The sequence below is a fragment of the Bufo gargarizans genome, chromosome 2, assembly GCF_014858855.1.
Source record: "Bufo gargarizans isolate SCDJY-AF-19 chromosome 2, ASM1485885v1, whole genome shotgun sequence".
Lineage (NCBI taxonomy): Eukaryota > Metazoa > Chordata > Amphibia > Anura > Bufonidae > Bufo > Bufo gargarizans.
Window position 1 is genome coordinate 323,032,156 of NC_058081.1, and position 142,659 is coordinate 323,174,814.

General features: G+C 44.0%; 1 protein-coding gene across 1 annotated transcript; it reads right to left on the reverse strand.

Moving 5' to 3' along the window:
• Positions 1-13,652: 13,652 nt before the first annotated feature.
• FGD6 (FYVE, RhoGEF and PH domain containing 6) lies at positions 13,653-104,398 on the reverse strand. Its single transcript, XM_044280527.1, has 21 exons — positions 104,249-104,398; positions 79,410-81,486; positions 73,363-73,504; positions 60,406-60,473; positions 60,280-60,310; positions 45,899-46,050; positions 44,710-44,866; positions 43,287-43,374; positions 41,692-41,742; positions 40,894-40,952; positions 40,667-40,738; positions 32,125-32,193; positions 31,650-31,733; positions 31,482-31,561; positions 28,686-28,788; positions 27,381-27,524; positions 25,850-25,952; positions 20,124-20,248; positions 18,201-18,329; positions 16,373-16,521; positions 13,653-13,970 (listed from the first exon to the last, which is right to left on the reverse strand). Exons 1-21 carry the CDS (start codon positions 104,256-104,258, stop codon positions 13,934-13,936), a joined length of 3,930 nt encoding a protein of 1,309 aa, XP_044136462.1. The 5' UTR covers positions 104,259-104,398; the 3' UTR covers positions 13,653-13,933.
• Between the last annotated feature and the right edge of the window lie 38,261 nt (positions 104,399-142,659).

A 142,659-nucleotide genomic window follows, 5' to 3' on the forward strand; every position in this document is an offset into this window, starting at 1 on the left:
CTGCTAAAGGCTTCGGCTACTTTCACAATAGCTTTTTTACCGGATCCGGCAGGGTTCAGCAAAAACGCTTTCGTTACTGATAATACAACCATCTTCATCCGTTATGAATGGATCTGGTTGTATTATCTTTAACATAGCCAAGACGGATCCGTTGTGAACTCCATTAAAAGTCAATGAGGATGGATCCGTTTTTTATTGTGGCAGAGATCCGTCTTGGTCCACATCCCATGACGGAAAGCAAACTGCAGAATGCTGCAATTTGCTCTCTGGTATGAGAATGCAACTTAACGGAATGCATCCTGGGGCACTCCGTTCTGTTCAGTTACGCTTTGTCTCCATTGACAATGAATGGGGACAAAACAGAAGCATTTTGTTCCCGGATCTCAATATCGGAAAATAGAAACTCTAGTGTGAAAGTAGCCTTCATTAGCCAGCTTCATGTCAAGCAGGTGAAAAATCCAATGGGGCTAATCCATGTGGTCCTACAGTTTCCATGTGTTTTCCTGCTTGTAAAAGCAGTAAGAAATGACATGTCACTTGTATTTTGTTTTGCCCAATAAAACAAATTCTGGGGGTCAGAATCTTTAATTTTTTATTTTTTTAAGTAGCAGAACAAAACAAATACCATACACACTCATTGACTAAAAAAAAATGCACCAAGAAGGAATTGTTAGAATGGAATGAAACTTTCTATGTGTGAATGTAATGACATACCGTATTTTTCAGACTATAAGACGCACCTAGGATTTGGAGAAGGAAAATAAGAAAATATTTTTCATCAGACCTCAGAGCAGACGCCCAAATCATATTCCCATTCTTCATCAGAACCCAGATCAGACGCCCAAGCTCCATCAGCCTGAGATTAGACCCCCAAACCTTCATCAGCCTCCCATCAGACCCCCAAGCAGCCTCAGATCGGACCCCCCCCCCCCCAGCCCCCATCATACTCAGATCAGCTCCCAATGAGACCCCCAGCCTCAGATCAGATGTTAAAAAATGTATTAACTTGCCTCACTTGCTCCATCGCTTCTTGCTGTGTACAGTCGTGGCCAAAAGCTTTGAGAATGACACAAATATTAGTTTTCACAAAGTTTGCTGCTAAACTGCTTTTAGATCTTTGTTTCTGTGATGTAGTGAAATATAATTACACGCTCTTCATACGTTTCAAAGGCTTTTATCGACAATTACATGACATTTATGCAAAGAGTCAGTATTTGCAGTATTGGCCCTTCTTTTTCAGGACCTCTGCAATTCGACTGGGCGTGCTCTCAATCAACTTCTGGGCCAATTCCTGACTGATAGCAACCCATTCTTTCATAATCACTTAGTGGGTTTTTGTTTGTCCATCCACCTCTTGAGGATTGACCACAAGTTCTCAATGGGATTAAGATCTGGGGAGTTTCCAGGCCATGGACCCAAAATGTCAACGTTTTGGTCCCCGAGCCACTTAGTTATCACTTTTGCCTTGTGGCACGGTGCTCCATCGTGCTGGAAAATGCATTGTTCTTCACCAAACTTGTTGGAAGAAGTTGCTGTTGGAGGGTGTTTTGGTACCGTTCTTTATTCATGGCTGTGTTTTTGGGCAAAATTGTGAGTGAGCCCACTCCCTTGGATGAGAAGCAACCCCACACATGAATGGTCTCAGGATGCTGTACTGTTGGCATGACACAGGACTGATGGTAGCACTCACCTTTTCTTCTCCGGACAAGCCTTTTTCCTGATGCCCCAAACAATCGGAAAGAGGCTTCATCAGAGAATATGACTTTGCCCCAGTCCTCAGCAGTCCATTCACCATATTTTCTGCAGAAGATCAATCTGTCCCTGATGTTTTTTTTGGAGAGAAGTGGCTTTGCTGCCCTTCTTGACACCAGGCCATCTTCCAAAAGTCTTCGCCTCACTGTGCGTGCAGATGCGCTCACACCTGCCTGCTGCCATTCCTGAGCAAGCTCTGCACTGGTGGCACTCCGATCCTGCAGCTGAATCCTCTTTAGGAGATTATCCTGGCGCTTGCTGGACTTTCTTGGACGCCCTGAAGCCTTCTTAACAAGAATTAAACCTCTTTCCTTGAAGTTCTTGATGATCTTATAAATTGTTGATTGAGGTGCAATCTTAGTAGCCACAATATCCTTGCCTGTGAAGCCATTTTACACAATGATGGCTGCACGCGTTTCTTTGCAGGTCACCATGGTTAACAATGGAAGAACAATGATTTCAAGCATTACCCTCCTTTTAACAGGTCAAGTCTGCCTTTTTAACCCAATCAGCCTGACATAATGATCTCCAGCCTTGTGCTCGTCAACATTCTCACCTGAGTTAACAAGACGATTACTGAAATGATCTAAGCAGGTCCTTTAATGACAGCAATGAAATGCAGTGGAAAGATTTTTTTGGGGATTAAGTTAATTTTCATGGCAAAGAAGGACTATGCAATTCATCTGATCACTCTTCATAACATTCTAGAGTATATGCAAATTGCTATTATAAAAACTTGAGCAGCAACTTTTCCAATATTTATGTAATTCTCAAAACTTTTGGCCACGACTGTACTGTGACATGACGGCGCATAGCATCAGGTCATAGTGCGCGCCTAAGTGCCAGGAAGAAGACATGGGAAGGTGAGCACAACCAGAGCTGCACTGCCCTCACCTCCCCGTGCCTCCCTCATGATAATGACCGCTTCCATAACGGAAGTGGTCGTTAGCATTCAGACTATAAGACACACTCAATTTTTCCCCATTTTTTGGTGGAAAATGTGTCTCTTAGTCCAAAAAATATGCTATGTAAGTAGAATATTAGAGTCAAGGGATAAGTTTATCAGGAAAAACTGTACAATTGAAAGGAGGTTCTAGTACCCTGTTGGGTCACCTGGTATCCTGCAGCACATTTGGCCAAAGATGATGTAACTAGGCGTGTAGATCCTGCACAGTTGTGGTTGCTGAAGCTGGCATCCCAGCTGGTCCCATAAATGCTCGATTGGTGATAAATCTGGTGACCAGGCAGGCCAAGGAAGTGTTTCAATCTGGCAGAGACATTCCTGGGAAACCCTTGTGTGGGGGCGAGAACTATCCTGCTGAAAAATGCCAGATAGGCTACCTGCATACGGGTGCAAGTGAATGTACATAACATCCATGCAGATTTATGTGCATTTCTGCAGCATATCTGCACCAAAATCTTCAATGTCTAAAAGTGTTTTTTGATGCGGTTACAGTCCGTATACGGAACCATTAATTTCAATGGGTCCGCAAAAGATGCGGACAGCACTCTGTGTGCTGTCCGCATCCGTTGCTCGTTCCGTAAAATTTTAAGTCCTATCCCAGTGATGGCGAACCTATGGCACGGGTTCCAGAGGTGGCACTCAGAGCCCTCTCTGTGGGCACCCACACCCTGGAAAAAGTCTATGGTGTACCAATATGCCTTAGACTTAAACTATCAGTCATCGGTGCAGGGCGCACTATGAACAGCACAGGCAGCACATGGAATGTAGGCAGGCTATTGTAGATAAATGATCAAGTACATGGAAGATATTCTATATTGGACTGTAGTATTCAAGGTAAATTGCTGTGTTGGCACTTTGCGATAAATAAGTGGGTTTATGTTGCAGTTTGGGCACTCGGTCTGTAAAAGGCTCGCCATCACTGTCCTATCCTATTCTTGTCCGTTTTGCAGACAAGAATAGGCATTTCTATAATAGGCCTCCAGATCCGTTCTGCAAATTGCGGAAGGCACACGGGCGGCATCCGTTTTTTTGCGGACCGCAAAAAATGGCACGGTCATGTGAACGAGCCCTACCATTGGAAGGGGTAAAATCTGCAGCTAAGGCTACTTTCACACTTGCGCTTGATCGGATCCGTTCTGAACGGATCCGATCATATTAATGCAGACGGAGGCTCCGTTCAGTACGGATCCGTCTGCATTAATAACTTAGAAAAATTTCTGAAAGTAGCCTGAGCGGATCCGTTCAGACTTTCAATGTAAAGTCAATGGGGGACGGATCCGCTTGAAGATTGAGCCATATGGTGTCATCTTCAAGCGGATCCGTTCCCATTGACTTACATTGTAAGTCTGAACGGATCCGCACGGCCAGGCGGACCGCTGAACGCTGCAAGCAGCGTTCAGCTGTCCGTGCGGAGGCGAGCGGAGCGGAGGCTGAACGCCGCCAGACTGATGCAGTCTGAGCGGATCCGCTCCATTCAGACTGCATCAGGGCTGGACGGAGGCGTTCGGGTCCGCTCGTGAGCTCCTTCAAACGGAGCTCACGAGCGGACAGCAGAACGCTAGTGTGAAAGTAGCCTAAAACTGCAAACATAATTGACATTTCATTTTTCTTTTAACGCAATGCAGGTAAATTTCCGCACAGAAACAAATCTGAAAAGTGAGCATGAGGTTAGCGTAATCTCTTACATTTTGCTGGTACTGTAATATGCTGCAGTTTTTCCACCCAGAATTTTTTGGGGTATTTCGTAACTTGTGTAAGTAGACTTGGAAGTCCTGTCATGAGAGGCAAGACATAAGGCCGCAGGATGTTCTGCGCATATTGCTGAGCTGTTAGCGTCCATTTTATCACTTCTGGGGACCGACTGTTGTAAGTAATGGCTCCCCAAATCATCACAGCAGCAGTTGGGGCAGTGTGTAACTTCACAGCAAACGCAGGGTTGACGCTATCACTATGATGTCTCTATAATCAAACCCGACCATCGTTTGATCCCATACAGAACGTGGATTAATTGCAGAGTACAATACAGTGCCACTCCATATCTGGATGGTGAACAATTAAACTATGGAAGCTGTTCGAGCTTGTTGGCAGATCAAGTGATCCTCTCTACTGGTGGTCTGTCTGGAGTCTTCGTTGTGCGTCCCCTCAGGTAACTGCTGTTAATATCAGCTAGGTCAGAACAGCCTAGATGGCGGGCAGTTCATCCAATCATTCTGCTTCTCTCAGTCCAATGAGTCGCCCCTTCTAAATGGCTGTCAACTGAGCAAAATGTCTTCAAGAACATCGTAATGTCCAGCTGTCAACGATCTCTCATCAAGAGGCGCACCCACCAAAAACAGTCTAAGGCCCCTTTCACACAAGCGAGTTTACCATGTGGGTGCAATGCATGAAGTGAATGCATAGCACACGCACTGAATCCTGACCCATTCATTTCAATGGGTCTGTGTACAGGAGAGTTTTTTTTTTCACACATCAGTTCTGCATTGCGTGAGAATCGCAGCATGTTCTATACTGTGCGTTTTCCACGCAGCTCTGGCCTGATAGAAGTGAATGGGGCTTCAGTGAAAAACGCATTGTAATCTGGACGTAATGTATTTTTCACTGGTGGTTGTTTGTAAACCTTCATTTTTTTTTTTTTCACGCGCATCAAAAATGCATTGCACCCATGCAGAAAAAACTGAACACAATCCCAGACAAAACTGAACTTGCTTGTGAAATGGTTTGAGTTTAATTGAATGTATCCTCAGCCAATCTCTATCATTCGTGTGAAAGAGGCCCAAGAGCAGGGGAAGCAATTTCTTATCCGTATGATTGGGGACACAGGCTTGACCTTGGGTATAGCTGTTGCTGCTTGGAGGCGAACACTAAGCACAAAGGTGTGAGCTCCTCCCCTTCAGCTATACCCTTCCTACAGGGACTAAGCTAAATCAGTTTTTAGCAGGTCTGCTGGTTATTCTTTTTTGTTTTCTCTTTTTTTTTAGCGGGAGTTTCAGGCAGTCGGGAGACCAGGGGGTCCCCCAAGCCCGCTGCTCCTTCCCGTTCTCCAGAAGCAAAGGAGGACCAGAGGTTCCTAAAAGCCTCTGTATCCCGTCGGCGTTCGGATCACCACAGTCGTCTACCGCCAGTCCCCTCTGTTCTGGTGTAGCATCTCCCCAGGCTGGAGCCAGTGGGGCAGAAGACGCCGGACAAGTGAGTAGAAAAAAAAGAAATAGAATTTGGCCCCAAAGGGTTCCCCTCCGTCCATCACCCTCCCCTTCTCAGGTTACCTGGGCCCCTCCAAGACGTTCCTGCTGTTGGGAGAGGGGGGGGGGGGGGGGGTGGTGGCAGGGCTTTATTGTTCGGTGTGTCGGCTGGTCCGGAACAATAAAGCCCTGCCACCACCCCCCCCTCTCCCAACAGGAGGAACGTCTTGGAGGGGCCCAGGTAACCTGAGAAGGGGAGGGTGATGGACGGAGGGGAACCCTTTGGGGCCAAATTCTATTTCTTTTTTTTCTACTCACTTGGCCGGCGTCTTCTGCCCCACTGGCTCCAGCCTGGGGAGATGCTACACCAGAAGGCTAATTGAGGCCCCGGCTTCTCTGCGGCCTGCTCCTTCCCCCCGCGGCTTCCTATTCCCTGGCTGGCGTCTCGGTTCAGCCAGGTCTGCGGCAGGTGGTTCCTGCAAGCGGAGGGGGAGCGAAGGCTAGGGGCTGGCGATGGGTGCCGGAGTCATTGTTGGGGGCAGGAGTTCTCCCCATGTCACACAAAATTTCCATCCGCTCAGTCAGATCCCCTCTGCTCTGAGTGTGCGGCTCCGCTGTCCACTGGCTCAGTCCTGGACGCAATCGCCCCTGCTGCCCAGCTTATGGTAGAACCGGAGTGGGCACGTTCCCTGTAAAGGATGGTATAGGATGTCTCCAATACAAACAAATCTAGTGTGGAAATATGGGGCATTTGTCGGCAAGGCAGTCCTCTGACTGGTCCAACTCTGGGCCAGAACATCCTCCCCCAAAAGGTTGTCTGTGTCTCCCGTTTCCTCGGCCTCTCCTCCTCCTACGAGGGAGTCTCACTCCGACATGTCCTCCATGGAAGAGGCATGTTCTGAGGAGAGAGGGTCAGATGAAGATGTTGTCTCTCCTGAGGGTCAGTCGTCCAAACTGCCCTCTTTGGTGGACAATCTTATTACAGCGGTTATCGAGACGTTGCATTCACCTTCTTCGGCCAGCTCGAGTTTTTTCCTTTAGAAGGTCCCGTCGCTTGCACAAGTGTTTCCTCAACCATCAGGATTTTAATTCCTCTCTTTCCAAGGAGAGTAATTTTCCTGATAGACGTTTTGCCTTGCCAAAACACTTAAACGTCCTTTATCCATTTCCGGAGGATTTGACTAACAAATGGTCATCCTCATCTATAGTGGACCCGCCTGGCTAAGCATACTACCTTGCCAATGGCAGATGGGGCTTCTTTCTCTGATATCAGGGATAAGAAACTGGAAGCATTTGCAAAGTCTTCCTTTGAAGCAGTAGGCATAGCACTGCGGCCGGTGTTTACCTCTACTTGGGTGAGCAAGGTTATGGGGGAGTGGGCGGATAATTTGCGTAAGGGTCTCTCCTCGGCAGTCCCCTCTGGGGAGTTGGCCGATATGGCTCTGTAGCTCTCTCATGCCAGTGCGTATATATGTGAAGCCTCTTTGGACGCGGCCAGGTTTATGGCTCGCTCATCAGTCGTTGTGACGAATACCGCACCAGTCGTGCCCCGACTGACACCAGATGTCAACTACGTCAAGCTCACGAGATACGGTATGATTACTGGTTACCAAGGCGTGACATTACGCCCTCCTGAAGGAGCGGGTAAGGTCAGTCTTGGTACAGTTTTCACAGACTCCTGTCCACACGGGTACAGAGAGGCAACATGCTGAGAGAGCCTTTTCACTGTCCCAGTGAAATAGCGCTTCCTCAGCCCGGGAAGACTGCCACCAGTTTCTTGTTTGATATAAGCCCGGTCCGCTAACGGGGTTATATAGGATAAGATACCAACCCGCGGTAGCGTATAACTAGGCCGAAACATGGATGTGGGGATTCGTGCTCGAGATACAAGACAGCACAAGATTAAATTATATATTTAATCGCCTTAAGGGCTCACTAGACAATACACTATACACACAAGGAATATATACAGTGGTCTTAGGTTACAAATACAGGTGGTATGGTACAAACAGGGTTAAGCAGAACAAAAGTCAGTTTACCAGATGGATGAGTCCTTTTGGGTGGTGATGAGTTCTTAGCTGAATTCACATGGAGAGCAGTGATGTCAGCAGATTGCAGGTCCCTCTAAACACATGGCCTGATGTGACCCTCCTTCAGAGAAAAGACACGCCCGCTTGCTGGCACAAGCCTTTTAACCTGTAGCCGGCCCCTCCCCTCCCGACCTCTGGGAGGGGTCCATCCCCCCTCTGCTGGACTGACAGCAAATGACCCACAAAACCCTTTAGGGTTCATAGCTCCAGACCAGAAGGTCACAGGGAGATGGTTCTGGGGCCAACGGATGCGCCTGGGTTCCGGCTACCAGTAGAGTCCAAGCATGGTACCGTTATTGGGTTTCTGTGCGGAGATATGTATATCTCCCTCCCACCACCAGACTATGACCATGGGCCTGTTCACAGAGGCCACAGGGACACAAACATGTATCTAGTTTATGTATGTAATGCATGGGCGATTCATAATTCCTTATGAACTGCCGTTTCCAACCTGTCTGATCTGAGTGAAGTGGTGAATGGCTTAGACCCCCTGCAGGGACGCTTTTCCTGTTTTAATAACTGGGTTCCTGGCTGGCTGAATGGAAGTGTGAAAAGTTGTAATCACTGGTGGACTGCTAGAGGTCCTCTGCCATCTGCTGGCTTTGAAGCAGGGCCCTCCTGTGGAGTTCACTACCTCTACTATCTGACAGCTGGTGTGGGAACATGACTGCCATGGAATAATAATCCATATTCCTCACAGTCCTGTCAGTGACTATTCGCTGTACCCTATGACTCTCCTGCTGGGCGGCAGATAATGCTTTAAAGCGGACCCCGATGGCCATCCCCTTTACCGGCAGCAGACTGTTTAGTAACCTCCTGGATGAGATCATTTCAGACGCTACAGGTGGTAAGAGCACTCATTTACCACAGAGGGGCAGTTTAATAAGTCTAGTCAAGGAAGTCTTTTTTCACCCCTTTCAGAGTTTTTCCAACCCTAAGAGGTCGGCCGACATGTCAGCCCCGGATCAGAAGAGCAAGCCTTCCTTGAAGCCTCACCCTTCCTGGCGGCCCCAGCAACAGGGCTCCAAGTCCTATAACCCCAAGACCTCCGCTGCATGACGGGCGGCTTCCGTCGCTCTCCAATCGGGTGGGCGGTTGGCTTCATTTGTTTTGGCATGTCTGGCTGGCTCACATCTCGGATGCATGGGTGAGAGAAGTAATTGCTGGGCTACAAGCTGGAATTCAAGTCCTCCCCTCTGTCCCGATTTTTTTCGGTCGTCGACTCCGATCTCTCCCTCTGCTGCAGATTCTTTTTTTCAGGCGATTCGCACACTCTTGCGGCAGGGAGTGATTGTTCCGGTTCCTACGCAAGACCATGTTCGAGGGTTTTACTCCCATCTCTGAGATTCCCCAAAAAGCGAACGGTCCATCCCATTCTGGACCACAAGGCACTCAACTGCTTCTTTTGCATCCACAGTTTCCGGATGGAGTCCCTGAGGTTGGTCATTGGGTCCATTGACATGGGGGATACCTATCCTCAATAGACATCAAGGACGCTTATCGTCACGTGCCCATCTGCATCATCAGATATTTCTCCTGTTCGCAGTGGGTCCATTTTACTTCCAGTTTGTAGCCCAACCATTCGGCCTGGCCATGGCGAAGATTCTGGCGGCAGTCATGGCCCTGCTCCATTTTCCATGTTGGAAAATCTCTCAGTTCAAGGAGTATGGTCACACGAGGAACGCTCCCTTCCAATCAGCGTTCTGGGCTAAGGGCGATTAGTCTCTCTCTGCGGCCTTGGACTGACTATCTCAGGGGACATCCGGTTCGGGTTCAGTCCGACTACTCCATGGCGGTGGCGTACCTCAATCACCAGGGCGGCACCCGGAGCCAGGCAGTCATAGCGGAGACTGCTCTGATTCTCAGCTGGACGGAGAGCCATGTTCCGGCATTGTCAGCAGTTCACATCCCCAGCATAGACAATTGGATCGCCGACTTCCTCAGCCAGGAGCATCTCGACCCCGGAGAATGGGCTCTTCACCCCCAGGTCTTTCGAGCCATTTGTGAGCGGTGATGTTAGCCAGACGTGGCTCTCATGGCCTCCTGCTTCAACAACAAGGTCGAGGACTTTGTCGCATGGTCCTGGGACCCCATGGCCCTGGCGTGCAACGCGCTGGTGATTCCGTGGAGTCAGTTCACGTTAACTTATGTGTTCCCGCCTCTTCCTCTCATTACGCGTCTCCTCCGGAAGATCAGGTCTGAAGGACTGCCCATCATTCTCATGGCCCCTGATTGACTACACCGGGTGTGGCATGCGTCTCTGGTCACCCTCCTCGCCGACGAACCCTGGCGTCTTCCTCTTCAGGAGGACCTCCTGTCACAGGGGGCGATCTTATACCCGAATTTAGGGTCACTACATTTAACGACATGGCTGTTGAAGCCGCCGTACTAAAGGCTCGGGGGTTCTCCGATTCCGTGGTCTAGACCACAATTCGTGCCAGGAAGCAGTCATCTTCCCGGATCTATCTCCGAACCTGGAAGTCCTACTTTAGTTGGTGTGAGTGGCGTTAGCTGTCTCCCGTTTGGTTCTCTTTGCTGCAACTCTTGGCTTTCCTGCAGTCTGGCATGGACTTGGGGCTGTCTCTCAGCTCTCTCCATTCTTTTTCAGCTGAATTTAGCTTTGCTTTGAGCAGTTCGGACTTTTCTGCAGGGGGTGGCACATGCTGCGGCCCTTTTTCGTCCTCCATTGAATCCTTGGGATCTTAATACTAGTACTCAATGCTCTCCAGTCTTCAAAAGAAACGCAGATGTGAACGCTCCCTAAAGCCTCATTCACATGTCAGTGTTTCAAGGACATGTGCTGTATGTGTTCTCCATGGACAGCACACGTCCCCATTCATTTTAATGTGTATTCACACATCAGTGTTTTAGCACGGTCCGTGAGTCTGTTTTTTTTTTTGTTTTGTTTTTTTAGCACAGATGCATGCTCTATTTTGTCAATGTTCACGGATCCATCACTCCTATTATAGTCTATGGGTCCGTGAAAACCATGGATGCCATCAGTGTTTCACGGATCATTAGGAAGAGATGCTTTGAAAATTATTTTTCAGCTGTTCAGTGTCAGTGAAACACGGATGGCACAGCAAAAAACAGACACACAGACCCTTCACGGATGCATCACTGACCACATTCTAACGGATTTGAGGCTCAACTCACATAGCAGGGGTTGGGGGCTACAGAAACGTGCTTACTGTGGGTTATTCCCATTTAAGCCTTGAAAGGCCAAAATGGAATAATCCATTTAAGTAGCAAACTAGGATACATCCTTAAGGCCTCGTTCACACAAGAGTGGCGGATTGGCTCCAGATGCATTCAGGGAAACTCGCACCATTTTGCAAGCAAGTTCGGTCAGTTTTGTTTAGGACACGTTATATTTTTTGGGCTGGGCCATGGAACGGAGTGCTGTCTGCATCTTTTGCGGCCCCATTAAAGTGAATGGGTCCGCATCCAAGCCGCAAAAACTGCGGCTCTGATGCGGACCAGAATAACGGTAGTGTGCATGAGGCCTATAGAACATGCTGCGATTCTCACGCAACGCAGAACTGATGCGTAAAAAAAAAAGAAGCGCTCATGTACACAGACCCATTGAAATGAATGGATGAGGATTCAGTGTGGGTGCTATGCGTTTATGTCTCACATCGCACCCGTGCGGAAAACTCGCTTGTGTGAAAGGGGCCTAAGGGGTTAAATTGAGTTAACTATAGCTGGATATTACTTTTTTCCTGAATTAATTTAAGGCCTAGGTCACCTATTCATTAAAGGGGGGGTCTTCCAGGATTTTAGTATTGATTACGTAGCCTCAGGATATATACTATGACAAGGACCATATTTTGATAGCTAGACGACTGGGTCAGAGCATTCCTGTGTATGGTGTTGCATATCCATAGACCAGAGTTCCCATGCTGACCCCTGTCCTCTGCAAAATTGTCTAGAATGGGCACATAGCATAGAACTAAGCAGTACAGCAATAGAAAAGGTGGTCTGGTCACATTTCTTTTATATCATATGGACGGCCAGGTGCATTGATTACCTGGGGAAGAGAAAGCACCAAGATGATCTATGTGAATGCGCCAATTTGATGCTGTGTGCAAAGTATTGCTGCTAAATTTTGTATCCTGTCATTCCTAGACACATAACACCTACCTAAATTATTGCAGACCAAGTACACTCCATGACAAAAATATTCCTTAATATATCCTCTTGCAGCAGGAAAACACACTGTCAAGGTTTGGCTTGACTTCCATATATCTTTGGGATCAGCTACAAAAACAAGTCCACAGGATAGGGGACAAGCATTGACTGGTGGGGAGTCTATCCTCTAAGGTGGTGTGTGGTATTGCAGCCGAGTTCCACTGAAATGAATGGAGCCAAGTTGCAATACTATGCACCACCTGTGGACAGGTGTGGTGCTGTTTTTAGAAAAGATCTGATAGCGACCCAGCACTCTGATTCTGTTAAAACTTGACTTTTATTATAAAATTTAAAGAAACACTTTGAAACTCTATGATTAAGGACCCCTAGTGGTCAGAAACACGTTTTAAGTTTCCCATTTTGTGGACATTTTGCTGGATCGCTATTGGATCGTTTATAATGGAGAGGTAAGCTGATACACCTGTGTTTTCCTACTTCAAGTGCTGCTGTTTTTAGAAGAAAGCAGCCATGTTTTTTTTCATCCCGGAAACCCCTTTAAGAAACACCTGATTTTACCCCATCTCACTGCATGTTTTTTACTCGTTTAGGATGCATTCACACAACCGTATGTATTTTACGGTCTGCAAAACACAGATCTCCCAAAAATACAGATGATGTCCGTGTTGCCCTTTTTTTTTCTTTGCAGATCCGTTGTAGCAATGCCTATCCTTATCCGCAAAAAAACGGACAAGAATAGAACATGTTCTGTCTTTTTTGGGGGCTACGGAACAGGCATACAGATGCGGACAGCGCATGCTGTGCTGTCCTAATTTTTTGTGGACCCATTGAAACGTATGGGTCCGCATCTGAGCCACATTTTTTGCGGATAGGATGCGGACCCATTCATTTTAATGGGTCCGCGAAAAATTAGGTTGCGTGAATGGGGCCTGTAAAAATGCATAACCTAAAATACATCAGGTTATATTGTGCGGTGTGCTGCCAGTCTGTTTGTGGTAACCTTTAGGCCAGGTTCATACGGGACTGCAGTTTTTGGTGCGTTTCCACAGCATAAAAAGCCACATGTATGACATGCAGTTTTTGCAGCGGAAAAGCAATCAGATTTCACTCTCTCCATGGCAAAAGGGTGAAATCCGATGTATAAATTTACATGCTGCGAATTTCAAATCCACAATGCTGTACCTTTTCCGCTGTGTTTTTTTTACGCAGCATGTGGATGAGAATTCAGAAATTCTCATTCACTTTACTGGTACTGTACAACACTGTAGAAAATCCATACAGTGTAGGGCTATCTCTGGCACTCCCACAGAAATGAATGGAGTTACGGCGCACATTCTGACCCATTTCAGGGGAGCTCTATGGGGTTGAGTCCCCCGTTCTTGTGATCGGTGGAGGTCCCTGTCCTCTGGATAGGGGATAACTTTTTGTAACCGGAATACCCCTTTAACTTAGTGATGTTTAAGCTGGGTAAAGCATCTCAGTGTCTGTCAGTCAGTGCACACATACACCAAAGTACGCTTAAGTTCTCCAAACATTTATGTAAAATATAGTGTGTATAAAAACATGGACAATTCAATAAAATATTCCTATATATGTACAAGTAATGTCAGTCTTGGGTGTATCTGGTCTATTGGTAAACTGATGGAGTCCAAAACTGTGATTTAATAAATAATATGTACACAGGGTTCAACAAACTAATATACAGACACGGAAAAGACTGAAAAACGGGGTATGAAGACTTGTGGAAACGTACAAAATAATCCAAAACATTATTGCTGACTGTAGTGTTCTTGACCATATTACAATACTGTTCCTTCTTGAAATGCTTCAATCCACCTGGGGAGGAAAGAACAACAAAAAGTTCACGATGAAAAAAGCTCCAATGTTTCCATTACATTTACAGCGACTTCATGCACGGTCTGTATATTTGGTGGCGAGGACAGGATCCTTGTATCCCCTGTGGAGCTACAATACTGCCAGTGACATGAGCCCAACTATGTGTAGAAACAAGTCATCCTGGTTTACTCATGAACAATACTGAGAATGAACCCTTCGAGTCCATGCCTGCTTACTTTCATTGTCCTGAAATATACATTCAGCCACAGACCCACACCCATTTCTCTATGGCCAGTATAACTTCATCAGCTATACAGCAGCCAACACAAATCTGGTGATTACTCAAACACATTATATATCTTCAACATATATTTTCCCTGAAATCTCAATATACAAATCCTAAACAGAAGAGAGTTGTTATATAAAGCAATACTTTTCCCTTCCTGGTGCTACCTCTGTCTTCAATATTAGAGGACTTCTCAAATGCTTTTGGTCCTTGGCCATGTGTTTCTAAATGGTCTTGGGACCCCTTGGTGACTGGGAATATTCTTATTTACAGCAGGAGGTACATTGTCCATATACACTCACATTATTAGGAACACCATACTAATACGGTGTTGGACCCCCTTTTGCCTTCAGAACTGCCTTAAAGGGGTTCTGCACTTTCCAATTAACTCATGATCTATCCTCTGGATAGATCATCAGCTTCTGATCGGCGGGGGTCCGACACCCGGGACCCCCGCCGATCAGCTGTTTGAGAAGGCAGCGGGGCTCCAGAGGCGCCGCGGCCTTCTCACTGTTTACCGCCGGGCCGCCCGCCCACTGACGTCACGACTTGTATCAACTAGAGTGGGCGCGGCTAAGCTCTGTTCACTTGAATGGAGCTTAGCCGCGCCCACTCTAGTTGATACAAGTCGTGACGTCAGTGGGCGGGCGGCCCGGCGGTAAACAGTGAGAAGGCCGCGGCGCTGCTGGAGTGCCGCTGCCTTCTCAAACAGCTGATCGGCGGGGGTCCCGGGTGTCGGACCCCCGCCAATCAGAAGCTGATGATCTATCCAGAGGATAGATCATCAGTTAATTGAAAGTGCAGAACCCCTTTAATTCTACATGGCATTGATTCAACAAGGTGCTGATAGCATCCTTCTATTGGGTTGAGATATGGGGACTGTGGGGGCCATTTTAGTACAGTGAACTCATTGTCATGTTCAAGAAACCAATTTGAAATGATTCGAGCTTTGTGACATGGTGCATTATCCTGCTGGAAGTAGCCATCAGAGGATGGGTACATGGTGGTCATGAAGGGATGGACATGGTCAGAAACAATGCTCATGTAGCCCGTGGCATTTAAACGATGGCCAATTGGCACTAAGGGGCCTAAAGTGTGCCCAGAAAACATCCCCCACACCATTACACTACCACCACCAGCCTGCACAGTGGTAACAAGGCATGATGGTTACATGTTCTCATTCTGTTTACGCCAAATTCGGACTCTACCATTTGAATGTCTCAACAGAAATCGAGACTCATCAGACCAGGCAACATTTTTCCAGTCTTCAACAGTCCAATTTTGGTGAGCTCGTGCAATTTGTAGCCTCCTTTTCCAATTTGTAGTGGAGATCAGTGGTACCTGGTGGGGTCTTCTGCTGTTGTAGCCCATCCGCCTCAAGGTTGTGCGTGTTGTGGCTTCACAAATGCTTTGCTGCATACCTCGGTTGTAACGAGTGGTTACTTCAGTCAACGTTGCTCTTCTATCAGCTTGAATCAGTCGGCCCATTCTCCTCTGACCTCTAGCATCAACAAGGCATTTTCGCCCGCATACTGGATTTTTTTTCCCTTTTCACACCATTTTTTGTAAACCCTAGAAATGGTTGTGCGTGAAAATCCCAGTAACTGAGCAGACTGTGAAATACTCAGACCAGCCCGTCTGGCACCAACAACCATGCCACGCTCAAAATTGCTTAAATCACCTTTTTTTCCCATTCTGACATTCAGTTTGGAGTTCAGGAGATGGTCTTGACCAGGACCACAACCCTACATGCATTGAAGCAACTGCCATGTGATTGGTTGACTAGATAATCGCATTAATGAGAAATAGAACAGGTGTTCCTAATAATTCTTTAGGTGAGTGTATATGGCGATTTGTACACATTTACATCCTATAAAACCAGAACCAGCATATGGCTAAAACAAGACTGATCTGAGGATTTTACCATGCTTCCGCTCTATGCAAGAAACATTGATACTGATTTTTTATTTATTTTTTTCACTCAAAAGTGTAAATTTTATACTTAACTATTTTTAATCACTGTTTGCATTTTGATTATAGGTTTGTCATTCATTTTTTTTTTTTTAAACAAAGTGTATATTGGCCCTAAAGGATGACCATTAGTGGGGTGAGGTACCTTTCAGTAGTGTGCACATCGTCAGCTCTGAAAGCGTAAAATAAAGTGTTTTTGTGCAGTAGATGAATGACTTTATTTTCGCTGCCATCTTCCTTTACTACTTGAACTGTGAATCCTAGAAGCGGTTGGCTCTCCAGGGCTGCAATGTCCTAGAATTATACAAGAACATTTTGTCTGAAGAATGTGCATCTGTACAGGGACCCTTCAAGTTACAATGATGATGGATTCTGGGATAATCATTGCAAGATGAAAATATTGTAACATAACACATAACGCTATAAGAAACTGGTAATTCATTCCAGACAACCCAAAAAATAAGGCATAAAGAATTAAAATCAGAAAAAAAAAATACTACAGATAAAGCAAGTCCTTACTTATAAGGGCTCATGCACACGTCCATTGCAGTTTTTGCGGCACGCAAATTGTGAATCCGCAAAACACGTATAACGGCCATGTGTGTTCTGCATTTTGTGGAATGGAACTTCATGACCCTCTATAGAACTGTCCTATCCTTGTCCGTAAAATCGACAAGAATAGGACATGTTCTATTTTTGACGGAACGGACATACAGACGCAGAGAGCACACAGGTGTGCTGTCCACATATTTTGCGGCCACATTGAAAATGGGTGCAGATCGGTTGTGGACCCAAACCACGGTCGCGTGCATGAGCCCTAATATTCAAAACTAGCTGACTGAAGCAGTCAATCACTTTCTATGATGAGGACAGGAGCTTCTTCAGGGCCCTGTATAGCACAGAGTACCAGACAAATAGAATGGAGCCACCCTCACCTGGTGTCTGAAAGTGCAGCCCATCTTGGGAACAGTATAGGACATGTAGTACTGCACTGTATCATAGAAGGGTGCTACTAGACAATCAGTGCATACAATTCACTAGTAGATCTTCCAGCCAATGAAGCATGGCACATATCAGCAATGTATCTGGCATTGTATGTAGAATCTGGTTTCAAGTTACAATGGTCAAGAAAACACCATTGTATGTTAACAATATTGTAACCCAAGGCCATTGTAACTTGAAAGACCACTTATGATCCTGTCCATAATGCATTTTATGGCAGTTAAAGGGTTAGTTTTAGGTGGCACAGACCAGAAAGTAAATTAAAGTGGTTGCTCAGCCTCTTCACATTTTTTAACAAACGCTTAGAATGGTATAAAATAACATACTAAGTAGTAATCACCCAAATGAGCCACAGATTCCCAGGTCCCCACCTGTCTCTGTATCCCATCCTACAATGAGGACGTTTTGACATAGACATGGCTGCAACAGGGATCTCAGTGGTGTCCTGCAGCCAGTGACTGGTTGCAGCAGACCTATGTCCAAATGTCCTTGCTTGAGGCCAGAATACAGAGACTGACGGGATCAGTACGGGTTATTTTATACCATTCTTTGGTCAAATGGACAACCTCTTTAAGAATGGATTCCCCACACAGGTTTTAGCAATGTTTTTTTGTACATGTGATTTTTTGTGCTGAAGCCACAAGTGGAGAATTACAAGTCTTTCCTTTATATTTCCCATTCCTTCTGAAAACACTTCTGGCTTTGAGATTCAGAGAACAGTGATGGCCTGTAAACAAAGACAAGCTGCGGACCCCTGGACCACCTGCAGGGGATTGAAGAGGTGGGTACTGTGTTTTGTTGTTGTTTATTTTTATTTATTTTTTAGAACATTTGCAATTTCGCTCTCTTTTAAAAAAATATTTTTTTATTAAACTCTCAGACAACCCCTTTAAAGGAATGTTGAGAGTGCCTCATTGCTTCATTAACAAAAAGTGTCAGAAAAGGATACATAAAAAGAAACCGATTCTTACCTCACTAGCAGCATACGTGTATAAGACTTTGTTCTTTATGACAAACCACAGTTGTTTCCAAGGCTTTTTGCTGCCCTTTGATCTATGTAAGTAACCACTCATTGTGGAATCCTCTGTGCTGGCCGACACCTGAAAAGAAGAATGCTACAATTAGACCTGTGCAGGGCTTTCACTTGCTTTCTGACTCTTTCACATCAGCGCCATTTATTCCGGTTCTTCTGCTCCGTTATAGGAGCAGAAGAATGAAAATAACGGAAGTGCCATATTTCGGCACATAACTGACAGGAACGGAGCCTAACTCTTTTTGACAAGCTCTGTGACTGAGGCCCCGAACAGATCCTCCAACGCAGATGTGAACATAGCCTTACATGTCATACTCCACTATGCTCAGTCTATGGTATAGTTGGTGTAAAGTTGCCATCTGCATTTTACACGTATAGCACACATACCCATTGATTTAAATGTGTCTGTTCACACATCAGTATTTTTTGTATGACCATGGGTCAGTAAAAAATAAATAAATCAAGGAGACATGCACTACTTTGGTCTGCATCACGCCTATTGAAGTCTATGGGTCTGTGAAAATTATGGACACAACACAGATGGCCTCCATGGTGAGTTAGATAGGAAATGCTCTTGAAATTAATTTTCAGCTGAGCAACATTCGTGGATTATGGATGACACGGAGGGTAAAAACGGAAATCTTCCCCGAATAAGTTACACTTTTTCCACATCTGTAATATTCACACAGACATGTGAATGAGGCCTAAGAAGGCACACAATCTACTGATTTTAACTACAAACTTTCTTCTTTCACCTAGTTGAAGACCAGACCATTTACCCCCCCCCCCCTTCCTGACCAGGTGCATTTTCATATTTTTTTTTTGTATATGTGTCTTTGAATGCCATAACTTTTTTCCCCATTCAAATCACAAATTATTTATGCAGCTTTTTAGGCGATATATATAGGGCTTTATTTTTATGTCACTTTAATTTTAGTATTTTATTTTTGGGGGGTTTTATACCCAGGAAAATGTATTTTTTGTTCTTTAAAAAAAAAAAAGGAATTTTTTTTTTTCAAATTTGTTTTCATTTTATTTTTTTTCTCACTAGCACAAAGTGAAACTAAAATACTATTTAAATGTATTAGGGTAATTTATCAAACTGGCTTATTTGCCCATAGCATCCAATCAGATTCCACCTTTCATTTTCCAAAGGAGCTGTCAAGACTGAAAGGTGGAATCTGATAGGTTCCTATGGGCAACTAAGCCAGTTCTAATTTACACCAGTTTCATAAACGATCCCTTAGGGCCTTTTCCACAAAGGTCAATTTGATATAGAGAAGCTAGGAATGTATGGGATATAGTCACCGGGGGCAAGGCTGGAAGCTACAGTGTGGCTTATGGTCGTAGGCTTTTTGTTTAAAAAAAAATTTGTCTTTTCTTTTTTTCTTTTCACCTTTTTAAATTGCCGATTTCTTCTGTAACTGGGACCATTATATAAAAGAGATCAGATTCACCCCTCGGAATATTGCCATTTTTGACACTGATCAACAGGGGGAAAAATAAATAAATACTTTCATCTAACAGTAAGGGCTCCGTGCCTGTGCTGCGCACTTGAATAGGGTCCGCGATACTATTTTGCAGTGCGGAGGCACAGCCAGAAACACTACGGAAGCACTTCGTAGTGCTTCCGTGAGGTTCCGATCCGTGCTTCTGCACCGCATCTCGGGATTTGCGCACCCATTCAAGTGAATGGGTCCACATCCATGATGCGGAATGCACATGGCTGGTGACCCGTGTATTGCGGAACCACCGTATGTGGTCCGCAGCACGGGCACGGAGCCCTTGCGTTCGTGGGCATGAGCCCTAAAACAAATCTCTACAAGCTGATTTGCAGTTTCCAAAGTAAAAACAAACTTACTTTAAGAGCCGCAGGGATTTTCTTATGCTTCCTCCCAGATGGAATACTATGCAGAACCGATGAAAGTGCACTAGAAGGGGACTTGTGGTTTGCAGGTGAGACCGTCTTTGCCATGCATTGGCTATCTATGTAGAAAGAAAATATTCAACAGATAAACTCAAGAGATGCAGTGCAACATAGTGAAAAGATTTTTGCTAATTCATTCTTATGGCTCATGGATACAACTGGCAGTGTGCGTTCCACATTTTGCGGAATGGCCGGTCCCCTAATAGAACAGTCCTATCCTTGTCCGTAATGCAGACCATAATAGGCCATGTTCTAATTTTTTTACGGAACAGTCATGCGGAATGCACACTGAGTCATGTCCGTTTTTTTGCGGCTCTACTGAAGCGAATGTTTCCGCACACGCGCTGCCTCCCCTCCCCCCAAAAAAGAACGGACATAGAAAAAACAAATATGTTTGCGTGCATGAGCCCTTAAACTGTGGCATTTGGTGTGTTTTTAGCAAACCGCTAAGGACTACGACCCGAGGCCATGACATGTTCATGTTAGTGGTGGCATGTATTGGGACTTACCGCTAAATGCCAGCTGCACCTGGACTTGCCATTTTTCAGGTTGCAACTATAGGTGTAGCCTAGCAATTAGCAGTAACCTGTGAACAGTACCAGGGGCCACTAAAGCCCATGTAAAAGCATAAAAGTGGCCTACACTGACATTAGGCATGAGCGAACTTGTGTTTTTCAGGTTCGGCGTTCGGGTATTAGTGCAATTCTGTCCAGCATAACTGAAACCAGACAGATCAGTTATACTGCCCAATTACTTCTTTTATGATGGAACGCAAAATGGAATTCCTCTTGAAGGCTTCCCTGGTGCATTCAGTCATATTTCGTGATAACAGAATCGATAACGGAATTGCACTAATACCTGAACTTGAAAAACAAAAGTAGTAACTGGCAGTAAGATGAAATGCAATTCTATTGAAAAAGTACAATAATGAAAGCCAGACTGCATGATGTCACTGGATTCTGAACTTCAGAGAGAAGTAAAAATAATTAGGTGAGCGAGTTATCTCCCCAATCAGATGTATTTGCAGATAAGTAATCATCTAGCTATCACATTTACATGTAGGAATATTTTGCCAAAATGGGAATAGGAAAATTGTTTCTAGTCTAGCCAAATCAACCCCTGATATTCTAGGAGGAGCCTTTTTCAGTGATTATTAATATGCCATCATCACAGCAACTACAATTTGGGGAATTTATGGGTAAGGCAATACTTAAGGGACCCAAACAACGGTTGTGTGAATGAGGTCTTAAGAAAATTCTAAATTGCTTTCTGTGTTGTTGGACACCCATAATAAGTTTTGTTTTTTGCTAAGAGGCCCAATGAGATATGTGTAAACCCCTGGAGCCTGCTTCAAACGCCTAACGTTTTACTGCAAAGAGATGTGGTTTTGTATTATTCTTTTCTGTCTGCCTCATTTTTTTACAGTCAAAATACAGTAAAACTCTTAAAGGGAGTCTGTCACCTAATCTAAGCCTTTTAGACTCCTTTGCCCTCATTACAATGGTACCTTTGTTCTGTACCTCGCAGAGATCTTCAAAAAAATACCTTTTAAACTTATGCTAATGAGGTTCGGCAAGTGCCCAGGCCCCTCGGCGATGTGCCCAGAAAACCACACCTTTCACCCCAATGGCCCGCCCTTGTTTCCCATTATTACCTCCTCCTCTCCCTCCCAGATCTCGCGCCTGCGCTGCCGACGCAAGCGCAGTCCAACTACCTGTTCCTCTGCCCATAATGGACACAGCAGTGCGCAGGTGTGGGACAAGTGTGGAGTGGCGCAGGCGGGAGATTTGGGAGGGGGGGATGTAATTATAGGAAACAAGGGCGGGCCAGAGGAGTGAAAGAGGTGTGGTTTTCTGGGCACGTTGCCGAGGGGCCTGGGCACTTTCTGCAGTAATGCCGCCCCTGAGTACTTGCCGAACCTCAATACCATAAGTTTAAAAAGTCTTTCTTTGAAGATCTCGATGAGGGACAGAAAAAATAAAAGGTACCATTGTAATGAGGGCACAGGAGTCTATAACCTGATCTGAGCAGTCTAAAAGGCTCAGATTAGGTGACAGACTCCCTTTAAGTGTTTCTGTATTTTGAATGTAAAAAAAATAAGGCAGACAAAAAAATATTACAAAACCACATCTCTTTGCAGTAAAACTTTAGGCGTTTGAAGCAGGCTCCAGGGGTTTACACATATCTCATTGGGCCCCATAGCAAAACTTATTATGGATGTCCAACAACACAGAAAGCAATTTAGAATTTTCTTATTAAGACCTCATTCACACAACCGTAGTTTGGGTCCGCTGTTTCGGGGCTCAGATGCGGGCCCATTCACTTCAATGGGGGCGCAAAAGATGCAGAAGCACTCTGTGTGCTGTCCGCATCCGTTGTTCCGTTCCGTGGTCCTGCAAAAAAAATAGATGATGTCCTATTCTTGTCTATTCTGTGGACAAGAATAGGCATTCCTATAATGGGCGGCCCGTTTCGTTCCGCAAATTGCATGGCGCGGTCCGGTGCATGTAGCCTCAGTGGAGGAAATTTTCATTAAAAACAAGGAATTGTAATAAAACAAGTCACCCTCAGCCTCACCCACTTTATCCAACTTCTTTGTTGGCAAAAGTGTAACTGATGCTTCATAAACATGGCTCTCATTCCGAACACCATATTTCTCAATAGATTTACACAAGAAAATTAGGAGATATAATGAAAGGTCCTCTGTAGTTTGGCTGTGGGGTTAATAAGGGCAGGTGTGATCAGGGGCGAACTGGGAACTTAAAGTGGCCCTGGAAAAAAATACGAAAAGTGGCCGCGTTTTGTAGTCGGGTCCAAATTAATGGAAGGCAGGGCCAGCAGTACCATATTGTGGCACATTATACAACCCCAACAGAGCTAAATACCACCGTCCATCACAAAATACATCCCCAAAAACTTCCACTGGCCAGCCGTGAGGAGGGCCCAGGCGGCCCTCTGGGCATCGGCGCACCGGGAAATTTCCCTGTAAGGTCTATGGCCAATCCTCCCCTGTGTGTGAGCGATGGCTGGCCTTTTGCAATAAATGGACACACACAATAAATTTGCGCGGAAAGAAAGAGCGAGGTGGAGCTAACAGAATAATATTAGCCCTGTCCTCCCGACACTTGCCCAGCAAAGAGCACCATTATCAGGAAGTCAAGTACTGTATGTAACAGTATGTAACTCTGGTTATGTAACTGTGTGTTAACTGGTCACTCTGCTGTATGGTTAAAAAAAAAGCAGCAGCCCATTAAGAATCTGTCCGGTGGAAGTACAAATCCAATCCCCCAGATGTGCTCCTCCACGTAAGTGCGTATAGGGTTGTTGCCTCCCCCCACACTCCAATAGCTATATCTCTGAACTGAATATACAGACGTGGACAAAATTGTTGGTACCCTTTGGTCAATGAAAGAAAAAGTCACAATGGTCACAGAAATAACTTTAATCTGACAAAAGTAATAATAAATTAAAATTCTATAAATGTTAACCAATGAAAGTCAGACATTGTTTTTCAACCATGCTTCAACAGAATTATGTAAAAAAATAAACTCATGAAACAGGCATGGACAAAAATGATGGTACCCCTAACTTAATATTTTGTTGCGCAACCTTTTGAGGCAATCACTGCAATCAAACGCTTCCTGTAACTGTCAATGAGACATCTGCACCTCTCAGCAGGTATTTTGGCCCACTCCTCATGAGCAAACTGCTCCAGTTGTGTCCGGTTTGAAGGGTGCCTTTTCCAGACTGCATGTTTCAGCTCCTTCCAAAGATGCTCAATAGGATTGAGGTCAGGGCTCATAGAAGGCCACTTTAGAATAGTCCAATTTTTTCCTCTTAGCCATTCTTGGGTGTTTTTAGCGGTGTGTTTTGGGTCATTGTCCTGTTGCAAGACCCATGACCTGCGACTGAGACCAAGCTTTCTGACACTGGCTAGTACATTTCTCTCTAGAATTCCTTGATAGTCTTGAGATTTCATTGTACCCTGCACAGATTCAAGACACCCTGTGCCAGACGCAGCAAAGCAGCCCCAGAACATAACAGAGCCTCCTCCATGTTTCACAGTAGGGACAGTGTTCTTTTCTTGATATGCTTCATTTTTTCGTCTGTGAACATACAGCTGATGTGCCTTGGCAAAAACTTCGATTTTTGTCTCATCTGTCCACAGGACATTCTCCCAGAAGCTTTGTGGCTTGTCAACATGTAGTTTGGCATATTCCAGTCTTGCTTTTTTATGATTCGTTTTCAACAATGGTGTCCTCCTTGGTCGTCTCCCATGTAGTCCACTTTGGCTCAAACAACGACGGATGGTGCGATCTGACACTGATGTTCCTTGAGCATGAAGTTCACCTTGAATCTCTTTAGAAGTCTTTCTAGGCTCTTTTGTTACCATTCGGATTATCCGTCTCTTAGATTTGTCATCAATTTTCCTCCTGCGGCCACGTCCAGGGAGGTTGGCTACAGTCCCATGGATCTTAAACTTATGAATAATATGTGCAACTGTACTCACAGGAACATCTAGTTGCTTGGAGATGGTCTTATAGCCTTTACCTTTAACATGCTTGTCTATAATTTTCTTTCTGATCTCTTGAGACAGCTCTTTCCTTTGCTTCCTCTGGTCCATGTCGAGTGTGGTACACACCATATCACCAAACAACACAGTGATTACCTGGAGCCATATATATAGGCCCAATGGCTGATTACAAGGTTGTAGACACCTGTGATGCTAATTAGTGGACACACCTTGAATTAACATGTCCCTTTGGTCACATTATGTTCTGTGTTTTCTAGGGGTACCATCATTTTTGTCCATGCCTGTTTCATGAGTTTATTTTTTTACATAATTCTGTTGAAGCATGGTTGAAAAACAATGTCTGACTTTCATTGGTTAACATTTATAGAATTTTAATTTATTATTACTTTTGTCAGATTAAAGTTATTTCTGTGACCATTGTGACTTTTTCTTTCATTGACCAAAGGGTACCAACAATTTTGTCCACGTCTGTATATTGTAATTTAAGGTCACTAAAGTTGGCCCTGATTTGAGAGGTCAGTGAGAATACTGATGAAGTAAGGCTATGATTTGAGCAGAGAAGAGCAATAGGTAACTGTATCAACCGTTGGCGACGTCATTCTCTCCTAATAAGAGTGGCGTTGTAGAGTTGCTCCAGCGACTTCCAAGGCCGAGTTGTGATTCCCTGTGCAGCTCTTACAAGAGCTAGTAGTAATATAGCTGTTCCATACAACACGAGACAAGGCTGCGAGAAGATTCACCTTTATTGGTGCCACACTTGGCCTTATATACAAGTCCCCATGCAAGGGGACCTCCCCTCTGGACCTGATGGAGAACTGGGTGACAAATACACAGACCAATGGAAAGGACCACACAATCCAGGACACTCCCACACAATGCCTCCCCTCTGCCTGGAAGATAATTAGGTCAGAACTGTATGTAACCCAATCATCTCAGACAAACAGAGGGCTTCTGTTACAGTAACCAAACTACTTCTGGATAACTTTAGTAGTTATGGAACATTCATCCTATATTTTTAATAACTGAAATCCCCAATGCATCTCAGCAGCTACAGTTCAATTTTCTCATCTATGAAATCAGTAGTACCATAACACATAAGGTAGAACTCAATAAGTAATTCTACTACCTTTCTTCTGAAGTTCTTCAAAGCAGTGATCACATACACGTGCCAAATGATTCTTCAGATACTCCAGGCTGTACTTGTTTGTTGAGCAGGCCTGACACACAATCTAAAAACACAATTAAATCTCATGATACATTATCCACAATGAGCACAATGTTTATGACCTGACTAGATATACCAATTACATGACCAGGGGAGTATCAATCCGTTAGAGGGAATGTGTCATCACAAAATTACATAGTTTAAATCAAGGTTTTATGTTAAACATATTTAAAAAAAAAAAATGTTGGTTGTCTTTAAATTTTCCATATTATATTTAAAAATAAATAAAAAATCCAGATTTTTATTTATTTAAAATTTTGAAAAACATTTTTCTTTCTTTTTACGTCACACATACTTGCTACTTTGTGCTGGTCTATCACATAGAATCCCAATAAGATACAATTAAGTTTGTGGTTATAACATGTAAAAATGTGGTAAAGCTCAAGGGGTATGAATACTTTTTCAAGGCACTGTATATATATTTATCGTTAGGAAAAATAGCAAAACTCCTGTAGCCTTTTAAATGTGCACTTTTTTTTTTTAATTCATCCATGTCCCAGCAACATTTCAGTCCCATCACATGACCTTTCTCAAGTGTCGCCATGAAACGAAAACGCTGCCGGGAGCACATTTAAAGCCTACTGCGGTTTCCTTCTATATTGTTTTTGGATACCTGAACTAGATCAAGAACAGTGGCACCCATATCCAGTGAATTACTTTTTTTTTTTTTATCTCTCTCTTAGATGGAGACAAAACTGAACGAAACGGAAGCACCAGAATGCAGTCCGTTCCATTTGGTTGCGTTCCCATCGTGGACAGTATAACGCTAAAAGCAGCATTTTTCTATCCGCGATGTGGTGCGGAGCAAGACGAACACAATAGAAAACGGTTCCGTCCCCCAAGCACTTTCAATGGTGTTCATGACTGATCCGTCTTGGCTATATAAGACCTAATACAACCGGATCCATTCATAACGGATGCAGACGTTTTATTCTCATGACGGAAGCGTTTTTGCTGATCCATGACGGATGCAGCAAAATGCTGGTGCGAAAGTAGCCTTTTTGAAATAATTCCATGGCACTGTACATCCAGGTGGGGTTACACAAATATATAAATACAATAAACCAGAAAGTATTAACAGACTGGTACAGAGGGGTAGAGGACCCAGCCAGCAAGAGCTTACAATCTAATATATTAATATATATATATATATATATATATATATATATATATATGAGTATATCTACACAGTGCCACTCTATTCATCTCTATGGGAGTTCTGGACACGATAGCAGAGTACAGTACTTATCTATTTCCGGATCTCCCGCAAAGATGGACGGAGTGGCAGTTAGCGTGCGCAACCTGCCTTTCTGTTTAATTCAGAGGTCCCCATGAACGGTGAGGGTTCAAGCTGTAGGACCTAGAGTACCCCTTTATCTTCATAGTTTTAACAATTAAGTATGACAGGACATAGCCCAGCATAAGGACACACCTTTCCACATGCTCTGCAGTGATGTCTTCTCCAGGTCAGAGTAAATTCACTAGTGCAGATCATGCACATGGTGGCTCTGCCATCAGGAATCCATATTGGTGCCTTTGATCCAAGAGTTTTATCTCCTTCCTCTTCAGGATCAGTCTGAAAAGGTAATAAACAACATGTTTCTTGGGTTAAAGTGCCCATACACATCAGATAGAATTTGGTTGATGGTTAAACAACAGTTGAACAAACATATGGTGAGGAAGGCGCAAGGGTCAGTCATTGACTGAAGGTATGTTTTACCAAGATTCCTGGCCTCGGTAAGGTAAAAACCGGTAAGTTAGAGTGTCAGCGGCAGTTAATGCTGACTGACACTATTTGTTATTTAGTATGGCTGTAGAGCCGATCCGGGCCAGCTCTTACTGGGAGCAGCCAGGGTGGATGGCCGCTCCCCACGTTCCAGGCCGGGTTTCGGTTTGGGATTTAAAAACCCAGCCAGCAGTCTCAGCTGTGTGGATTATCCTCCACTTCACAGTGAAGACGCTGTGGTTTTGGGCTCTGCATGAGGTGTGCCGTGCTAAAGGGCTGAGAGCCGCATTGCTGGAAAACAGGCCCCCTAAAGCCTACAGTGGATGGTTGATGACAAACTGCTAACCAGGTGAAGGTTTGTGTTCTGTGGACTTTCCATGGTGTGAACATACACCAACACTGCAAACTGTTGTTTTGTTTTGCCTTTTGTGTGAATAAACACTGAACTATTTAAAGAGGACCTTTCATCAGAAAAAAGTATGGAAACTGACTATACCGATGTGTAGAGCGGCGCCCAGGGATCCCCCTGCACTTACTGTTATCCCCGGGCGCCGCTCCGTTCTCCAGTTATAGCCTCCGGTATGTTCCTACTTAGGCTCCACCCAGGGGAACCTGAGGCTATAACCGGAGAACGGAGCGGCGCCCGGGGATAACAGTAAGTGCAGGGGGATCCCTGGGCGCAGCTCTACACGTCGGTATAGTCAGTTTACATACTTTTTCCTGGTGAAAGGTCCTCTTTAAGTTAAAGACTTTGTGATTGCGTCTATACTGCGTCCGCTAAGCTGCCTACCAGAGCAAATCCCTACAATGGTTAATGATCTGTTTGTAGGCATGGCCATGCTTATTGGGTGTTACAGTTCTTCAAAATGCCTATACACGTTCCATGAAACCAGGTGATGGACAAAGGTCTTTCTGGACACATTCTTTCAAAGAAAGATGTTTCAGGTGAAAATGTCTCGGCATCATGATTCCCCTTGAATAATCCCAAACTTTTTTTGTTGTTAGACATACCTCTTCTTGACTTTTAGTGGGATTGAAGGTAATTTTCTTCTTGGCATAAGCCTCTATTGCTGCAGAAATTGCCTCGAGCCAGTCATCTCTCTCTGAGGCAGAGCTGTTAGAAGAAAATAAAGCTTCATTTAAATTTCTTGTTTATTTCAATATCTACTGTGTCTTCTCAGAGGACAAATACTTTAAATATGTGAGATGTTGCCTTTTTAATGGTGCATTCGGCTACTTTCACATTTGTGGCACAGTTCTCCGGCTCCGGCATTGCTGGATGTTACTGGAATGCCTGCCAACCAGGCTCCTTTGACTTTAATGGGGTTCAGCGGAGATACTGCCGCTATCTGGCAAATATGCTGCAACGCAAAGGTTCTGGTCCATCCGATTCCCAGCATTCTATGCCGGTACAGCCTGCCAGAGAGCTGTGCTGCAAATGTAAAAGTAGCCTTAGAACTTATTTACATATAATGCTGTTCCTTATTGGCATTGCCTCACTAATAGAACTGTAATGGGGCCAAATGGCAGCTTCCACCAACTTGTAATCAAATGCTCAGGCAAAGTTGCACAGTGTAATTTGGTTGTGAGCAAGTCGTGGTAAAATCTCAGGATTACTTGACTGAATACTTCCCCATGGAAGAGTAGAGAATGACCTTCTGACTGGGCCAAAAAGGCACATATATCTCTGCTGCCATATTTCCAAATAGACTACTGGGAGTCCCAATAAGGGGACATTTTGTGATTGGTTTATTTTCAAAGTTACCTTTTAAAGGGCATCTGTCAGCAGATTTGTACCTCTGAAACTGGCTGACCTGTTACATGTGCACTTGGTGGCTGAAGGCGCCTGTGTTGGTCCTATGTTAATATATGCTTGCATTGCTGAGAAAAATGATGGTTTTAACCCCTTGGATACCAGAGGTTTTTTAATTTTTCTTCCCTGTTTTCCCAGAGCCATAACTTTTTATTTTATTTTTCTGTTCACATGTGAGGGATTGTTTTCTGCAGGACAAGTTGTACTTTTTAGTGGCACTTAATATGGCATATAATGTAGCGGGGGAAAAATCTGTACGATTACAACGATACCACATATGTGTAGGTTTGTTTGTGTTTTAATACTGAAAAAATAAACTTTTTAAAAATACATTTTATATATATATTTTTTTTTTCACATCGCCATATTCTGATTTCCCCATAACTTTTTTTATAGTTATGTCTACTGAGTGGTGTGGGGGCTTTTTGATCACATTTTATTTAAAAAAATTTGGGTAAGAGAAGCAATGAAAAAATTGCGAATCTTTGAAACTTATTTCTGTTACGCCATTCACCATATAGGATGAATATTTTAATATTTTAATAGTACAGGCATTTTTAGACATGCAACGCTCATGATTAGGGATAAGCGAACTTCATATTTTGAAATTCGAGTTCAGGTTGTTGTATATGCTGAATTGCGTTATGGATTCCGTTACCACGGACCATAACGCAATTCCATGAGGTAATGCATAATGGAATGCCTTTAGAGGCATTTCGTTATTCATTCCGTCATAATAGAAGTCTATGGCTTGCATAACGGATCCAGAGGAATCTAGCAAAACGAAATCCATAACACAATTCAGCATATATATCCAAACGCGAACACAAACTGTTGAAGTTCCCTCATCCCTACTCATGATGTTTATATTTTTTATTGTTTACGTATTTTTTTTTATTCTAGGGAAAGTGGGGTGGAATTGCAGTTTATACTATATTCCCATAGAATGAGAGTACAAGCTGAATTTGCTGCTATTCTATCTTGGACTGCCACCTGCTGGCCAACATAGGAAATGCAGCTCTAATATGCTGGGTCTCCTCAAAGAGACTGTGTATTAGAATAAATAACTGGCTTCCCCAATTGCCGCACAGGAACCCGGTCTTAACCCAGAAGCGTGCACTTCCGGATTTTTTCGCTATTTAGCTGCCATGGTCGCACTTGACCACGGCATCTAAAGGCTTAAATGACTGCGATTGGCATTATTGGCAGTCGCAGACATTAGCCACGGGCCTCTGCTGTTTGAAACTGCAGAGACTCGCTGGCTATGGTGCCTGCTGCATGCGCAAGCAGGCACAATTTTTAAAGACCCTCCCAGCACCGCACATGCATAAGGGTTAATATATGCAAATGAGCCTCTAGGAGCAACGTGGTGTTGACATTACACCTAGAGGCTCTGCTCTTCCAACTGCAGCACCCTCTGCTCTTTGATTGACTTTAGGAGAAGTCAGGGCCAGGGGTGATGACATTTTCATTGCCTGGCCCTGTCAATCAAAGTAGAGGGGGTACGGCAGTTGCAGAGCCTTTAGGTGTAATGGCAATGTCCCCATTGCTCATAGAAGCTCATTTGCATATATTAAATTTCATTTTTCTTAGCAATGCGGGCACATATGAACATGGGACCAACAGAGATGCCTTGGGCTGCCAAGCGTCCATGTAACAGGTCAGCCAGTTATATAGGTACAAGTCTGCTGACACATGCCCTTTAACATGTAGGGACTGACCAAAACATAGAACACCTTTAAGTAATGAAAATAAATATTAAAATATTAAATTATGTTTAAGTTATGTGTAAAGGGGGTTTATCCTCTGGATAGGTCTTCAATATCTGATTACTGGGGTCTAAAACCCAGCCCCCACACTGATCAGCTGGGCTGCAATAACGCAGCATAGCCACCCCCTACCATCTAGCTACTGATGTCCCATCTTAAGGATAGATTATCAATATCGGGAGCCTGGAAAACCCTTTTAAATAACCAGCAATATGGTTATAATACCTGGCAGACAAAATGAAGGATCTCTCCACACTTTCTATATTCAGCTCATTCTGATAGGCCTCTTGGGTCGGCTTCCTCACCTTAAAGAGCAAAGCGCAGAAAAAAAAAATATAAATCACCGTTGAACCCAGACAACCCCTTTAACAGCACTTTATATACAAAACCTACCTTCATCCCAGCCAAAGAGAGCATGTTGTTCAGTTTATACATTCCTGACTGGACAGGGGTTGTATATAATAAAGCATCATTGAACTAGGAAAAAAAAAAGTTATATTCCATTACTCTGTATTACATACAACATTATAACATGCATATTGTTAATGTCATCATCTAAGCAGGCAGGTTCTGTTTAATGCATTTCTTACTAGAGATGGATAACAGTTTTTTTTTTTTTAATACTATGACAAAGTTTTCAGGCCTTTGAAGACAGAACACGGGACCTTTTAACTTCAATGCCTTTTATTCAAAATATGGTGGCAGAGGGGATACAGTGACCAACATAAAAGGGTAAATAAACACAAGAAAAATACATAAACTGCAGAAAAGTTGTTTTGCTTTCTGTTCATCTATGTGCAGAGGATTACTATGGGGTATGGTCTATAATGGCTTCCTCAGGCATGTTTTCACTAATATGGCAACTTACCAAAAAAAACATTCGTGGCTGCATGACCTTCCTGGAAAGCTTCATCAAAGTCCCTTCTTTCAGAAAAACCTGAGCAAGCAAAATGAAACAATGAACCCAAAAAAAAAAAAGAAGAGCAAAAAAATAAATAAAAATCAACTACCACCATGCTTGTTAAAGGGAATCTGTCATCTCCATATGGCAATATACAGTGCTTACATTGCCCTATAGCACACCTATACATGAATGTTATGGTACCTTTGTCTTTACACTTCCAGAAGCTGGAAAAACAAACTTTGATTGATATGCAAATGAGCACTCCGGCGAACGGCGCAAAACCAGCGGCAATGTGGCGTTTGCCGGCGCATGTGCAGTAGTTAAAGCATCGCCGTGCCCACAATGGGCATTGCAGTTCGCATGCTCCGGCCCAGCGAGGCAGTGCACAGTCACGGGATCTCGGCCATACCTTAGGAACAGGAGGGCGGGCTGGGGCGGGGGAAAATTGAAGAAAGGCAGGGCAGCCTGGGCACCAACACAGTGAACGCCGCCCCTGGGCACTTGCGAGTGCTCATTTGCATATCAATCAAAGTTTGTTTTTCCAGCTTCTGCAAGTCTAAAGACAAAGACAAAAGGTACCATAACATTCATGTATAGATGTGCTATAGGGCAATGTAAGCACTGTATATGGCCGTATGGAGGTGACAGACTCCCTTTAAGTACAGTCTACCATCTACAGCTGGAAACCTCCTGTCCCATTGTAGACAGCTTTTTCATTTCTGATGCAGAGCCTTCCGGGACAGGACTTCAGCTACTAGTAAACTCCTTCAGACGTGGCAGATAAGTACAGTACAATACACATAAATGGAGGTCTCAAAACCACATTCACATATAGAAAATTTTTGCACAGCCAATTTGAGAACATGCTGCAAATTGTGAAACTTGCAGCACTTGGAGAAGAATCAGTCTGAACCCTAAAGTATGCTGTAATTAGGGGTGTGAGCCCGGTTGTAATCAGAAGTGACGAGTTGTAGGAAAGATTGAATGATTATGTCCAGTTCTAGTTGAATGATCTGTTAATACAAAAATATTTCAGGCAAATCGCTTCCATATGAGAAGGCAGACGTATTCTCTGCACGCTTTAAAGGGGTTATCCAGGAAAAGATATTTATAACTTATGCTCAGGATAGGTCATCAGTATCTGATCTGCAGGGGTGCAACACCAGGGACCCCCACAGATCAGCTGTTAGAAGAGGTCTTGAGCACTGCAGCCTCTTCCTAGGCCAGTAACATCACTGTACAGCGAAGAAAAACAAACGAACCTCCATAATAAGTAAATTTGAGAGTGCAGGTGCACGCTACCTTGGCTGAAACACAATTGGATTTAGTAGAACTACTGGTAACAGCACACTGCTGGTCAATTGCACAAAGATATAAGCAAAGACTGAAAAAATAATAGTGGCTTGGTGGCCATACTTACTGCAAGTGCAGTTAGAAGCTCTTTGCGCATATGATTGAGCAAACATATGTCGAGCCCATCTACCAGGCGTCAAGGTGGCTTCTAATCAGATGGGTCCTACTCTACTACTTTGCCCAGATTGTAGGCTGTAAGCCCAGGAGAGGCATGTTAGAGTAGGACCCATCTGATTAGAAGCCACCTTGACGCCTGGTAGATGGGCTCGACATATGTTTGCTCAATCATATGCGCAAAGAGCTTCTAACTGCACTTGCAGTAAGTATGGCCACCAAGCCGCTATTATTTTTTCAGTGTTTGCTTATATCTTTGTGCAATTGACCAGCAGTGTGCTGTTACTAATAGTTCTACTAAATCCAATCACTGTACAGCGGTCACATGGCCTAGTTGCAGCTCAAGCTTATGCAAGTCAATGGGGCTGAGCTGCAATACAAAGCACTGCCACTATTCAATGTACGGCACGAGGCCCCAAAACGTCCTAATCTCGGCTGCACTGACCGGAGTCCAGCCACCGGCCCAAGCCAAAAAGGAGCCCGGGTGTTGAGCAATGAACTGTTGGGCGAACAAGTTCGTTTGCTCCACCTTCAGATTCACAAAGTGGTCACTGGAAAAAAAAACAAAAAAAAGTCATATTCAGTGAAGCCCACTGTGGAAATTTGGATTCCTGGTTGGCCAACAAAGTCAGGAATCATGGGCTCAAAATCCTCTGGGGTATACCAGACAAGTTCACCGGTAGGGGGCTCAGGTGGACTTATCTGGTGGGCCGGAAAACTAGTACGAGCCCCAGGGCTGCTCATACTAGTGTGGGCCACAGGGTCCCTGGCATGGGGGTCCCCTGGCTCCATCTCTGCCGCCTTGGGGGCTTCATCATCACTAGATGAGGAGGAGGACGCAGATGACAAGAGGAAAGTGGGGTCATCCTAGTCCTCACTGGGGCTCTCGGAGTCGGAGACAAGAAGGGCGTATGCCGAGAACATTCGGCGGGCCATGGGGAAGTGTCTGTGTGCGTGTGTGTGGGGAGATGGGTGTTAACGTTCACTTATACCCTACCCAAACCCCAAAAACATAAATAAAACTAAGGTAAATAAAAAAATATGAAAGCCGCCCAAAAAAAAAAACACATTTAAACTCGCTGATCAGCGGTCCGAAGCTCATGAGTGGTGGGGTGGGCGATGTGCCAACAGAGGCCAGATGCTAGGAGTGCCAGCCACAGTCAGTGCACGCACACAAAAATAAAAAAGTGTTGCTCATCCTGGGCTTCTACTGCTCCCTCCGGTTAAGTGTGTGTGCAGAAACTTCTCTGAGATGTCATCTTTTCAGATGGTTTGCCACTGGTTCATGCCTTATGTACTTAATGTGAGTGTCTGTATTGTCTCCCCTGTTTTGTCTTGTTCTGTCTTCCTTGCCGTTCCCCCCCCCCCCTTTTTGTCCCTGACAATATTGTACCTTGGTCTACTGCACCTACTTTCTTTGATGGCATCTGTTAGAATTTGCTCTTATAATGTGAATGGATTCAATGAACCTGCTAAGCGCAATCAAATTCTATATAATATGCACAAACAGAGGGTCTCTATAGCTCTTTTGCAGGAGACACACTTTAAAACTGGCCATGTGCCCTCCTGCAAAAACAGGTATTTCACGACTTGGTCGCATTGTACACATTCCGAGTCCAAATCTCGGGGCGTCTCCATTGCTGTCCACAAGTCGCTTCCATGCGAACTCTTAGACACAGTCTCTGACGTTTCTGGTCGTTTCCTCTTTATTAAGGTCTCTCTGTCATCAAGACTTTTAGTAATTGCTAACGTTTACTTTCCTAATTCAGGACAGTCCCGTTTCGCTTCCAGGATGTGCTCCGCTTTGACTGATTTCGCGGACGGCCTGCCGATCATCCTGGGTGGCGATATCAACTTTCCTCTGGACGTTTCTCTAGATGCCTCCTCCGGTAGGTCTTCTATCTCTCCTGGGGTGGCCCGTAGCTTCAAGAGACATCTCAGTTCTCTTAAACTGGTAGATGTGTGGCGAATTTTATTCCCTACCACGAAAGACTACACATACTTCTCTGCATCTCACAACACATACCATCGCCTGGACTATGTATTCATTTCCCACTCCCTACTTGACTTGCGCCCGATTGCGGGGATAGAACCTGCTCTGTTTTCAGATCATTCCATGACATGGGTGTCTCTGGACATTGGCGACCCCTCCAGGTCATTTGGTTCCTGGAAGCTCAATGACAATATACTTAGGGACCCTATTTGTGCTGCGGACATTAGGTCCGCCCTCACTGACTTTGCCTTAAATCACGAATCCGACCCCTCTGCCCCGACCATTCAGTGGGAAGCCCTGAAATGTGTCATAAGAGGCAGGTTTATCTCACACGCTTCTAGACTCAAGAAAATTAGAGCTGGGGAAGTTAAATCACTATTGATAAAACTGGAGGATCTGGAGCAGAAACATAAGGGATCGCTCTCGTGCGAGGCTTTCCAGGAGCTATGTGAGACTCGCACAGCTTTGAAGAAAATAATAGATCAAAAGTACCTGGGCGCTAGGGACAGATTGCAGAAGCTCTTCTATGGTCATGGTGATAAAAGTGGCAAATTGCTGGCGAGGCTGCTGCGGCCCAAATCGAACGCCTCCTATATTTCCTCCCTGAATCGTAGGTCAGTTGGGAAAATACATGCTACGAGAGATATGCTACAAGAATTCCGCTCCTATTATGAGGAATTGTATAACATTAAAGGGAAGTACGCGGATTTACCCATAGAAGCCAAATCTAAAAAGATTAGGGACTATATGTCCAATTTACTTGGCCCAACATTGTCCGCCGGACAGAGAGAGGAATTAGAAGGCGAAATAACGGAGACGGAGATCCATAGATCTATTAAGGGATTGGTGGTTGGCAAAAGCCCAGGACCAGACGGCTTCACGCCTCGCTTTTATAAGAACTTTTTGAACGAGATCTCATCCCCCTTTGCTAGAATGTGTAACTCCTTGGCGGAGGGCTCGTCTTTCCCTCCTCAGGCTCTAATGGCCCACATTTGTGTTATTCCGAAACCCGGGAAAGACCCGTTAGTTTGTGGCAATTACCGCCCTATCTCTCTGATCAACGTGGATGTAAAGATCTACGCTAAAATATTAGCTGATCGACTGAAGCCCCTCATTCCATCTCTGATTCATGTGGACCAGGCGGGCTTTGTTCCTGGGAGGGAAACGCGAGACAACACCATCCGTACCATGGCCATTATCGATCATGCTAGCAAAGGGGGATTGCCTCTGTGTCTCTTGTCGATCGACGCAGAGAAGGCGTTCGACCGGGTAGATTGGTCCTTTTTGTCTGAATCCCTAAAGGCGTTCGGTTTTGGCCCCAGCATGATGGATAGGATCTTAGCTTTGTACCGGGATCCTAGCGCCCAGGTCCGAGTTAACGGATCGCTGTCGACTCCCTTCCGTATCCATAATGGAACCAGACAGGGATGTCCACTTTCCCCTCTGCTTTACATTATGGTGATGGAATTCTTAGCTAGAGCTCTACGGGCCAATGACTCCATCAGGGGCCTAAACACGGGTGATCTGGAGTCTAAGATTGCTATCTATGCGGACGACCTTTTGATTTTCTGCACAGATCCGCTAGTTGGCTTCCCTAACATTCTAAAGGAATTTGTGATCTTTGGTGACCTCAGTAATTTTAAAGTTAACCTTCATAAGTCCGAGGTCCTTAATATCTCCCTGCCCCAGACACTGGTCGGTAACCTACAGTCCTCTTTCCCCTTTCGTTGGGCCCGCAGACACATATCTTATTTAGGCACGATCATTCCCTCCGACCTGACCAGTCTCTTTTCTCTGAATTTTGCTCCCCTTATTGAGGAGGTTCGTAGGGACTTGAAGGACTGGAGGGGGTTGCCATTATCCTGGTTTGGTAGGATTCACACACTCAAAATGAACATCCTCCCCCGCATACTATACCTTTTTCGCACCATACCAATACCCCTTCCGAACACCTTTTTCAGGACTCTAAGATCTGTGATCCTTAAATTTATCTGGGCAGGGTCTTCCCCTAGATTGGGGTTGAGATTCTTGACGCGCAGTAGGGTGAGGGGAGGAGTGGGGGTTCCGGATTTACCAAATTATCATAAAGCAGCAATCCTTTCCTACATTTTAGATTGGTTCCATAATGGACGCGCTAAAAGATGGGTCCAATTCGAGACTCAGGTGATAGGATTCCCATCCCAAAATCTACTTTGGATTTCTAAGTCTAGGAGACCCTCACGACTCCCCTTACTGACCTTGGGTATATTGAAAGTGTGGGACAGAATTGCAATCCCCTTGGGCCTTACTCAGTTCCCCAGCCCTCTAACTCCCCTTTTTAATAATCCTGACTTCCCTCTGGGCCTTGGTTGTACGTCCTTTTTAGGGTTGGATCGCGCGGACAATCCTACGGTTTCTGTGGTCTGGGCAGGGTGATCCCTTCAGTCAATTTCATCCTTCCCGGGCGGGGCGGATAGGGGAGCTTGGCTTAAATACATTAGTTTGAGAAATTTCCTATCTTCACTGGGCCCCAATAGCTCTTGGTCCAGGGATCTTTCCCCTTTTGAGACGCTTTGCACCCAAACATCCCCGCCTACACATCTAGTGTCTCTGGTCTACGGGCTGCTCCAGGGGAGAGATGATGCCATATCTGACCTTCCCTTTGTGAAGGCTTGGGAACGTGACTTGGGGAGATCTTTTCCTCCTAATGAGTGGGAGACAGCATTTGAGATATCATATAAATCATCAATAAGCAGCAGTCTACAGGAGAAGAATTTTAAGATTATGTCCAGATGGTACAGGACTCCGGTCCTGCTGCACTCCTTCTTCCCTTCTTGTCCTAGTTCCTGTTGGCGTTGTGGCCAGGAGGAAGGTAGCATGTCTCATATCTGGTGGTCCTGCAACAAAATCGCCCCATTTTGGGAGGCTATTAATGATTTATACGATATGGTTTGTGGCAGGTCCTCCAGATGGACCCTTGAGGGCGCTTTGCTTTCTATGTTCCCTAGCACTTTATCTACTCTGAAAAAGGGTCTCCTGAGGTTCTGTGTTCAAGCTGCACGTTTGGTTATTCCTAGATTTTGGAAATCCACGCGCGCCCCTCTCCCTGGGGACTGGCTCGCCACCTTTGGAAAAATATATAGAATGGAGGAACTATGGGCGGAGGACATGGGCAATACTAATAAGTTCCTGAAAATCTGGACCCCTTGGATTCTATTTAAGGGTTCTCCTGACTTTCTCACGTGGCTAAATGGGAGGTCGCCAGTCCCTAGGGAGATTGCACACCCCATTGGATCTTAACCCACATGTATTTGGCACGCCATATCAAGCTATACTTCACACAGTCCTTTCTACCTCGACTTGTTTGGTCAGGGATTCTCCCTTCCTCCCCCCCCCCCCCCCTCTTTGTTCCTCCTGTAGCCCTGTCTCGTTTGTCTACATTTGTTGTGTGTCCTATGTAGGAGCTCTCGATAACGCTTTCCCGCAACTGGGTCTTTGAGATGCTTTTATTCTGTTGTTGGGATCATATGTTATTTCTTTGCTCATATTCATGTTTACACGATGTCTGCTTATATTTGCTGTGATCATCTACCTGTATGATGATATTTTATATGGTCCCGTTTTATGTTCGGGCTTTTCTTAATGTGAAGTGATTATTTTGGCTCCTGCTAATAAAAGTATTTGAACAACAAAAATAAAAAAGTGCTTGCGCCCCCCAAAAAAATGTGTGTGTGTGTGGGGTCAAGCTACAACACCCCTGGGGTGTCTAGGGTCGCACAGCTGAGTGTGCTGTGGACCCCAGACACCCGATCAGGGTGAAGCACAAAAATAAAAAGTTTTTCCTCCCTAATCTAACCTTTACCTAAACCTGTCCCTAATAACTTTTGAGTGCCAGATGGCACTATAGTGGCTCACGTGGGGGTGCTGGGCTCAGAGGTGGATGGACGAGGAGGAGAGCAGATCTGAGGGAAGTTAACGCCCGCCCGTCCAGCCAATAGGATGCGATCCTGAGAGGTGATGTCACTGCCACCTCCCAGGATCTAAGGATGGTGATTTGTAATCCTATTCCGGGTTATCGGGTCACCGGAGACCTGAATGACCCGGAAATGCACAAACCGCAAGTCTGAATTATCCTGCGGTTTGCTGCAATCGCCGATACGGGGTGGTCACAGGACCCCCTTGGCATTGTGACAGAGTGCCTGCTGAATGATTTCCGCAGACACTCTGTTCCGATCACTACCCGCAGCACGGCGGTGATCGGAAATACACAGGGCGTACAATACAAAGGGTGTCCTTAAGGACTCTGATATCAGGGCATACATGTACGCCCTGTGTCCATAAGAGGTTAAACCAGTGGCCTGCAGTGCTGCCTCCAATTGAAAGTAATGGGAGGCAGACCCCACACGGCCGCTGCTGGAATTTTGGTCCGGTGTCCATCCCAAAATTCCACTGGCAAATTCCACCTTGTGAACAGGCCCTTACGCAGCATATGCAAATCACTAGCAACCACTCTCACAAAACAAGATTGCCAATGACAGCGGAGAAGCAAAAAGCAGCTTGGCAGCTTTCAGATTGTGCCATTGCCAACCTCATGTAGTATCAGACAAAAGTTGTTTGGCGCAATGCATATTTATGTTGGTCACCACTTTCAACTGGAAAGGTTACTAGCAAAATGTCAAATAACAGCATAGGACTGATGGCTAACCTCCGGCACTCCAACTCCCAAGATGTACACTTGCTTGGCTGTTCTCAGAACTCCATAGAAATGAATGGAGCATGCTGGGAGTTGCAGTTTCACCACAGCTGGAGTGTCGGAGGTTAGCCATCACTGGCATAGGAGGCATTAATCTAAATAAGATGAATCTTCTCTTTTAAATTGTAGCAGAAAAAAAACTGAGAAGCAAACATTGCGCACTTTCACAATATAATTCTGATCTAAATGAAGCTCATGTAGAATTAACGGCAGACACATTTGGTTTATACCAGCAGTCAATAGGAAACACATAAAAAAGACAAAATATTTGCAGATACTAAAACATGATTAGTGAAAATGATTTTTATACATACTCTCCCTGGCTGGACAATCTCATGGTGACCATTCAGGCTGTACTGAATCTGCATAAGCTTTTGAAAATTGTCCTTACAAAAAGAAATAAGAAGAAAATGCAATAAGCATTATTTATGAATGAAATAAACTAGCAGAATACATTAGTGAATTTAACCACTGAATAAACTAAACTACAGAATGCATTCCAGGTCAAAGCAATTCTAACTATGCCGTGCTGGGTACTTACCCAATGCTTCAAGATGTCATTGGCGTGATTAGCAACTTCAATGACAACACTCAAGGCAGCTACAAAGGGAGAAAGTATAAAAAGTGAATTAATAACTTTAAAATGTCTCAAAATATTAGAGAAAATACCAATATCAGACAGTCTTTCTAGAAGATGCTAACAAGTAGGTGATGACCTGCCATGAACAGGCTCAGGGCATGCACATTTTTAAAAGGGTTGCCCGAGCGTTTAATACTGATGACCCTCAGGGTACGTCATCAGTTTCAGAACAGTGGGGGTCCATGTCCCTCTGCCTATCAGCTGTTGAGAGCTGTGGACTCTTCTTAGCCAGTGATGTCACGTTTATCGGCCGCATGGCCCAAGTGAATGGGGCAGAGATGCAATACCAAGCAGCACTGTGCTTGGTAAGCTGACCGGAGGGGATGTCGGAAGATGGACTTCCACCAATCACGTACTGATGACCTATCCTAATCCTAAATATTTTTAAAGGAGTTGTCTCATTAACGACAACCCACTTTGCAGATGCACCCCTGACACATAGTCGATTTTGCTGGAAGAAGCCACGGTCAGCTATGGCAACTTTAAGGAAAATTTAGTATTACATGGTGGCCACTCAGATGAATAGCCATCCATGTAATACAAGTATGGCTCGGGTCCACCAGTGTTTTCAAGCAAGTCCTGAGCAGGGGATCCACCTCTATGACATCCACATACTCTAATAGAGTGCATAGACAGGGGTCTTCATGAGACAACTCATTTAAAGATCTGCATATCATGGTATATTTATGCGTGCATTACCCTGTGTGTCACTGTAGTCTGATGATTCCTGTGACAGATTCTGGAGGTAATCTAAAAAACAAAACAAAAAACATGCTTCATAAAGCTGAAATATATGACAAAAATCTGCTGTCCAATTGTTGAATATTAGAGGCATGCAAGAATATTTTAATGCAACAGAACCAAATACTGCATACACAAAATTCTATAGATGCTCATTGAAAAATAATTATACCCTTTATCACCACTAGGTGGCTACTTTATCAACAGAATACAGAGCAATTTAGATGTTGACTATGTGTGCTCCATACAACATGACTTACATACAGTAACAACTGGACTACGGACAAGAATCTTATATCCGATTGAAGGAGGCAGAATCTCTAAGGTTTAATCAATTAATATACTTAGTAAAATAATCTCCAAATAAAAAGTAGTTAAACAGAACAGATTACCATGACACATTACACATAAAGAGATGGACATCAACATCTTTTTTTAATAAAATGTGCAGAATCCCTTGGAGAATTGTCAGTTCCTGCTCATCTCAGCAGAGGAAATGCCAAGAATATATATATATACAGTAGCAAGACAATAAATCCATCATCACCTAAAGAAAAACAAAACAATGCAGCGGAGACATTCATTAATATAAAGAGCATGTCTTTCATGAACCCGCCTGCTTTGATGTGGCACAGAGGTGAACACAAAGTGGATGCACAATGAGCAGAGAGCTGCATAGTTTAGGGCTAACCAGGAGGCCCCCTCTCCAGCGGGCTCTGAAATGCTCCGCTTTGATGTCGACTTCTGGATGTAATATTTCAAAAGGGGCCTAGACAAACTAATCTCTCATATTACAGGCAATAATAAACAAAAGGGACAAATGGAGGGGACTAAGAAGGGCTGTGCAAGCCCTTATTCCATACAAAAGGTGCTTGTAAATCATTAACACCAACATAAATTTTTTGGGGGGGGGGGGGGGTTCACAATAAAGTAAAAAAAAAACCTCTTCCAAGCAGCTCTGTTCCAGCATAGTTGGTCCCGTTCCCAACTCTTCTTCACATGTACATCTGCAGCCATTCACTGGCCTCAGTGATCACATGCCCATCAGTGCTGGAATGGAGTTGCTTGGAAGAGGCAAGAGTCTTTTTCTATATTGTGCATAAGGGAGGGAAGCACATCGATGAGCCTTGGGTGCCCCTGGCCCTGTCACCAGTTGTCCCTCCTTGGACCACTTTGGGTAGGTATTAAAAGGGGCTGTCCAAACGCAGGGACTGTAATAACGTGACAATAAAACCCATACTGACCCACTGGACTCTCATTTCCAATGCCACCCACTCCTCTCCCTCTCTGGTCTTCTTCTCCACTACAGCCTGGTAATCAAAGCCTAGAGCAAGGCACTGGAAACAGGACTCCAAAGGGTAAGCATCTTTTTTTTTATAATCCCTTTAACCAAGCCATACCAGGAACAACCCACAAGACCAGTAAAAATAATCAGAAAGATATACTCCCTAATACATTATTAGAAAATCAAATCAGCTGGCATGACTGTACTAATACAGAAAGGTTTCTTTTAAGAAATTACTAGCATGCCTTACAGAAACTCGTTCGTGTACCTGTTAAAAGTAATCTGTACTGAGGAATTCTTTGAACCGGTTTAAGTAAATAATGCTTCAGAGCCAAGTTTGCGCAGCGAGGGCTCATCTGAAAGAATCCATTGCATTACATTAAAACTGTGTTAAACCACACATCCCCCAGACACATACAATATTAAACAGTAAAACAAAAAAAAATGACAAGTAATCGCCTCATTCATACAACAGTACTTTGCATGAGTATTTGGTAGCAAAAACCAGGAGTGTAAAAGTATAAGGCTGTGTTCACATGTGCATCTAAACAATGGAACCGGACACATCCCATTAAAAAGTCAATGGGGTCAGGCATTGCTGATGTGTTTCGCCTGATCCACAACACAGTTAATGGAAGCCACCATGCAGATGCGACCGGAGTCTTTTGTCTTCGATCAAAGTGTGAATTAGGTCTTAGAATGAAGTAATACAGTGTATAGCAGCAGCCAAAATCCATTGCTTTCTATATGATGGGATTATAACAGATCTATATGGGCATAAAATGCAAAAACAAAACAGTAATATTCTGAATTCGGCTCAGTTCCCATATCCTTTGTGGAGATCACATCATGCAGTTCTCTTGTAAACAGAGATGTTACATCACAAGACCATGGTGGCCAATATCCCCGGAGAAGCTACCTGACAGTAGTCTTTACATAGTATACAGACAGACTGCTGCCTTAATGTCAAACAACCTACACAATGCTGCAGTGACTCGATATACTTTACAGTAACAGCATCTTCTGTATGTCATTTGTATTCGGCCTCATGCACGCGGCCCGCAAATGGCAGGTCGGCAATCCACGGCTGCCAGCCGTGTGCACCCCGCATCACGGATGCGGACCCATTCACTTGAATGGGTCCGCAATTCCGGAGATGCGGACCAGAGTCACGGAACGGAACACCGGAAGCACTACTGAGGGCTTCCATGGCGTTTCTTTCCGTTGTCAATGACGTCATATTTTTTGCGGTGCAGACAGACCACAGACCCATTCAAGTTGAATGGGTCCGGCCCGCTGCACGGATGTTCCCCGTGCATTGGGGACCGAAATTGCAGTCCCCAATGCACGGAATGGTCGCCCAATGGCTGTGTGCATGAGGCCTGAGGCCCATCTTGTAATATCTGGTCACTTATCACACTATATAAATTGTCATGTGAACCTAAATGGAATATCTGGTGCCCTCATCTAACTGAAAGCAGGGGGTAGTCCCCATTTGTCGATTTGTGGTGGACACTATTACACAGAATTTAGAAGTTGGTCCCCATTATCCCCAATAGATGAGGGTCCCAGAGGAGAATATCCTGTGGATATGCTGGCAATACCCATTGAACAGAGTCTATGACATCACAGGCTGTAAATCACCAAGTTAAGCTGATTATTATAATATAAGACACTACACCTTTTATTACCTCAAAATCTTTAACTACTCCAGCAAAAGCAGCATTTTTCTTGCATTGTTCATCGAGTAATGACACATTCCGATCAAATTCTCGAATATATGTAGAATACATCTTGAGGTACGGACCTTTCTTCACAAAAATATCAGCTATTTTTTGTTGCTCACTCCTACAAAGAAAAGCCTACTTATTATATGGACAAATATGACAAACTGTGTTTTACAACGGCCAACTGCTCTAAACATTACCAACAAATCCTAAATGGATTTTTTAGTCTGCATGGGACTTTCTATCTACAGTTAAAGTGCTGAGGGTGCAGCAGCTGCAGAGAGAGCTGAGCCTCTAGGTGTAACGGTAACGCCCCCGTTGCTCCTAGAGGCTCATTTGCATATGTTAAAACTTCATTTTTCTCAGCAATGTGGGCACATATGAATATGGAACCAACACAGATGCCTTCAGCTGCCAAGGTCAGGGAGGTTCATGGGTACAAATCTGCTGACAGGTGCCCTTTAAAATCAATAGGATGTTTGTTCTTATTAAAGGGTTTTTCTGGTATTTAAATATTGATGACCTATCCTTAGCGTGCATCATAATTACCAGATCAGTGAAGGTCTGACCCAGGCTGATCAGTTGTTTGAAGGCAAGCACTATGGTCTGTTAATTGTATAAACTGGCACAGTCATAAATATTTAAAAGAGTTTAAGAGAAATACATTTTTTACATGGGTCACAAAGGGTTAAAAATGAAAAATAAACCATAGTCACTCTCTTGGATCCAGACACTAGACTGGTTCCCATTGCTCTACACTTCCTGGTCCCAGCTCGACATGCTGAAGGCAGGAAAGGCCAATCATTTACTGTAACACTGATCTGCCTCAGCAACCAATTGGCTGATTGGGCCTTTGAGTCAAGCTATGATCAGGAAGTAAAAAGCCCCAGGGAACTGGACCAGCATCAGAACAGCAACGGCAGTGGAGCGGTGAGAGTATGATTTTTATTTTACTTTTAACCCTTTGTGACTCTTGTTGATGATAATGGATTATAAAATGTATTGCAAATCTGAATATTTTTTTTCTTCTTACATTTAAATAAAATTCAGCCAAAATAAAATGTAAACGAGGCCTAATATGTTATTAAAAGAATTAATGTATAGATCACAGCACCAATTTTTCGTTATTTAGACAGAAAAGATAAAAAAGTACCATTGAGACATCCTCTCCTGTAGCTCTCTCAGTACATCTCTGTTCAGTTCATACAGCTGTGGCAGGTAGTACAGGATCTGGTTTAGGGACTTGTCCTCAATCACTGGCTTCCCGAGATGTTTGGAAGCTTGAGCCACAGCATAGCGGAAATCCTGCCGAAGTAAGGATAACAAACCTTGGTCTGAGCAAAGTCATTTCCTCTACATAGAAACAGTACATGCAAAGCATTAATACAATTTACTAGAACACTATGAGACTTTTATAGGATGAGAGATAAGAAAAATGTAAAAACCATGGAATAACGCATGTGTAAAAGAATGTGTATGGTTAGGGTGTGTTTACTATTACTACATTTAGAATGAGAAACTTGTAAACTCTGCAATTTTCACCCTGGTTTCATATTGCAAGCACATCCTTCCAGCAGGCTGTTCCGGTGTAGAATGCCAGGAATCGTCCAGACACAAACCTCTGCGCATATTTGCCAGGTTTTGGCCAGATCTCCGCTGGACCCCATTATAGTTAATGGGCTGGACAGCATTCTGACAGTGTCCAGCAGGGATGGATCAGGCAGTCTGTTCCCAACCGAAACAGCCTACTGGATCTGTAAACGCTAGTATGAAACTAGCCTTAAAAAATACCTGACACAATAGGGCAAAATGATGGCCACCAGTGGCATAGCTCCAATAGAGGCAAACCACGCAGCTGCTATGGGGGAAAGGGGCCAACGGACCCTATTATAGTCAGTGAGGTCTGTCAGGTGCTGTCGGTGTCCATCATGTGACGGATCACCCTTTGGCTTGCATTCCATTTTCTGTTAGGATGAAGGAACAGAAGAACAGAGTGCCTGATGCAGATTAGTATATATGTCTCCCATTTACTTCAACCCAGGGGCCAGAGGATGGTTAAATGTCTCAGCAACATTCTTTCTAGACAAGAAACCAAATTTTCTAAACCGTACAAGAGTAGACAGTAAGTAACTAAATCTTCTACACAGGACAAGAGAAGACCTACTTTAGAGTTCACAATGTCGGCTCAGCTACAAGGAAAGCACTGTGCTATGACTTTCCAGACACAAACTTCATTACTAGGCATTTCCTCACTGATTCTTACTTAGGCCTCCTTCACACGACCGTATGGCTTTTTCAGTATTTTGTGGTCTGCAAAAAACGGATCTGTAAAAAATATGGATGACATCCCTGTGCATTCAGTTTTTTGCGGAACGGAATATCTGGCCCCTAATAGAACAATACTATCCTTGTCCGTTATACGGACAATAATAGAACATGTTCTATCCTTGAACAGAATGGAAATGGAAGGCATACGGAGTACCTTCCTTTTTTTTTTGCAGATCCATTAAAATAAATGGTTCCGTATACGGAACGCAAAAATCGTAACGTAAACGGGAAAAAAAAATTGATTTAGCCATTTGCCCTCGGGCAGCTCATACATTTATTGATAGCTGGCAATGCTGGTGTATGCCGATACATTGTTAACCAAAAGATATAACGGACCAAAACATGGGCTCCCAAGTAAACCTAATGCCTTGTTGTATGATCCATCTAGATCGGTTCTGTGCCCTGAAAGGCTTGGAACTGGATCAGTTTGATAATTTCGTTAAGTATATTGTAGCATGTAGATGACTGTGCACCCATATTTCCAACTATTTTTTGCCCAACATGATGTAAGCTCTACATAGGGCCATGACAAAATCTTATTTCATTCCATACAGAAACTGAAGACTACACAAAAAAATACTAAACCTTGCTTTTGCACATTCCTAATTTCATGTATCCTATGTAAGGGAACTTTCACACTAGCATTAGAGGTTTCTGCCTGCCAGATCCGGAAATCCGCGTACAAACGGATAGCATTTGTTTCCGGATCCGTCTGACAAATGCATTGAAATACCGGATCCGTCTCGCTGATGTCTTCCGGAAAATGGATCTGCGCAGACCGGGAAACCGGATCAGTTTTTCCGGAATACTTGGTACCGGATCCGGGATTCATACATTTCAATGGAAATCCAGCATTCCGGCAGGTGTTATGGAATTTTGGCCAGAGAAAATACCGCAGCATGCTGCGGTATTTTCTCTGGCCAAATACAGTAAAAGTGACTGAAATGAAGACATCCTGATGCATACTTAACGGACTGCTTTCCATTCAGAATGCATTAGGACAAAACTGAAGCGTTTTTTACGGTATTGAGCCCCTATGACTAAACTCAATACCGGAAAACTTTAACGCTAGTGTGAAAGTACCCTAAGCATACACAAAGAGTTACTAAAGCACACATTCTCATTAATCACAATTATAGCCCTCCACTGATCAGGCTAGGCAGCCTTTCAATTTACTCCAGTTGCTGATGTAACTTGACTCCAGGAAACATAATACAAATTATTAAAGTGACTGTAGCTTGTGAATAGCAAATATCACATTTGTTATAAGACTTGGGCAGTTTCCTATAAGGCTTAGGCTTAAATTGAAGGTTTCATCAGAAAATAACTTATTTTTAAAGATTTTTCATGTCAATCAATATATTTAAACAACCATAAAATCCTGCAGTTTTCACATTGGCCACTAGGCCAAATAACAGGTGCCAATTCTTTGTCTGTGCAGATCATTTTACTGCAGTTATTTGCTCATGATTATGGGCGGGATTACAATGACAGATATCACCTCTGTGTATAGATACGACAGTATCTTCCATTCACAGAAGGCGATTGTCAGAGTTCATGTATTCTTTCCTTATACAATGACCTCTGCATTGCCTAGAAAACTCTCCTATAGAAGTCAATAGGGTCCCCTCCTGAACATTGTGTCTAAGGCCCATGGAGCTGCCGTAAAGCAATTGTCTTAATGCTTTCTAAATGATGTTAAGAACAGTTCAGGCAAGATGGCCGCCCCCACAGGACACAAAAATCTGTAATCAGGAAATGAAAACAGATTAGAAAAAAAAGGATAAGTGGCACTATCTTGTTTTAAACTGGCAGATAACAATTTTGGTGACATTTCCTTTAAAGGTGGCAGAGAGCTTATTCGACCAACAGTCCTGCCTCCTCCATACACATTCACATATGTGCTCAGCCAAACATGTAAGGGTCGGTTCACACGGCTGATTTCTAAAATACACGTGTACAAAGTTAGGCGCGTTGTTTGATGTGTATTTTTCTGCTTCCCATTCATCACAATGGGAAAATCAGCGCTGATTCTGCCCCAAGATAGGGAATCCTGCTTCTTTTTTACACGTGTAAAAAGAAGCAACTGCTGACTCCTAATGAAATGAATGAGAGGCAGGGCGTGATACGTGCGTAAAATGCATCAAAATACACGCAAATAACAGTCGTGTCAACTGACCCTAAGGGTTTTCAGGGGGAGAGAGGAGAAAGCAGTTTTCAATAACTCTGGTGGCGGCTTATCTCTCAGAAGCACGAAGGTATCTGGCACTGAAACGAAAAGCCCCCAATAATTCTCTTCCTCAACATCATCGGGATGTTCCATAATATTAGATTGCCACCCAGCCCTGACGAAAATGGCAGATTCAGCTGACAATATTCTAATATGTTGACAAAGCTCCCGCCAGTCAGTGCTGTCACAGAGGATATGGACGTGCATCAAAATCAGGATGTACAACCATGTTATAAAGTTGATAATATTATCAGATTTGTGTTCTCAGAAGGGGTAATTCAATAGCTATTGTTCAAGACATGGAGAATTTTACATTCCGTATCATTCCTTATGTGTGGGCTATGTTCTTCTGAAAGTGCAGGCAGCAGCACATAATGTAAAAGTCCCTGCCGGGATTGCATTATTAAACATTCCAGTAATGTCTCTATGCTAGGAAACTGTAAACTACAGTACACCACTGCAAAAGAAATGCTCAGGCTGCACCTCTACTTTGAAGCCAGATTCAATCGCAGCGTTTTAAGGCTGGTGTCATATATATATATATTTTTAGGTGAATATGCCAGCGCCTGTTGATACTAGGAAGTCTATAGGATATATCAAATGCAGGACAAACATAGGCTTTTTTTTTTTTTTTAACCCCAAGGTGTTTTTTTGGGTCGATGGCATTTTTTTGAAAGTGCAGCGTGTTCTGGTTCTCACCTTTTCCCCCTAACTACCATGCATTTTTTTTTCAGGTAATGTCCATGAGGGGTTAAAATTAATAAAAAAAATTAACTCACCCCATCCACTTGGTCGCGGGGCGAGTTAAATGTTTTATTATTTTTAACCCCTCAATGGACATTTTATTAAGCATTCTGCATTAAAGAATGCTATTATTTTCCCCTTATAACCATGTTATAAGGGAAAAATAACCATGTGATGCGCGCAGTGACGTCACCACAGGTCCTTTTCATAAAAAAAAAAGAAAGACGACATGCCAGGCTGAGCGTTCAAGTAGATTAAGGTGAGTTTATTAATAGTTTTTTTATTTTTTAACCCCCCCATCACTATTTTACTAAGCATTCTGTATTAAGATTACCATGTTATAAGGGAAAATAATAACGATCGGGTCCCCATCCCAATAGTCTCCTAGCAACCATGCATGAAAATCGCACTGCATCCGCACTTGCTTGCGATTTTCACGCAGCCCCATTCACTTCTATGGGGTCTGCGTTGCGTGAAAAAAGCACAATATAGAGCTTGCTGCGATTTTCACACAACGCACCAGTAATGCGTGAAAATCACTGCTAATGTACACAGCCCCATTGAAGTGAATGGGTCCGGATTCAGTGCGGGTGCAATGCGTGTAAAAGGGGCCTAAAGGTTCACTATTTTTTCCAAAAACTTTTCATATGGCATAGAGACATATCAAAAGTTTTGATCAGTGGGGGGTCTTAGCCTAGAACAAGGAATAGAGAAGAACACGCATAGTGCATGCTCTCCTTGTTGGTGGGGATGGAATCGAGATGAGCCCACAGACTTCTCCTGCAGTGTAGGTGGGGGTCTCAGTACTCAGACGCCACTGATCTAAACTTTAGATATGGGGAAAGACAAGCAGAGACCTCCGGAGTTCTATCCCCACCTGAGGAGTCAGCGGTCCGGGACCCTGACGACACTAGAAGTAAAGACGCTGTCTCAGAACAGCGCAGCAATGGCTGCAGAGGTAACGGGAGGGAGCAAGCGCAGGGATCACTTACCTCACCGCCATGCCACCAGCCTCAGGAAGAGCGGAAACCGCCATTACATTAGAGCCATCTGATGCGTGGGGAGAGGGAGAGGGAGAGGGAGAGAATTCCCCAACACGTGAAAACATCACATCTAATCCTCCATCCCCAAAGGCACCCTCAGCCTTTTCTGTGTCTGGGGACTCTAACGTGTCACTAAAAGCTTCTCAGCATGTCCAGGAACCACCCACCCTCATTGAACTGAGAGATCTCCTCATAAGGGTTTCCTCCATTCCTACAAAGGATGACATGGAGGCTTACGTTTCCAGACTGAAAGATAGGTACAAAAATGAGGTCAATAACATCAAGCGTGAAATACTATAGGGGAAAGAGTAACCTGTGTGGAACAATACATGGGGGCTGTGACTGTTAGACAGGATCAGCAAGATTCCAAGATGGAGTCCCACACATACCAACTGCAATACCTCGCAGATTTGCTCAATGATGTTGAAAACAGAGGACGCCGTAATATAAGGGTGAGGGGACTATCCGAATCCGTGGCCTCTAAAGATTTAGACTCCACCTTGCGTCTCATCTTTAATGACATTCTACAAGTCCCACCTGATAATATATTGGCATTAGATAGGGCCCATAGAGCCCTAGGACCTAGTCCAGATAGGACTAGGGATGTTATATGCCGCGTTCATCGTTACCAACTGAAAGCAGCCATCATGAATAAAGCCAGGAAGGATGGTCAAGTGTTCTATAATGACACACCAATACAAATACTAGTACACCTATCCCGGATCACTTTGCTGAAAAGAAAAGCCTTACGCCCTCTATTGGCAGTGTTGCAACAGTGCAAAATAGCATACACTTGGGGATTTCCTTTTTGTCTACAAGTTCGCTCGAGTGGCAGGGTGGTGACATTACACCACCCCAGAGACATACCGTCTCTCGGCTGCCCTAGATATCACTCCGGTGAAGATACTTGAGTGGCCATCTCTGCCAACCAGCCCCACAAGGAAAACAGCCCCACTCCCTCAGAGCAACAAAATTCCTTGCCCAAAAAAAAAACCCGCTGCACGCCCAGAAGCTCAGATGAGGTAGACGGGTCTCCCACTCAATGAGTCCTTGGCGAATGTAATTAATCATATAAATAACCATTTCTAGCCACCTCGCGGCGACCCGTTTTATAGGGACACTTTGGTTTCCTCACTGAGAGGGGAGGGACTGCCTGAGGATGGTTCCCCACGATTATGGCACATAGCAGAATATTAGATGGACATAATGTCAGATATACCATACTTAATGTTCATCCTTTTTGCCATTATACCAGCTCTAGGCATGCAATTCTAATACCGCCACAATCTATTTTATTATGCCACAGTAGGCCAATTAGGCTCGGGGACTCAAGATATGAGAGTCCTGTTAATTACAAGCTTGTTGACTTTTTTCTTCTCTATATACAGAAAATTACAGGTCTGTTATACCTAATTGTTACATATCAAGTGATGTTTTTGTTCTACCTTACAATATGTTCAGAATATTTATTCTTGGTCTCTCCATGATTATCAGAGGGGGGGTAGCTCCTCTGTTGAAAGTCTGCTTGCCTTCCACTCAGGGATCACGTCTCATTGCAGCGGGGACACACATTCCTTAGTGTCCTCACTAGACGTGTTTAGTACCCTCCTGTACGCTACATCTACTTCTCTTCTATATTTCTTTTTCTATATTTCTTCTTAACCTAGTACTTTATCCTTATTTATTCCTCCCACCCTCCCTCATCTTCTACCCTCCCCCTTCCATCACCGGGCAAAGATGGCTACTTTGAAGCTGGGGTCTTTAAAATGTTCAGGGATTTAGCAGCCCCCAGAAGCGGTCACAGATTCTTTATCATATGCACAAACAAAAAGTGCAGATTTTACTGCTACAGGAAACCCATTTAAAAAAAAAGGTCATATACCATCTATCAGAGATAGATATTACTCACAATGGTATCATAACCCGAGTCCGGTTTCCAGGTCCAAAGGTGTTTCAATAGCCCTGCACAGGTCTATGCAGGGGACGGCAGAAGATGTTGAAATGGATGGAGAGGGACACTATATTTTTATCAAACTGAGGATACATTCTAGTTTATTTACTGTAGTCAATTGGTACTTAACTAACCAAAAACAGCTTTCTACTTGTAGATCTTTCTTGGATCCATTGGCCGAATTTGCGGAGGGACAGGTGATGATCGGCGGAGACTTTAACATTACATTGGACCCAACAATGGATTCAAGTGCAGGTCAGGGCATCTCTCCTGGACGGCAGTTGAGATCTTTACTTACACATCTTCACTCTCTACAACTCGTGAATGTATGGAGAATTCTATACCCACAAGGTAAAGAATACACATTCTACTCTTCTCCCCATAAATCTTATAACCACATAGACCTTTTCCTCACCAGTCACCACACACTAGCGTGGAAACCTAAGGCATCCATTGGAGATATTCTCTTTTCAGACCATCCCCCCATCTATTTTTCTATAGAACTACCTGACACTGTCAATAGACCATGGAATTGGAGACTGAACGACAATCTCCTTAAAGACGCAGTTTGTGTTGCAGACATTCAAAAGACAATAGATGACTTCCTCCACGTACACTCCACAGATAACCCATCCATATCGACACAGTGGGAAGCACTAAAATGCGTCCTTAGAGGAACGTTTATCAAACATGGTTCCAGGCTGAAAAAAGAGGAGGCCCATAAATTACTCACATTACTAACACAGGCTCACAATCTAGAAATGCAACATAAAAGAACCTCATCACCTACAACCCACGTAGAGTTACTAAAAGTCAGGGATTCCATTAAATCCTTAAAATCGACCAAAAATATAAAAGATATATAGACAAAAGGAAAAAGATTATTTTAAGAATTCTCTAATTAATGCGGTAGACCGAATCACCCACAGGGAAAAGCCCCGGCCCCAATGGCTTCACGCCTGCATTTTATAAACATTTTAGAGACCTCCTCTCTCCCTTCTTGACGAAGGTCTTCAACAGCATAGACGCAAACTCCTCATTTGTCACCTAATCCTTAGAAGCTCACATCAGCATCTCACCTAAACCTGGCAAAGATCACTCCGTCCTCTCAAATTACAGACCTATATCTCTAATTAACATAGATATCAAACATAGATATCAAAATATACTCCAAAATTCTCGCAGATCGATTATCTCCTTTACTCCCATCATACACTTAGTTCAAGTGGGTTTTATAAGAGGCAGGGAGGCACGGGCTAACACAATCAAGACCATGCTTCTAGCCAATGCGGCAAGAAACAATGCTTCTCCTCTGTGCCTATTATCGATTGACGCCGAAAAGGCATTTGACAGTGTCCATTGGAGCTTTGTGGATGCTTCCCTGAGACAAATAGGGTTAGGTTCTAAATTCAGGAGTAGAATACATGCGTTATATTCTACTCCTACAGCCAAAGTAAGAGTAAATGGACTATCGCCACCATCAATAAAGATACACAATGGCACTAGACAGGGGTGCCCATTATCCCCTCTATTATACGTTATTGTGATGGAACACTTGGCCAAGGCAATTCGCACAAATCCCTCAATACATGGGATCACAGTAAAAGGATCACAGTATAAGACAGCTTTATATGCAGATGACCTAATGCTTTATGTCACTCAACCACATATTTCCCTCCCTTCAATTTTGAAGGAATTTGGACACTTAAGCAACTTCAAGGTCAATTATACAAAATCAGACATCCTTAATATATCCATTCCACAAGAATTTAGCAATTTATTCACCTCGTTCCCATTTAAACACCAACCATCATCAATAAAATACCTGGGAGTGCAGATCCCAGTGGGCCCAGATTTATTATATACATTAAATTATCTCCTATTATTAGGGCGGACAATGAAAGACTTATCCAATTTTAACAAAAAGGGGTTATCCTGGTTTGGACGAATGAAAGTCTTAAAATTTTTTACATTTTACCAAAATTCCTTTATATCTTTCAAACAGTTCCCCTAACACCGCCTCCTTCATTTTTCCGCACTGTGCAGACCTCAATTGTTAAATTTGTATGGGGCCCCTTAAACTCTTGAATCGCTCTTACCACATTGAATAGACCTAAACTTTCTGGGGTGGCAGGTTTACAAAATTTTAAGTTATATCACGCAGCTTCCTCATTTCTCAGACTCCTAGACTGGCAATACCACAGTGACTCAAAACAGTGGGTTCAAATAGAACAGTCCCTTTCCCCTTTTCCCCTCAAACATGCTCCATGGATCGACACAGATGTTTGTCCTCAGCTCAAAAAACATAACAAAAATGACACAACAAACCCTAAAATTATGGGACTCTTTCGTACGGAAAGGCATATGCTCTAGAAAATTCAGCCCACTTACACCAATCTTTCACAATCCAGCCTTTCCAGCTGGTATCAACAGATTATTTTCTGGGGTTACAGGCTTCTACAGACCCACGCTTTTATCACCTCTTATCAGGGGCTCCGCTGCCGTCCCTTCATGACCTGTCTGCAAAAAATCCAAATATCCGTTTATCCTGGTTGGAATACAAACAAGTAAAATCCTACATCTCCTCAAAAGGAGAGAAATGTTCTCTGGGGACATCCTTATCCGAAACCGAAAAACTATTCTTACTGTCATCTCCCCTGACTCACCTGATCTCCTCGCTATATCAGAATTTGATAGCGGACTCATACAAGGGCAAACAGAATTTTTTCTCGGGATGGGAAAAGGAATTAGGTACCTCTATAACAAAAGAGGACCAACAAAAAGCGTTTATATTTTCCCATAAATTATCAATGGCCTGCTCAGCTCAGGAAAAAACTAAGCTAATGGCACGGTGGCACAGATACCCAGTCAGACTGCATAGGATGCTTCCTTCTGTCCCAGAATGCTGCTGGAGATGTGGAACGGAGAAAAGAACAATGCTTCATGTCTGGTGGGGGTGTAGCAGGGTTAAACCATTCTGGGACACAGTCTTCGAAATATACAAAAAGATGATAAAGAAGCCAATAGAAAACACACCTCAGATAGCACTCCTCTCCATCTTACCGGGCTCCATTGCATTTCAGAAACGAAACATCCTAAGATTCTATATCTCCGCAGCTAGATCTATGATACCCAGACATTGGCGCACCACACATGCGCCTAATGTTAGAGAATGGTATCAAGAAATGTTACATATAACTAGAATGGAGGAGATCTCCGCTGAAGCCTCTGGCCAAATCGACTACATTTTATAAAGGTGTGGTCGCAATGGATTGACTTTCAGGAATCTCCAGAACTTTTATCAATACTCACTACATGAGTGGCTGATCTTAATGCCATTTACCCTCTCCCGTCTTCCCCCTTCTCACCCCCTTTTTCCCTACTACCTTCCCCACCCTCTTTCTTCTGTCCTCTTCTATTATCCTCTCTTCTTTTCTCCTCTCGTTAGTTCATGTTCCTCTATGCTCAGTATTTACTTATGAAGAAAGAACAGGGGCTATACCCCACACACTACAAAACTTATCGTACTATAGAAGTATTTTTTGCTGAAAGTATACCCTTGTTGTTATATATGTAAACCATGTGTATTATTAGATACTGTGTAACATGTTACATGTATAAACAATTGAACTGAATAAAAACAGTTTAAACATAAACTTTAGATATGTCTTTATAACACATCAAAAGTTTTTGGGAAAGTTAGTCACCATTTAACAGCCAAGGCTATGTTCACATTACGCTTGTGATATACATTTGGTGTGTACGCCGGGAAAGCTCTCTACGTACACAATAGGGTTATGTTAGCCCATCAGAAAGGTACAAGTCAAAAATAAAAGGGCATGAAATAGCACGTAAAACTATGTTATTCCATACAACAGCACCTAGTAAAAAAAGTACACATTACACTTATTTATTTTTTCCTTTCACAAGGAGATCCTATGGGAGATGAATACCATTGGCATCCATCAAAGGCATCTGTTTAATGTATATGTCATGATATACAAATTAAGCGGAGTTCATAAACATGTGAAAAGAGCTAATACACTTCAAAGCAAATGCATCAACATTCAATTTTAGAATGTGATCAAGTAACAGAATATTACACTTAAAATCTGCAAAGTCATGAACTGTACATGCAGATTATTGCTAGGCTTTTCCTGTATCAAAACATTTACAGATGTGGCTTACAACTGAAGCAGGTCATCTGCACGCCTTGACTCGCTGAAAACCTCATACATAACACTAGGGCCTTTATTGTATGCTTTTCCTACAAGTCGCTCAGATTTCACAATATGCATAAAAATCTACTCCACCATGTTGTCCTTCATTTTAATAGTGGCTTGGGGGATTTAAAAATAAGATTGTTCTGTTTTTAGTTTCAGCAGGAGAAGAAAAACTGAAATCTCCAGCATTTCCTGAAAAACAGGAAAAGGTGAATGGCGAACCTCTCATTAGTACTTGTTTCCTGACAGAATTTATTGCTGCTAATCAAGCATGAAATATCTACAGCATACAACTATTGGACAGAAATGGGCTAAATCATTGTAGATTTTTCTTACATTTTAACCTTGTATGCATATATTTTCTGGATTACTTATTTTAGGTAGTATGCATAGAATTTTCTTTGACTATAGGTGTTATAGCATTGATTCCATGATATTTCCCAAACAATACTATTCCTTTAATCCAGCATTTGATAATCCCCCAAAAAATCACAATCTGGCATCTGTTGTATGGAATAACATAGTTTTACGTGCTATTTCATGCCCCACAAAAATATAATATATAATGTAGAATTTCACCAAAAGCAAAAGACTCAGCATAGAAAACTGGTTAAAGGACATAAAATATTAAATTTTATTGTTGTCTTTACCTTACTAAGGCCCGTTTCACACTTGCGTTATGGCTTTCCGCTTTTGAGATCTGGCAGAGGATCTCAAAACCGGGACAAAACGGTCAGTTTTGTCCCCATTCATTGTCAATAGGGACAAAACTGATCAGGATGCACTCCTTTCCATTTTGCAGCGTTTTTTGACCAGACACAAAACCGCTGCAGACTGCAGTTTTGTGTCTGGTTTGCGAAATGGAACAAAATCGGATCTGGCATGAAAATCAATTTAAGTTAATGGTGCAGAATCCTTTTTTTTTTTTTTTTTTTAAACGGATCCAGTGCCCATTGACTTACAATGATTTTCATACCGGATTTTTTAATTTTTTTTTTCAGTTAAGACTTAATACAACCGGATCCGGACAAAACAGATGCACCCGGATGTATTAAATGGCACAGATCCGTTTAATTCAATAATTAACAACTCAAGTGTGAAACAGGCCTAAGGCCTTTCTTACCAAATGATGTATACCCTTACAAATGTTACAATTTACTGTGACTGACCAATAATCCTGAACTGCAACTACACCCCCAACTTGTTAACATCAAACTAGAACCTGAGCCAATCTCAAAATTAGTCTTGGTTCAGTTTTTTTGTGTTGTATTATGTTGGAAGACTCTGTCCGTCCAAAATAAAAAATTAATTATGGGCAATGGGATGTGCAAAAAAAAAAAAAAAAATTAATTACTCACCCTTCACACATCCCACCGTTATAGCACTATGGGCAGACTGGAAATGATGATATCCCATTACCATTTATGTGACCGTTGCTGCTGATCGCTGTCCTCAGCAGTCATGCGCAAGAACAGTACATCACTGCAAAGGCTCAGCGGTCACATGCTATTCCGCATGTAATCACTGAGCCCAGTGATTGGCTGCAGCGGTCATGTAAATGGGAAATGGGAATGGCATCACCTCTAATTCAGAAAGGACCAGAAATGGTGGGGACTGTGGCAGTGGCGTTTAAACAGTGGAACTATAATTTTATTTTTTATTTTTTTGGGCCAGGCAACCCCTTCAATGCATTAAAACTGGATTGTAAAGCTAAAAAAAACATAAGAAATGTATTCGTTTTTAGTCTGTTCTTTTCTGACATTTTACATAAATTTTATTTAGTTTTTTTTTCCATTACAGTCAATAGAGTGATGGATGAATGAAAATAATAGGAAAACAGATTGTGATCCATCATTCCATTGACTGTCACTTAGAATTAATTTTTATAAATGTGATCCCATAAAAAAAATATTTTTTATAAAAAAATCTATGAACATTAGTGGGAAAAAACAAACAAATGTGATCTAGGCTGACTGCAGAGGTAGCGACTGATGTGTATTGCTGTACTTTCAGTAACTGCATCAGCATTACACCTTCTGCAGCTGCTGTGCAGGATTTAAAGCTTTAGATACATTTTATTATATTTACAAGCAGTCAACTTCCTCAGCAGTCCTGGATTTCCTCCTGATGTAATACTAGTGATAAGCCAACAGTCCCAGCAATCTCAACACCAGCTGTCTCCTCAGACTACAGCGGTGACTAAAATGATATCATTTATATGGAGGTCTTTTTCTAATGTTCAGAGGTTCTATGCAACATATAACAGTATTGTTCTTTTTTTCATTATAAAGCATGCATTTCAAGAGCTTTACTAGATAGCCTGATAAAAAGTCTGATGTCTGATAAAAGGTAAACTTAAAGGGGTTGTCCCGCAAAAAATATTCTACATTGTTTAAACCAGCATCTGTATCTGAATATTTTTGTAATTGCATGTACTTAAAAATGTAGTCAATAACATTTATTTGTCTAGCTCCACCTGCCTCTTTGTCCTGCTCACAGAGATGGCCACACATGCTCAGTTTCATCTGTGATAGGGAGAGCATAGACACGCCCCCGAGCTGCAGCATAAAAGACACTCCCCTTGAGCTGTCAGCTTGATATAAATATAGCAGAGCAATGAATGGGGAGATCTCTGGATCCATGTGAGTACAGGGCTGGTTCTGGCTTTGTGAGAAGTTGTCATGCACTATATGATGTCTAATTTTTTTACTTTAGTCATGGGATAACCCCTTTAATTAATATAGTTTGCTCATTTGCACAAAATCAGGGCCTCTAAAATTACATAATGTGACATCAATAACATAGAACTTGCACATCCTTTATTTTAGCTAGCAGAGCTAATAAAGAGTCACTGCCATGGATGAATGTGAAGAAAGGATCATGATTGAACTTGAGTATGAAGATGGTTTGTGGTTAGCTGTAAAGGTGTTTTTTCAGTTCATTGAGAAATATGTAGAAGAAAACAGGATACGCTTTGTGGAACAGAAGAATACAAGTCATTTCTATCATACTTACTATATGCAGGAGTTTAAGGACATCCACAAACCTGTTAAATACAAAACATATTCAAACTTGGTTAAAAAAACAAATAAAAAAACAACAACATTACAAAGCAAATCAATGTCTAAAAGCTACACTTACACTTTTTCTGAGCTCATGATCTCCTTGGCAATGTAATAAATCTTGGTCTTTAGTCTTGGCTTCTTTTCCTGTTTTGTGAATGAAGTAAAAGTTTGTTAAAAAGTGACTACTTTCCCCATGTATGGAGACTTTTGAATAATTATATTGAGGCATGTTCAAAATCAACCTCAGGCCCCATGCACGTGACTATAAGGCCCCTTTCACACGGGCGAGTTTTCCGTGCGGGTGTGATGCGTGCGGTGAACATATTGCACCCGCACTGAATCCTGACCCATTCATTTCTATGGGGCTGTGCACATGAGCGGTGATTTTCACGCATCACTTGTGCGTTGAGTGAAAATCACAGCATGCTCTATATTGTCCGATTTTCACGCGACGCAGGCCCCATAGAAGTGAATGGGAAGCGCGAAAATCGCATAGCATCCGCAAGCAAGTACGGATGCGGTGCGATTTTCACGCACGGTTGCTAGGAGACGATCGGGATGGAGACCCGATCATTATTATTTTCCCTTATAATATGGTTATAAGGGAAAATAATAGCATTCTGAATACAGAATGCATAGTAAAACAGCGCTAGAGGGGTTAAAAAAATAAATATACATTTTAACTCACCTTAGTCCACTTGATCGCGAAGCCGGCATCTCCTTGTGTCTCCTCTGCGCTGAACAGGACCTGGGGTGAGCTGCTGCATTAAATACCGGTTAAGGACCTTTGATGACGTCACTCCGGTCATCACATGGTCTTTTACCATGGTGAATCACCATGGTAAAAGATCATGTGACGTACCATGTGATGACCGGAGTGACGTCATCAAAGGTCCTTAACCGGTATTTAATGCAGCAGCTCACCCCAGGTCCTGTTCAGCGCAGAGGAGACACAAGGAGATGCCGGCTTCGCGATCAAGTGGACTAAGGCGAGTTAAAAAAAAATTTTTTTTTTTATTTTTAACCCCTCTAGCGCTGTTTTACTATGCATTCTGTATTCAGAATGCTATTATTTTCCCTTATAACCATGTTATAAGGGAAAATAATACAATCATTAGAACATCAATCCCAAGCCCGAACTTCTGTGAAGTGAAATTTTTCTCACGCGAGTGCAACGCATGACAATGTTTTGCACTCGCGCAGAAAAATCGCGCATTTTCTCGCAACGCACCCGGCTCTTATCCGGGCAAAAAAAACTGACGCCCGTGTGAAAGAGGCCTAAGTGTTTTGCAGTCTTGATACCTGGATTAAGGGGGTTGATCCATCTAACTGATCTTTAAATGGTGACAAAATATATTATATTTAGGTATGTTTCCAACAGAGTTAGGCTGAGTTCACACGAGCGAGATTTCCGCGCGGGTGCAACGCGGTAGGTGAACGTATTGCACCCGCACTGAATCTGGACCCATTCATTTCTACGGGGCTGTGAACATGAGCGGTGATTTTCACGCATCACTTATGCGTTGCGTGAAAATCACAGCATGCTCTATATTGTGCGTTTATAACGCAACGCAGGCCCCATAGAAGTGAATAGGGCTGAGTGAAAATCGCAAGCAAGTGGGGATGCGGTGCGATTTTCACGCATGGTTGCTAGGTGACAGTCTATTCACTGTATTATTTTCCCTTATAACATGGTTATAAAGGGAAAATAATAGCATTCTGAATACAGAATGCTTAGTAGGTGGTCAATTGAGGGTAAAAAAAAAAATATTAACTCACCTTCTCCTCTTGATCTCGTAGTTCCCGGTCTCTTCTGATGAGCTGTCGGCTAAAGGACCTTTGGTGACGTCAGATCACGTGCTCCAATCACATGGTCCATCACCACGGTGATGGACCATGTGATTGGAGCATGTGATCTGACGTCACCACATGTCCTAGCCGTTAGTTCATCATTAAAGAAGAGACCGGGAACTACGCGATCAAGAGGAGAAGGAGAGTTAATTTTATTTATTTTTTTAACCCTCAATTGATCACCTACTAAGCATTCTGTATTCAGAATGCTATTATTTTCCCTTATAACCATGTTATAAGGGAAAATAATACAATCTACACTACAACTAACCCAAACCTGAACTTCTGTGAAGAAGTTTGGGTCTGGGTACCACAGTCAGTTTTTTATCACGCGAGAGCAACACATTGCACCTGCGCAATAAAAACTGAACATCGGAACGCAATCGCAGTCAAAACTGACTGCAATTGCGTACCTAATCGCGCGGGTTTGCCGCAATACACCGGGACGCATCGGGACCTAATCCGGACACGCCCGTGTGAACCCAGCCTTAAAGAGTGAAGACAGACCGCTTTAACTTTGGACAAGCCTGCAGTGCTGTGCTTTGGATGTAATATTCCTGCCTCTTACTTCTCATCATCTCATTGCCAACATAGTAACTAGATTGCTATGCCCTTGGTGGCAGCAATTATGCAGTAGTACACATTTGCTAACTTAAAATCTGTGGCTAGCTTTCATGCATGCTTTGCTTGCAAGACCAAAATAGGTTTATATTTTATTCACAACAGATCATAGAACACATATTAGATATTAAAAGTGAGAGATCTTACCATTTTATGAAACAATTTACTCATTTAGAACTTCATAGCAGCAACACATCTCAAAAAAAGATGACATCGGCAAGAAAAGGATGGAAAAGTAAACAGTACTAATAAAAAACAGCGAGCATGTTATAGAGGTAGAATCTCACCAATCTGTGAAAACCTGCATCTAAGGCCTCATGCACACGACAGTTGTGTCCCGTGTCCGTTGTTCCGTTTTCCGTGATTTTCTGCGGACCCATTGACTTTTAATGGGTCCGTGGAAAACTCGGCTAATGCACCGTTTGTCATCCGCATCAGTGTTTCCAGTCCGTGAAAAAAATAGGACCCGTCCTATTTTTTTCACGGACAACGGTTCGCGGACCCATTCAAGTTATTGGGTCCGTGAAAAAACAGGGAGGCACACAAGATTGTCATCCGCGAGTCCGCGTCCGTTTTTTTCCTATCATTTGCATGGCAAACTTGACTTAGATTTTTTTTTTTTACTTTCCATCATGTCTGGTGATCCTCCAAAAATAAAAGGAAGACACACGGAAACAAAAACTGACACAGATCACAGAACAACGGAACCCCTTTTTGCGGACCGCAAAAAATACTGTCGTGTGCATGAGGCCTAAGGGTACTTTCACACTTGCGACAGAGGATTCCGTCAGGCAGTTCCATCGCCGGAACTGCCTGCCGGATCCGTCAAAACATATGCCAACTGATGGCATTTGTCAGACGGATCAAGATACTGACCCGTATAACAAATGCATTGAAATGCCGGAGTAGCCTCTCCGGTGTCATGCGGAAAAATAGATCCGGCATTTATTTTTTTCTCATTTTTTGCGGTCTGAGCATGCGCAGACCGCAATGCCGGATCCGTTTTGCCGAAACACTCATGACCAGATCCGGCATTAATGCATTTCAATGGGAAAAAATTACGCATCCGGCATTTCGGCAAGTGTTTCGGAATTTTGGACGGAGATAAGAAGTCAAAAATACTGAACTGAAGAAGATATTCTGATGCATTCTGAATGGATTGCGCTCCATTCAAAATGCATTAGGATAAAACCGATCAGATATTTTCCGGTATTGAGCCCCTAGGACGTAACTCAATGCCGAAAAAGAATAACGCTAGTGTGAAAGTACCCTAAAACTTGTGAAATAATTTTAGAAAAATATTCCTCAACATAAAATTGCGATCCCTCCATCTACAGTACATAATAATCACCAAAAGATTCAGAGAATCTGGAGAAATCTATTTGCCCAAGGGATAGAGCCAACAGTCAATATTGGATGAGCAAGATCTACAGGCCCTTAGACAGCACTGCATAAAAAAAAAAGGCGCGATTCTGTACTGGAAATAACTGCATGGGCTAAGAAATACTTCCAAAAATCATGGGGCCAGATTTATCATTACTCTGACAGCTCACTCCACTTTAACATATGGCTAAAGTCAGTTTTAGCCAAGTCAGATTTATGATTGGCCCTTTGAGACTGTAATAAATGTGGTTTGAAGGTAGCAGTTTATCCGTCAGTAAGCAGCTTTACAAAAGTCGCACGTTTTTATGAAAAAGTCGCACGTTCTATTAAAAAGTCTCATAAGATAAGCATGGTCCTTTTTAAATAGTCCCAATAGTAAATCTGTCTAGAGATTCATTTACATAAGAAAACACTCCCACTTTCTGAAAACTGGCGAGCATAGTGCAGAGCTGAAAAAAGTCTCAAATTTGTGCGCAGTTTTAGCGTTTGGGACTTTTTCACTCCATTATTCTGACCTGAGCTAATGATAAATCTGGCCCATTGTCTGCTGGTTCAACATGCAATCTACAAATGCAAGTTAAAGCTGCATCATGCAAAGAAGCTATATAGCAACACAATACGGAAACACTGCCGTCTTCTCTGGGCCAAAGCGCATAAAAAAAACGAACTGATGGATGGCGCATGTGCGCAGTTCCCCGGAGTGAATGTGTGCCATGTGAGCTCCGTGCCATACACTACTAACTGACCTATTTAGCGCTGCCAAGCAGCTCCACTAGATCCACCTGGAGCTCCCTCACCTTAAAGACTAAGTCCAAAAAGGTACCCGGAGCTGCCGCATCTCAGCCTTTATTACAGTCCATTCCTATTATCTACGCTTCGCAAGTGGCGTCCAAGATGGCGGACCCCTCCTCTCCAACTGGATCGAGGAACGCAGAGCTCCCCGTCTCCAGCTCCGGCCTCCTTAATACCAGATCCTACGTCGCAATCTGAGTTATTCCAGAATATAGAGTCATGTTTAAAGATGAGCTAGCCCGGCAGTAGCCAAATTCACACGGCAAATACAGAAGCTAGGCCAGCGAGTAGCGGATGTAGAAGCCCGAACTGAGAGCCTGGTAGACACTGATGCTGCAGACAGGCAAGATATTGACTTGATTTCAATTCTTCTTGGCCTTTACCCACAACTCTAGGCCCTACCATGTCAGGTCCCTGGAAGAAGGCAAGGATGGGCATCTCGAAGGAGTTCGCACCACCTCGGACCCCCAGACCGGCGTGTTCGTGGATCACTAAACAATGTCCTCCACTGACACCACGACCTACCACCTGAACTCCTGCTGGCGTGAGCGTGATGAACATATGCTGAATCTACCAGCTTGATTGCATGCCTAACTACACTCAGGTTTTTCCTACATATTGTTTTTTATTTTTTCTCTGTTTCTCATGTTTTTTATTGTTCAGGCTCCATTAGTTTTAACCCTCTCCAACAGCGCCTAAATCAGGCCACTAAAATCCAGACTAGAGAAGGCCAGGTTACTAGCAATCCTGATAGAAACCACAAAAGGTCTCATAAATCCTATTAGGCTCTATATAAATGTAGATCTTCCCCTCCCCCGGCCTCTATTGATGTGTTTATTGCAAAAGCCAACCCGTCAGGGGTGACCCAGGAATTTCTTGACCACCTTAAAAGAGATATTACTGACATGGAAGTTGACGCGGCGATCAAGTGTCTCAAACTGGGGAAGGCACCAAGCCCAGATGGCCTTTCCACTCTCTAGTATAAAAAGTACGCCTCTATAATAGCTCCGCACATCAAAAATTATGGCAACTACCTACTCCAGGGTCATGTCATGCCAGCGGAATGTTTGGCTGCTCTCATCACCGTTATTCCTAAACCCAATAGAAACCATCTCTCTCCAGCAAATTATAGACCGATATCCCTCCTTAATCTAGATGCCAAGATCTTCACATCCATTATGGCCCATAGGCTAAATCAGCTACTAACCACACCTAATACATCCCGATCAGGTGGGATTTATCCCGGCCGAGAAGCCCCCGATAATTTGCGTAAAATCCTCAAAATCATTTTGTGGTCACCAGCGGGTACCCCTTACCCTTCTTTCCTTGAAAAAGCATTTGACTGGCTGTCCTGGGATTACCCATTTGCTGTCCTTGGGAGGATGGGTATCCAGGGCCCATTTGTTCATGCCTTTGCTACCCTATATTCTGACCCATCTGCATTTCTCAAATTGCCTACAAATAATCCTTCTCCCATTAAAATAGGCAGAGGAACACGGCAGGGTTGTCCGCTGTCTCCAGCTCTTTTTGCCTTAGCTATTGAGCCCCTAGCTGCTCTAATAAGACAGACTCCAGATATCAAGCGGGTCACCATAGATGGCCAAGAGATAAAGGTGAATCTCTTTGCTGATGACCTTTTTCTGACAATCACCAATACAGCGGTCTCACTCCCTAATCTAACCACCTTGCTGAGGGAATTTTCTACAGTGTCCAGTCTTCAAATAAACTCTGCAAAATCAGAGGCTATGTATTGCAATACCCCACCGTCTACTATCGCCCTTGTTGAAAGGGAATTTGGCTTTCACACTTGTCCTGCCAAACTTGCCTATCTTGGTATTCATCTCACACCCCCACATCTCTGGTCTATACAGATCCAACTATACCCCCCTCTGGCAAGATATTCGGGCTGACCTTGTTAAATGGAATTCCCCATTGTTCCCCTGGATAGGGCGGATTCATTCCATCAAAATTGTTACATTGCCTCGTTTGCTTTTTTTATTTTGATTCAGTACCATCCCGGTACCCATAACTGACCTCCGGGCACTACATCATGCTTTTTTCCACTTTTATATGAGCCAGCAAACGTCCACACATTAAAAACTCACAACTATGTTCTTGCACAAGAGGTTGGGGGGTATTTTCTGTTCCTAACTTAATAAAATACTATAGAGCGGCCTGTTTAGCCCAGCTCTTTCTTATTTCATAGTCGTCGTACACCCCCTATCTGGGTAAATGTGGAAGCTATCCTCATAGCACCTCATACTTGGCCCATGTTATTATGGGTTCAAGCGCACTCCCAACTGACCTCAAAACTAGTGCCCTCCTGACATTCTATGCTATTCAGCTGTGGAGATCAGTACGCTTTAAGTTTGGACTTAAATCTAAACCATCCCCCTGCTATGCAACTCAGACGTTCCCCCCCACCTGAACACTGCTTGCAGCGTTCGGGTGTCCGCCTGGCCGTGTGGAGGCAGGCGGATCCGTCCAGACTTACAATGTAAGTCAATGGGGACGGATCCGTTTGAATATGACACAATATGGCTCAATTTTCAAACGGATCCGTCCCCCATTGACTTTCAATGTAAAGTCTGGACGGATCCGTCTGAGGCTACTTTCACACTTAGAATTTTTTTTACAATGTAATGCAGACGGATCCGTTCTGAACGGATCCACCATCTGCATTATATGAGCGGATCCGTCTCAGACGGATCCGCTCTGAACGCAAGTGTGAAAGTAGCCTTAGTCTCTAGGTTATACAATTTACTAAATACCCCTATTCATGACCAGATGGGAGGAGGACATCCATTGCACACTGCCGTTGTCTAACTGGCATACTTGTGAGACTACAAGTAGGGGAAGTTGGCAGGTCTCTCTTATTGAGACCTCACTTAACCCCTTAAGGACACGGCCCTATTTCACCTTAAGGACCAGGCCATTTTTTGCAAATCTGACCAGTGTCACTTTAAGTGCTGATGACTTTAAAACACTTTGACTTATCCAGGCCATTCTGAGACTGTTTTTTCGTCACATAATGTACTTCATGACACTGGTAAAATAAAGTCAAAAAAATTACTTTTTTTGCATAATAAAATACCTAATTTACCCAAAATTTGGAAAAATTTGCAAATTTCAAAAGTTTCAGTTTCTCTACTTCTGTAATACATAGTAATACCCCCCAAAATTGTGATGACTTAACATTCCCCATATGTCTACTTCATGTTTGAATTATTTTGGGAATGATATTTTATTTTTTGGGAATGTTACAAGGCTTAGAAGTTTAGAAGCAAATCTTGAAATTTTTCAGAAATTTACAAAAACCCAATTTTTAGGGACCACTACAGCTCTGAAGTCACTTTGCGAGGCTTACATAATAGAAACCGCCCAAAAATGACCCCATTCTATAAACTACACCCCTCAAGGTATTCAAAACTGATTTTACAAACTTCGTTAACCCTTTAGGTGTTGCACAAGAGTTATTGGCAAATGGGGATGAAATTTGAGAATTTCATTTTTTTGCCTAATTTTCCATTTTAACCCATTTTTTCCACTAACAAAGCAAGGGTTAACAGCCAAACAAGACTGTATCTTTATTGCCCTGACTCAGCTGTTTACAGAAACACCCCATATGTGGCCGTAAACTACTGTACGGCCACACAGTGGGGCGTAGAGTGAAAGGTGCGCCGTATGGTTTTTGGAAGCCAGATTTTGCTGGACAGTTTTTTCTACACCATGTCCCATTTGAAGCCCCCTGATGCACCCCTAGAGTAGAAACTCCATAAAAAGTGACCCCATCTAAGAAACAACACCCCTCAAGGTATTCAAAACTGATTTTACAAACTTTGTTAACCCTTTAGGTGTTGCACAAGATTTAATGGAAAATAGAGATACAATTTCAAAATTTCACTTTTTTGGCAGATTTTCCATTTTAATATTTTTTTTCCAGTTACAAAGCAAGGGTTAACAGCCAAACAAAACTCATTATTTATGGCCCCGATTCTGTAGTTTACAGAAACACCCCATATGTGGTTGTAAACTGCTGTACGGGCACACGGCAGGGTGCAGAAGGATAGGAATGCCATACGGTTTTTGGAAGGCAGATTTTGCTGGAATGTTTTTTTGACACCATGTCCCATTTGAAGCCCCCCTGATGCACCCCTAGAGTAGAAACTCCAAAAAAGTGACCCCATTTTAGAAAGTACGGAATAGGGTGGCAGTATTGTTGGTATTGTTTGGTTGCTCTATATTACACTTTTTGTGCGGCAAGGTAACAAGAAATAGCTTTTTTGGCACTTTTTTGTTTGTTATTTACAACATTCATCTGACAGGTTAGATCATGTGGTAATTTTATAGAGCAGGTTGTCACGGACGCGGCGATACCTAATACATAAATAAATAAAAATTTATACATACGTTTTATACAATAACTATATTTTTAAAACCAAAAAATTGTTTAGTGTCTCCATAGTCTAAGAGCCATAGTTTTTTCAGATTTTGGGCGATTATCTTGAGTAGGATCTAATTTTTTGCGGGATGAGATGACGGTTTTATTGGCACTATTTTGGGGTGCATATGACTTTTTGATCGCTTGCTATTACACTTTTTGTGACTTAAGATGGCAAAAAAAAAAAGGCTTTTTTTACACCGTTTTTTTTTTTTTGTTTTTTTTTACGGTGGTCACCTGAGGGGTTAGGTCATGTGATATTTTTATAGAGCCGGTCGATACGGACGCGGCGATACCTAATATGTATACTTTATTTTTATTTATGTAAGTTTTACACAATGATTTTATTTTTGAAACAAAAAAAAAAAAATCATGTTTTAGTGTTTCCATAGTCTAAGAGCCATAGTTTTTTCAGTTTTTGGGCGATTATCTTGAGTAGGGTCTCATTTTTTGCGGGATGAGATGACGGTTTGATTGGTACTATTTTGGCGTACATGCGACCTTTTTATCACTTTTATTACCTTTTTTGGGAAGTAAGGTGGGCAAAATTTCAATTTTCTCATAGTTTTTATTTTTTTATTTTTATGGCGTTCACCATGCGGGTAAAGTAACATGACCGTTTTATAGATCAGGTCGTTACGGATGCGGCGATACCTAATATGTGTAGTGTATTATTTTTTTTTTTTTTTTATTCAGTGATAAATTTTTTTTATCTTAACTTTTTTCACCTTTTTTTACATTTTTTTGACCCAGACCCACTTGGTTCTTGAAGATCCAGTGGGTCTGATGTCTGTAAAATACAGTACAGAACCCTATAGGGTTCTGTACTGTATTTTACTTACACTGAACAGATCTATGCTTTTAGCATAGATCTGTTCAGCACCATGGACAGCAGGACGCCTGAGCAGGCGTCCTGTTGCCATGGGTACCTTCCTCCTTTGCCACAACTTCGCAGACGGGGGAAGGGTGAGGACGGGGCTTCGGGGGGCTGCCTGGGGGCTCTCTCCCTCTCCATCGGGGGGCTGCAAAGGCACAGCAGCCCCCCGATGGGAGAGGGAGGGAGCTCCCTGACCGATGACAGTTAACCTTTTCCATACAGCGGTCCGTACGGACAGCGGTATGGAAAGGGTTAAACGGCTGACATCTGCACAGATGTCAGCCGTTTATACCAGGGTGCCAGCAATGTGCTGGCACCCTGGTATAACCCACTAGACGCCAACGATTATTCAAGGGGAGGCGGGCGGGGGATCGCGATCCTGCCTGCCGCACCGCCCGCCTCCCGCAACGCCCCCACCGCCTGCAACACCCCCCCCCCCCCCTGCACCACCCGCCGCCATCAAATCGTGCAGGGGTGCAGGGGGGGGGGGGTGAAAATCTAATTTAGGCGCTCTAAAGTTTCTGATCCCCGCGGTCAAATGAACCTGAATGATTTCAGCCGGCGTCCCGTTCCGATTAACCCCCGTGGCGCCGGAATCCCGATTTTAAGTCAGGACGTACCGGTACGTCCTGTGTCCTTAAGGACTCGGGAAACAGGGCATACCGGTACGTCCTATGTCCTTAAGGGGTTAAAGGTCCTTTATAGGACGTACATGGTCCCCGAGCGATTGCATCGATTCTATCCCCCTGTCTCACCCCTCTGTTTTTGAGGATGTGATTCAGTAGGCTCAATGTACCATATCTGGTGGGCATGTCCAGTTGTTAGCACATTCTGGACCAATATATGTTCCATCATTACAGGCTTTTTAGGCATCTTTTTCCACAAATTACCAGCTACTTGCCTCCTTAGGGACAGGCCCATGGGACTGAGACATGCTCAATTTAAACTGCCGCAATTCTTTTTGTTAGCCGCTATGTATTCACATAGCGGCAAAATGGCGCACTAATATGCTTAATATCCCAGAAGTCACACAAAGAATGGACAAATGGCCATTTTTGAGAAGATCACAACAATCTAAACTGACACGATGGAGGCATATTCGAAACTGTGGCGGCCTTAGCCGTCGTCCTCCCATACACTGCATAGGTTAGATTATGTAATGGTGTGAATGGGGAATTGTCTGACCCCATACAGAGTGCTGGATACCGACCTTTAACAATTCTTTCAAGATACTCCACCATGCTGCTGTATCTTATGTTTTTTTTCTTCATTTTTATTCACTTGGACCAATGTTGTTATTATTAACGTTTTTATCTCTGTTTTTGTGTTCATTGCTTTTGTGATACTCTTAATGGACTGCATATTGGCTTATTGCCTTCTTGGTCACCCCCTGCGCAGGGCTCACTTGGTATTGCAGTACCGCATTTTGTATTAGTTTGATATACCTTCTAATAAAAATATTTTAGTTAAAAAATTGAAAACTGTTCTGTGGTCAGAGGAATCAAAATTTGAAATTCTTTTTGGAAACCACGGATGCCGTGCTCTGCAGACTCAAGACAAGAAGGACCATACAGCTTGTTATCAGCACATAGTTCAAAAGCCTGCATCTCTGATGGTATGAGGTGGCATGTGTGCCTATGGCGTGGGCACCTTACACATCAGAAAAGCACTATTAATACTGAACAGTATATAGAGGTTTTAGAAGAACACATGCTCCCATTAAGACAACATCCTTGTTGCAATCCAGACCCTTCACCAACAGAAAACATTTTGCTCATCATGAAACAAAAAAGACCCAGGACTGTTGAGCGGCTAGAATCCTACATCGGACAAGAATGGGACAACATTCCTCCCACAAACTCCAGCAATTGGCCTCCTCACTTCCCAGATGTTTACAGGCTGTTAAAACTACACAATGGTAGGCATGGCCCTGTCCGAAATCTTTAAAGATGCGTTGCTGCCATCAAGTTGTAATGATTTTTTTTTCATGAAATGGTAAAATGTCCCACTTTCAATATTGGATATGTGTTCTATGATATATTGTGAAGAAAATATGGGTGTATGAGATTTGTAAATCGTTGCCTTCTGGTTTTATTTACATTTTACACAGCGTCCCAAATTTTTGGGAATGCATACAGATACAATTAAATAAAATTATACATACAACACAGAAGGATATATTGCTCTCTTATTGAAAGGAAATGGTTCTGTTATTTTTGCACATATCTCATCTCAGTTTACATAAAACTTAAAGCAACTCCTGCACTAATGGTAAAAATAAGGGAAGAGACCTTGGAGAAAGCATTTTCCGGACCTTGGCCTGTGGTATGGCTAACACAGCTGTCAGCTGTGCTGTTATTTGTTGGTTTCATGTACTGAAATGGAATATTCCTTCGGATTCTAATATTTACCCTCCTATATATCAATGCATGAAACAAAAAACTAGTTTTAGAAGTAACCTATGTAGCAAAAACAAATTCACGAATTCCCTTATTCACGTGGCAGTGAATTAGGGTCTTTTTTAGGGCTATTTACCATCTATGACCATGAGCACTTGTACCACAACTTCATTATCTATCAACCCACTGGGACTACCCCTTTGCTTTAACTGGTAACTTATTTTAAACAGTTTCTTCTGGAATCCGGTTAAAGCTATTTAGGTTATACAAGGTGGATTTTTTTTATACTCAATCATAAAAAGAGCATAGATTTTAATGGAAAATTATATATATATATATATATATATATATATATATATATATATATATATATATATATATATATATACACACACACATACATACATACATACATACATACACACACACACACACACACACACCTACCTACAGATCAGAATGATCTTTCAGTGGGTCAGGTTCCCTAAGACTGCACATGGATGTATAAGGTGCTGGCATTCTCAGGAAAAGTTGAAACTACACATGCTACTGTGCCAGAGGACACAGGAAATGTTAGTCACAAGGGGTTTCCAACTATGCAGAACCTTTAGTCACATATAAGGATTTCATTTTTGCTGATGTTTACTATGAATTGATGAGTCTACACACCAATTTCTCTTCCAGGTTATCAAGATCAGTTTTGCTAGAGTCAGAGCTGAAGTCATCTTCATCTGAGCTATTTATAATTTCCTCTTCATCAGAGTGAGCAAAGCCCAAATCATCATCATCAGGATCTTCTTGTGATGGCTCACTGCAAATAACAAAATGTGGGGGGAAAAAAGAAAAAGTACAGGTAATGCTAGTCTGCTCACAAAAAACCATTTAATCCCTCTGTTTTCTCAAATGATAACCCAGCAGAAGTAATAAAAAAAAAAATGACACAAAAGACAGATCATCTAGAAAGTTGCTACTAGCGTCTAAACATTTTGGATTTTTGACACTGACAAGCTTGTGGCCAAATGTAAGAACATTTTGTACGCCACTCTTAAAAGGGGTGGTCTGACCTTGGAGCTGGCCTAATCTGTGCCCCTGAACACTCACCTGAACCAGGTCACCGCAGGTGGACAGCCCCAGGCCTCAGCAGTCACAGCGCCTTGATCAGTACATCACTGCTGAGGCCTGTTACTGCCCTGAACAGTCATGGGGCCAAGCTTTCCATTTTTTATTGGAAGTCTGAACATGCTGGTGTATCCATTATCGGATGGATACCGCTTGCAGGTTACATGCAGAGATCGAACCCACAGAGCAGGGCCGTGGAGCACAGATAAGTATTCTTCCATTTACAGGTGTGGCTGGTAAGGGGTGGTAGTAAAAAGCACGTCAGTCCTTGACAGCCCCTTTGAACTGTTAGTGCCTAGTCATTCAAAAGTGTTTCTATAATCTGAATATTTGTCCGATGTGCTCTAAATACCAGGTTTTATATCAAATTATAAAGCTAGAACATTTCCCACCCTCCAGAGATACAAAGGCCTTCTGTAAGCCAACAATTTTGAGTCACTAATATATTTGCCTAATTAGGTTGGCTGGATATAACAAAGTTAGAGCGGAAACTCTACATCTAATAAGGAACTATCACCAGTCCCAAAAATAATTAGTTCTCCATCAGCAGGACAGAGTCATTGGTAAAATGCAAAGTACAGCTGAAAATGTCACAGATGTTTCCTTTCACTAGACCAGCTTATGGACCAAGAACTCGGGTCATTAAAGGATTACCACAATTGACCTTTCCTCAAGGACGATGGTCCGAGAAAATGCATAGACCAATGTATATAAGCCATGAGTATAACTTAGGAAACATACTGGGACATCACATGATGTACAGAAAACTTTTCCTGAAAAAAAAAAAAAAAAATATATATATATATATATATATATATATATATATATATATATATATAATAATCTCATCTTTAAAGGAATATGTCACCAAAATTGTATCTGCCAGTTATAACCAGATAGTGACACACATCCTTTTTCTCTACTCTGTTTTTATTTTCATATTACAGATGTTTTTATTCTATTTCCCGAACGTGATTATGGGGACGGCCATCTTGCTTGAGCTGTTATTGCTTTACAGCAGCCCTATAGGCCATAGACACAGTGGTCAGGAGGAGACCTCATTGACTTCTATGGGAGAGTGTTCTAGGCATGCTCTGTGACCTGTGCAGAGGTCAGGAGGGAGTAGATGAGCTGTGATATCACCTATTGTGAATGATTGATCCTGTCCTTTCTATACACGAGGTGATATCTCCTTATCATTACAGGCAGGATTAGAATAATATAATAATATACAGTAAAGTGATCTGTATAAACCAAGAAGTGGCGCCTATTATTAGGCTTAGTGGCCAGTGCGAAAACTGCAGGATTTTATGGTTTTTGTTTAAATATATATGTTGACATGGATAAATAACATCATCAAAAATTGTTTAAAAAGATGTTAAACATAAAAACTTGATTTTAAAAAATAGGTCATTTTCAGATGAAACATACCCTTTAAAAACTTTTAACACAGCCTCAGGCCAGGTTTATACCATGCTTTTGTGTTAATTAAAAACCATGGCAGAAACAAACTAAATAAATAAAGACAGTTTTCATACACAGGTGAAACATGACAAGCGTTTCAGAGATCCGGCAGGCTGATTTCGGCCAGAACAGCCTGCCGGGGCTCTCATTCTCTCTCAAACACTGGTGTGCAACTACTCAAAATCAATGCTCCGAATTCAGTAACACTGGGTTCACATCACTGTATCCGGCATAGGCTACTTTCACACTAGCGTTTTAGTTTTCCAGTATTGAGATCAGTTATAGGGTCTCAATACCGGAAAAAACGCTTCAGTTTTGTCCCCATTCATTGTCAATAGGGACAAAACTGAACAGAATGGAATGCTCCAAAATGCATTCCGTTCCGTTTAGTTGCGTTCCCATACCGGAGAGCAAACCGCTACATGTTGTAGTTTGCTTTCTGTCCTGGGATGCGGAGCATGACCCCCAATCCAAGTCAAAGGGGATGGATCCGTTTTCCCTGCCACAATAGAAAACCGATCTGTCCTCCATTGACTTTCAATGGAGTTCATGACAGATCCGTCTTGGCTATGTTACTGATAATACAACCAGATCCGTTTATAACTGATGCAGACGGTTGTATTATCAGTAACGGAAGCGTTTTTGCTGAACCCTGCCAGATCCAGTAAAAACGCTAGTGTGAAAGTAGCCATAGCCGGATACCATCGTGCACTACCAGATCCGAATTCACTGTAATGATATCCAGCGGTAATCCAGCTGCTTTCCACCATATATGCCATCTTTTGGCAGGACAAAAAATGTTGTCTGTAGCTGGTATGTACGCTGGATACAGTGACCGGATTATAGTGCCAGAGTTCACAACGCAGATGTGAACCCAGCCTAATACTGTCTAAAAGTCAGACAATATAATGATACTGTCACACTTCAGTGAGTTGCATCAGTGATTGTGATCCAAAACCATGTGAGGGTCTAAAATATTTGCCTTATACCTTATCTCTGTGAAGGCTCCTCTCCTGGTTTTAGCTCACAATGACTGATGGAAATCACTGCCCAAACACTGCACAAATCACTGGTATGTAAACTAGGCCTTAGCTGACCATATGCCTCAGATAAATATCAAACAAATCTAATCATTCTGGCAGGAATGATCAATCTACTATATATGGTGGCAGCCTGTCTGTCACCAAATATGCTAAATACTTGGAAAACAGAGATCTTTTTCGTGGGCTTTGCTGACAATTGAAAAGGGGATGTTCACACAGTGGATTTTCTTTCTTGGTGTGGTTTCTGCATGGAAACCACTGCAGGTGTCCCCACACGGATAATCCCAGGTGAGATCTGTGACATATAAACTACAAATCCACCGAAATCTGAGGGTTACAATGGGCATTTGTGGCGTCTATTTCAGCCAAGTGAACATACTCTTATAACTTGGGCGTTCGTCATTAACACGGATTTAGGCCCTATTCACACGTCCGCAATTCATTTCTATGGGGCCACACAATGTGCTGCCCAGATACGGAATTGCGGACCCGCACTTCCGGGTCCGCAATTCCGTTTCCCCCCCAAAAATAGAACATGTCCTATTCTTGTCCGCAATTGTGGACAAGAATAGGCATATTCTATTAGTGCCGGCGATGTGCAGTCCACAAAATGCGGAACGCACATTGCCGGTGTCCGTGTATTGCGGATCTACGGATCCGTGGATCCGCAAGACACGCTACAGATGTGTGAATGGACCCTAATGTAGTTTTTTTCTTTTTTTAAGAACTTACACATTACACTCTACAACACATGGCCAGCAAAAAGTTTCATGGGATGTGGACTCCTTCTGCCGCTTATGTACAGGTTTCTCTGGATGCACAGTAAAGGCTCATGCACATGACCGTATGTAGTTTGCGGTCTGGCCACATACTGCAGAGTGTAACCTGTATGTCCATCACTACACTTAGGGCGGCAGAAGACACAGAACAGGCTCCATTTGAAAAATATATAGTGCTGATCACCAACTTTGGGGAAAGGGTTGAGTTACTGTGTCTTTGAACATAAGGTAACATCCGCTTGCTTCAATAATAAAATGGTGGTTTTATAACAGTATTATATGAATAAATTACTGGCATTTTCACTAAATGCCAGTTTATGCAAAAGCTCATATATTCTATGGGTAACATTTTTGTCGGTCATAGAGGTATCCGGGAAAAAACCACAACATACCCTGTGGAAAAGATAGTTATCTTTGGAATAATGTCAGCTGACAGAGCTTCCTGAATGGCACAGACCGCTGGAAAGCAATGTGAGGAAACTTACAGTACACAAAATGCGTGTGTCTAAAATCAAGTACAGGAAAGAGCAGCAGGCCAGACGGGGCGGAGGTAAGAGTCAACTGGAGGCATTTTATGGCCAAGAAGAAACCTGCGTAGAATATTGTCATATTGTGCCCAGCAATGGCCAATACCCTATTACAGGTCTCCTGAAACTTAGGGCCCCATTACAGGGGCAGATAAAGCGTTCCCTCCCGTCAATCGCCTACTCACTAGAGGAAGAGACCGCTGCTATTACATGCAGCGATCTCCTCCTCAGTATAGGGACGATAGATCGCTAATGCATCGCTCATCCCTATACTGTCTCGTTGTTTGCCTGCAGCAGAGTGCATAGTACAAATCGCTATCTGCCGCCAGCAAACCAGGATTTTTTTTAAATGTTAAAAGATTACCCGGTGAACAAGCGTTTTCTCGTTCATCGGGCAATCGGCAGCAGTATTGCACTGCTAGATGATCGCACGTTACCGATCATCTTAACAATAATCTGCCCGCGTAATAGGGCCTTTAGCATAAAACCAAACAACAATGCTAAGTAAAGCAAACAAAACCTGGAAGATCATCAGCATGAGTTACTCTGCTATGGAAAGATTCTGCCACAGATTTCAACCTGAAACCAAAACTTGTCCGAGATAAGAAGAATTAGGGCACAGGCAGGGGATGGGGTAAAATAACAAAATAAGCACGACTTACCAGCTGAATCACACATCTAAAGTCTTAAAAGGGTTTTCCAAGATTTAAATTTTTCTCATTTCTTCCCCAACCAGTAGGGCCTACTCCCCGCTGCTCTTTTCAGCTACATGGCCCCTGGTCTGTATTCACTGGACTTCCACTCCCTGCCTGTCAACTTCCACCACCACTGCCCTCACCAGTGACATGTGCCCAAGCTGCACATCACTGCGGGGTCAGGTGCCACTTAGGGAAATTTCACTACTGAGACCAGTCATTGGTTGCAGCAGTGCATGTGACCCCCATCTATACAGAAGTTGACAGACGAGGACCAGAGTTGTGGTGAAGACAGCCCAGGAGCCACAGAGACAAAACAGAGAGGCAGGGAGCAGGCAAGTACAGATTTTTTTTACAGCTACCAATGGATAAGGGGATATTTAAAAGGAAAAAAAATTCTGGACAACCCCTTTAAGTACAACTTTCCGTGCCCAATAATGAAAACACTAGAATTCTACAGTCTAGGGCTACATGCATACGAACGTTCTTTGTTCCCGTTCCGGGTTTTTTTGCAGATAGGATGCGGACCCATTCATTTCAATGGGTCTGCAAAAAACGCGGACAGCACACCGTGTGCTGTCCGCATCAGTATGTCCGTTCCGTTGCCCCGCAAAACAAATAGTGCATGTCCTATTTTTTTCTAGTTTGCGGACAAGGATAGGCATTATTACAATGGATCCCCAAATAAAACGGATGCCATATGGAACGTCATCCTTTTTTTTGCGGATCCACAATTTACGGACCGCAAAACAAATATGGTTGTGTGCATGTAGCCTAAGGCCTTTTTCACAATAGCATTAATGGACAGGCAGAGATCCGATGCAGCGGTATTTGTCCAGCTGCCTCTGCATATTTGCCGTGCTACGGCCGGATCTCCACCAGTCCCCATTATAGTGAATGGGGTCGAACGGACTTCCTTCAGCGAACGGCTGCACACGGTAGTTACAGATCTGGCAGGCTGTTTCTCTGCTGAAACCATTAACTCCAGTGTAAAACAGGCATAACTCGGGGCTTTAGTTACCAAAGGTTCCCCACCTTTAAACTTACATGTTTTCTGCACCTAGAAAAGATCAGTGAGCAGAATCATACCTGTGGGTGACATGTATGGGCGCTGAAGAACTAGCTTCATTCGGGTCTTCCACTTCATAAATTGTTGCGTCCCATTCAGTTACATCTGATACTAGAGTGAACGGAAGGTTTTCATATTCTGGGATTTCTTCATAGTGACAAATATTTTCATATTCAGGCATGTCAAGGTCTGATTTATCCAGTGAAGATGCTACCTGTGCAGAGTGGGTTACAAGCAGATTCTCATCTAAAGACGCAGAGGCCGGGTCGTTCTCAATGTTAAGCTCATTCTTCTGTTTCTGCCTTTTCCTTGATAAAGGACTGAAAGAATCAGCAGATTGCGCTTTTGCAGGTTTCATCTTTTTCTCTAAAGTGGGGGATGTAGAGTGCCCAGTACAAGAAAATATATCCGATGTTACATTGTCTGCCAGAAGATTGCCCCGGGAAAGAAATTTCTGAAAGTCACTTTTTATAAGACATACAGATAACTTCAGGTTTAGCAACTTCTTTAAGGAGCTTTTTTTAGGACTGTCAGGCAAGGGTTTTTCTATTCTATCCATATCAACAGAAGATAAAGATTTAGCCCTAGGCTTGGTCAGGAGATGAGGGGTTTCATTATTTGAAGTCTTTAATGTCTCTGGACTACCTAAGAAAGGTAAAATTGGGTGCTGCAACTTCCATACTGGTTTCTCAGAAGTCAAGCATAATCCTTCACGTCCTGTGGCGCCATCTGAAGGACCCTCATTGCTGGAACTCAGGAGTTTCTCCTCTGAAACAGCTTTTTTGAGCAGGCCAGCTGCAGGTAAACTGTATCTTTGTGGCTTCTTAGGGGCAACTCTTGGTGAACTCACAGTAGGTACATTTCCATGAATCTTTTCTGTGGCAGTATACTTTCCAGGCGATTGCTGTTCATAAATAAGTTTCAGCTGCTTCGGTAAACTCATGGATAGAGTACTACACCTTTTAAAGTTGCTGCTTTCTTCACAATTTGTTAGTTCTTCAACATGTGTCCCAGTTCTTTCTCTATCTGTAACTTTTGGAGTCAATACAATACCCGAACTCTGATGCAAATCTCCATTTTGATCTTTACTACACATGCTTTTGCAATTTAGGTGGACTTCCCTGTCTGCTACAGGTCTATCAGAACAATCAGTGTGTTCTGTGGAATGGTCAACTCCATTTTGTACCTGTTCAACATTTGTTTGAACACCGTTCTCACTACTTTCTGCAGTTCTATCCACACAGTCTTGTCGCACTAAACATGGTTTGCGTGGCTTCCTTGGTTTTGGAACAGGTAGCTTTTTGTGAGGAGGAGGGGTCCGTGGTACAAAGTTGACCTTTGCATTGCCTTCTGTATTTAATGGTTCGTTGTCAGGTAAAAAACCATTGTAATGTTTCACGTTATCCATGGATTCAGAAACTGAATGAAATGGAGAAACACCATTGGAAAAAGAAGCAGTAGGTTGATGATGGGACTTGCTACCATTTTCGGTATTACCACAAGAACTGTTGAAACTGGTGTTCTTGATGTCTTCTTCAGCATCTTCTAGCTTGCAGGTATAACCATTAACAAGGACATTATGTGTTAATACGCCCTTGAATGTATTGCTGGCCTTTAAACTAACTTGGTTTATTTTTGAAGGTTTTGCCTGCTGACTACAAAGTTTTCGCCTCGTTCTTGCACATGGAATAGGCTGCCCACACATCTTTTTATTTTCTAAATTTTCCAGCTGTTCTATTGCTTTCAGATTTTTCTGCAAGTACTCCACATTTTCAAGTTTGTGGCTGCAGTCAGTATCACAGCAGCATGGTGAAATAATATAGGAGGCGCTTTCATTACTGGCTGGCGTGTCTAGTTTATGGATGAGGTTGTCAGAGCTTGTGTGCTCCTCCTTTATTTCAGTACTTGATTTGCTGGTGTTATGTTTGCCATCCGATGAACCTTTAACGACCTTTGGCTTTGGGGCAATTGTGGGCTTTGATTTTTTTGGTACCACTTTAGGCTGGACTATATCTGGCTTAGGTGCAATAGGTGGTGGGCTAGGTTTCTGACCCACAACCTTTTTAGGTTTGGGGGCTACTGGAGGCTTCTTCATATCTGTAGTAGAGAAAAAAATAAAAATAAAATATAAATAGTAAATAATGTGATTGTTATTAATAGTGATATCTTATGATTTGTACTATTAATAATACTTTACTTTAAAAAAAAAAAAAATGGACAGATGTACTTTCCCAGTATTACCAATATTTCATAATAGCTCCAATAAATGATCAAAATCCATCAAATTCCCATAAAAGTATTCATTTTATTAAATATCCGTTAAAATATACAATTTGACAAATGGATCCACCAGTGTTCACAGCCACTAGGCGCTCAGAAACTATGATGTATATATCATCACAACTAGTCGAATCGTAACTTAACAAGCAGCCAGTAAATATATATCCAAGATTAAGTAACTGTCCCCACCAAAATATAATACCCACAGTGCAAAATATGTACCACGAATATTAAATAACAGGCTACACAACTAATATATCCATATGGGACTGCAAACGCATCACTGATTTAAGTATTAATCGCCACAAATACATTATGCTGACCCCACTATCACCATTGATACAATGCAGCTGATTGAAAAACTACTAAAATATATCATTTGTGATGGGAATAAAAAATCTCACACTTTGAGGAAAAATATTTTTACAGTAAGCGGATATGTAGAAAGGATGTGAGTCAAAGTATCCTACAAGAAACTGCAGTAAAAATAGCATGTGTGTTGTGAACAGGCATGGCTCGCCGGTCTTCCTGTGCTGCCTATACACAGTGAAGTTACAGGCAGCTGCACTTAGTAATGGCAATGTATACAGGTCCAGCATGGATCATTAAAGACATCTACATGTGCAAACATAACACACATCATAGGAAGCTCAAGGAAACATCAAGGGCATGGGACTGTTGGCAGATCCAGTGGAAAACCCCAAGATCTTGCTATAAAACCGCACTTGAAGCTGTAGAGACAAAGACTGCTGTATGTACACTCCTCACAAGGAATTGCATCATTTGGCGAAGGTCACATACTTACAATTATGTGAGGATTTTGATTTTTTTGTGTGGATTCCTGATAGAATCCACTGATGTTCTGCAGCAAGTGAGTGGGGTACAACATGCAGCAGGGAAACATCTGCAGATTCGCCCCACTGAAAGACAATGGGGCTAAACCACATGCAGAATAGCTGGCACATCCAAGTTTCAGACTTACATTTCTGATGCAGATTATTTTTAAAAAATAATTTACGTGGCATGTCCTGAACTTGGGAAAATTGAGAACAATTAAAATAGTTAAGTGTTCAGCATAAAGTAGCCAAGATTTTTTTTTTAAAGCAGAAAACAGGCAAAGGCCCGGGAAATGAATAGCCCAGTACCAACACAAGATACCTGCTTGTAATATTGATACTATCATATTTATAACCTCATAAGGGCCCCCCCCCCCCCCATTACAGTATTAACTTTTTAATTCATACTTATCGAAAGATGCTTACCAGGCAGCGGCTGCGCTCCTGCTCAGATTATATGCTCTGGCACTTCCAGGACCACGTGCCATACATTGTGCACAACATCCTAGCCAATCCACGGTACATGCGTGAGAATGTATCTCTAGCTAGTGCTGTGGAAAGAGATTCATTCTCACGCACACGCTGTGGGTTGCAACCAGGTCAGGAACATATGCACAATGGACACCACATGATCCTGGAGGTGCCAGGGCATATAAATGGACGAGGAGCGCAGCCACTGCCTGGTAGGCATCTATTAATAAGTATGAATGAAAAAGTTAATTAGTAGGACCCCTACCAATCTAATAGTTATCCCCTGTCCTGTGGATAGAGCAGGAGTAGGCAACCTCCAGCTACCAGCTGTTGTGAAACTACAACTCCCAGTATGCATACTTGCTCTGCTCTTCTAAGAACTCTCATAGAAATTAATGGAGCATGCTGGGAATTGTAGTTTCACAACAGCTCGGAGCCGGAGGTTGCCTACCCCTGGGATAGAGGATACATTTTAACAACAAGAAAACCAAAATACCCTTTTTTAAGCAGGGATCAGAGAACAGTGATAGAAGCAGTAGGGGGATAGAAAGGTGGGTATACCTGCTTATGTTATTGTATCATAATTCTGAGCCGTAGGCACATTTTGAAATAATTTGGAAAGCCCCTTTACTATATTTACACTAGGAAAATATTCCTAAGAGCCACAATAATGCTCTTCACATGTAGTTTTGAAAACAATAAAAGCCACAAACTGGAAACAATAGGGCTTGCTGGTGTTAAAATATCGCAATTATGTTGCATTTTGTTATAGGGGTCTATCACCAGGAAATTCACTGTTAAATCAGACATAATGCCTTGTATGGCTAGCTCAGCTCAATATAATGATCCCTTTCACTCAGGGGACGTTCACACAACCGTACTTTCGGTCAGCATTCAATTTCAATGGGGCAGCACCGTGTGCATTAAGCATCCGTATTTCCATTCCACTGTCCCGCAAAAAACAGAACATGTCGGATTCTTGTCCATTTCTAACAAAAGGCAGAACATGCTGATCCGGTATCCATGTTTTGCAGAGCTGCAATTTGCACATAGCAAGAAGGATATGGTCATGTGAACGCCCCCTTATGGTCATTTTACACGTATAGATGATCTGGCAGATTATTGGGAAAGAAGCAGACTCTCCCAATATCTGTCAGATCAACAGCGTAGGTGAAGTTTGCTTGTATATGCAGCAATCACCTCTGAGGTATGGGGGCAAGAGATCGATATAGCGATAGCTTCTCCCCATAGAGGACCATTATTCCTGCTCAGAGGATGTATAGACAGCAAGATCTGCTGCACAGGAACAATGATTTTTCGGGGCCTGGAGAAAGACACGATCGCCAGATGAATGAACAAATGGCGATTGCCTTTTACACAGAAAGATTATTGGGAACAAGTGTTTATAGAAACACTCATCCTTAATAATTTGCTTAATAATCAGTCCATGTAAAAAGGACCTAAAATTATCCGTCTGGAGAAATAGTACTTTTAGCATTTTAGTGACCTGTTTTTGGGCGTCTGTGACTAAGCAATTTTTTTCATTTTTTTTTTTAATGAAACTTTATTTAACATTTTTACAACTTATTAGTCCCAAAAGGGGTCTCTGACAAGCGATCTTCTGATCGCTTCTATAATACACTGCACTGCTAATGTTCCTCTGGCACAGCCTGATAGGACATACACTGCAGACAGACCTAGAGGCCTTCATTAAGCCCCTGGCTGCCATGCTAATGCTACAGTCATATATGCAATTACAAATCCTCTGCATAAAACAGCCTGCTGGAGTTCGCCAGTTCCAGATAATGCCATGCATCGCCAGACCCCACTGACTACAATGGCCAGTTTCAACACGCACAACTTTTTGTCCAGCCAAAAGCCGGCATTTCGCCAGAAAGTGTCCGGATTCCCACCAGATTCCATTATAGGCAATAGGGATCTGGCTGTACACACCATTATCCGGCTAGGCTGCCGAAACTGCCTGCTGAATTTCTATACACATATGTGAATGTACCCTAAGACATGAGCACCCAACAATCTCATCCCTCTAAACCACTTAGATGCCACGGTCGCTATTGGCCGCAGCATCAAAGGGGTTAAACGGCTTCTGCTGGTCCGGACTGTTAGCAGGAGCCAAGTTGCCCTCAGTGCACTTAACTTCTCATTTGCAATAGGCAAATCGCTAATTTCTCACCCATCGTGATCTTTCAGCAAACGAGTAACGACAGCAAGTACGAACAATTATGTGTATTATAAGCGAAATTGTCCTTAATGAATCACTACATCTTCAATTGTTTATCTCGATCTGTATGACATCTGCTGGTGTAATAATATCTTAAGAGCTCTAATGCGAGAGCCAGGTTCTGGCTCTGTGTGGCACTGGAGACCTGTGCAGAGCTTAGACCTATTGCAAATTAACAGTTAAGTGCACTGAGGGCAGGCCCAAGCCACACTGTGCACCCTTGCTCCTCCTGCTTCCTCTGCCAGTTTCTCCCTTTCCTTCTTGATTGACAGGGAGAGGCAACAAAGCTGATCGTGTCAATTGGGGGATCATGCACATGAACGTATTTTCTTTCCGCGTCTGTTCAGTTTTTTTTGCGGACTATACATGGAACCATTCATTTCAATGGGTCCGCAAAAAAAACAGAAGGTACTCCGTGTGCATTCCTATTCCGTATTTCCGTTCCGCAAAAAAATAGAACATGTCCTATTATTGTCTGCATTACAGACAAGGATAGCACTGTTCTATTAGGGGCCAGCTGTTCCGTTCCGCAAAATACGGAATGCACACGGACGTTTTTGCAGATCCATTTTTTGCGGACCACAAAATACATACGGTCGTGTGCATGAGGCCTTAAGGAGAGGGAGAGTCAGTGGAAGCAGCTTGGCATGGATCCATCCTTGGTGCATTTAACTGCTCATTTGCACATGGATTAAAAGTACTTTTTCTCCACAAAGAAGCAACGGATCTCTAAGTAAATGGTATCATTACATTCAGCCAAGTTAGCCCTACAAGACCTTGTGCCTGGTTTAAAGGGAACCTGTCACAGGGATTTTGTGTATAGAGCCGAAGACATGGGTTGCTAGATGGTATTGCAGATGTGCTAGCAGCCCAGTCCCCATAGCTCTGTGTGCTTTTACTGTGTAAAAAAAATATATATATATTTGATACATATGCAAATTAACCTGAGATGAGTCCTGTATGTGAGATGAGTCGGGGACAGGACTCATCTCAGGTTAATTTGCATATGTATCAAATCGATTTTTTTTACACAAAAGCACACAGAGCTATGGGGACTTGGTATTGCGGATGTGCTAGCGGCCATCTAGCAACCCATGTCCTCAGCTATACACAAAATCCTGGTGACAGGTTCCCTTTAACCATGATTTTCCTTGTGACAGATTTTCTTTAAACTGCACTGTGTGAATGGAATTCACAAAATCCTATTCACTACAGTGTAGCAACTGAACAGCAGAGTGCTTTCCAGAAGTGAAACTGGTTTAAGACCTTGTCCCAGGATAAGGGTCCATTCACACGTCTGTAAGTGTTTTGCGGATCCACAGATCCGCAAAACATGGACACCGGCAATGTGCGTTCCGCATTTTGCGGACCTCACATCGCTGGCACTAATAGAATATGCCTATTCTTGTCCGCAATTGCAGACAAGAATAGGACATGTTCTATTTTTTTTTCGGGAACGGAAATGTGGACCCGGAAGCGCGGGTCCGCATTTCCGAATCCGGGCCGCACATCGTGCGGCCCCATAGAAATAAATGGGTCCGCAATTCCGTTCTGCAAAATGCGGAACAGAATTGTGGATGTGTGAATAGAGCCTTAAATGAAGCGTTGATGGTTTTCAGCACTCTGCTTCATAATGTAGGAAGTGATATTATGAAATGGTAATGATTTATGCAGATAATGGTTATGAGTGGGTGCACAGAATTTCCCTTAAAGTACAAAAAAGGGTGCAGTAGATTATAATGCTCAAACTGATAGTTTCCTTCTTATTTAATGGATACTTAAACTATTTAGAGCGTGTTGGATCTGTCATATGCAGGGGCGGATTGGCCACAGAACTCACAGGGAAATTTCCCGGTAGGCGATGGGAGAATCAAGTACTCATGTACCCAGAAAGTGACCACACATGTCCTTCTGAATTCAACTATGGGCCACATCTCTCTTCCTAAGCGCCCCTGCTCCATATCTTAATCAGAGACAACTGGAAGCGGAAGAGAGAAAATGGCCACCACAGAGGGAAAGCTTTTGGGGCAAAATATTGTGCGGCACTGTGGTATATGGTATTTTGCACTATGGTATAGCTGACCCCTTCCACTTTTGTTGCCCCGACTCCTGTCAATTTAGACACTCCTACATGGTGACACTTATGGGTTTTTTTTTCAGGACCAAAGGGGTTCTCTAGGAATTAAGAAAATGAAAATACTTAAATATCACTTTATTATAAATATATTCCCAAATACCTTACATTTGTTATAATGGCTCATTTTGTCTACAGAGCAAACATTAGGGGGGGGGGGGGGGGGGGAAATGGAAGCCGTCCTATTAGTACACACAAAACCTGTCCTAATCACACAGCAGGACAAGTTACTTCACAACACTGAGGTTAAGAGCTGTCTCATCCTCCTCTCTGCTCTGCTTGTCAGGGGTTATGGTCCTGAATACACGTGAGAAGATCTTCAGCTGAATCTTTGTGGGAATGGAGTGCATGAGGAGACATGAAGTACAGAGGATGGACAGGACAGACTGTGATAATGTGGGGCTGTGGTAATGGAGACTGCATACAAATGCTGCTGCTCATTATCCACATCCCCACCTTCTCTCTGTACATCATGTCTCCTCATGAATTCCATTCCTACAGAGATTCAGCTGAAGATCCTGAATACAGATGATAAGATCATAATCCATGACAAGTCCAGCAGAGAGGAGGATGAGGGAGCTTATTACCTCAGTGTTCTGAAGTAACTTGTCCTGCTGTGTCATTAGGACATGTTTTGTGTGTGCTAATAGGATGTCGGCCATTTTATTTCTCATGATGATTGCTCCCTAGAGAAAATGAGCCATTATAACTAATAAAAGGTATTAGTGAATATATTTATAATACAGTAATATTCAAGTATTTTTATTTTTTTAAATTGTCCGAGTTATGAAAAAATAATATAGCACTGAAAATCAGATATATAACTGAGCTAAGCAAGTTTTATGCAAAAAAAAATTATATATATATAGATATATATATATATATATATATATATACACACACACACACATTTTCTCATTTCCCTGGTTCTTTTCTGGCCATTTGTTTACATGCAATAAAAACAATCTCTGCCCCTCCCACTGCACTGCCAAAGGAGTGGCTACAAGAGCTGCCCTGAGTGACATGTCTGCCTGCTTGGAGACTCTGCAGCATGTTGTATGTGTAGGACTACAAGTCCCAGCTGTATAATGACACTGCTAAGGGAGTGGATACAAGAGCTGCCCTGAGTGCTGGGAGACTCTGCAGCATGTTGGATGTGTAGGACTACATGTTCCATCTGTATAATGACACTGCTAATACACACAGGATCTCCCCCCTACCTTCTTGTGTAATGCTCTCTCTGGTATGTCAGCTCCAGTGCCCAGCATTGTCTCCTCACTGCCTGCAGAGCTGTGCAGCTGAAGGGGTTAAGAATCCTAGCAGAGAGTAGACGGCAGTGAAGGGGGGGGCGTGACCAGCACAGTGACGTCTCGTTTACAGGCTTGTAAACGACCTTTATCAGAGCAGGGAGAGAAGCTGACATCACAGGTCATGTGACCCTCAGTGAAATCTGAGAAACCAGGCACCAGAGATAAAGTGAGTGAATTGGAAAGCTGTTACATTTGCCTAGTTAGAAACATAGAAAGAACAAAAAAATAACTCGGACAACCCCTTTAAGTTCCCAATCCACCCCTGGTCACATGACATCACCAACAGCGCCTAACAGACTATTGACTGTAATGGTACGAGTTGGGTTTCCGTAATGGTATCCATCATTTTACTGGACAAAAACAGTGCAGCATGCTGTGCTATTTGGTGCTGAATTTTTATGGAATCTGCAACAGAATAACCTAAGTGCAGGAAACATAGACTCATTACATAAAGAAACAAATTGCCCTCAAGTGTCTTTTCCCCAATGCATCAATTAGTACCTCGTCTCATTTAACCTCCAATCGCCGTTCAGTGCAGTCCATACACTTAACTCAAAGAAAACTTACCCTAAGGCCTCATGCACACGACCGTTGTGTTGTTTTCCGTTTTTTTTTCGCGGACCCATTGACTTTCAATGGGTCCGTGGAAAAATCGGAAAATGCACCGTTTTGCAGCCGAGACCGTGATCCGTGTATCCTGTCCGTCAAAAAAATAGGACCTGTCCTATTTTTTTGACGGACAACGGTTCACGGACCCATTCAAGTCAATGGGTCCGTGAAAGAACACGGATGCACACAAGATTGGCATCCGTGTCCGTGATCCGTGGCCGTAGGTTACTTTCATATAGACAGATCCGAAGATCCGTCTGCATAAAAGCTTTTTCAGAGCTGAAAACTCAGATCCGACAGTATATTCTAACACAGAGGCGTTCCCATAGTGATGGGGACGCTTCAGGTTAGAATATACTAAAAGAACTGTGTACATGACTGCCCCCTGCTGCCTGGCAGGTGCTGCCAGGCAGCAGGGGGCAACCCCCCCCCCCCCCCCCCCTGTAGTTAACACATTGGTGGCCAGTGCCAAAAAAAAAATACTATCGTGTGCATGAGGCCTAATTGTTCGGTCAGTGATTTCCATCAGTGATTTTGAGTCAAAACCAGGTGCGGCTCTAAACACAGAACAGGGGCAGATCTTTCCCTTATATCTCATCTCTGTGGAGGCTCCAATCCTTTTTTTGGCTCACAATCACTGATGGAAATCACTGACTAAAACACTTATGTGTGAATGAGGCTTAAATCTTTCAGAAATGGTCTCTCAGCTGTCCAGGTCTTGCACTCAACAGCAGGGTGCGTTTTATGGGGCATCTGTTGTAAGCAGCACGTAGACGTCTTTTGTTCCTAATTTTATCACTTAACCTCCTTCTCAGAAGCTGTATAAGCTAATAGATCTACAACTCCTGCCTATGATCAGCAGAAGTAGGAAGGTTTTGTGTATTACTTACTTCAATGTTGCCAACCATCCATAAATTCCTGGGCAGTCTGTAAAAATAGGAAAACATTTTCCTGTGTCTGTGGATATAAGCAGATGGGTCCGGGATTTTTGAGGTGGTGGTACTATGCAGGTTATCATTGTGGTACTTATTATTATTTCACTGTTTCCAGTTAAAAGGGTTATCTGACCCCTTAAATGCTCCCCCATATGCCCAAGCCCCTCACACACAATGTACTTACCTCGCTCCCCAGCACCCAAGTCGCTCCTGGAGGAGGGGGGCAGCCAATGGCAGGCGCTGATGGGGACGAGTCTCCCTAGCGTCACCTGCGATGCTAGAAAGGCTCATCCCCATCACCCCATCACCGTGAGGTCCTATTCACCCTGATAGAGCTCTATAAGGGGGACTAGGACAAGGGTTCCAGACCGTAAGGGGGCTAATAGTAAGAAAAAAAACAAAAAAAAAACACAACAACACACACAACACTAAAATATTAAGTTTAAATCCCCCCTTTCCCAATTTTACATATAAAATATATAAACAATAAATGAACATATTACATAGTGCTGCGTCCGAAAAGTCCAAACTATTAAATTATTAAAAAATATCTTCTATGCGGTGAGCGCCGTAACAGAAATAAATAAAAACCATGCGATTCGCCATTTTTTTGTCACCTTGTCACCCCAAAAAATAGGATAGGACTGTTCTATTATGGGCCGAACGTTTCATAAAATGCAGAATGCACGTGGCTTTTTTTTTTTTTTTTTTTTTGTGTGGTATTGAGTATCGCAATACTTTTTTATGGTGTCGAAAGCTAATAAAAATTTTGGCATCGAAACAACCCTACGCCGATCTAATCGGCGTAGCGTTGTCACGATACCAAAATTTTGATTCGGTTTCGATTTGGCGACAAAAAATTTAACTTGGCTCCTAAATTTTTCAGTTCAGGAGCCAATGGCTAATAGTTTTTTTTTTTTTTTGTCTGGAGCACTACATAACCTTTTTTATATTCCCATTGACACAGACGTATGAGGGCCTGTGTTTTGTAGCATGAGTACCACCATAATTTGTTGATTTACTTTTTATTAACTTTTTGGGGGGGAAAGCAATGGGGAAAAAACTATTCTGCCATTCTTGAAATTGCAGGCAGTTGATAGCAAAACTAATGCTTTGGAATACTTTCATTACAGCATTACTGTATTCCAAGGTATTATTGCCTGCCTGTCAGTTTAACATTGACAATCTATATGCTTTGGAATACTTTCATTACAGCATTACTGTATTCCAAGGTATTATTGCCTGCCTGTCAGTTTAACATTGACAATCTATAAGATATATTAGGCCCACTGGTTGCAGAGTGAAACTGCTGTGGCAGCTATGCTCCTTCCACTAATGTATCGTTACATAATGCAGTACTATATATATGTCACTGAGTAGGACTGAGCATCTGGCGGTGACGTATAGCTCGGTCAGCAGCACATGACCTGTTTGGTGTAGTTGAGACTATACTTCAGAAACTCTGGTCTCTTGAACAGCAACCATTATTTGCTAACTAGTCTCAACTCATGTTAGACCAACATACAAAAACGTTGTAAAATTGGAGAAATACGTGGGTATAGTAGAGCCTCATAGATATCAATGGGTGACATATCACTGGCCTTACAACTTGGAGGTTTGACAAGTACTATCAACAACCCGGACACCGACCAGTCATTCCATGATGAAGAATGGTCTTGGGGAATAATGTCTGCCCTTGTGAAGAACGATAGAAATGATAGTCTGAAAGGCCATGCAGTGCTCCCTGGGAATATGGATATGCAGATTAGCTCTCTGTAGAGCTACCTTATATTTGTCTGATCATTTAACAGGCCTTGCAACGTCACTAAGGATATTAGCCAAACCAAAAGCCTTCTTCAAAAGGAAAAGGAGACCTATCTGCATCCAGCTGTTTTGAGTTTCTTGGTCCTTGTCTGTACACAGCAGGGTGCTTGGAGAGGCCTTTGATGTAGGCCTCAGGGGGTACAGTTTCTCATTTTGGGGATTAGTGGTGGGTCTAATTGATGAGCACATCATCGAACGAATGATCCTACGAACACTCGTTCCCGACAATCTGGAAGTCTAAGGGTGGAACCGATTACCTGGAACCGATTACCTGAACAAACGGAGTGCTTTCTGCTGCCCAGAAACAATCCAGCTGTATGAGGATGAATGGTAGTAGTAGCCATTGCTCGTTCTCATACTGTGGAGGTGAACTTTGCATTTAAATGTAGCTCTTCACCTCCACTGATGAGCAGCCAGCTGTCGGGAAGGAACGCTTTCTCCCCGATAATCTGCGGTTCATCTAGCCGTGCAAACCCACCATAAGAATGAAGTATAAAACCGAAACACTGAACAATTCATCATAACCATCGCTTGCGGCTCATGTTGATATGAAAAAAAAATATGGAAACACTGCACATACAAGCTAGAACAGTTTACAGGGCAAGGCTCCACAGATCCAAGATGACTCACAGTAATAACTCTCTCTACAGCCATGTACAAACCAGGACATGTAAGTTCTCATACCAGGAATATGTCTCGTCAGGTGCTTTACTGTAACCTATTGCTCATTAATAACTATTCTGATTGAGTGTATAATACTTATGTTTTTCTTACAGACCTCATCCAGCAATATAGAGAAAGCACAAGAACATACCTGTCATTCATCAAAATCTATGCCAGCCAAGAAAATGGAGCAACCTCTCTTTCTATACTAATGTATATGATATGAGTTACTACAAGTTAGAAGCAGTGCTATTCTACACTATGACACTACTAATATATCTTCCCTAACACTTGCAAATTTCATACAGAAAGCAGCTTTATGTACTATACCTCAATAACGGTAACAGACAATTGTCCACAAATCTCTAACAAAAGCAAAAAGGGTTAAATAAAGGACTCTGAAAGAAAAGAACATGGCAATAAAGAAAACTCCCCCCTGCTATAGTCTGTCCGCCTCAGGGGTATAAGGCTGAGTCTTCAACTGCTCATCAATTTCAAATGAAACAATTACTCCTACAGGAAATTACACTAAGTCATCAAATTTTATTTTATTTTTTAAACTCACATTCTTACTTTTTAAGATTTCCCACATCTTTAAAAAAAAAAAAAAAAAAAAAAAAAAAAAAAAAAAAGATACTTATTGGAGCATACATCAAGATCTCAACAGTGTCACTAAACTGACCAGAAGTTAGGGACAAGAGGAATTACAATAAAGTCTGTTTCACAGGAGGGCATTACAGGCTCATATTATAGCTGCGTTCCCTAGGCCTGGGTCTCACAGCATCATAGATCCCTGTGACACAGAGTTGGGCAAACTGAAGTATAAAAAAAAAAAGAAAATGGTGTGTGAAAGCAGCCTTGGTAAAGCTGGTAAATCCTATACAAGTATACAAGGTTGCACAATCCCATAGCAGTAGACTAATAAATGTGAAGCACACCGCACACAGACAGAATGTGGACACACACCTTTGTTTGCATAAGACACACAAAAAATAATTTCCTAAGGAGAAAATTTTCCCAGCCTGCATGTAGATTTCTTTGTAGGATTGCTGTTTAATTGTTATTGTACGTCTGTATTTTCAGATAAGTTAGCTTTTCAGTTCGCAATGCCATAAAATCTCTATATACAGCAGACTATATGGAGAAATACATCCGTAATTACACAAGCTTCCTTCTTTTGGAGGGACAGTCCATCTTTTTGACACAAGTCCCTATGAACCTTTTTGCTCGTTTACCCTAAGTTCACACCTGAGCGTTTTACAGCGCGTTCCTACGCGCTGTAAAACGCTCAACAAGGAGAAACCAATGCTTCCCTATGGGAATGGTTCTCACCTGGGCGTTTTACAGCGCGTACGATCGCGCTGTAAAACGCCCGACGCTCAAACAAGTTCTTGAGCTTTTTTTTGGGCGTTTGTCGCGCGTTCCCGCACATAGATATTCAGGAACGCGCGACAATGTGTGCACGCCTGTCTATGTATGCGCAATTGTAAACGCCGGTACAATCGCGCATACAGAGCGCTCGTTTCAGAACGCTCAGGTCTGAACCCAGGGTAAAGGGTACCTAAACCTTCACACAAAGCATAGAGTGTGCGGTGGTGCTTCTCAGAGCAATCCGCACCTTCCTCTTGCATTGGCTTTGCAGCATGAAGAGTACAGATCCATAGAAAGTAGTCAGTGAACAGCTGTCCAGGAGCTGCAAACGCTGTTAAAAAATAAATAAAAATCTTTTAATTTAGGCCTCACGCACACGGTCATTGTTTTAGTCCACATTCGAGCCAAAGTTTTGGCGGCTCAGATGCAGACCCATTCACTTCAATGGGGCCGCAAAAGATGCAGACAGCACTCTGTGTGTTGTCTGCATCTGTTGCTCCGTTCCGTGGTCAGCAAAAAAAAATAATAATATATATAACCTGTCCTATTCTTGTCCGCGTTTTGCTGACAAGAATAGGCAGGTATATTAATGGCGGAATGCACACAGACGCCATCCGTGTTTTGCGGAATGCAAAACACACAACGGTCGTGTGCATGAGACCTTAGACCAACTTTTCCAATCCCCTGCTGGTACAGTTCTGTCATAGCCGGGTCCTCGCTCAGACACTCACTGGCTGCAGCCATGACCCACCTCAGCCTGTAATTGGGTCTTTCACACAATAAGCCATAAGTGTCCCTCTTTGACCATCCAAAAAGTTGGGTACTATGTTTACAGATTACACTGGGTAGTGGTAAATGGGTTATATCATGGCGCCCACTAGAAAAACACTACGTCATCAGATATAGTTATTTTTAGAAAAGTTAGGAAGTATCCTACATCTGCAATGAGAATAGCCAGATCCTTTAAAGAACTCTTCAGAACAATGGCTTTCTCTGAACCAGATACAATAGCCTCAGGGAAACTTTTGATGACTAACTGGCTTTCGCTAGGTCAAAAAGCAAGCACCAGCTGAAGGGAGGGTGTCCACATTTTAGTGCCTACAGATTCAAATTTTCACTTCATTTCTTTTATGGTTACCTTTCAGTAGTTTTATATATACCACACGGCAGGTCCATGCCTTCACCGATCTTGAAGATCCTACAACTGTATAATATGTAATATCTGGTATATTACACTTACTGTATCTGCCACCACACTGAGCATATATGTAATAGGCACCCTGGGTAAGATCTATCAGTAATTTCACAGGATACATTCACTTGGGATGGGAGTCACCAAAAATGGTGCACTTGGCATCATAAATTTGGCTCTTCTAGAAATACTAGCCACATTTCTTTTCCTTAGGGCTCGTCCACACGAACGTGTGCTGCCCATTGCTGTATTGCGGACCGCATTTGCAGATCCGCAATACACTGCACCGTTCCGTGTGCATTCCACATCACAGATACGGACCCATTCACTTCAAAGGGACGGTGCGGAACAGAACACCACAGAAGCAATACAGAGTGCTTTCTGGGGTTCCGTTCAATGCCTCCGCACCGCTAAAAGATAGAACATGCTCTATCTTTTTGCGGAACAGAGTGATCGCGGACCCAATCAAGTGAATGGGTCCATGATCCCCAATGTAGCTGGGCCACGGTCGGTGCCCGTGCATTGCGGACCACAATTTGCGGCCCACAGCACAGGCTTCCCAGTGATCGGACCCCTGACGATCAGACACTTATCCCCTGTTGTAATAAGAGAATCTCTATAAAGGAGTTGTCTTGTTTAATGACTGGCTGTCCATGTCATTTATGGACCTCCATTTACATGGGGCACAATGAGATCTGTGTATGACTCTGTGTACCCCAGATGCTAGAGGTTTGCTTTACTGGAGAATGGAATACTAGATGAGCCGTCCTATGATAAATTCCCCATTTATATGTATTGTGCATACTGGTGTCATTAATGGTAATAGCATTTCAGTTTTAAGTAGTGGCTACATGGAGATATGTTGCACAATAAGAAGACTTGGAGACATCAAATCTAAAGACTGTCAAAGCAGTTGCAATGTGAAATGTGCCATGCCACGACTACGATGCCACAATCACAAATAATACAACACTGTTGCATTGTGATCTATGACAGCAAAGTCACATGCAACTTGCGACCAAAAATCTTAGTTGTGTGCATCTGCGAATGGGTCCGTGATCCGCAAAAGACGGTCTGCACTGGCAAATAATAGGACATGTCCTATTTTTTTGCAGTGTGGAGGCATGGACCGAAATCCCACAGAAGCGCTCTGTAGTGCTTCCGATCCATGCCTCTGCTCTGCACCACTCCGTATCTTGCAGATTTCTGGCCCAATCAAGTGTTTGTATATTGCGGACCCGCTGTTTGAGGGCCGCGATACAGGCTTGGGCTCCACGCGTTTGTGTGGATGAGCCCTAAGTGGACCTTCACAGTCGGCAGATTTTGTTGCAGAAGATTTCTACAATTAAAAATCAGCTCCATTCATTTGAACAAGGCTTGCAGAAATCCATGTGCTTCCCATCAACACAGCCCCATTCAGATAACTGGAACTGATTTTACATTTTCTTCATTCAATACAGCATTTAGTCCAGTAAAGACTGCAATTCGCTGGCAGTTTCTTATTAAAGGGGTTGTCCGGGTTCAGAGCTGAACCCGGACATACCCATAATTTCACCCCGGCAGCCCCCCTGACTACAGCATCAGAGCAGTTTATGCTCCGATGCTCTCCTTTGCCCTGCGCTAGATCGCGCAGGGCACGGGCTCTTTTGTTTACAATCACACACTGCCGGGCGGAAGCTTCAGCCCGGCAGTGTGTTCGGTGACGTCACCCGCTGTGATGGGGGTGCTTTAGCGCTGCCCTAGCCGTTTTACTGGCTAAAGCCCGTCCATCAGTGCCGGTGACGTCACCGGGGTTCCCGTCAGCCCCATGGAGAGCCCCGGTACGTCACCAGATCTCCAAAAAATGCCTTTGCCCTGCGCAATTTAGCTCAGGGCAAAGGAGAGCATCGGAGCATGAACTGCTCCGATGCTCCTGTCAGGGGGGTTGCCGGGGGGAAAATTGAGGTATGTCCGGGTTCAGCTCTGAACCTGGACAACCCATTTAACCATGCAAACATTCATTTAAAAAAAATGTACTAAAACTAGTTTTCCCATGTAGCAAATCTGTTCTCCAATGGTCATAACATGAAAGCCATAGCACACAATAGGCGGTCTTTTGTTAAAAAAAGGGCCATTAAAAAAAGTATATAGAACAAATACGCTTTTTCCAAGATCCCACTACTTCCTGGTGATGAAATATGCACAAAGGAGGCAGGCAATGGATTAAGATGTCAGACTGTGGATACAAGTGTCCTTGGACATAGAGCAGCTTTGAACAGCTGGTTGAATAAGGTGAAGGGGTCAACATATATTTTTAGCTGTTGTAAGGGTTACAAGGAGTCCATTGTCTATATGGCAAGAGATTTCTAATGCTGTATAGTTATATTAGCTACAAATAATTATTGCTATAACCTAAAAATCATTAAAGAATAATAGAGCCATGTAGCCCATATAGTGGCGCGGCACGTTGCAAGTGCCATACGACCGGCTTTCTGCCGTTGTCACATTACAGTATGTCACATATCACACTATGACAATCATTAGATGCAATGTCACCATATAGCCCCAGCTATGTTCATACACTTAAGGAGGTATAATTAAGGAATAATATAATAAGGAGTGCAGAGATGCTCCATCATCAATATTAGCATGGTGGGGCATATTCGCACGAGCAGCATGGTGGCCCAGTGGTTAGCACCAGTGCCTTGCTAAGGCTACTTTCACACTTGCGTTTTGGGTGGATCCATCATCGATCTGCAAAAATGGATCCGTTACAATAATACAACCGTATGCATTTGTCATGAACGGATCCGTTTGTATTATCTTTAACATAGCCAAGACAGATCTGTCATGAACACTTCTATTGTGCAAGATTGTGTCAGAGAAAAAGGATCCGTCCCCATTGCCTTACATTGTGTGCGAGGACGGCTCCGTTTCGTCAAGCGGCCAGCAAAACGCTGCAAGCAGCGTTCTGGTATCCGCCCCCAGAGCGGAATGGAGACTGATCGGAGGCAAACTGATGCATTCTGAGCGGATCCTTTTCCATTCAGATTGCATTAGGGCAAAACTGATCCGTTTTGGGCTGCTTGTGAGAGCCCTGAACGGATCTCACAAACTGAAAGCCAAAACGCCAGTGTGAAAGTAGCCTAAGGCCCCATGCACACGACCGTGGTGTGTTTTGCGGTCCGCAAGTCGCAGATCCGCAAAACACGGATGGCGTCCGTGCGTGTTCCGCAAATTTGCGGAACGGCACGGACAGCCTTCAATATAAATGCCTATTCTTGTCCGCAAAGCGCGGACAAGAATAGGACATGTTATATTTTTTTAGCGGGCCACAGAACGGAGCAACGGATGCGGACAGCACACAGAGTGCTGTCCACATCTTTTGCGTCCCCATCCGAGCCGCCAAAGCGGCGGCTCAGATGCGGACCCAAACAACGGCCCTGTGCATGAGGCCTAAGACAAACAAGAACAACATCTGCATGGAGTTTGTATGTTCTCCCTGTGTTTGTGTGTGTTTCTTTCCACAATCCAAAGACATACTGATAGGGAACTTAGATTGGGAGCTCAATTGGGGACAGCCCAATGCTGGTGTCTGTAAAGTGCTGCGGAATATAGCACTATTACACGAGAATGCAAGTTTTTACTAAAACAGACATCAGGAGAGCTGTTTGTAGTCTGAACACCACTCTACTCATACTGATGGGCTACAATCCCTAATGGTAGAGGTCACTGTGACTAGTAGGGATATTACCCAGCTTTAGGCCTCTTTTACACATCAGTGAGTCACGGACCAGTGCTGTCCCATTGATGTTAATGTATTTATATATCAGTCATGGGTAAGCAGAAAAAACATGAAGACATGCACTACTTTGGTCTGTGATGCGGACAAACGCCCACTGAAGTCTATGGGTACATGACAAGCACTGACAACACGGATGACATCTGTGTTCCGTCAGTGATTTTTATGGACCATTGGTAGAAGATGTGCTGGAAACAAATTTTCAGCCTAGCAATAGCTATGAAATATTAATGACACACGGAGGGAAAAAACTGACAAATGGACCAAACACGGATCCTTCATGGACATCTTAAAGAATGAACCACTGACCAGTGGTGTGCCTAAGGTGGGGGGGGGGGGGGCCAGAAGCAATGAGGGCTTCCATCAATACAGATGGAAGCCCTCATTGGGGTGCCAGAAGCAATGAGCGCTTCCATCAATACAGATGGAAGCGCTCATTGCTGGAGTGCTGACGCCAACATACTGCGGCGGGGCACGGAATCCCATAGTTCCCTGCCCCGCCGACAATATCACCGCCATAGGCTTCAGGCCTACGCGGTAGTGAAATACCGGCGCAGGTGTGCGTGATAAAGTCATTGTGCGCGACTGTGCCACTTTGGGGGACATGGGGGGGAACACACAGGAGGACATGTGAGGAGACAGTACATTGGGAGGAAATTGCAGTATGGGGGCAAATTACTATGTGGGGGGGGGGGGGAATATTATGGTGGGATATTGTGTGGGGGAAAATTATTATGGGAGGAATTACTATGTGGGGGCAAATTACTGTATAGGGTAATGTGGGGAAACTACTGTGTGGGGCAAATTACTGTGGGGGCAGTGTGGGGGGGAAACTACTGTGGGGGGCAGTCTGTAGGAAATTACTGTATGGCGGCAGTGTGTGGGAAACTACTGTGTGTGGCAAATTACTATATGGGGGCAGTGTGGAGGAAACTACTGTATGGGGCAAATTACTATATGGGGACAGCGTGGGGAAAATTACTATATGGGGGCAGCGTGGGGGGAGTTGCTATTAGGGAGGCACTGTAGGGGAAACTCTATTATTTCTGGTGATACTATACAAAGATTATTACCTGGAGTACAATATAGGGTGTTATTATTACTGGGGGCACTCTAGGGGACATTATAACTGTTGTGGACATTTGGGGTAATTTATCAAACTGATGTAAAGTAGAACTGGTTTAGTTGCCCATAGCAGCCAATCATATTCCACCTTTCATTTTTGACAGCTCTTTTGGAAATCCAGTTCCCAACTTTATACCAGTTTGATAAATTACCCCAATTATGTCATTATTTTTTTTAGCAGTACAGTACCTGGGGCATTGGGGGGCACAGTATTGGGGTGGCAGCAGGAAGAAATTGTCGGGACACCAGGATGAGGAGGTTGATGGAAAAACTGAGAAATCTAACGTGTCTGTGTTACAAAGTCTGTAGAGACGAGATGCGGCTGATAGACAGCCATGACAAATTCTAACGGAGGAGAAGAGGAAAGAGAAGGTCTACATGACAGGAGATGTCCCTGGATGTAAGAGGTATGTGGTCAAGTATTGGGGGGGGGGCAGAGAAAGGACCCACCCCAGGTGCCACCCTAGGCACACCACTGCCACTGACCATCTTGTTACGGAGGTCATCACGTGTTGGGGGGGCAGAGAAAGGACCCACCCCAGGTGCCACCCTAGGCACACCACTGCCACTGACCATCTTGTTACGGAGGTCATCACAGAAACTGACATGTGAAAGGGGCCTAAGGCAACTAATACGTGGTATAATGTTGAACAAAAAGTGTTTAGCCATGCACCAAGTTCATAATCCAACCGGAGCCACTGATACAGTTATCAGATCTTTAAATTTGACTTCTCATAGGGTTGAACACAATGAGCTACTCTACTATACAATACAAACTGTTACAGACGAAACACCCCAATTACAGCTCTCCGAAATACCAAAATCTGGTTGAATGACATCATTTACAGGCCAACTCCTTTAAACTGCCTTCATTGTCCTCAGAAAGAACATCATTTTACGCATGATCCTTTTAGGTCGCTTTGAGAGTTTTCCAAGACTTTAGAACTGATGACCTGTCTTCAGGATAGGTCATAAGTATATGATCGTGGGGACCCCCGCTGATCAGCTATTTGAGAAGACTGGCATTCTGTGAGCACAGCGCCATACACTGTATAGTGGCCATGCTTAGTATTGCGATCAGCCCCATTCATGTCTATGGGCCTAAGCTGCTGCTGCTCGGTCACGTGACTGGTGAAGGTGTCATCACTGGCCTAGGGAAAACTGTGAGGAGGCCGCGGTGCTACTGCCTTCTCAAACAGATGATCAGCGCGGATCCCAGAGGATAAGTCAGCACTTCTAAAATCTCAGAAAACCCCTTTAATGCAAATTAACTTTTATGACCATGGTCTTTACAGGTGTTTTTGCATGCTCCACTTCTCACCGACTGGAGACAATGGTTTCACATTAAAGAGGTGCTTTCATCAGGCTAGCTCTAGTCTAATTATTATCCTACCTTATAGGGCGGCCCCCACTGATGCCATGGCACATTTTTATTTTTATTTTCTAAAGAACCCCCCATTCGTCCGCTAATGGCCCCATATATTTTGGCGTCTTATATTATAATGAGGCGATTCGGTTAAACTAGGCGGAGACTTGTATTTTCCCTGGGCGCGGTTATCTTCTCCCTGGCTGTGAGCGCATCCAATCCGAGCGCCCCGCTCTTAGCCAGGGAGAAGGAGCTCAAGTTCTCGCGAGAAGTAGACATCCTCGAGCTCCTTCTCCCTGGCTAAGAGCGGGGCGCTCGGATTGGATGCGCTCACAGCCAGGGAGAAGATAACCGCGCCCAGGGAAAATACAAGTCTCCGCCTAGTATTACCGAGTCGCCTCATTATAATATAAGGTGCCAAAATATATGGGGCCAACGGGGGGGGGGGTTCTTTAGAAAAAAAACATGTGCCATGGCATAAGTGGGGGCCGCCCTATAGGGTAGGATAATAATTAGACTAGAGCTAGCCTGATGAAAGGTCCTCTTAAATGTAGCAGCCAGGGTCACCTATCTGCCGCTACTCCAATGCCTCCGCCCTGTGCCAGTCATTGCATTGGTTACCCATACAGTACAGGATTCCACGACTGAAAATCAGTTCCATTCATTTGAATGGGGCGGCGGGCACGTGGATTTCTGCAAGCTCTATTAACGTGAATGGAACAGATTTTTAGTAGCAAACTTTTTGGCCACAAAATCTGCGGCGTGCGAGGACTCCCTTTTGATTGACACCTATCATTTTCTATGTATGAATGGAATCAGAGAACGCTCCTTTCTGGGCCATCTGCTCCACTGATGTACAGTATGTGCTGCGCACATTTTTCCAATGTTTTGCAGGAACATGTGGAAACGACTTCAGTTGGAACTGGCAAACTACAGTCTGGAATATGTAAACTAAACATCCTGTTAGTGGAGCACAAGCCTGCGTACAAGGGGAAGCACTTCACCTCTTCAAAGTGTGACCCCTGTACCCATGATATAGACAGCCATACTAAACATCTCCTTCCTGAGGACTCTGGATTGCTTGTAATGCCCCTGCGAAACATGAGAATGTAGATGGTATATGACCATATACTGCCCGCTTCTCATCACCAGACACATGGACAATCTAAAGACCGCCAGGGTAGACTTACCTACTGACATGGGAGGAGCGCCACCAGATACTATCTCATCATAACTAGCAATAAGCCACGGCAAACATGAACTGGCTGAAAAAACTATTTAGCAACTAAACAATAAACCAATGCATTTTTTTTTTAAAGGTGACGCCCCCTCCTCCCCCCATTCCATGTCACATCAGGACAACCCATTTCTGGATGTCCTGTTAGGTCATGTGAACGTCGTTGAGGCAGGAGGTGCCCTCCTAGGGACCCTCATCTGTTAGCTAGAGGGGGGAGCCAAAATCACTCATTTTGACTTGGAAAAAAAACTTTCTTGAAGGAGTTGTCCAGTGGGAGATAACTATATATACAGGGGTGCACCCCCAATGAGGCCTCAGGTTGGGGCACGAGGGGGGCAGCGGAAGGGCCATGGGCAATCAGTGCTTCCATTGTGGCAAAGGGGTTAGGTTAAGAAATTGGCATTGGGGGGGGGGGGGGGGGGGGCAGTTTCAGTTTGCGCCTCAGGCAGCAGAAAGGCTAGGTACAACTATATATAGATATAATTAGCTCACAAGGGGTTAAACATTTTAAAAAGAAGCTATATGTACCCTCACTCAGCATACCGGACACGCCATGAAAGGTCTGTTCAGCCAATCACTGTACTATCTGCCAGACAGGTCATCCACATGGAGTAGAACACCAGGTACTGGCTGTACGAAGCTGGAGGCAGACAGCGCCGTCCACTGTGTAGTGGCCGTGCTGCGGTACTGCAGCTCAGCTCCCATTCAAGTAAAGTCAAGCACAGAAACTACACAGTGCCCAGAGCCTCCTGCTTCAGCTCCATACACTGCCAGTGGCCAGTGCAGTGACCGCCTGATATCAGAGGGGGCTCCAGGTGTTGGAGACCCCTACCGATAGCATACTAGTGACCTATACGGTAATCAATATCTGTGGACTGGAGAACCCCTTTAAGGCAGGTCACCGCTATGCCCAATGATTGGCCGAGTGGGCTTTTCCTGGCATTTTCACCGCTGGGACCAGAGCAGTGTCCCCACACCAGTGAGGGGGGGCTTCTTTGTTATGTTTAACCCATTATCAGCCATACTGCAACCAGACGACCTCTTTCCTATGAACTTTTCAGACTGCGAGGCATGTAATAAGACATAATAAAGGCAATAGCATATGTTATACTGGACTAATGGGAGGCTAAGAGTTGTAGTGCATTCTGTGGGACATATAGGGGCAGAGAAAAAACCATGCTTGCTGTCAGCGAACATAAACATTCTGATTTACATCCAGTCTAGACAACACTGATACATTGTAGCACCCTGTCCACACAGGGGGATTAGTCCTGCAGCTGCTTGACTCACACAGGATGTAATTGTAGCAAACCCCCAGCAGTAAATACAGTTTTCATCCTCAATATGCAAACTGGAACGTTTCCATTCGCTGACAGCAAACGTGTATAACAGTGAGAAGCTATTCTGCAGGGCTGCTGGAGCACAAGCTGGACACCCGGTGTAGAAACCCCCACGTCCCGCAGAGAACTTCTGCCCAACTCACCGGAACTCATGTTCTTCCATGGAGCGCGGCTTTTACTCCATAATAACGTGCGGCCGGTGCATTACCGGTGAGGAGACTCCCGGGCAGCGAACTCCGCCGTGTCCCCCTTCTGTCCGGGCAAGGGGCCGCCTGGCGGAGCTGGGAGATGCCGCTTCCCACTATGGTAAAGAGGGAGGTGAGGGGAGTGCCCGCGTGACGTCAGAGCCGCATCCCTGGCGCCTTCGCTGCTGACTGACTAGTGTGTATGGACGGCTAATGGACTGCTAGTATAGTGCACTGCTTATAGTACTGTTCTCATAGGTATATACAGGATAAATGCTGACGCCATGCTAAACTTGGGGTTCTGGGGGCCTACCAGAGAAAAGAATTATCAAGGCTCTGCCTCTATACCAATAGTCTAATCGGTTTTGAATCAAAGAAATAGACCCTGGTGACAAGTTACTGGGGCACATTTACTAAGACCGGCAAATTTGTGGGGGTTTGAGTCCCCCGCCCCAGCACGCCCACACTCCGCCTCTACCCCTGCCCAACTGGTGGACATGGCATAAAACCAGTTTGTGACTAAATATTGTGACAAGGCCAGTTAAAAAGGGGACTTGAATCTATTTTACACCTAAATTAGTCACGGGTCCTTTAGTAAATTGTCTCCAAAGGCAGTTCCAAATGGGATTTTTTCTCCTGGGCCTTTGGGGCCCACTATAGTATCAGAGCCTGGGCCCACTGGAGGATCCTCTGGTATTCTGGTGGCCAAGTCCGACCCTGATCTCTCATGTGTGACACAAGTATATAGGGGTGTAGCTAAAGGCTCACGGGCCCTGGTGCAAGAGTTTAGCTTGGGCCCCGGTCCCTCAGTGCTTGTTGGCAAGGGGCAGGGGAGCACATAGCCTTCCTGCTGCCTGAGGCAAACATTAAAAGGGCACCCCCTCATGCCAAATTCTTAACCTGACCCCTTCCCTATAGCCAGAGGTGTAAATTGACCAGTATGTGCAACACGCCAGACCTGCAGGGTATGACGAAGTGAGGTCACAGTTATGGGCAATCGAGGGTACTCACTATATTTGGAAGAACCCTGGGCAGGCGCGTGGCAGTGAAGGAGAGGTAGACACAGTTCCTCTGGGGCACGCTCTGTAGATAGGGACCAGGCCTGATGGTAGTTGAGGTGCCCTGGATGTTACAGGTATTTTGTGTGCCTGGGGGCAAGGTCCCTGTGGTATTCGTGACGCCAGTGCCTTTGGACGGTGGCACGCCGGTTGGTGGTTGGAATGATGAAGGTACACAAGCATGCAGTGAACCAAACGTAAACTTTACTGGACAATCCAACTTTGTACAGCAGGTGTAGTACAGTCTTTATATTACAGTTCCACAAAGGGGCTTATTCACAATATGGCAGGCAACAGTCATGCAAGATACGCTGAGGGTAAACTTTACAAGCACTAGGCAGCAGGTTGTACCTTTCTTCAGAATCAATGTACAGTGTCCCTTCTAGAATTCCTGCTCTGGCTTTATATCTCCCAAGGCCCGGATGCCTAAATGGGTGGCTTAAATCCTTGGTTACTTCCTTCCTCAGGTATTATACTCCTTGCTATGATTCCTAAAATCCTCTGCCCTTCAGGGTCACTTTGCTTACCCTGGGTCGCCTCCTCCTATCAGGTGGATAACTGTAGGTTTCTCCCAGGAGGTTGGTTCCTGCAACTGGGGTATCTCTTCAGAGCTAACTTAGGCTCTCTTGTTCTCAGGCAGGCTGGAGCTTCTCAACAGCCTCCTGGACATCACTAGCAGCCAGGGCTATCCAGCTGCATGTCAGGAGCAGGCTTCTTAACCTCTGTCTTCTCAGACTCCTGATTCTGCACTAACACTCCCTGTCTGGGCCTGGACATTTATACTAGGGGCTCCCTATCTCCCTCTAGTGTCTGGGATGTCTAACTACACCCAACTAGGCCTGCTACTGCATCATACAGGGGTACATTTCATGTAAAAACACATTAAAACATACATGCAGAATTAAATATGACATTTCTGTTCCTTGTGAGTAGGAGTAACGCGCACACCAATTGACCCTTGTGTAGTGCCCACCCATACCTAGTGGGACACTACATACCCCCACGCTATAACGTTGCCCGTCCTCGGCGCAACATGGAGGGTCCCTGCACAGCTGGATACTGCACCTGTAATGAGGACGATAAAGCAAAGCAGGAAAACACATCTACATTTGCAAAATATACATTATATGTATACATCAGGCAGTTCCACTGGATTAGGAGCAAGTAATGGTGACAAGGGGCGTCGTTCTCTTCTCTCAGGATAAAACAATGGGAACAGGGGCGCTGACCTGGCACAGCGTAACAATAAATACCAGGATAGTCCATATAATACTCTTAAGTGCAAATTGTCCATGATAGAACAGTTGTAGTCCATGGAAAATGTAAAAACATTAAGTAACAATTCTTGGAGGCTCAAAGCATATAAAATGAGTCCGTACCCAGGTTCTTTTCTTTTTGTTTAATCCACAGCTAAGTAAAGATATGGGACCTTTAGACAGTATAGCAAGAATCACAGAGGCTCGCACGAGGTGGAGTCCATCTCTGGGCACAACACTTTAAAATAGTAGCAAAATCTCAGAGGCTCATGTGCTTTTGAGTCTATCCCTGGGCCCATATTCTTTTAAATTCAAGTTGCATAATAAAATAGCAGCACATAAAATAGTCCACATTATTCAAATGGCATATATAACACAAGTGCTGTAATACCCTTAATCAACCTGAAAAGGGTTGCAAGGGTGCAACAAGAAAAACAGGCACAACTGGGTTTTCACTCTGAGAAAGCAGGCAGGAGGTCCTGTAAACAAGATGGCCTTGCTGCACGTGGTATTTCAGTGGCTTGCCGCCTCCACTGAGCCGTGGGTAACTGGCAGCAGCAACAGAGGGCCAAAACAACGAAGGACTCCTGTCCTGGAAGAGTTAAGTCTTCTTTAGGATCCCTTGGTAAAACAAATCAACCATCAAGGGCCTAGCAGGCCAATTCACAGGGGCATGTCATATTCACTTTGCATTTCAGTGGTGCTCCCTGGCTCCATTTGTATATTGGGCCTGTATTGCGATTCAACAGATGGATGTGCCCACAACACAGTATTGGGGGGCAACTGTAACATAAACGGACCCCTAATAGGTATAGGCCCCATAGGCCTAGGGGTAATCAAAGTCGCTGACCTCACCGGAGCAGGCATAACAAACGTGGGCTGCTGCACTGGCCTGGGTACCGCTGCTGCAAGCGGTCCGGTGGGTTCTGGAACAACTGGCTCTGTGCGCCGGTGCACAGCGTATGAGGGCCTCACCGCAGGTGCCGATACAAAGGAGGGACGGCTGGAAGGTACAGGTACTCTCACTTTAGACCCGGAGACGTCCGAGTCCTTACGTCCTCTTTCTTGTAGGTCAGGTGGAGTCCGGATCCTGGCGGAGGCAATCTGACGCAGCTCCCGTAGCTTTAACTCCAGCCGCACAATCTGGTCGTCCAGGCTTTCAGAGTTGGGATCGCTGGTCTCCGCTGTCGCCGTCGGCACTTGGAAGGTGGGTGATTCGTCCTGCGCAGCCGCTGCAGGCTCAGGTGAGGCGTCCGCTTTCCTCCCTCTGCGGATATTTTCCAGGGTAGCTCGGAATCTCTCGGCATCCTGAAGCTCACGGACAGTTTTCTCCCTGCGAGGCAACTCAGGCGAGGGCCATGGGCTAACCCTCTTCTCCACCACTGTTGGTTGCCAGAACACATTTGGGCCAATGAAAGAGCCCCGTTCCTGGAAGGCATGATGGGCCGGTCCTGGAGAGCATTCAGATTCACGCTCGCAGCCAGGGTTGTCCTCCGGAGAGCGCACAGGTTCCCGCTCGCAGCCAGAGTAGTCCTCATCAAGGTCCCAGTCCTCCGATTTCTTTTTCGGACGGGACACGGCAGTGGCGTAGGGGCCCCGCAGGCCCTCAGCAGGGGTAAATTCAACCTCCTCTCCCTCGCGGAGGTTGTGTAGACGTTCTGGGAGGTAGCTCCGCTTGACGGACCTCCTGTTGACATATAAGTCTCGTCCAGTCAGGTAGTCTTTTATGAAACCGAAGCCTCGGTCCTTGTCAAAGGCCACAACCAACCCCGTTCTCCTTTCCAGGCGGGGTTGGGTGTCAGTGTGGCACTCGTGAACGGTCTTTGCCAGTTCCTCGTAGTAAATTTTGGTTTTAGTCGTTTTCTTTATTGCGGCCTCCCGGATCTCTGCCATTAGAGCTGACCACTTGAACGAGGGCTGGAAGAAGTCTCTCCAGGAGCCATAGTAGGTCTCCGGTTGCGTCCTCGGTGGCGGGCAGGCCGGTCTCTCCGGTCCCGGAGAGTAGGCCGGTGGAGCATCCTCTTGCTCTACACCAGTCACATTCAAGGTTAATAAGTCAGGCGCGGACATATCAGCAGGAAAGTCCTCACTCCTCAACATGCTCGATCCTTCTCTGGAGAGCGACAGGGTGGCGCCAACAAGTTCAGACAGATCCTCCCATTGCACTGGGAGGCCGCCCCCCAGGTACTCCAGTATGGGGGAGGCGGAGTCCATTACAGCAGACATGCAAATGTCCAGACAGGGCGGTGGCGCCAGCATACAGCCTTCCCGCACTTTTAGCAGAAGGCGCCAATTTTTACCGCCAATTTAAGATGAAGATGACGCAGCAAACAATTTCAATCCAGCTAAGCGGCCATCTTTGAGCAAAATAGCTGTCTATTCACTGACAGCAAGCGGTGGCTTAAATAAGCAGAAAACAGTCCATACAATGCAATCTTCACACCGCAAATATTACAGTTCACTTTGGCCCAGCAATTTTCAATAAAACAATTGGGGCATGTCACTTTAAGATAATTTTCAGCACACAGTTTTTAAATCCGCTATGGCGCAGGAATATTCAGATCCTGTTCGTGACGCCAATTTATGCAACACGCCAGACCTGCAGGGTATGATGAAGTGAGGTCACAGTTATGGGCAATCGAGGGTACTCACTATATTTGGAAGAACCCTGGGCAGGCGCGTGGCAGTGAAGGAGAGGTAGACACAGTTCCTCTGGGGCACGCTCTGTAGATAGGGACCAGGCCTGATGGTAGTTGAGGTGCCCTGGATGTTACAGGTATTTTGTGTGCCTGGGGGCAAGGTCCCTGTGGTATTCGTGACGCCAGTGCCTTTGGACGGTGGCACGCCGGTTGGTGGTTGGAATGATGAAGGTACACAAGCATGCAGTGAACCAAACGTAAACTTTACTGGACAATCCAACTTTGTACAGCAGGTTTAGTACAGTCTTTATATTACAGTTCCACAAAGGGGCTTATTCACAATATGGCAGGCAACAGTCATGCAAGATACGCTGAGGGTAAACTTTACAAGCACTAGGCAGCAGGTTGTACCTTTCTTCAGAATCAATGTACAGTGTCCCTTCTAGAATTCCTGCTCTGGCTTTATATCTCCCAAGGCCCGGATGCCTAAATGGGTGGCTTAAATCCTTGGTTACTTCCTTCCTCAGGTATTATACTCCTTGCTATGATTCCTAAAATCCTCTGCCCTTCAGGGTCACTTTGCTTACCCTGGGTCGCCTCCTCCTATCAGGTGGATAACTGTAGGTTTCTCCCAGGAGGTTGGTTCCTGCAACTGGGGTATCTCTTCAGAGCTAACTTAGGCTCTCTTGTTCTCAGGCAGGCTGGAGCTTCTCAACAGCCTCCTGGACATCACTAGCAGCCAGGGCTATCCAGCTGCATGTCAGGAGCAGGCTTCTTAACCTCTGTCTTCTCAGACTCCTGATTCTGCACTAACACTCCCTGTCTGGGCCTGGACATTTATACTATGGGCTCCCTATCTCCCTCTAGTGTCTGGGATGTCTAACTACACCCAACTAGGCCTGCTACTGCATCATACAGGGGTACATTGCATGTAAAAACACATTAAAACATACATTAAATGCAGAATTAAATATGACATTTCTGTTCCTTGTGAGTAGGAGTAACGCGCACACCAATTGACCCTTGTGTAGTGCCCACCCATACCTAGTGGGACACTACATATGCACTTTCTATAATAACAGTGTCTTATGTGGCACAAGGGTCTTTGGGCCCCCTCAGGCTCCTGGGCCCTGTAGTTACTGCTACCTCTGCACCCCCTATAGCTACGCCCCTGCAAGTATAGCATGTTTAACATTTGTCACCAGGGGGGTAGCTATAGGGGGTGCAGAGGTAGCAGTATTCGCTACCGGGCCCAGGAGCCTGAGGGGGCCCAAAGACCCTTGTGCCGCATAAAAAGACACTGGTAAGTGTATGCTGGTCAAGTTACACCTCTCTCTGGATGGAAGGGGTTAGGTCAAGCATTTGGCATGGTAGGGTGGGGGTGGTGCCGTTTCAATTTTTGCCTCAGATAGGGAGGCCAGACGTCGGTTTTAGGCCGGACAGTCCGTTTTTTGGGCTCCCTGTCCTCCATCCAGCGCAGGGCCTGGACGACGCAGGAATGTCCTTCTTTTCAGTAGCTCACGCTCAGACTGCAGCATTGCGCTGTCTGAACGTTAGCTGCTGGCACAAACTGACTGACTAACAGGCTTCTTTCACCCCCAGTCAGTCACAAGAGCCCATGGACATGGCTGACTGAGGGGGAGAGAAGCAACCCGGGCTGCCCCCCTCTCACCTTCTGGTCTGAAAGTTCTCCCCAACACTTTTTTTTTTTGCCGGCGATGGGGCGGTTAAGAATTTTTAGAAACCTGCCCTAATGTGCCTTAAGAGACCAAACAACATCCGGAATCATCTAATTAGAGCCGATATAGGCATCTAGTCCAAAAAATCGAGACAACTCCTTCCGCAGACTAAAAGACAAGGAACTTTCCCATGCCTACATTGTGCGAGCTGCACCAACATATTAAAAGGTAACGTCTTCCATCATCCACACACAGGCAAAGCATATCCTATCAAGGACTTCTTCACATGTGACTCCGACTTGGTCGTATATTTAATCAAATGCCCGTGCGGTCTCATATATCGGCAAAACGACGCAAGCCATAAGGGATAGGATTTCGCGCCATAAATCCACAATTAGATGTGGCAAGACTTGGCTTCCCCTACCGGACCATTTCAAGAATGCCGGCCACAACGTATCGCAACTCAAGTATCAAATTATTGAACATGTACACATTGCACTATTCAAAAAACGCGAATTCTACTGGATCCATACGCTTGGCACCCTCTCACCCCGTGGACTCAACCGAGAATATAATATTCTGTATTAGATGTCTGGTTATTGCGTATTATCACTTTCATATACTAATTGCGCTTTCTTCCTTACAGATGCGATTAAACTGCATCCCCATACGGCAGGCAGTATGAGGTCCTTCCTCTTCTGTCTTCTTTCTTCTCTCCTCCCCCTCGCCTTCTCAACTTTTCTTCATAGTCTGCCTACATTATCTTACCCTTTACCACCGTACACACTACACCATGCACTATATAACACACACATCCAATACCCCCCTCCCATCTCCTTTTCTTTCCACACACACTCATTCCCCCCTCCTTCCCCTACATATCCACTATACCCATATACCTTCTATTCTTTATGTTCCCCATACAATTTCCCATTACCTCTTACCAGTCCTTGATCCCTTTACATACAAACTCTCTCTCTCTCTCTCTCTCTCGTTCTTTTCCCCATACACCTTTTTCTCACTATTCGTTTAACCTCTCTCATATATTCATTCTCTATCACTTTCTTCTTCTCTCTCCCTCTCCCCTAGTACGATAGTTTCACCTGACCTTTCATTCTCCTTTTCCGACTTTGTATCTTACTCTTCTTCCCCTTTCATCTTGCCTCTCCCATACACCATCTTTACCCCGTTTTCTACATTAACACATGCCTCTCTTCTTGTTGTCCCCATGTACACACGCTCCGGCGCACACTTGCCCATTTCCAACATGGCCACCTCCTCCATCCATAGCCACTGCGCCTGCACCTGCCCATTTTCTCTTGCGCCCATTTTCAACATGGCCTCCTCCACGCATGCGCCACCATCACCCTGGCTGGATATCTGGCCCTCAGCTTCCTTTTCTCCCCGAGGCTCCCCACTGCGTCTGCAATGAGCAGGACCGTGGTACGATTACACGGACGCCAAATTATGCAGTGGGTCAGGATATGTGTATAATAGTCTATTGTTTGTTCGAGACGCCAATTGCAGCGTGCGCAGGGTACTGTCACAGGGCCCTTTAAGGTGTTCTAACTCACGTACCAGGTTAGGAATGCCAGAGTGGTGTAATGTCTCTGTATGGTAGTGGGCATAGTGTCAACTGTGTCTCCTACCTAGGTACGGCTGGACTCCTGGCTTCTGGCTCACTTGCAATAAAATTAGTATTGTGCTAGTAGGAGTAATAGAGGAAATTTGCAGCAGTAATTGAGAGACAGACCTTTTGTAAAGTTCAAACTTGTCTTTACTAGTTGCAGCTTTCATCCAAGTGAGATACAGCATTAGTCTGAAGTCCCAGCAGGTATTGGCAATGTGTGACAGGAATCTGGCTTCTGCTCTATCATGTGCCTGGAGCTTTTGCAGGAAATGGACATCTGCTTGTTGCTCTAAACTGTGGCAGGAATTTATCTTCTGCGCTTACTATCTTCTGCTGTCTTGGGGACTGACTAGCTAAAGAGGAATTTAGCTTCTCCTGGGTTCTCTGGACGGTACTCACAGTTATTGTCTCAGGGTATGCTTCTTCCTGTAACTGGAGGTGGCTGCTTGCTTTATTCTTGGTTTCATCCAGCTGAGCTGCAAAGCTCAGACTGGGAATGATGATCAATTGTCTCAGCCGAGACAAGATCCTGGCTTTGGATCCCTATATCTGGGAGCTCCTACACGCACAGCCAGTAAACTGGCTAAGTCCTTGCTGAACACATTGTGCCACCTGCTTGTGAACATGAAAATTACAGCAATATACATTTACAAGGCTTAGAATGCACATTTGTGAGGAAATTACACAAGGTGATAATGTTAATGCCCTTAACAGGTTGTAGCGGGGTAAAAGAGTTTCATAAAACAACTCTGGGGTGTTACATTCCCCCTTACTTCGAGTTAAGCCACCCTCAGCTTATGCTTAGGAGGGAGAGGAACCAGTTCTGGGGGTACCCAAATTATCACAAAGGGCTGCCTGAAATACACATAAGACAAACAAAGACAACCATATAACGGCTACCCTAAGGTTCCTTCCCGCATGAGTAGGGTGTCCTATTTAACAGTTTCCCTCTCTCGGTATAACCAGTGAACCAAAGTACTGCACTAAGCAAACATTACTGACTGACTTTGTAGTGTTCTGAGCTCTGTAAACACCAAAGAAAGCATGGGGGTGTCTTTACTCTGTAGTCCCACCATTATGTAATGAAATACTGGCAAATGGAAGGGTGGCTTTATCCTGTATTCCCTTCCCTGCACCAAAGTCTGAAAAATATGGCTTATAGCACTATCACTATGGTGACTATGGGTAGCTAAAATGTGTCTCTAAGGCTTGAGGTACCATACCTTAGGCAAAGGCTTAGAAGAGGAGGTATTTAGCATCTCTATGCAATGTCACAGGAGGAGGGTAGTATAATCCCATGGAACTCCTGGAAGACACCTCAGAATGGAAGCAATCCTGAACATATAACAAACAGGAAAGAGGGGTATGTTATTCCCCTAGCCGTTCCCGAAGCAGCGGGGATACCCTTGCTGGACCTGCCTGGGACTTACCACTTGGTCCTACCTGGATACCCGGGAAATATGACACCAGATGTAAGCCATTAGTATTAAGCGTCCGCATAAAGGGAGTCCGTATAAAGAGGTGAGAGAACATGAGCTGTCAAATAAGGCATACTGGAGTAAGTAGCTACATTTCTGGTTAAGTGCAATGTTAAGTGCAATCATCACAAATAGTGCATTAAGGTCACATTGCGGCATCTAAAAGAGAATACACACAATAGGCATGTAATACTTGAACGTTACATAGCATGTAAACTGGTACAATTAGTGCAAAATTATCACATAGAAGTCACAAAGAGCTCAGGTAAATGTTTGAGTCCTTTCTTTGGGTGCAAGCTTTTTACGTTGCAATAAACCATTTTTGAAAATAATGCAAGAGTATGCTCAAAAATAACTTGAGTCCTGTTGCTTGAAGTGCTTAATGTTGAATCCTCTGGAAACAGGGCAAAAGTCAATTGTAATCCACAGGAATAATAAAGGAGTTAATTGTAATCCAATGTGAGGTATAAAATGTCATGTAAAAGCACATAAAAAAGCGTATTTATAGAACCGTAGTTCCATCCGTCAGGAACAGTCCACGACGTGGCTCCCAATAGTCCTTATTTTTAGGATGAAAAGGGCATTTTTAGAGAAGGACGTCTGCTTGTTGCTCTAAACTGTGACAGGAAGTTATCTTCTGCGCTTACTATCTTCTGCTGTCTTGGGGACTGACTAGCTAAAGAGGAATTTGGCTTCTCCTGGGGTCTCTGGACGGTACTCACAGTTATTGTCTCAGGGTATGCTTCTTCCTGTAACTGGAGATGGCTGCTTGCTTTCTTCTTGGTTTCGTCGGGAATGATGAACAATTGTCTCAGCCGAGACAAGATCCTGGCTTTGTATCCCTATATCTGGGAGCACCTACACGCATAGCCTTCCCGTAGCCGGGTGGCTGGCACATTGACATTAACTTCCTTTCCTCTCCATGAGGCAGGATGTGGGCGAGCCCACTTCTGCTCATAGAGGGGGGGTCTGAACTGGAATGAACTATTCCAGTTCAGAAACAGTAAACTGGCTAAGTCCTTGCTGAACACATTGCTGCCACCTGCTGGTGAACATGAAAATGAAAGCAATATACATTTACAAGGCTTAGAATGCACATTTGTGAGGAAATTACGTTAAATTACACAAGATGACAATGTTAATGCCCTTAACAGGTTGTAGCGGGGTAAAAGAGTTTCGTAACACAACTCTGGGGTGTTACACGTCCATCTCTTCCCCGGTCTAGCGTCCTCCACGTGGGACGCCACCGCTCAGACACCCACTTCTCCTTTCATCAGGTAAGCTTTTTTCAGAGCGGCATTCCGACAATACTACTTTTACATACTGGTACAGAGCTATCAATAGTGTCTCTCCTTTCTCCCCCTGCCACACTGGCTTCCCCACATTATTATTGCATCTCTATTTTCTACTATTCCGCCCTGAAATACCCCTCTTTTCCACCTCCTGTTTTTACACCCCATGCTCTGTCACATGACCTCCGCCGTCCTGCTGTACACTACCTATGTTCTATTTGCCTCATGGACCTCGTTCTCCATTTCCCTGCAACTATAGCCCTCTATATGTGCATTGTTGAAGTGCAGCCGTCCAACTATATACTACCTAAAATCCATTTGCCTTACTGACCTGGTTTTTCATTTCTCTGGCATTATACCCCTTTTATGATATCTCAGATTTTGATAACCATTGAGTTTTCTTTTATTCTTCTCCCTTTAACTTCATTTATTCCTTATCCCCAGCATTAACATATTTCTGTTTTGTACTATTTTTGCAGCGATGATTTGATAAAGGTCTATCTGACCGAAACGTCCTCAAGCAATCGCAAAGTTAAATACTTCATCTATCACACGTGGAGATTTGTTAATATTTTGATATTTTTGACTTTTTTATTTTTTCGAAGTAATCCTTTTGATTAAATTGCTGAGATACATACCTGTATGGTATTAAGGAACATCAAAATTAAATCTACCTTTGCATACTACCTTGAGAGTGCGTGGTTTCATTCATATTGACTATATTTGGGTCTCCACTGCACCTCGCCCTAAAGGAGTGCATCTTCCATCTTTTCTAAACCATAACAAAGCAGGCATGGCTTAACAAAGCACGGGGAAGAACGGGCGTGGTTTAGCAGATTGGGGGCGTGGCCGGTGAGGTCCTGCTTTCTGGGATAAAGCCAGTGGCTACCCTAGCCTCAGACAGCATGAAGGCTATGTGCGTCCCTGCTCCTGGCCACAAAGCACTGAGGGAAGGGGGGGCCCAAGCTGCACTCTTGCACCAGGGCCCATGAGCCTTTAGCTACGCCCCTGTTTGTCACTACTGTTTAAAGTTTTTTTCCACATAGAAGAAAAGTTATGGCTGTTATCAGTATTGGTCCATCAGAATACTCTGGCCCAGGCTCCAATGACGGAATAACATAGGGGTGTTTGGGTTGGCAGCCCCAGGCCCCGCATAACTGAGGGAGCCCAACGCCGACCCGAACACCCACATACTGCGGCAGGGCACGGGAGCGCATAGTTCCCTGTCCCGCTGCCGATCACCGCCATACGCCTATGTGGTAGTACAATCCTGGCGCAAGCGTGCGTGACAACATCATCGCGGGCCTGCGCCAGGACGCAAGACAATAAAGATTGCGCGCCTGCGGCATGCCTCACCATCCTGGACACAGGTAAGTATTAGCTTTTTTTTTTTTTTTTTTTTTTTTCTGTGTGCGCCAACTTTGGGGGGGGCAGAGGAGGACATGGTGGCAAATCACTTCAGGGCGGGCAGTGTGGGGGCAGATTATGACATGGTGCAAATCACTTCATTGGAGGCAGATTATTACATGGGGGCAAATTACTTCATAGAGGGCATTGTGGGGGCAAATTACTTCATGGGGCAGTGTGGGGGGAAATTACTTCATGGGGGCAGTGTGGGGGGGAATTACTTCATGGGGAAATTACTTCATGGAGGGCAGTGTGGGGGGAAATTACTTCATGGGGCAGTGTGGGGGCAAAAGACTTCATGGGGAAAAATAATCATGCGGCAGTGGGGGGGAAATTACTATAAGGGGCAGTGGGGGGGAAATTACTATATAGGGCAGTGGGGGGGGAATTACTATATGGGGGCAGTGGGGGGGGGGAATTACTATATGGGGGCAGTGGGGGGGAAATTACTATATGGGGCAGTGGGGGGGAAATTACTATATGGGGCAGTGGGGGGGAAATTACTATATGGGGCAGTGTGGGGGAAATTACTATATGGGGCAGTGGGGGGGAAATTACTATATGGGGGCAGTGTGGGGGAAATTACTATATGGGGCAGTGGGGGAGAAATTACTATATGGGGCAGTGGGGGGGAAATTACTATATGGGGCAGTGTGGGGGAAATTACTATATGGGGGCAGTGTGGGGGAAATTACTATATGGGGGCAGTGTGTGGGGAAATTACTATATGGGACAGTGGGGAAATTACTATATGGGGCAGTGTGGGGGAAATTATTATATATGGCACTGTGGGGGAAAGTACTATATGGGGCAGTGTGAGAGGAATTATTATAGGAGGCAGTGTGAGGGAAATTGCTATATGGAGAAGTGTGGGAGGGCGTTGCTATTAGGGGACATTATTTTTGGGGACACTATACAGGCATTATTACCTGGAGTAAAATATAGGGTGTTATTACTGGGGGCACTCTAGGGGACAATATAACTGCTGTAGACCCTATAGGGACCTTTGGGATAATTTATCAAACTGGTGTGAAGTAGAACTGGCTCAGTAGCCCATGGCAACAGATTCCACCTTTCATTTTTGACAGCTCCTTTGCTAAATGAAAGGTGGAATCTGATTGGTTGCTATGGGCAACTAAGCCAGTACTACTTTACACCAGTTTGATAAATGACCCCAAATATGAAAAATCTAACTCGTCTGTGTAACAAACTATGTAGAGACGAGATGCAACTGAAAAAATTTGTCATGGCGTTCTGGGTCAAGCGGAGGAGAAGAGGAAAGAGAAGGTCTACATGACAGGAGATATCACTACTGTGACCTGGATCTCCTCCAACTAATTTTTATCATAATCATATGTATTTTAAATTTGGCAACTAAAATTTTAATTTGTAGATGTCACCTAAAGTCCTATGTAACAGACCAGATAAGGCCTCTTGCACATGGCCATTGTGGTCCCGTTCCGTGCATTGGGGGCCGCAATTTGCAGTCCTGAATGCACAGGCAACGTCTGTGCAGCGGTCGGGACGGATCCAGACCCATTCAATTTGAATGGGTCCGTGATCCGTCTGTTCCGCAAAAAGATAGAACAAGTTTTATTTTTTGCGGAACGGAAGCACAGATTGGAACCCCACGGAAGCACTCCATAGTGCTTCCGTGGGGTTCCGTTCTGTGCTTCTGTTCCACACTGCATCTCCGGATTTGCAGACCCATTCAAGTGAATGGGTCCGCATCCGTGATGTGAAATGCACACGGCCGGTACCCCGTGAATTGGGGAACCACCGCAATACGGCCACGGGAGCAAAACGGCCATGTGCAAGAGGCCTAACAGTGATACCGTTCTGTGTGCAGATAATGTAGTAGATGCAGTCCTATGCAACACCCCATATACTGTCCTCATACACGTTAGCACGGTGTGTAATCTGACATGTAGCTAAACCTTCTGTCCTCTGAGGAAAAGAGACTGTTCAGCATTACGGTTCTCTTTATTGCTCGTAGACTGACAGGAAAGGTGAAACTACAGAATAAAATAGTAGTATTTTAAAACATAAATATCCATGGTACATGGCATAAGACACAGAATAATTTGCAATACATTCAGTATATGAGATAATACAATGATAGTGAGCTATCAGATACAATAAACTACATAAAATGACACATAGATAGTACTCTTACCGACTATGCTCAAAAACAGGCTGAATAACAGATTATGTGGCAGGAAAACCAGTGAGAGTGTATGGCTCCTGAGACATAAGATGGTGGCTGCTTGCTGTACCAGCACAAGACTAGCAAGAACCAGGAACTACCCACAATGCTCTGGGACTCCCATAATGCATAGAGAAAAACAGGCTGGATGAAATACCTAAACTCATCAATAGATGGTGCTGTTACCACACAATGTAATGCAAATGAATTACAACACAGTTAAATGCAATCTCAATTGCTAAACAGATAGAAACAACTGGATCTGCATCTGGGGACAGAACACCCCACATAACACAATAGTTCAATGTGTTATGTGGGGTGTTACATAGGACTGCAGATAACATATATGACATCTGTACTCAGAGTTATTAGATGGTGGGGGTCAGACTCCTGGCACCCCCGCCAATCAGCTGTTTGAGGAGACCACGATGTCCCAGTGAGTGCCGCAGCCTCTTTGCTCCTTACCAAGCACATCGCTGTCCATTTGATAGCACTGTGCTTGGTATTATAGATCAGACCCAATCACTGCCTTTGTAGACAATAAATTGGCACCAGGGTCTATTTCTTTGAATTTCTAAACCTTATTGATGATATGAGGGCCCCTGGAAATATTTATTCTGGTAGACCCAAGGAACCCCATTCTGACCCTGGCTGTCATAAATACCTCCCATTACGTATCACTATAGCCACGTTCACACTGCAGCATTCTGGTCAGTATTTGTAAGGTCTTATGCACACAATTGTAACCATATTTCTGTCTGCAAACCATGTAACATAGTAACATAGTATATAAGGCCGAAAAAAAAACAAAAAACTGTGAGGTAGAAGCCTATTTTCCCCACTTAAGGGGAAACAAATTCCTTCCCGACTCCATTCAGGCAATCAGAATAACTCCCTGCATTAACGACCCCTCTCTAGTAGCTATAGCCTGTAATATTGTTACACTCCAGAAATACATTCAGGCCCCTCTTGAACTCTTTTAGTGAACTCACCATCACCACCTCCTCAGGCAGAGAGTCCCATAGTCTCACTGCTCTTACCGTAAAGAATCCTCTTCTATGTTTGTGTACAAACCTTCTTTACTCCAGACGCAGAGGATGTCCCCTCGTCACAGTCACAGTCCTGGGGATAAATAGATGATAGGATAGATCTCTGTACTGACCCCTAACATATTTATACACGGTTATTAGATCTCCCGTCAGTCGTCTTTTTTCTAAAGTGAATAACCCTAATGTTTTAGGGTACTGTAGTTGTCCCATTACAGTTATTACTTTAGTTGCCCTCATCTGAACCCTCTCCAGCTTTGCTATGTCTGTCTTGTTCACAGGAGCCCATAACTGTACACAGTACTCCATGTGTGGTCTGACCAGTGATTTGTAAAGTGTTAGGACTATGTTCTCATCACAGGCATCTATGCCCCTTTTGATGCAACCCATTATCTTATTGGCCTTTGCAGCAGCTGCCTGACACTGGTTTTACAGCTTAGTTTGCTGTTCACAAAAATTCCTAGGTCCTTTTCCATGTCAGTGTTACCCAGTGTTTTACCATTTAGTATGTACGGGTGACTTGTATTACTCCTACCCATGTGTGTAACCGTACATTTGTCAATGTTAAACCTCATCTGCCACTTCTCTGCCCAAGCCTCCAATCTTTCCAGATCCCTCTGTAGCAGTATACTGTCCTCTTCCATGTCAATTACTTTACACAGTTTAGTGTTATCTGCATTTTTTTATTTTACTATGCAAGCCTTCTACAAGATCATTATTAAATATATTGAAGAGAATAGGGCCCAATACTGACCCCTGAGGTACCCCACTAGTGACAGTGACCCAATCTGAGTGTGTACCGTTAATAACCACCCTCTGTTTTCTATCACTGAGCCAGTTACTTACCCACATACAGACATTTTCTCCCAGCCCAAGCATTCTCATTTTATATACTATCCTTTTATGTGGTACAGTGTCAAATGCTTTGGAGAAGTCCAGATATACGACATCCATTGATTCACCACTGTCAAGTTTAGAACTTACCTCCTCCTCCTCATAGAAACTGATCAAATTAGTTTGACATGACCGATCTCTCATGGAGCCATGCTGATATGGCGTTATTTGCTTATTTTCATTGAGGTACTCCAAGGTAGCATCTCTTAGAAAACCTTTAAACAGTTTACCCATGACAGATGTTAAACTTACCGGCCTATAGTTTCCGGGCTCTGTTTTTGGACCCTTTTTGAATATTGGCACCACATTTGCTATGCGCCAATCCTGTGGAACACTCCCTGTCAGTATAAAGTCCTTAAATATCAGAAATAAGGGTCTGGCTATGACATTACTTAATTCTCTTAGGATACGGGGAGGGGGGGTAGTACCAACCGGTCCTGGCAATTTGTCTATTTTAATCTTTTTTAAGACGCCGCTGGGTCTGACAGGGCACTCTTAATGGGGAATTACCTTTTACATTCTGCATTTCATCTGACAGTTTTTTTTCTTCAGTGAATACAGTGGAGAAAAAAATATTTAATAGCTTTGCTTTCTCTTCATCGCTCTTTGCAACTCCGCCCTCATCACTCTGTAAAGGGCCGACACCTTCAGATTGATACTTTTTACCATTTATATAATTGAAGAACATTTTAGGGTTAGTTTTGCTCTCTTTGGCAATTAATCTCTTGGTCTCTAGTTTGGCCGCTTTTATTTGTTTTTTACATATTCTAATTTTTTCCATATAGTTTTTCAGTGCTTTCTCTCCCCACTCCTGTTTTAGTGATTTAAATGCTTTCTTTTTGTCATTTATTGCTTTCTTTACAGTTCTATTTATCCACATTGGTTTCTTCTTGTTCCTTAACCTTTTATTCCCATAAGGTATGTAATTCTCACAATTAGATTTTAGGATGCTTTTAAAAATATCCCATTTTGTGGTTGTATTTTTATTTTTGAGGACTTTGTCCCAGTTAGTTAGGCCTATGGCTTCTCTTAGTTGGCTAAATTAAGCTTTTTTAAAGTTTGGCATTTTTGTTCCTCCCTGAAGAAACACTCTTTTAAATGATAATTGGAAGGTTATTACTTTATGGTCACTATTTCCCAGGTGTCCCCCAACCTGCACATCTGTTGTTCTGTCAGGTCTTTTGGGTAATACTAAGTCCAGTATGGCCGTCCCTCTAGTCGGGTCCTGAACCAGTTTGGAAAGGTAATTGTCTTTGGTTATTGCCAAAAACCAGTTTCCTTTATGAGATATACAAGTTTCAGTTTCCCAGTCTATATCTGGGTAGTTGAGGTCCCCCATAATAATGACCTCATTATGATTTGCCGCCTTGTCTATCTCGTTTAGTAGTAGATTTTCTGTAAACTCCTATTAATAATTTCTTATTGTTTTTTCCTCCAAGTATTTCTACCCAGAGTGACTCCACATGTTCATGTCCCTCACTTATATCTTCTCGGACTGTGGGCTTTAGACAGGACTTTACATAAAGGCAGACCCCTCCTCCTCTCCGGTTTTAGCGATCCTTTCTAAACAGACTGTGACCCTGTACATTAACCACCCAGTCATAGCTATCATCCAGCCATGTCACAGTTATTCCCACTATGTCATAGTCCTCCTCACACATCACTAATTCCAGTTCACCAGTTTTATTAGTCAGGCTTTTGGCATTAGTATACATACATTTAATAGGTTTATGTATTTTTTTGCCCTACACCTTTCCTTCTGAACTGTTCTAGTCCCTCCTTCCATTCCTCCCATAGTCACATTACCTTGACCCCGGTCTCTATCTGCACTATCCTCCCCTCCTATAACATAATTACCCTCCCCAGTCCCTAGTTTAAACACTCCTCCAACCTTCTAGCCATATTCTCCCCCAACACAGCTACCGCTTCCCCATTGAGGTGCAGCCCGTCCCTACGATAGAGCCTGTAGCCAACAGAGAAGTCGACCCAGTTCTCCAGGAACCCAAACCCCTCCTTCCTACACCAGTTCTTGAGCCACTTGTTTACCTCCCTAAAATCTTTTTTAAGGACGCTCTACCTACCTCTAACTTTGTCATTGGTTCCGATATGGACCATGACCGCTGGATCTGCTCCAGCCCCTCCCAGTAATCTGTCAACGACCAGCGATGTGTCAAACTCGAGCGCCAGGAAGACAACACACTGTTCAACGATCCCGGTCTTTGTGACAGATTGCCCCATCTGTACCCCTAATAATTGAGTCTCCCACTACCAGCACCTGTCTGGCCTGCCCTGCTCTCCTGGTCCCCTGCCTCCTGGATTCCCCTGACTGGCAGAGGAAGTGTCCGGCTGCAGCACTGCTCTCTCTGAACTGACAGAATCAGACCTGATAGAATCACCCTGGACTGGGAGAAAGTCTGAGTTTAGTAATGTTCTCTATTATACTGTAGGATGCCTGGTTGTCGGGTCATGTAAGTGTATGTCATCTGATATACCTACCCCCACTGTTCTGCTCTGTTTTCTGGAGGTGATACCCCACCGAGCAGACATCTTGTTGTACCCGACCATCTACCTTAAACTATGTTGGTCCCTGATCGCTGCGTTTCTGTGTATCGTGATCATTTTGTGGACCCCGCTAGTTATGTTTTTTTTTTTTCTTTTTTATGTTTCACTTTCTATGCAGGTGTTATTGGGCCTAAAAATTCAAAGCACTTATCTGGCTATAGTACTTTACTGTGTCGATACGCAAGCTTACAGCAGTTTGTATATAATATGCTCTCTTCTCTCTCAATATGGGGTTGAAAATTTATTCCAATAATATGAGAGGTTTGAACGCTCCGTTCAGACAGTCTCGGCGGTGGTCAGACTTGCTGAGGTCTAGATGCAATGTGGCCCTGATTCAGGAGTCCCACCTATTAAAAACTGACCAGCATAGGTGTGCACACTGCCGCTTCCCATACATGTTCCACTCTCCATCTGTTAAAAAGCAGAAAGCTGGGACGTTTATATGTGTTAAGTCCTCAGTAGCATTTACTCCTCAGAAATGCAGATTCTGCAGGACGTTATTTTATTTTATTATGCTTAATTGAGGGGGCTCAATATACTAATGTCCGACAAAAAAATTTCCTTCACAAACTATTTAGGAAAATTCTATAGGTGGTGAAAGGAGCTGTGGTAGTAGGTGGAGATTTAAATATCCCTGTCAATGCAGATTAAGATTGCCACACAAGTGCACAGTCCCGACGTGAAGACTTACAGAACTCGCTTAAAGATACAAAAATATGGAGATATCAACATGGCGGTGAACGTGATTATACGCATATCTCATCATCCCATTCTTCACAATCCCGCATTGACTATTTCTTAGTCTCTAGAGAGATCTTGCATAAGGTGGTCAAGTCAGACATTGGGTGTGCTACATGGTCTGACCACGCACATGTCTCACTTGAAATTGACAATGGTCTTCCTAACCAGTTGCCGTCACAATGGAGGCTTAACCCATATCTGCTTAAGAGCGCGGAGAGAGTGGAGGAGTATTGTACCCGTTTACGTGAGTTCTTTAGCTTTAATGACACCCCGGAGGTCTCTATCTCCACCTTGTGGCTTGCACACAAGGCGTACATGATAGGAATCCTACTGCAATCAGCTGCACGCCTTATGAAAAACAGGGAACAAGAATTGTCAGAGACCATCAGAAAATTTGAAGCAGCCAATACCATATACAAGTCTCTTCTTCTGTATAAACATTAAAGAGTACTAAGTCGACTCAAGACATCCTTTTATCACATGGGTGATAGAGCAGGAGCGCTACTTGCACGCAGACTCAAGCCTAGGGCAGCAGACTCCAGAATAGAGAAAATAAATTATAATGGTCTACTGATCACCCATCCACAAGAGATAGCAAACACGTTCGCCTCCTATTAGTGCAATGGCCAGGATACGTGTTCGCTGACTCCACCTATGCCGTGGGCCAGGATACGGGTATTTAAAGTTCTGCATTTCTCGTGACACCAATTGCAGCGTGCGCAGGGTACTACCCTATGGCCCTTCCAATGTGTTATAACGCATGTCCCAGATTAGGAATGCCAGAGTGGTGTAATAGCCTATAATGTCTCTATAGGGTAACGATAATTGTGTCAAAGGTGACTCCTACCTGGGTACGGCTGGACTCCTGGCTTCTGGCTCACTTGTAATAAATTTGAGTGTAGTGATAGTAGGAGTAATAGAGGAATTTTGCAGCAGAAATGATGTCCAGAAATTTAGATGAAGTTCAAATGTTTCTTTACTGAAGATTAGGGATGAGCGAACTCGAACTGTATAGTTCGGGTTCGTACCGAATTTTGGGGTGTCCGTGACACGGACCCGAACCCGGACATTTTCGTAAAAGTCCGGGTTCGGGTTCGGTGTTCGTCGCTTTCTTCGCGCTTTTGTGACGCTTTCTTGGCGCTTTTTGAAAGGCTGCAAAGCAGCCAATCAACAAGCGTCATACTACTTGCCCCAAGAGGCCATCACAGCCATGCCTACTATTGGCATGGCTGTGATTGGCCAGAGCACCATGTGACCCAGCCTCTATTTAAGCTGGAGTCACATAGCGCCGCCCGTCACTCTGCTCTGATTAGCGTAGGGAGAGGTTGCGGCTGCGACAGTAGGGCGAGATTAGGCAGATTAACTCCTCCAAAGGACTTGATTAACTGATCGATCTGCAGCTGTGGATCATTGAGCTGCTGATCCTCAATTGCTCACTGTTTTTAGGCTGCACAGACCGTTTGTCAGTCTCATTTTTCTGGGGTGATCGGCGGCCATTTTGTGTCTTGTGGTGCGCCAGCACAAGCTGCGACCAAGTGCATTTAACCCTCAATGGTGTGGTTGTTTTTTGGCTAAAGCCTACATCAGGGTGAAGCTGTCACACCAAGTGCATTTAACCAGCAATAGTCTGTTCATTTTTTGGCCATATACAAAATCAGGGGCAAGCTGCGCCTGTCACCAAGTGCATTTAACCCTCAATGGTGTGGTTGTTTTTTGGCTAAAGCCTACATCAGGGTGAAGCTGTCACACCAAGTGCATTTAACCAGCAATAGTCTGTTCATTTTTTGGCCATATACAAAATCAGGGGCAAGCTGCGCCTGTCACCAAGTGCATTTAACCCTCAATGGTGTGGTTGTTTTTTGGCTAAAGCCTACATCAGGGTGAAGCTGTCACACCAAGTGCATTTAACCAGCAATAGTCTGTTCATTTTTTGGCCATATACAAAATCAGGGGCAAGCTGCGCCTGTCACCAAGTGCATTTAACCCTCAATGGTGTGGTTGTTTTTTGGCTAAAGCCTACATCAGGGTGAAGCTGTCACACCAAGTGCATTTAACCAGCAATAGTCTGTTCATTTTTTGGCCATATCCCAGTCTAATTCTGTCACTAAATCCATACCGGTCACCCAGCGCCTAAATACTAGGCCTCAAATTTATATCCAGCTAAATCTGTCCCTAGTGCTGTAGCTGGGCGAGTTATTTAGTGTCCGTTCAAGCACATTTCTTGTTCTGGGTTGAAATACAATTCCCAATTTAGCAATTTCATAATTTAGTGGTTCCTGCTATATCAGAGCTATTTGAAATCTATCCCAAAAAGGGTATATAATATTGAAGGTGCACATTGGGTCATTCAGAATAACTTCACACACACCCGCTACTGTGTATTTCCAAGTCTAATTCTGTCACTAAACCCATACCTGTCACCCAGCGCCTAAATACTAGGCCTCAAATTTAAATCCCTCTAAATCTCTCGTTACCCACCGCTGTACTGTTGTTGCTGGGCAAGATATTTAGTGTCCGTCAAAGCACATTTTTTGTTCTGGGTTGAAGTACAATTCCCAATTTAGCAATTTCATAATTTAGTGGTTTCTGCTATATCAGAGCTATTTGAAATCTATCCCTAAAAGGGTATATAATATTGAAGGTGCACATAGGGTCATTCAGAATAACTTCACACACACGCTTCTGTGCATTTCCAAGTCTAATTCTGTCACTAAATCCATACCGGTGACCCAGCGCCTAAATACTAGGCCTCAAATTTAAATCCCTCTAAATCTCTCGTTACCCACCACTGTACTGTTGTTGCTGGGCAAGATATTTAGTGTCCGTCAAAGCACATTTTTTGTTCTGGGTTGAAGTACAATTCCCAATTTAGCAATTTCATAATTTAGTGGTTTCTGCTATATCAGAGCTATTTGAAATCTATCCCTAAAAGGGTATATAATATTGAAGGTGCACATAGGGTCATTCAGAATAACTTCACACACACGCTTCTGTGCATTTCCAAGTCTAATTCTGTCACTAAATCCATACCGGTGACCCAGCGCCTAAATACTAGGCCTCAAATTTAAATCCCTCTAAATCTCTCGTTACCCACCGCTGTACTGTTGTTGCTGGGCAAGATATTTAGTGTCCGTCAAAGCACATTTTTTGTTCTGGGTTGAAGTACAATTCCCAATTTAGCAATTTCATAATTTAGTGGTTTCTGCTATATCAGAGCTATTTGAAATCTATCCCTAAAAGGGTATATAATATTGAAGGTGCACATAGGGTCATTCAGAATAACTTCACACACACGCTTCTGTGCATTTCCAAGTCTAATTCTGTCACTAAATCCATACCGGTGACCCAGCGCCTAAATACTAGGCCTCAAATTTAAATCCCTCTAAATCTCTCGTTACCCACCGCTGTACTGTTGTTGCTGGGCAAGATATTTAGTGTCCGTCAAAGCACATTTTTTGTTCTGGGTTGAAGTACAATTCCCAATTTAGCAATTTCATAATTTAGTGGTTCCTGCTATATCAGAGCTATTTGAAATCTATCCCAAAAAGGGTATATAATATTGAAGGTGCACATTGGGTCATTCAGAATAACTTCACACACACCCGCTACTGTGTATTTCCAAGTCTAATTCTGTCACTAAACCCATACCTGTCACCCAGCGCCTAAATACTAGGCCTCAAATTTAAATCCCTCTAAATCTCTCGTTACCCACCGCTGTACTGTTGTTGCTGGGCAAGATATTTAGTGTCCGTCAAAGCACATTTTTTGTTCTGGGTTGAAGTACAATTCCCAATTTAGCAATTTCATAATTTAGTGGTTTCTGCTATATCAGAGCTATTTGAAATCTATCCCTAAAAGGGTATATAATATTGAAGGTGCACATAGGGTCATTCAGAATAACTTCACACACACGCTTCTGTGCATTTCCAAGTCTAATTCTGTCACTAAATCCATACCGGTGACCCAGCGCCTAAATACTAGGCCTCAAATTTAAATCCCTCTAAATCTCTCGTTACCCACCACTGTACTGTTGTTGCTGGGCAAGATATTTAGTGTCCGTCAAAGCACATTTTTTGTTCTGGGTTGAAGTACAATTCCCAATTTAGCAATTTCATAATTTAGTGGTTTCTGCTATATCAGAGCTATTTGAAATCTATCCCTAAAAGGGTATATAATATTGAAGGTGCACATAGGGTCATTCAGAATAACTTCACACACACGCTTCTGTGCATTTCCAAGTCTAATTCTGTCACTAAATCCATACCGGTGACCCAGCGCCTAAATACTAGGCCTCAAATTTAAATCCCTCTAAATCTCTCGTTACCCACCGCTGTACTGTTGTTGCTGGGCAAGATATTTAGTGTCCGTCAAAGCACATTTTTTGTTCTGGGTTGAAGTACAATTCCCAATTTAGCAATTTCATAATTTAGTGGTTTCTGCTATATCAGAGCTATTTGAAATCTATCCCTAAAAGGGTATATAATATTGAAGGTGCACATAGGGTCATTCAGAATAACTTCACACACACGCTTCTGTGCATTTCCAAGTCTAATTCTGTCACTAAATCCATACCGGTGACCCAGCGCCTAAATACTAGGCCTCAAATTTAAATCCCTCTAAATCGCTCGTTACCCACCACTGTACTGTTGTTGCTGGGCAAGATATTTAGTGTCCGTCAAAGCACATTTTTTGTTCTGGGTTGAAGTACAATTCCCAATTTAGCAATTTCATAATTTAGTGGTTCCTGCTATATCAGAGCTATTTGAAATCTATCCCAAAAAGGGTATATAATATTCAAGGTGCACATTGGGTCATTCAGAATAACTTCACACACACGCTTCTGTGCATTTCCAAGTCTAATTCTGTCACTAAATCCATACCGGTCACCCAGCGCCTAAATACTAGGCCTCAAATTTATATCCCGCTGAATTTGAATACAATACATTGGGCCAAATAATATATTTGTTGTTGTGGTGAACCATAACAATGAGAAAAACATCTAGTAAGGGACGCGGACGTGGACATGGTCGTGGTGGTGTTAGTGGACCCTCTGGTGCTGGGAGAGGACGTGGCCGTTCTGCCACATCCACACGTCCTAGTGTACCAACTACCTCAGGTCCCAGTAGCCGCCAGAATTTACAGCGATATATGGTGGGGCCCAATGCCGTTCTAAGGATGGTAAGGCCTGAGCAGGTACAGGCATTAGTCAATTGGGTGGCCGACAGTGGATCCAGCACGTTCACATTATCTCCCACCCAGTCTTCTGCAGAAAGCGCACAGATGGCGCCTGAAAACCAACCCCATCAGTCTGTCACATCACCCCCATGCATACCAGGGAAACTGTCTCAGCCTCAAGTTATGCAGCAGTCTCTTATGCTGTTTGAAGACTCCGCTGGCAGGGTTTCCCAAGGGCATCCACCTAGCCCTTCCCCAGCGGTGAAAGACATAGAATGCACTGACGCACAACCACTTATGTTTCCTGATGATGAGGACATGGGAATACCACCTCAGCATGTCTCTGATGATGACGAAACACAGGTGCCAACTGCTGCGTCTTTCTGCAGTGTGCAGACTGAACAGGAGGTCAGGGATCAAGACTGGGTGGAAGACGATGCAGGGGACGATGAGGTCCTAGACCCCACATGGAATGAAGGTCGTGCCACTGACTTTCACAGTTCGGAGGAAGAGGCAGTGGTGAGACCGAGCCAACAGCGTAGCAAAAGAGGGAGCAGTGGGCAAAAGCAGAACACCCGCCGCCAAGAGACTCCGCCTGCTACTGACCGCCGCCATCTGGGACCGAGCACCCCAAAGGCAGCTTCAAGGAGTTCCCTGGCATGGCACTTCTTCAAACAATGTGCTGACGACAAGACCCGAGTGGTTTGCACGCTGTGCCATCAGAGCCTGAAGCGAGGCATTAACGTTCTGAACCTGAGCACAACCTGCATGACCAGGCACCTGCATGCAAAGCATGAACTGCAGTGGAGTAAACACCTTAAAACCAAGGAAGTCACTCAGGCTCCCCCTGCTACCTCTTCTGCTGCTGCCGCCTCGGCCTATTCTGCTGCTGCCGCCTCGGCCTCTTCCTCCGCCTCTGGAGGAACGTTGGCACCTGCCGCCCAGCAAACAGGGGATGTACCACCAACACCACCACCACCACCTCCGTCACCAAGCGTCTCAACCATGTCACACGCCAGCGTTCAGCTCTCCATCTCACAAACATTTGATAGAAAGCGTAAATTCCCACCTAGCCACCCTCGATCCCTGGCCCTGAATGCCAGCATTTCTAAACTACTGGCCTATGAAATGCTGTCATTTAGGCTGGTGGACACAGACAGCTTCAAACAGCTCATGTCGCTTGCTGTCCCACAGTATGTTGTTCCCAGCCGGCACTACTTCTCCAAGAGAGCCGTGCCTTCCCTGCACAACCAAGTATCCGATAAAATCAAGTGTGCACTGCGCAACGCCATCTGTAGCAAGGTCCACCTAACCACAGATACGTGGACCAGTAAGCACGGCCAGGGACGCTATATCTCCCTAACTGCACACTGGGTAAATGTAGTGGCAGCTGGGCCCCAGGCGGAGAGCTGTTTGGCGCACGTCCTGCCGCCGCCAAGGATCGCAGGGCAACATTCTTTGCCTCCTGTTGCCACCTCCTCCTTCTCGGCTTCCTCCTCCTCTTCTTCCACCTGCTCATCCAGTCAGCCACACACCTTCACCACCAACTTCAGCACAGCCCGGGGTAAACGTCAGCAGGCCATTCTGAAACTCATATGTTTGGGGGACAGGCCCCACACCGCACAGGAGTTGTGGCGGGGTATTGAACAACAGACCGACGAGTGGTTGCTGCCGGTGAGCCTCAAGCCCGGCCTGGTGGTGTGTGATAATGGGCGAAATCTCGTTGCAGCTCTGGGACTAGCCAATTTGACGCACATCCCTTGCTTGGCGCATGTGCTGAATTTGGTGGTGCAGAAGTTCATTCACAACTACCCTGACATGTCAGAGCTGCTGCATAAAGTGCGGGCCGTCTGTTCGCGCTTCCGGCGTTCACATCCTGCCGCTGCTCGCCTGTCTGCGCTACAGCGTAACTTCGGCCTTCCCGCTCACCGCCTCATATGCGACGTGCCCACCAGGTGGAACTCCACCTTGCACATGCTGGACAGACTGTGCGAGCAGCAGCAGGCCATAGTGGAGTTTCAGCTGCAGCACGCACGGGTCAGTCGCACTACAGAACAGCACCACTTCACCACCAATGACTGGGCCTCCATGCGAGACCTGTGTGCCCTGTTGCGCTGTTTCGAGTACTCCACCAACATGGCCAGTGGCGATGACACCGTTATCAGCGTTACAATACCACTTCTATGTCTCCTTGAGAAAACACTTAGGGCGATGATGGAACAGGAGGTGGCCCAGGAGGAGGAGGAGGAGGATGAGGAAGAGGGGTCATTTTTAGCACTTTCAGGCCAGTCTCTTCGAAGTGACTCAGAGGGAGGTTTTTTGCAACAGCAGAGGCCAGGTACAAATGTGGCCAGCCAGGGCCCACTACTGGAGGACGAGGAGGACGAGGATGAGGAGGAGGTGGAGGAGGATGAGGATGAAGCATGGTCACAGCGGGGTGGCACCCAACGCAGCTCGGGTCCATCACTGGTGCGTGGCTGGGGGGAAAGGCAGGACGATGACGATACGCCTCCCACAGAGGACAGCTTGTCCTTACCCCTGGGCAGCCTGGCACACATGAGCGACTACATGCTGCAGTGCCTGCGCAACGACAGCAGAGTTGCCCACATTTTAACCTGTGCGGACTACTGGGTTGCCACCCTGCTGGATCCACGCTACAAAGACAATGTGCCCACCTTACTTCCTGCACTGGAGCGTGATAGGAAGATGCGCGAGTACAAGCGCACGTTGGTAGACGCGCTACTGAGAGCATTCCCAAATGTCACAGGGGAACAAGTGGAAGCCCAAGGCCAAGGCAGAGGAGGAGCAAGAGGTCGCCAAGGCAGCTGTGTCACGGCCAGCTCCTCTGAGGGCAGGGTTAGCATGGCAGAGATGTGGAAAACTTTTGTCAACACGCCACAGCTAACTGCACCACCACCTGATACGCAACGTGTTAGCAGGAGGCAACATTTCACTAACATGGTGGAACAGTACGTGTGCACACCCCTCCACGTACTGACTGATGGTTCGGCCCCATTCAACTTCTGGGTCTCTAAATTGTCCACGTGGCCAGAGCTAGCCTTTTATGCCTTGGAGGTGCTGGCCTGCCCGGCAGCCAGCGTTTTGTCTGAACGTGTATTCAGCACGGCAGGGGGCGTCATTACAGACAAACGCAGCCGCCTGTCTACAGCCAATGTGGACAAGCTGACGTTCATAAAAATGAACCAGGCATGGATCCCACAGGACCTGTCCGTCCCTTGTCCAGATTAGACATTAACTACCTCCCCATAACCATATATTATTGGACTCCAGGGCACTTCCTCATTCAATCCTATTTTTATTTTCATTTTACCATTATATTGCGATGCTACCCAAAGTTGAATGAACCTCTCCTCTGCCTGTGTGCTAGGCCTAAATATATGCCAATGGACTGTTGCAGTGGTGGCTGACATGAAGCCTGATTCTCTGCTATGACATGCAGACTAATTCTCTGCTGACATGAAGCCAGATTGTCTGTTACGGGACCTCTCTCCTCTGCCTGGGTGCTGGGCCTAAATTTATGACAATGGACTGTTGCAGTGGTGGCTGACGTGAAGCCTGATTCTCTGCTATGACATGCAGACTGATTCTCTGCTGACATGAAGCCAGATCGTCTGTTACGGGACCTCTCTGCTCTGCCTGTGTGCTAGGCCTAAATATATGCCAATGGACTGTTGCAGTGGTGGGTGACGTGAAGCCTCATTCTCTGCTATGACATGCAGACTGATTCTCTGCTGACATGAAGCCAGATTGTCTGTTACGGGACCTCTCTGCTCTGCCTGTGTGCTAGGCCTAAATATATGCCAATGGACTGTTGCAGTGGTGGGTGACGTGAAGCCTCATTCTCTGCTATGACATGCAGACTGATTCTCTGCTGTCATGAAGCCAGATTGTCTGTTACGGGACCTCTCTGCTCTGCCTGTGTGCTAGGCCTAAATATATGCCAATGGACTGTTGCAGTGGTGGGTGACGTGAAGCCTCATTCTCTGCTATGACATGCAGACTGATTCTCTGCTGACATGAAGCCAGATTGTCTGTTACGGGACCTCTCTGCTCTGCCTGTGTGCTAGGCCTAAATATATGCCAATGGACTGTTGCAGTGGTGGGTGACGTGAAGCCTCATTCTCTGCTATGACATGCAGACTGATTCTCTGCTGTCATGAAGCCAGATTGTCTGTTACGGGACCTCTCTGCTCTGCCTGTGTGCTAGGCCTAAATATATGCCAATGGACTGTTGCAGTGGTGGGTGACGTGAAGCCTCATTCTCTGCTATGACATGCAGACTAATTCTCTGCTGACATGAAGACAGATTCTCTGTTACGGGACCTCTCTCCTCTGCCTGTGTGTGTGCTGGGCCTAAATATATGCCAATGGACTGTTGCAGTGGTGGCTGACGTGAAGCCTCATTCTCTGCTATGACATGCAGACTGATTCTCTGCTGACATGAAGCCAGATTCTCTGTTACGGGACCTCTCTCCTCTGCCTGTGTGTGTGCTGGGCCTAAATATATGCCAATGGACTGTTGCAGTGGTGGCTGACGTGAAGCCTCATTCTCTGCTATGACATGCAGACTGATTCTCTGCTGACATGAAGCCAGATTCTCTGTTACGGGACCTCTCTCCTCTGCCTGTGTGCTAGGCCTAAATATATGCCAATGGACTGTTGCAGTGGTGGCTGACGTGAAGCCTCATTCTCTGCTATGACATGCAGACTAATTCTCTGCTGACATGAAGACAGATTCTCTGTTACGGGACCTCTCTCCTCTGCCTGGGTGCCGGGGCCTAAATATCTGAGAATGGACTGTTCCAGTGGTGGGTGACGGGAAGCCAGATTCTCTGCTATGGAACCTCTCTCCAATTGATTTTGGTTAATTTTTATTTATTTAATTTTTATTTTAATTAATTTCCCTATCCACATTTGTTTGCAGGGGATTTACCTACATGTTGCTGCCTTTTGCAGCCCTCTAGCCCTTTCCTGGGCTGTTTTACAGCCGTTTTAGTGCCGAAAAGTTCGGGTCCCCATTGACTTCAATGGGGTTCGGGTTCGGGACGAAGTTCGGATCGGGTTCGGATCCCGAACCCGAACATTTCCGGGATGTTCGGCCGAACTTCTCGAACCCGAACATCCAGGTGTTCGCTCAACTCTACTGAAGATAACTTGTCTCCAAGCAGTATACAGCTTTGGTCTCTGGTCCCAGCAGGTTTTAGCAATGATTGGCAGGAATGAGTGCTTCTGCTTTAATGTGAGCTTGCAGGATAAGTCGTCTGCTTGGTAGCTCTGTAACTGTGGCAGGAATTAATCTTTTGCACTTTTCTGTAACTTCTGCTTTGTGGGGACAGACTAGCTGAGCAGGAATGGTTTCTCCTAGGTCTCTGGACTTAACTCACAGATTACTTCTCAGGGGATGCTTTCTTCCTGGAACTCTGGAGGTTGTTTGTAGCTTTCTGCTTCTTCATCCAACTGAGGCTGAAGGAGCTCAGCTGGGTATATGATCAGGTCTCGGCCGATACAAGATCCTTGCTGTCTTCCATATGCAGGAGACCTCCTCACACACACACACACCCTACCCCTAGCAGGGGGTGGGCTACACTCTGACTTTAACTTCCTTCTCCACCCATGCTGCACAGAGGGGGAGCTAAGCTGGAATAATCCATTCCAGCCTAGATATGCTAAACTAGGACTAGTACCTTGCCAACGGAGTTGCTGCCACCTGCTGGTAAACCTGGAAAATTACAGGAAACAATTACATTTAACATGGTTTTATATGCACATTTGTGATGACATAATATAAATTACAAAGTAATAGTAATGGCTGAGCACTCACCACTTGGACAATGGAAACAAACACTCCAGAGTAAAAAAGTTGCAAGGTAATTTAATGGTTAAAAAAAAATGCATAAGAACAATTACAGTAGATAACAGTTACTTCATCATAAGGTAAAAAAGAAAAAATGTAAGAGATAGTCTTCCTGCGATTACATAAAAGAATATATAATAATAATATACCGTAATGAAAGAAAAATAAGAAAAATATGCAGTGGTTAGTTCATCATGATATCTGTAAAAAACCAGAAGAAGAAATAAAAGTATTGTCGAAGGTATTCTTCATGCATGTACAGGTGATAGATATATAAATGTATATATACAGGGAGTGCAGAATTATTAGGCAAATGAGTATTTTGACCACATCATCCTCTTTATGCATGTTGTCTTACTCCAAGCTGTATAGGCTCGAAAGCCTACTACCAATTAAGCATATTAGGTGATGTGCATCTCTGTAATGAGAAGGGGTGTGGTCTAATGACATCAACACCCTATATCAGGTGTGCATAATTATTAGTCAACTTCCTTTCCTTTGGCAAAATGGGTCAAAAGAAGGACTTGACAGGCTCAGAAAAGTCAAAAATAGTGAGATATCTTGCAGAGGGATGCAGCACTCTTATAATTGCAAAGCTTCTGAAGCGTGATCATCGAACAATCAAGCGTTTCATTCAAAATAGTCAACAGGGTCGCAAGAAGCGTGTGGAAAAACCAAGGCGCAAAATAACTGCCCATTAACTGAGAAAAGTCAAGCGTGCAGCTGCCAAGATGCCACTTGCCACCAGTTTGGCCATATTTCAGAGCTGCAACATCACTGGAGTGCCCAAAAGCACAAGGTGTGCAATACTCAGAGACATGGCCAAGGTAAGAAAGGCTGAAAGACGACCACCACTGAACAAGACACACAAGCTGAAACGTCAAGACTGGGCCAAGAAATATCTCAAGACTGATTTTTCTAAGGTTTTATGGACTGATCAAATGAGAGTGAGTCTTGATGGGCCAGATGGATGGGCCCGTGGCTGGATTGGTAAAGGGCAGAGAGCTCCAGTCCGACTCAGACGCCAGCAAGGTGGAGGTGGAGTACTGGTTTGGGCTGGTATCATCAAAGATGAGCTTGTGGGGCCTTTTCGGGTTGAGGATGGAGTCAAGCTCAACTCCGAGTCCTACTGCCAGTTTCTGGAAGGCACCTTCTTCAAGCAGTGGTACAGGAAGAAGTCTGCATCCTTCAAGAAAAACATGATTTTCATGCAGGACAATGCTCCATCACACGCGTCCAAGTACTCCACAGCGTGGCTGGCAAGAAAGGGTTTAAAAGAAGAAAATCTAATGACATGGCCTCCTTGTTCACCTGATCTGAACCCCATTGAGAACCTGTGGTCCATCATCAAATGTGAGATTTACAAGGAGGGAAAACAGTACACCTCTCTGAACAGTGTCTGGGAGGCTGTGGTTGCTGCTGCACGCAATGTTGATGGTGAACAGATCAAAACACTGACAGAATCCATGGATGGCAGGCTTTTGAGTGTCCTTGCAAACTTGCAAAGAAAGGTGGCTATATTGGTCACTGATTTGTTTTTGTTTTGTTTTTGAATGTCAGAAATGTATATTTGTGAATGTTGAGATGTTATATTGGTTTCACTGGTAAAAATAAATAATTAAAATGGGTATATATTTGCTTTTTGTTAAGTTGCCTAATAATTATGCACAGTAATAGTCACCTGCACACACAGATATCCCCCTAAAATAGCTACAACTAAAAACAAACTAAAAACTACTTCCAAAAATATTCAGCTTTGATATTAATGAGTTTTTTGGGTTCATTGAGAACATGGTTGTTGTTCAATAATAAAATTAATCCTCAAAAATACAACTTGCCTAATAATTCTGCACTCCCTGTATACATATGCTGTCCGATCCAAACAATGTGAATTATTAGAGAACTAGAAGAAAATCATCTCAATCAGTCCTCACATATGCAGGTCCGAATATATTCACACCCATTAGTAGAGATCAGTAGTAATAAGGCAGTATGTATGTTGTTTTATATGCTCTATATTATATATAGTCATATGCTGCCCAGCAGTTGTATAGGATTCAAATTCGTGTACACATGATTATTTGTAAAACCTCGTATGTCAGAATAATACAATGTTGCGATATTTGACCTGCGCTCACAGTGGCGTCCCACGTGGCTGCAGTATTGTGTACATGGGTACCTGTCCTGAAGTTTTCAGCTGCTTCAGCGTTGTGATCATGGTCACTGATCTCTGCGCATTGCCACTTGGGTTTGCCGCTGTCTCTGTTTAGGTGCTCACCGGCCACTTCAGTTGTTTGTGTGGTGTCTCCGGTTCTCTTTAAAATGAGAGATAGATGTAACGGCGTCCCACGTGTGTCTAGTGGGGTGCTTGGCTAGTATCTCTTGTTACGGACTCTGTATGTGAGATAGGCAAATGTCCATGAAAACTAAAATGACATCGGAGGGTATGAGTCCATCATATAGTAAGCGGGTATCCTTCAAACCAGACTCGTTTCGGGGTCCATTTCTGGCCTCTTCTCAGTGGTAACCTGCAATATAATTTGGCCCTCCTTTATATGGTACTTTCGCAAGTCTTAAAGTCCGAAATGGATTCAGGTTAAATGTAAAAACAGGAAAAAGGAATAAAAACAGAACCCGCAAAAATAGATGTAAAAATATGTCCGGTAGTGTGTCTGTCGTAGCCAATAACATCTTAAGGGTTCTACTTCATAAAAATCAATATATCTTCCCCGCTATAATACACATATTATATCATGCGGTACTGATGTGTTTTCTTACATACAGATGCGTTATTTCCCCATCAATGCTGAAAGGGGGAAATAAGTATAAATTATATGTTGTTCTGTCTAAAAAGTCAAAGGGTAACATCAAACAACATATTAAACCTTGACTATGACGGCATTTGAGTACCGTCTTCAACCTGATTAGAGAACTGTATGTCCCCTGATATAATCTACATAGTATTCTCATAGTTCGGAGCTGTAAAAAACTTCTATATAGAGTTTCATTATTACTGCAGTTATTATGTTGTGTTGATGCGTTATGTTATATACAGATACGTTTTCCCTTATTTGTAACGAAACAGGGGTTTGAGTATAGGTGATATGTTATTTAGTTAAAATACTTCAAAGGGGCTAAAAAAATTATAAAAATGTGGAAGCAATGTATCTTGTTAGTTCAGGCACATTATGGTGCAGATTTAAACTGTGGTTTGGTGAAGGTATGGATGGAGGCCCTCTGCCAAGGAGGGGCCAGAGTGGATAAAACAAACCACCTCTGGACCATCGTCGGGTGGGGGGCGCCCACCCTATAGGAAGCCGAAAAGTTCAAGTTCAGCATTTAAACGCATAGGAGACATTGAATTAAAATCTAAAATAAATCTGGATTCCAAGCGGGACATTTGTTTGATGAAGTCACCCCCTCTCCAATGGGGTTTCACCCTTTCAATAGCAGTGAAAAGTGAAAAGACCCTTTGGGTTTTGGTTATGATGTCATTTAAAATGCCTTGAGACTGTATGGTTATCAAATCCATTCCTTATCTTTGTACAGTGCTCAGAGATCCTTTTTTTCATGGTTCTCTTGGTGCGACTGATATATTGTTTATTGCACAGGCACTATAATATGTAGATGACATTCTTACTATTACATGTAAGGAAATTCCATATCTCGTGTGTGAATTAATTGGAGGTAGAGGGTATTTTTGTTGTTTTTTTAGGGACATTTGTAATTTTGCAGTTACAACAGCTGTTACACAGAAAAAAAAAACTTTAAGCTCAGCCAGTTGTTCATGGGATGGTTAAATGTTTTTTTATTTAGCATTTTTTAATCCTAAATTTGAGGCTCTGGTGTATACTATAGTTGGATTGATCGGCATTAATGGACTTTTTACTTATCTTTTTTGGATGAAGTGCCAATGCTTATTGATAATTCTTTCAATCTTCTAATTGTACATTGAAAGGGAGAACGGTTCTGGTTGTTGGGCTATATTACTGATTGCGTGATTTTCTTTTTTTTAAAAAGACTGCCTGTCAAGCTCTTTTATTTTGTTTAAGGAATTCTCAATGCATTTTATAGGATAATTTTTCTCTATAAATTGTTGTTGCAAGGCTTCTGCTTCTTGTTCAAAATTCTCATTAATAGGCCTCATGCACACGACCGTTGTGTGCATCCGTGTCCGTTGTTCCGTGATTTTCTGCGGACCCATTGACTTTCAATGGATCCGTTGAAAACTCGGAAAATGCACCGTTTGTCATCCGCGTCCATGATCCGTGTTTCCTGTTCATCAAAAAAATAATACCTGTCCTATTTTTTTGACGGACAGCGGTTCGCAGACCCATTCAAATCAATGGGTCCGTGAAAAACCACGGAGGCACATAAGATTCTCAGCCGCGTCCGTAGGCTACTTTCGCACAGACGGATCCGCAGATCCGTCTGCATAACAGCTTTTCAGATCTGAGTTTTTACATCGTAAAAATTCAGATCCGACAGTCGAAGGAGGACAGTAGGAGGAGCGCCCGGCTGCTCACAGACAGCGCAGGTAAGTATAATGCTTCTAAAATTGCTAAGTAACCATGGCAGCCAGGACTGCAGTAGCGTCCTGGTTGCCATGGTAACCGATCGGAGCCCCAGCGAGTAAAATGGGACTCCGATCGGAACTCTCCGCTGCCACCAATGATGGGGGGGTGATTTTAAATAGGGAGGGGGGGAGGCCGCACTGGCCACCAATGAATTTAATACAGGGGAGGGAGGGAGGGGGGGGCCGCACTGGCAACCAATGAATTTAATACAGGGGAGGGAGGGCCGCACTGGCCACCAATGAATTTAATACTGGGGAGGGAGGGGGGCCGCACTGGCCACCAATGAATTTAAAACTGGGGAGGGAGGGGGGTCTGCTCCCTGCTGCCTGGCAGCACCTGATCTCTTACAGGGGGCTATGATACGCACAATTAACCCCTCAGGTGCAGCACCTTCAATTTCCGCATCAACCTTGCCAATAGTAACAGATGGAACGTTTTTAGAGGACTTTTTTCTTTTTGTTTCTTTATTACCCTCAAAAAACTCCCTGAATCTCCTAGAGGGACGAAGAGGACATTGAAGAAGAGGGTGGTAGAACATTTGGCCAACATTAAAAAGGGCTATATGCTACACTCCCTCTCCAAACATTTCAAAGATATACACAACTGTGATCCCTCGTCCCTGGCATTCTTTGCATTGGAGAGGGTAAAGAAACCCTGGAGAGGTGGCAATCATGTGGCCTCGATGTCCAGGCAGGAATCCCGTTGCATCTTCGAATTTGAATCCCTGATCCCTAGGGGCCTTAATGCTGAATGGGAATTATTTGGATTCCTCTGAGGGACGGGGGGCGAGCCGGGTGGTGATGCAGGTCCAGAGTCGGGCTGTCTATCAGCACTCTGTTCCTTCCTCCCTGCCCGGCTCTCCTCCCCTTCATCGACTTATGTTAGGCTGATAGAAATCCGAAAAACTCCATGTGAGAAGTTTTATCTTGATATGATGAGGCTATACCCCCTGGTGTGATGTCTGGACCTCCCAGATGGAGGATTTTAGCATTTTTGTGAAAAACGAAAAACGAAAACGCAGCAAAAACGCATGTGACCGCATGTGCATTTTTTGTGCATTTTCTATAATTATCACATCCATATTGTTATCTACATGTTTTTATACGAGCTAATGTGATTGTCACATATTTTATATGTTTTTATATTACTATTGTCTTTTATATTATATTATTTTGTGGTATCGAATATTCAGTGGATACATGATATAACTCAGGAGCTAAACTGACTTCAACTTACAGATTGGAGTTTAATATCGCTCCTATGGAGAAACAAAGGATAACAGGACTCCGGATCGGGTTTTCAGGATGTCCCAATTAGATCAGTCCCACCCATGGCTGGTCTCTTGGGAAGGTATAAAATGTTGTGAAGTGCTCACTGTCATTACCACTGAGGAAGGAGTGTATACCCTGAAACGCGTCTGGGTCAGCTGGGACAGTGAGCCGTTCCCCAACAAACCAGGAGTCACCTATAGGAAAAGACTACGGTCTGGGTGATTTTCGCATTTGGACTATTACCTTTGTCTCGAATCAGAAGCTGTATCGTCAAGAAGGATCGATAACTCCACTACTGTTTTAGCCGAGGAGTCACGTGAGACGTCACGTTCGAGACTCCATACCATGTGGGACGCGGCATTTGGGTAAGATCGGCTGTATCTTCGATTCAGTACATTGAGCTGGTGACGAAACAGGGTAAGAGATTTCCTTCACGATCATTGATATATCGGATCATCCGAATAAACCGGAGGACCTAATTCGGACAGTACGTAGTACGATATTATCTGACAGAGTTAGATCGTGTATGCGAATTGTTTGGAGCCTGATACAGGCCGGAGATAGGAACGATCTTTCAAGTGTATTAATATCTCCTGTGATTACTCACACAGAGAAATATTGTGGGGACTACCAATTACTCGCGAATATGAATATTGATAATCTATGAACATTCACGATTGTCTGGCGAATTTCCAGTGCCCCTATCCATTGGGTATGTATTTTATTGTATTGTATTGTATGGATGTTTTTATTGTTTGAGGCATTGGCTTTTTATGATATATTGGATTAAATACTATTTAGCCATTATCCATTTGCTGCCTCTATTCCCAAACACGGAGTGCCCCTCATTTGTTTGTATTTTTCCTTGGGCTCAGCAACTTGCTCCTCCACAAACTCCTTCAGATAAGTTGTTCGTTCCCGAGCATTTTCGTTTTCGACTTATGGGTGAGTCATGACTCTCTCTGTTCTGTGTAGTCATCCAGGCATCACTGCCACTAAGGAATTGCTGCTGAGGTCCTTCTGGTGGCCTACTTTGTCTAAGGATGTACGATCTTATGTTTTGGATTGTGAGATATGTGCCAGACATAAAACCCAGAGGACACATCCCGCCGGTCAACTACAACCACTACCCATTCCCTGCAAGCCATGGTCACACATTTCCATGGATTTTATTTCTGACCTGCCCCCCTCCGAGGGGAAGTCAGTGGTTTGGGTAGCGGTTGACCGTTTTAGCAAGATGGTGCATTTTGTTCCTTTAAGTATCCTTCCTGATGCGAAAACCTTAGCATCCTTGTTTATTGAACATGTGGTACTCCTGCATGGTGTCCCTGAAAATATCATCTCTGATAGGGGCGGTGAGTTTGTTTCTGGATTCTGGAGAGCTCTGGAGAGCTTTTTGTCAAAGATGCGACATCTCTTTATCCTTTTCGTTTGCTTTTTTCCAGAGACTAATGGGCAGACGGAACAGGAGTATCTCCTTTTTTTTTGTAATAGTGGTTTTCATCCTCGTTTTAGCTCTAATTTCTCCGCGTTCTCACTCAACCCACAGGCAGACTCTTTCACATCTAGACTGTGCACAGTCT

What these genes read in the sequence shown, in the direction of transcription:
- FGD6 (XM_044280527.1), bottom strand. An exon ending in GAGTAGTTAAAGATTTTGAG is followed by an intron (nt 43,375 to 44,709) that starts GTAATAAAAGGT and finishes GGATTCTTTCAG; the next exon opens with ATGAGCCCTCGCTGCGCAAA. An exon ending in TGAAGAACTTCAGAAGAAAG is followed by an intron (nt 20,249 to 25,849) that starts GTAGTAGAATTA and finishes CTTTCTACATAG; the next exon opens with ATAGCCAATGCATGGCAAAG.